The 121,896-nt window shown below is 38.7% G+C and overlaps 1 protein-coding gene across 2 annotated transcripts; it reads left to right on the top strand.

Annotated features, from left to right (window-relative positions):
- The first annotated feature begins 1,404 nt into the window (after window positions 1–1,404).
- TMEM245 (transmembrane protein 245) lies at window positions 1,405–79,136 on the top strand. 2 transcript variants are annotated; one of them, XM_036402754.1, is made up of 18 exons: window positions 1,405–2,123; window positions 11,767–11,884; window positions 13,024–13,125; window positions 14,031–14,138; window positions 19,100–19,324; window positions 23,285–23,454; window positions 28,344–28,367; window positions 33,775–33,879; window positions 35,203–35,285; window positions 37,458–37,548; window positions 38,354–38,452; window positions 40,341–40,472; window positions 47,195–47,317; window positions 51,203–51,348; window positions 67,391–67,491; window positions 68,754–68,928; window positions 71,059–71,253; window positions 72,290–79,136. In XM_036402754.1, the coding sequence occupies exons 1-18, from the start codon at window positions 1,488–1,490 to the stop codon at window positions 72,333–72,335; spliced, it is 2,679 nt and encodes an 892-aa protein (XP_036258647.1). In that variant the 5' UTR covers window positions 1,405–1,487; the 3' UTR covers window positions 72,336–79,136. The 2 variants fall into 2 exon arrangements, with proteins under 2 accessions (XP_036258647.1, XP_036258656.1); XM_036402763.1 differs by lacking the exon at window positions 28,344–28,367.
- The last annotated feature ends 42,760 nt before the right edge of the window (window positions 79,137–121,896 follow it).

Below are 121,896 nucleotides of genomic sequence, written 5' to 3'. Positions count from 1 at the left end.
GCTGCAGGAGCTTAGAGGAACCTTTGCAAGTGTAAACTTCTGCATAATTGGCAGGAAGGCTTTGCGGGGACAAGTCAGGACTGCAGTGCTGAACGTCAAAAACTGGCTTGGGCCCAGCCTCACCTACCAGCTTCAGGATGCAACATAGTCACAGGAAGGGTGTGGAAACACCTCTCTTTCACCCTTAGTATTATGATAGTGATAGATCACATCTAGCCATTGTCTTGGTACTGCTCTGCATTTAAAAGCTAGGTATGAATAGGTGTAGAATTCCCACTTTACAGGTTAAAGACAATTGTGCTCAGGATAATTTCAGCTTTTTAACATCTCTGTCATGCAAGAAATGCTCCACTAAAGTTCTCGTGGACTCCAATCTAACATGAAGTTACATGAAGTTAAACTTGCATGTAAATTCTAAAAAATACAGAAATTTGATTAGTTTTCTCTTTTTTTTACATTTATGTACTTTTTATATGTTCAGTGGTATGTGATCTCTTTATTATGATTAGGACTATAAGCTCTACCTCCTTGAAAAGAAAGGGGAAGATCCCTCTGAGGGTTTTATGGCAGCATTACCAATAGCCTTAGTACCTTCTGAAGGGTTTTCTTAAACCATGGAAGGAAAACTGTTTGAGTAGCACAGTGCCAGCACTGGGCTCGTTCAAATGTTATGGATTTCAGCAAAACCTGCTCAGACCATGTGTATTTATTACAGATGCATTTAGACCACCTGCATAATGTTAGCAGTTGCCTTCATGGCTGCACTCAGGTGTTTGGTGTATGCCAGCTGCAGGAAGTTAGCGCCTCTCTAGATTATTTGCAAATAGCATTTGACGGTACAGTGTCATAAATGTCAGGTCTAAAAAACCACACAGCACAACTACTCCTTCAGTGGGCCTGGCTGCCAGTAAAAGAGCAGACGCTTCTTTGTTAAACGATTTGTTGCCAGAACGTGTTCAGACGAGACAAAATTCTCCAGCTGGTCCAACCAGTCTTGCTCTCCAGCATGCAATGACACTCCAGATCTCCGAAGTTGCTCCGCTCCCCGAGACTGCAGCAGCAGTAGGCAGAGCAGAGAGTTCAGCGAAGCAGGACAGGGCTGCACTTTGGGATGGGGATGAGGTTGCGCCGCGAGCTGCTGGGCTCTTCCACGCTCCAGCCTTTGGCCGCCTTCCTCGGTGGACGCCACGAAGGCGCTGGGCCCGTGCTCGGCGCGGACGGGGCAGGCTCAGGGCCCGGGCACAGCCCCGCAGCTCCGGCCGGGTGCGGTGAGCACGGCCGCCTCTCTCCCGGAGCAGAACTACATTTCCCAGCTCGCTTCCCGGCCGGCACCGCCCCTTTCCCGCCGGGCTGGGCGCACGCCCGGAGCCGCACGGCGGCGGCGGCGGCACTACAGCCCAGGGCCCCTGCGCGCCCTCGGGCACGACCGCCCGGGCAGTCCCGGCCCCGCTCCGCGCCCGCCCGCGGCGACCGTGCCCGTGCCCGCCATGGCTGACAGCGCAGAGCCCGCGGCTCCGGACGCCGGTCCCGCCGCGGCTCCGGACGCGGGTCTCGCCGCGGCCCCTCCGGACTCGCCGGTGCGGGAGCGGCGGGCGGGCGGCTCCCCTGGCGCGGGTGCGGCCATGCCGCGGCTGCCGCTGGGCGGCCAGGGCGGGGCGGCGGGAATGTCGCTGCCGCGGCTGGAGAAGCCGATCAAGCAGGCCTTCTACAACACCGGGGCGCTGCTGTTTGCGGGGCTGTGTTGCGGCGCCGCCGTCCTCGTGTACTTCATCCTGGAGGCGTTCCTGCGGCCGCTGCTCTGGGCCGTGCTCTGCGGAACCTTCCTGCACCCCTTCAAGACCTCGCTGACGGCGCTGGGGCGGCGCTGGCTGGGCCGCCTGCACCGCTCCCGCACCCCGGTGCTGCTGGCCGCCCTCCTGCTGCCCATCTGCTTCGCCAACTACGGCGTGGAGGCGCTGGGCGAGCAGGTGCTGCGGCGGCGGCGGCTCCTGCTGCTGCTGGGCGCCGGGGGCCCGCTGCTCTACGGGCTCTACTGCCTGGGCAGCTCGCTGGGCGTGCAGGTGCTGCTGGCACAGGCCGCCCGCATCATCTGCCAGGGGCTCGACTACTTCAGCAGCCAGTGGGTGAGTGAGTGCCTGAGGGAGTGTGGTGTTCCGCGGCCGCGCTTTAGGCATGCCCCGCTTCTGGAGATGCTGTTAAATCAGAGGTGATTCAGGCGAGCTCTTGGGTAAACATCGAGGCTTGTTGAGTTCTAAGGTGTGTGTTAAAGTGTTGCGAAATAGCAGCGCAGCTCCACAAGTGACCCGGGATGGGAGAAGGCGCCTTAAGGCTTACTTCTCGGTGTACTGTGTAGGGTTTTCTTTTTCTTCTTAGCGTATCAAACAGTGCAAAGGCAATTTGAACTTTAAAAAGTAAAGCTGTTTAACTTAGAAAATGTTACTGATGCTAACGAATGCTGGGAGACTACTTTTCCTTGTGTTCTGTTCAGTAGGTAGCATAGTTAGAACTTCTGGCAGAACTCTTTTACATTTTGTTACTTATAACTGAAAATACAAAAAGTGCTACGTATCAGAAGCAAATGGATATGTGAAAGGTCAGATCAGTAAGTTGTACTTTTGTTAAATACTGATGTATAACTGGCATGCTCAGGTTTCTTAGTGTCAAAGACTTTTCAAAAGTGGCTCTGTCTTTTAAACAAAAAAAGTATGCCCTTTCCCTAGGTAGCAGTGCTCCTGAATGGACTGCCAGAGAATATTTTGACAGACTGCCTCTAGTCTGAATAGAATGGACAGAAGAATGTGTTTAGCCTCTTGAAAGTAAACACTGGGGGAAAAGATTTTCTTGACTTTATTTGGTCCTGGAAGATGTCAGAGGACATGTGTTTCTGGTCTGTTCTGTCCTCAGAAGTATAATTAGGACTGAGTAGACAGAGATATATTCTCTCTTTATAAAGAGGCAAGATACTACCATGTTTACTTTCAGCTGAGTAGTAACAGAGCTAAAGCATGGCCTGGTACTAGTGGGAAGCTTTGACTTGTTGCCACACAATTTGCTTGGTAAGCTTAAGATTTTTTTAAGAACTTTGCACTGACCTCTTTGTTTTATTTTTAACAAATCTATAATATTGCTCTACTAACTGATCTGGTTAAGTCCAGGCTTTTAATAAAAGTTTCTTAATTAAGCCATACTTAATGCTGTGTAAATATAAGGGTACTGAAGGAAGCTGCACTTATTGAGGCTTGTAACTATGGCTGTAATGCACTGCTGGATGTCTGTGCCTGCTCAGTAAAACTTTGTTTAGCAGTCTCTGATCCTTCTGATTTAACACTGATGTTCATTGAACTGTGGTAGGATATTAACTGCACAAAACATAGTAAGCTCCCAGAACTCTTCAGACGTGAGTTACTTGGGAAGATTTTGGGTTTGTGTCAAGGTAACTGATCACAGAGTTCCTTAAGCAAACCAGTTGCTTTCTAGGCAAGCTGTCTGTGTCTCTTTCTGGGGCCTTATAGGAGAAAAAAAATGTGGGCTTTCCTTTGTAGATAGCTGCTGCTCGGTCTGGCATCATCTGTACACTTTGCAGTGTTTTCTTAGTCCAGTTTTTTTAATTTTGCGACGCTTGATGTGTATTATCTCAGAGCTGTAGCAGGATAATTTAATTTTATCCATGCTGCTGAGGAGCCCTGAGCTGGATCAGTTAATAGTGCCAGTTTTAACTTCAGTTAAGCACTTTAAAAGCCATTTAATTGCCGTGTTATATTGCAGTGCTCTATTTGCATGCATATGTTCTGCTTGTTAGCTGCACAGGAATTTGGGATATTACGAGTTGGTTTCTCCATTGTACCATTATTCTCTGGCTCTGAATCCTCCATGGTTCCTTCTGTATGCATGATTGTCTTGTCCCTTTCTGATTCCCTCTCCTGTGCTAGCAAAGTGAGTGGATGCCTATCATTAGAATTATGGGCATTTGGAATACTGATTTGTTATTCTCTAACTAAAGGTATTTTTATGGTATCTACTAGGCCATGATACTGAGACAGAAACTCTCCTCTTAAGTTCTAGAAAAAAAGGAAGTTCTTTAAAGGCAGAAATTGCATGTGACAACGACATGGTAAGGCGTATCTTGGCACCAGTACGTTAGAGAGCTTTCCTGTCCTGCTGTCCTCACATCTGGCAAAGCCATTGATGGCGTTGATGAGTCAAGATTCAGAAGTGCCTGTGTTCCATCGGTGGCTCTTAAGTTAAACCTGCAGTTCAGGAATTTGGGTACCTCCATGACTGGATTGTTTGATAGCTGATTGCAAAACACTGCATTTGGAGAATGAGTTCAAATTCTTAGGCTAGTCTACAAGCATGGTGCTCCCATGTTCTCCTTTTCTTTCCCTTCAGGCTTTATCATCTTTGAAGAAGCTTGCTCAAAAAATGTAGTTGGCTGCTGGGCCTTAAATTAGAGGCTGGTTAAAAATTCCAGATGAGTTCCTTGTTCTGACTCCAGCCTTCTTTTGGTTATTTGCAGAATTCTTATGCAGAGGACCCTGCACAAATAGTATTTTCATATATTAGGGAAGGGGAATGTTTTTCTCTATAGTTTTTTTCTTGGAAAGAGTGGGAGTTTGTCCTATAGTGGACTGAATATAGTCCTACATACTTTTGGGCTGCAGCAATTTCACTAGTTTTGCAGGAGCTGGGCCTATGTCCAGCACTGTATCTAAAAACCAAATTCTTTTCCTTTGTGGCAAGAGTTCAAACTACTTTAGGCTGATGTTTTACACTTAAGTTAATATATATCAAATTCCAGCAATTCATTATATTTTCTTCTTTTTTTAGAAGAAGAATTTATGTGCTCATATTTATTTGGGAAACAAGATAGTTTGTAGATCCCAGCAGATGTTAAGAATTATAACATTTATAAATAATAACAATTATAAATACAGCTGCTCTGTGTTGGCCCTGAGGTTCATCTTCGTAAATTAAATTTGATGTAATCATAATGAGCAGAATCCTCTGTAGTGAACTTGATTATAGGGCTGTTGAAATCTTCCTCTCTGGCCAGTCTTTCTTCCTTGGTTTGTCAGAGGTTATTGCAGGCTCACAACAGTGTAGTCACATGTGTGCATCAGTGTATTTTTATGTCTCTGACTGTATGAGGTACAACTCGTGTTGTTCTGGGGATTTCCATGCAGTTAGAGCACTTAATCAGTCTTATCCTCACCACAGTGCTGGGCAGATCTGGAAGCGCCATTGCCCACCATTGCCATGACTGCTGTATTGGAATATTGTCAGAGTACATGCTGCCTATTTTGGCTGGTGTACTGTCTGCCCCCATCAGGGATTCTGTGCAAGACATCCACCAGGAAACCTCCATTTATGTTGCACTAAGTGTCACTCCCCCAGCAGCCCTTGCAGACTGAAATTCTCCAAGCATTCTTCATGCTCTGAGGTGTTTGGCTTCCACAGTCTTATTGAATATCTCCTGTGGAGGCAAAAAAGCATCTATGTTTTGTTGAGTTCACCTGATGGGGCAATTTCTCTTCTGTTAAAGAAAAGGGCACACTTCTGATTTTTAATGTGTGTACAATTTCTATTTCTTTGAGAGTTTAGCATAAGTGGGCTTTTTTTTCCCTTCCTTTTCTTCTTAGAGCAGTCTTGTCCACCTTAAAAAAACTCCCAAACCAAAACAAATGCCTGAACAAGCTCTTAAGTATTCTTTCTGCTGTTTATTATCCTTATTTTATGGTATCCTGGCTTATAAATGATACAGCCAAGTACTGACTGCAAACACATCTTACCAAAACCACAGATTTTGGTGTGCTTTCACAACTTTTTGTGGTAAAGATAAACTATGTAGAGACCACATGTGGCCTGTTTAAAAACAAGATGGGGAGAGGCAGGGAGAGTCTGAGATGTTGATAGTGTTTTCTACTGTTGTTTTTGCCTTCCACACACCCACCCTCAGTTTTGGAAGAGCCTGCAGTGAGATACCTTTCTTGGAGAAGCCAAGGAGCTTGTTCCAAATTACATGCAGGAACTACAGCCTCAAAGCTGGCAGCAGCGTAAGGCCTAATGATATATGCCACATAATATAAGCTATTTACTGGTATTTATATGTATGGTTGAACACAATGATGTTTATTTTTCCAGCATCTCTGAAAGGAATGATCGTTATGGAACTGTCCAGCAAAATTTTAACTGTGGTCTATATAATAAAAGAAGAAGGTGAAGAAATTGTGTGTATTGAGGAGCCATCTCTTGCAAAAGTGTTACCATGAAATATGTCAGAGGAGTGGTGCTCTGTCTGCAAGGAAAGAATTTGATGTTCTCTGGGAAGCCTCTTTTTGCAAGAGAATCTTAATACATTTGATTTCTGATAGCATTTTTATTACTAGTTTCTCTTAAGTAGCTTTTGTATTAAGACAGGAAAAGTGAACTAAATGAGAAGTATTCTCAATGTACATTGCTTCAGTCTTCTGGGTATCTTAGGTTTTATGTTTTCTTCTTAAATTCAGTGTAGGAAATGTTGCAGGACACATTGAAAATAATTTTCAGCCCATGTGTGGCAGTACTATTTTAATGGTTGTTTCCCCCTGCCCCAGGGTTCTAGTTATAAGTTCATACTTTCATCCTTTCAAAAAGGGGTGATCTCACTGAACACCATGTTTCTGTTTCATGGGGTTTACTAGTCTGTGTTTTTTTAATGCCAGAAATACCAGCATGGATATATGTCACGTTTGGGGGCTCTAGAAGAAAAAGTCTGGGCACACAGTTCAAGTCCTTTGGACTTGGGGCAAGGAATAACTTACTTGTGTCCACTTAGAACCTGCTCTAGGTAAATAAAGGCCTCCTAAGTGAAGGGAGGAGGTGCTTGTCTGTGCTCTGAGGTGAAAAATAGTCTTGTGTGATTAGCTGCAGTTTGGGTATTTTCTTATGTTTGATAAAGGCTGCCTCCTTACTTAAGGACAGGCAGTTCTGCACGTTATTGGATGTTTCCTCTTGTGTACCAATGAAACTGCGCTAAAGCTACAGTAAATTAATTTTGCTTCTGGAAACTGGAATCAAAATGACATCTTCATAATTTGTTACCTACCTCCTTATTATCCTTTATATTGGTTAGAAAATAATTTTTAAATGAACAGGCAGATAAAGAAAACACTGATTTTTTTGAAGGCAAACACAGTTTGGCTTTTAGCAGTGCATTTAATGCCTTGTGACACTTCATTTTTCAAGTCCAGTGCTCTTCTGCTCAGCTTTTGTGGTGGGTTCATTTTCCTTTGTCAGCCTGCATCACCACTGAGGAGGGAGATGTAGAAATAGCAAACTGGTGTCATAAGATCACCTCTTTAAACCATCTTTGCTCTGCAGAGCTGTTTTAAAAGTTTGCAAAAGTGCTGTGTTAATGCTTGGTCAATGTTTTAAATTATTTTTTATTTTGAGAAAAGCTAATTAAAATCTCTATTTCCAAATGAAAATTTTGTTTTAAAATATTAAAGAGAACTGTTGAGGTAGTTTGGCCTTTTTTTTTCCTTTTTTTTTTTTCCTTTTCAAAAAACTGAGACTGGAAAATAGAAAGCAATTTGAATTAGATCTGTAGATCCATCAAACAGTTTAATTTAAAGTTCAGTTAAAATCCCCCAAACAAACCAAAACCTAAATCAGACTCTTAAAAACCTTGCTGTATGATTTCCAAGTGGGAAAGAGCAGCCAGGGAAAAAGCATCATTTCAAAATGGCCAGGGGAGAGAGTAGAGCTACACTAAGAGAAGGAAAGAGTTCAGACACTGTTTTCTAGGTGCTGACTTGTTAAAAACTGAAACATTTTGGCAGGTTGGCAGGGCATGTATCAAAAGAATTAGCTATTGGTTCATCTTCTCAGTCTTCACTGTGTTTACTTGTGGGGTGGTTCATAGAATCATGGAATATCCTGAGTTGAAGGGACCCAGAAAGATCACTGAAGTCCCACTCCTGGCCTTGTACAGGACCACCCCAAGAATCATACCGTGTGCCTGTCACTGTTGGGTCAGGAACGGGTGAATGAGTGGCACATAGACTCCAGGTCTCCAGGAGGCTAATAATAATTTTATTAGGAAGCCCATTCTTTTTATACACGGTTCTGATGCAGGTGAACCTGATTGGTCCTGTAATTAAAACACTGTCACTGTTGGCAATTACCCTTTGGTAAACATCTAATGAGAAACAACTGTTCAAAAGAGCAGCTGCAGAGCCTTAAGATAAGAATTGTTTGAATTCTTTTCTCTGAGCTTCTCACAGCTTTTCCCAGAACAATTCCTGGGAAAGTTTATCTGGCTTTCTCTCTCTGACCAGGCTGTCACAACCACATGTGCCTGAGAAGGCACATGAAGCAGGTGGGAAATGTGTTTTCTGCTGGATGTTGATGAGGTGTTGGGGCAGCATTCCATGGAAGACTAAATCATTCCAACAGCTTTGCAGTGGGAAGCTCTTCTTGCCTATTCCCCTTCTGCAAATGCTTCTTTTGCCGTGTTGTTGGTGCCTGCCATACCTCTGTGAGTTTATTTTGCTATAACTGAATTACAGGTAGTTTTTTATGAGCTTAGGGATCTTGAGCTGGCTGGATGAATGTTGAAGCTGTTGTGCAGAAGAGGTGGGACTGCCCAGCTGGCAATAGGAGATAATGAGTTGCCACTTCCAGTAGCAGTGAGCTATTGAATGCACTCATCTGCAAAACCTTCCCCACAGAGGTTAACTTGTTGATAGGAAAAAGGAGAGTGAATTGTGTAAATAAGGAATTTTACTCTCCAACATAAATCAGTATAAATGTTGTCAAAAGTTGAGTAGAGTTTGTTCTTGAAAAATGAGGTCAAAGCCAAAAGAATGTCTCCAATTTTCAAATCCTTCAATTTCTTCAACAGCAAGGAGAAACAAACTTTTAGTAATGTTTGTGATAGTTCATGCTGATAAATCCTTGACTTTCCAGCACTGAAATCTCAAAGAAAAATCACTGAAGCAGATGCTGGAGTTTAACATAAAAGTTGCATCTTTCTATGGTCTAATTTTGTCTCTAGTTGACAATTTAAAGAGAACTAAAGCCCTTCATAGTTGCCTTAGATGTCTCTAAATCTGCCTCTTAAATTTGCCACTTTAACACAGAAATGGATGCTAAAATCCAAGAAGTTACTCTGCACTCTTAGCACTATTTATTGAGAAAAGTGGGCAGTTTTACATGTCTGAAGGCAAAGCAACACTTAGTTCAGTTTGTGAGAGATGCTGCAAAATGCAGCAGGGGAGATGTGAAAAATGATGTCTTGGCTTTCTGTTAAGATAGGCAAGGGAAGGAAGAAGGGCAGCTTGCAGGATTAAACTATCCCGGAGTTGTAATATATGGAAGTTGTGCATGCCTGTAAATAATAATTGTGATTAAGGAGTGATTTAAAATCTCAGAGTACGTGGTGAAAGTTAGGGTCTGCAACTGATTTCAGCTTGATAAATAGTTGATGATAGCTAACACATTCTGCAAAATCTGAAATGTATGTATTAGTTACCTGGTTAGCTGTACACCCTTATAAATTAAATTTATAGGCATTTTGTCTTAGCATGGAACCTTATCAATTACAGTTTCAGTGCAATAATTGCAGTAGCTTAATTTTAGTGAAAGTAGGCAGTCTTTCATTCTTTGTTTCAATTATGTCAGTTCTTGAGAATGACATATAATAGAGAGAGGCTATTAATATTCTCCATGCTTTTCAAGCCAAAACTTTTGGAGACCATCCAGAAAAACAATGGGAAGAATTATGTAACATGCTTTTAAAGGGTTAAGAAAAAAAAACGTATGCTGTTGCCAAGTCAGTATGGGATGAAATCCTAGTCCATGTCAATTTAAGTTAATTTATCTTGTCGGTTGCTTTCAGCTATGAACTGTTGGAAGTAGGCTACCCTAGTTCCTGTGCACTGGTTCTTGCAGTCTAGGGATGTGCTTGGCCATAACACTAACCAATAAAGAGCTGATTATTCTGTGGTCTCACTGAAATTAAACTTCTTGCCCCAGTCAGTTGACTACACAGTTCTTTTTAGAGAGTTTCAGGAAGGTTATTGTTTGATCTCTGAAAAAGGGTGACTGATTTATTTAAAAGTAAGCAATTTCTGTCTATTCAATGGAAATAAAGATTTCAGCTTGGATCATTTGCTAAGCTTTTAGAAATGATAACTGATTAATTATTTTAATTTCAAACACAAAAAAACTATTAAATACCTAAGCCCTATTATGTTCAGCTACATGCATGGATAAAACCAGTGTGGTGTGTTTTGCTTTGTTGGCTGTTAAACATAGGCTTTTATACCCTGTTAGCCTCCTACTTGTTTTTAAACAGAAAGTTTAAATTACTGAACGCACTGAGTCTCCTGTTTGTAATTTATCATTAAATTTAAAAGCTAATGAGAAAATCTGCTTGGAACTGGAACCTTCATCATACAGAGATGCTGTATGGCTGATGTTAGGGAGTGGGATAGTATCTTTTTGATGACTTATCTCTTGCAATTAGAGCTGGGCTGTGAAGTGCCCTTTAAGTGAATTTATGTTTCAACCTATTAAAGGAGTGCTACTGTGCATTTCTGGTAAAAATTTCTGTTTGTTTGTGACTTGTCCACGGGTTGTATTAGTTTTAGACAATTATTGTGAGTCTGCATTAGTGTGCAAAGGGCAGGTATACCTTTGTTCACATGTGATTTTACATAATCTTGCATATTTGATCATTCCCTCTGAAGTTATCAGGACATCACTCACTGCTTGTCTTCTCAATTCAGTACAGTTAAGATTTCCTCTCCACCAGTTAGGTATGCGGCAGTAGCCACTCAAACCTGCTTTTCAGAGACTTGTGTTTTCAGCATGAGTTGTATAGTGCAGAGTAGAGGTGAAAACTCCTGTGCTGTGTTTTTCCTAATTGCTTGTTCTGTGTCTCTGCCTGTGCATTCTTCCTTCTTACAGTGATGTCTGATTCAGCAAATTCTCTTCAAATAGAAATTCTATTCAAACTTCATTGGTATTTATGGATTTATAAGTGTAAATTTGAAAGTGTACTTAACTAGTAATGGATAGGGAATGTTCATTGAATTTGAGCCAGAAACGCCTTCAGTTATTTATTTTAAGAATGAAACACTAGGTTTTAATTTTTACAGGTATTTGTACTTCTTTTATTTCACATCTTCTCCTGAGTAGCAGCTTTTCACCTCCTGTTACCTCTTCTTCCTTCCTTCCTTCTTCTTTCTTTTCAGCTCAAATTCATCATCTCAAGATTCTTAACTCCAAATCTGTATTGTGATTTATCTGATGAGTAGAGTAGTAGAAGGCAGTTAGAAGCAGCAAATCCAAGTTGTCACTGATGTCTTCCTGTCTTTGGTTTGTTTAGTTAAAAAAACGAAAAAATTACATGTCCTATAAAGGCATCTGAACCGGCACCACTGAGGGGCAGCAGTTTTTGTTGTGCTTCCTAATGGCTTCTTTGGCTTAAGCTCCCTTTTGTCTCTTTGGACTGAAACACAGGAGCTGGCAAATTGCTCCATGCTGGAATGAGTGCAGCATGCTATGCTGGCCAGCTTTGTCTCCTTGTGGCCACATAGGTGCTGCTGATGAACTCATATAATTAATTGAAATGTGGGCTTCTTAAAGGCTTACAAGCTGACTTCAGTTCTCTGTCTATGACAGTTATGGGTGTGTGCATGAATGTACACACATACATGAGTACAGTAGAGCTCTCTTTTGATATATGTATACATACCTGTGTGTATCTTTTTCTTAAAGATATGGACACTGGTAGTTGGTTACCTGCTGATGGTTTCATTCAAGTGGAATATAAGCACTGAACGTTACTTAAAAGCAGTCTCTGTTCCTGTCTGGATTATGCTGCTCTTTCACTTAGGTGAGTAACAAGAAGTTATTATTCTGATAACTGAGGGTTCTGCAAACAAAGCTCCTCACTTGCTCTTCTGCTAAATCTGTGAAATAGTCTTAGCTGAAATGCAAGCTATTTTGTCTGCTCAGTAATTGTGGTCCAGAAGGGAGCATTAGAGTAGGGAGTGGGAAGGCATCAAGATGCTGAGCAATGTCTTCCACTCCTCATGCCTTTGTACTTCCTGTGGTTTCCCCTTACTTGGTTCACAGACAATGTGAACTTCTTGACAGTGAGGAAAGGCTGGGGTCACATGAGGCTGGCTTTAGACATTCATTTGTGATATTTTATTGAAAGCCTGCCATTAACCAAGGCTGAAGCTGCAAAATGTGTTTAATAGTTGTAACAGAAGCAAAAAAAAAATTCTATTGGTAGTCAACAAGCATATCAGGATGATATCAGCAGTATAAAATACATTTGCCAGTAATCTCTATAATCTGTTAATACAACTATAAGATTATAGTAATCTTTTAGATTTGTGTTACACATTTAATATAATAGATGTTCTCATATCAGAGTTTATGGTGGAAGAATCATGCTGTTAATAGAAGACTGCCATGAAAGAAGGTTTCACAGTGTACCTCATGATTTACTTTACTTTAGCAGCAGGTTTCAAGGGTTCTCACCACATGGGTATGCTTCCTGAGGTTTAAGCTATATGTAGTGACTTTGCATTTGCCTAAATTTTGACAGTCTTGTATTTACTGGTAGTATAGGCTGAATAGGCAAAATCCAAGAAAAATCTCATTCTGTGGAGATCTAACATACATACACATTTTTGTGGGGAACATGACTTTTCGGTGTTATCAAAAATGTTTTAATTCTGTGTGTATTTTCATGTGATTTTGAATGTTGTTTTCAAAATTCTTCTCTATCAACATAATATCACTGAAGTTAGGAACAGCAACAACTTGATTTGTTCATTGAGAAACTTGTTCATGTTTGTTTTCTATTCTTCCTTTTCTTTAATGTAGAAAGCCTGTTTGTTTTATGACTTCTTTGTTTTTTGGTTGATGTGCTGCCTTTGTTGGTTTTGCTAAATGTAGGGTTTATTAATGGTGTAATTTTTCTTGTTAAAAAAAAAAAAATCCCAACACTGTATCTTTCAGCTTCTGTGGCAGGTTCCTGGAGAATTCCTGTATTTCTGGTTATAGTTGTTCTGATGACAGTAGGCATGTTGCATGAACAGCAGAATGGAAAGGAGTCTTCTGGTAAGGAAAAGTCACTGTTTCTTTTACTGTTGGAGGCAAAAATTCACTTAAGTCACATGAAATAATCTGGACTGTATCCCCATAAATTCAATAGCATATGGATTGCAAGAATTTGCTATAGGATGTTTATTGTGTTTCAAAGTGGTTTACTTGTGCTGAGGTCAATCTTGGATTCTTTACAGAAAGTGATTGCCATGGACTGATGTTTCTTTTTCATGGTAAAGTAGCGACTCATTATTGAGCCTAAATTCCTTGAGTTTATGGATTTCAATATATAATTTCAGGAATGAAGGTAGCCCAGGATGTTTGAAATCAGAGGCTAATTTTGGAAGAAATGAGCAATATGAGTTTATTAGCTCCTATTATGCTGACTATGAGAGAAACCAAGATAACTCCTTCCAGCAAGTTTACAATATCCAGTTATTTATTTTTAAATAAGTTTCTTAAAAATATGTTTTGTGTTTAGATTTTGAGAAGAATAGTTTTTTTCCTGTTGCAAGTCAGTTTTGAAAAACGCAAAGGCATCATAAATTCCCGATGAAGGAAACCTTTTTCCTGTCTGGCTGTTTTAGTTGGTTAGTAAAGATGATTAACTGGTATAAAAAATTTTTAATAATCAGACTGTCAGCATCTGTGAATGTCTTGGTTGGTAGCAGTTCATTATCAAGAAAAGCACTAAGCAAATAACTGGTTTTGAGTTCTGGCTGCAGGTGTATTATAATACTAAAATTAATAGCACTCATTCCTGTTTGATCATATTAACTACTTATAATACATACTAAACACTCACAGCATCCATGCATATAAATTCTGCTGCCTGACAGCTCCAGTGGATATCTAACACCAAATAAAACATTTTAAGGCTTAAGCTTTTTGTTACTCACATGCATGTATATATTTTACAGGGGCAGAGCTTCCTGGTCAGATGATTTCCATTGCTGCTTCAACAATTGCCATGGCAATTTCAATGACAGAAGATGAGTCCAATAATGAACATTCCTCCCAACCCTCAGGTGACTGAATACTCTGTAAGAAACATTTGAATTTGCTCTAAAGGCATGAAAATGAATGAAATTCACATAAAATTTCAAAGTAGTCCATAACCTCTTCATTCTGTCCCAAATAGTGTCGAAATTGAGAATCAGGTCTATCTGTTTTTAAAAAATGTCAAGAAGGTGCTAGTATAAAAGCTGTCTAGCAAAGGATAATTTATGTGGCTGTTGAAGACCTGACTAGAAGGATTCATTACTGTTTTGTGGGGGTTTTTTAGAATGAAGGTGTGATTTTTTTCCCTGTTCTTCATTGTTAATTACTTTAATTTTTCTAGCCTTTGGATTTGTTGGCAGTTACATGTTACATAGCTGGATTTCTAGACCAAGTACAGACAGACTGGAGGAATTTTTGTGTACATTGCAGTGAGGAAAAAACCCCACTACTTTAAATATGGCACGCTCAAAGTCCTTCCTGTAGTGAGTTTACTTGACATTGTATCTTGAGTAACATGATACTTTCACTTTTTATAAGGCAATTGGCTTGAAAGAGTTCAGACAAAGTGTTTAGATATACATCAGTGATTTTGGACTTTACCAACTTTTTTTTGGGTAGGTCTTTGATGAAATGTGGTACTAGAAAATTAAGCTGTTACTGAGATCTCTGGAAATTGAAAAGTTTCATCCATTTCCTGCAAACCAAACCAAACAGATCATTAAACTTGACAGAATGTGAACTCCAAAACTTAACTTTTAAGTCTAAAAATGGCAGCTTTAGACAACTTACTCTTATCTTTTTATCTACATTTTACATTACTATCATCAATATAAACATAGAAGGCTATGGAATTCTGTCCTGAAATTTGACCTCAGAGCATTATGGTGACAGTTCTCCTGTATTTCTGTGACCAATCTTTAATTTTGGAGATGCAAAATTTTTTTTAAGCTGAATTTTGAAATCTGGAAAAGTAACAGATGCCCACAAATAGGCTATGTAAGTGGTTGTGTTCTTTCATTGCTATTTTTTACATTTACCAGTTCTAATTTTTTCACTTCTTTAAGACTGTTTACTTTCTATTTTCAAGAACAGATAACTAGATCAGTTTTTCAAATGTGTCTTTTATATCTTTTCTATTTTTTGACTTCTCTTGGAACAGCTAACCAAATGAGGGTTTTTTTGTCTTGTGAATTCTGTTGTTTTCCTTCACAGCACAAAAAAAAATCGCATGGAGTTTTCTTTTAATTCCTAACAACAGCTAAAATAATTTTCCAACAGTCTCATAAAAATTAGTATTCTGTTCTATGATATATTAATCATAATTTTGGCCATCTTTGGTTTGGATCTTTTGTGAGTGATGATGAAGTATTATTCTTGTACAGCAAAATGTTTTATGTACAAGCTTAAGAACTTACTGCTTTTTTGGTTTTCCTGACACTGTATTAAATCCATTACAGAACAACCAGGCTTAAAATTGTTTATTAAAAGACTGAGGGAGTATAAGCTTTGTTGATTTTATATTTTTGTTCTGAACACTCATGTTTTTCCATATTTTATTGTTGAACACTGGTATTTAGTACTGGTGGTGAGGAGTTTAATGGTACCAGTTCATGTGGTCTAAGTGTTCCTTCCTGGTCTTCCAAGAGTTTCCAGTGTATACAGCAAAGAAGAATTCTGCAACTTCTGAAGCAGATGCCACTGCAGTACTTTGTAGAGAAGATTCTATTGTCTTGTTAGCTTCAAATATGGTAGATACTAAAATCCTTAAATGAGGTAATGACTCTCAGGTTCCCTTTTGCCCTCCCTTCCTTGTTTTCTTAGAGAAAAAGCATAAGAAATATTTTTCACTTAAAATTACAGAAAAATGTGGTCCTTCATGAAGGAGTACCTTCATCCTGATGTTCTGAGGACTTCTTCATTAATAGTAATAAAATTACTGTTTTCCTAACTATGCCCTGCATAGCGATACAGACACCTGCCCTTCTGTTTATGTTACAGTTTCTTTGTCTTCTCCCTGGGGAGGAGAATGATTCAAAATTCTATGACAGCAAGAAATTGATGTGACAGAGAACATACTGTGTAATGAAAAGAACAGGTCTTAATAAGGCAGCCTGGAAAATTTGCTCTTTTTTTGTTGTTGTTCAAGAAGTACCATTCATTCTGATTTTGCTAGAATTTTTTCCTGAGCATTGTGCTAGCTGTTTAGACCGTCGTGGTCTCATTAGTTGGAAGATAGAAAGGTGTTTTTCAGGTTTCGTATCTCAAAATATCATGAAGCACACTAAATGGGATTTTACAGAAACTGAGGTTACACAAAATCACTGTACTGACAGTTCTGTTTTTCTGTTTGTGTTGACAAGGCACTCACACCTTGGCTTGCAGAGCATATCTTGCCAGCAGAAGGTGACTTTTTTCATTTGCAATTTTGGTTCTTTTCTGGGTGGATCAGCTTTGTGAACTGGTTTTTGAGAGTCATCTAAATGGCAGTTCTGATGCAGGCCTGTGTTTGTCATGAGGAGAGTACTGGCTCATTGGGAGTGACAATTTAGTTTTGCTAAAAGTGCTGGAGAACTGCATTCTGAAAAAGCTTTCTTGCCTTGGGATGCCCTAGAACTTTTTCCTCTTTCTTTCTTTTCCTATTTCTTTTTTTTTCCTTTTTTACTCTCTCATCTCTTGCCCCTCTGTTTTGTGTTCTGTGTATAGTCTACTTACAGGGAAACTGTAAGAAATAAGACTGATAAATTGTTACTGCTTTTAACATTGCTGTTGCTGTTATTTAATTAAGTAATTCTTCATTGGAAAAACATGTCAATCAAATTTTTCATTACAAAAAGAAGGAATGTTCTCTTTTATTTCCCAAAGGTTGACTCTACTAAGGAGTTTTTGGGCAAAAAATATTGAATAACTTTCATCTTAGGCATAGACTTCAGCTAATTATTCTGGTTTTGCTTTTGGTGCTTTTGTTTGATAAATATTTGAGTTTCTGCTTGTTGTATTATTGCTTCTTATGTTGATTATATTAACTTTGGAGCAGAACTGTACGAAGTGTTGAATAAATTGAAGGGGAAAATTCTTTATTATGGGTATACAGCTTCCAAATTTGTGTTTCCTAGTGCATCCATTTGTTTCTGTTAGTTCTCTTCTGCTTTATTACATATAGACTGAGAAGTACAGGGGTATCACAGACTTTCTTCTGTATGACAAAAATACTTTGTCTTTTAAAGAAAATTTCTTTTTACAGGTAACTTTTACTCTCCCCTTAAGAAAAGTTGTTTTTAGAGTAGGGCTGGCCATCATCCCCTGGAGATACACACTGATTTGCCAATAACCTCCCCACCTGAAGCTTCTGCTGTGCTTAGCTGCTTGCAGAATTCCTTCTTTCACGTTGTGTGCCATAGTTTCTTCATGAATATTCTGGAGTTCCACCAAATACATAACCAGCAACCATCTGATGTTTCTGTCATCCAGTGTCAATTCCAGCTGGGTGAATCAATGGATTTGCACTGTTGTTTTGGTGTGGTGGGGATGTGTTCATAGGCTGTAAAAGTAGTTCCACTTACCTAGAATAAGTGGACAGCACAGGTTTCTGCAAGAAAAGAGAAGTGTTCATCTGCTGTGTGAGGATGCAGTTTGTTACTTACTCTTACTGTATGACAAATGAGTGTTGCCTTTTTGAACATTTTAGCTGTCATACTTTAGGCTAGGAATGGTTTTGGTGACACACTGCAGCTAAAAACATGTGTGTGGAACACAAGTAGTTTGACTGCTGTGCATGTAGTGTGCTGTAGTACAGTTTTTATGCAGTTTTTCTTTATGGGAGATGATGCATCTGTGGCACAAGCCCAGTGAAAGAGTTGTGCTCATCGTTTACCAGCTGTGTGGTAGGTACCAGCATATTAAATTGCCTTTTATGCTTCAGCACAGAGAAACTTTCAGGTTTTTCTGTGTGTGCCTTCCTGCACTATGCCCAAGTGTAGTGTGCCTTCCTGCAGACTTTGCTCAAGTAGTGATGTGTGGGCAATGTGTGCATTTGGACAGCAGCACAGAGCCTCAGTAAAAGCTACTACTGCTGTTTTCAGGGAGGGATTTTACATAGAGTGGCTGAAGATGGATTTGGTGTCATCCAGTAATTGAAAGATCAAATAAACAAATAAATAAATTGACATGTTCTGCATCCAAAAATTTTAATTTGAACATGATATTTTTGCATGAAAAGACTTGTTTATGTATAGGGTCTTTAACACATCAGTTTACATTTTTGAATTTAATTTCTTGTTAGCTAACTTGTGAGAGACTGACAAAATTTGTTATCCACTAACTTGTGCTTGATGTTACTAATATTTGTTATACAGAGCAAGGAATTTAGGATGACAGTGTGAGTGCTCCTATGTTTGTGTTGTGAGTGATCTGGAAAAGTAGTGAGACAGTTGTAAGATACAAGCTTTCTCTTCAATGCATAATCTATATTTTTTGTTCTGTTTAAATGAGTTTTGAGCAAATCAAGATTCCTTTTTGACTACTTGAAGTAAAGGGAAGTGAAAGATTTATTTTAAGACTTCAGATTTTTTTCTAGAAGGTAATTATATTTTGTGTTTTTCATGGTCTTATGGTTCTTTGATAAAACATATTTGGGTTGTAATTTACCTGCAGGGACAGGAGCCCTCTCAGAGGCTGTAGCAACTTCTCATCTCTCCTCCTCTCAGCACTGCTTGGCATGGTGATGCAGGATGTGGGAGAGTTTACACAGCCTTGTTCCAGCTTTTCAAAATGCAGATCAGTGCCAAGGCTGTCTCATTCTTTTAGAGAAATTAAAAGAAAAAAAACAACTCCAAACCAACAAAAACACAGCCTTCTGCTGCTGTCACTTCCTTCACCCCCACCTTCCAAAAAAAAAAGGAGATAATTTGGGAATAGGGAACATATTCTATTTTGTGGTGAATATTAATGTGATAATTTCCATTTCTTTGTTTGCATGCGTTTGTTTTAGGATCAACAGCAGAAAGTGATCAGCCTCCACCTCCACGAGCTTCATCATCTTTCAGCACCTCCTCTTCATCATCTTCTGGGAACAGACAAAGAACTGAGATTGGATCTTTTCTTAGAAAAAAGAAAACTAGTGATATTTACTTTGTTACTCTTGTGTGGGCCATTGTCATTGTTCAGATCTGGCTAAATTTTTGGATTGTGCAGCTGTTGCCAGTGCCATTTGCAGGTAATAATCCAATTACTAGAAATGTTTGGCATCATGTTAACAGGAGGAAAGGCTTGTAGGCTTGTATGAGTTTTAAATAAAAGCTTTTTCATGACTTGTTAAGACAAGATGAACTGTAGCTTCAAAAAGGAGGATTGATGTGCCCTGGCTATTACCTTGTAGTGCACAACTCTGTTAAATTGCTTTGTCTATTGACTGTTGTAGTTGCCTTAAATAATTTAGGACCACACCTTACATAGTAAGAATACTTCTGGTTTAGACCAGTTAGTTCTTCCTCCTGATGTCAGTTCTTTCATATTTTTGCACCGATAAATGAAGAATAGTTTAGCTGCTATTCAGTAGTGAAGTAGAGCTCATGTTAACTTTTAATTTCTGTAAAAAATGGGTTGCTAGGCACTGTGGACAAGTGACAAGATAAATGTAGTTCCAATTTTAGGTCTGAGGTTAATTAGCTTTGTTGCTTCACATCTATATGCGTGTGTTCTCTGTATATCAGGTAAGAATTGGAGTTGTTACAATAGCTATCAAAAGATATTATTTTAAAACTGGATGCCACTTTTTCCTCTACTCTTTTGGGGCAGTGAAAGGGGAAAATGGGAACTCAGGGAGTGTGTGTGAGCTACTATGAATTGGAACGCATTTCTTCCCATCCCCTTACTGTAAACAAAGTGAGTTTCCTAGTTTTCTTGGATTTTCTCTAAACTTCAGTTAAAATGCTAGGTTTTAGCATTTTAAAATGCATTTATCACTTGAATGTACCTAATTTATTTTTTACAAAGTGTGGTGGGTTGGCCCCAGCTAGTGGCCAAATACCCTCCAAACCAGTCATTCTTCCAGTGTTTTAATGTGGGCTTATTCCCTTTAGGGAGGAATGGGCTTGGATTTTCCTTATCCCTAGGCCACAGTCCCTTCAAGATGTGTACCTGCTCCAGCATGGATCCTCTGTAGGCCATGGTCCCTCTGAGGGATGTGTGTGCTCCTCTGCAGAGCACTTCTGCTTCCCTGGCCTTTTCATTACCTCTCTTCATCCTTCTGTTGCTTTTTCCTCTCTAGTCACTTTTTCTGTGTTCCTTCCTGCTGTCCCTGCCCAGGGTTTCTGCCCTTCCTTAGCTTTGCCCAGGGATGGAGCTGTTGTGGAGCCACCTGGAGCTGTGTCTGAGACAAGGCAACCCCTGGTCTCTTCCCCTGGTGGCCACCCCAGAGGCCACCCTGCTGCCAAAGCCTGACACCTGTGCACAGAGCACAAAGCTCTGTAAACCATCTGGAACTTGTGACTTGGGGGTCACACTTAGAGATTGGAAGGGCTGTGAACTCTAAGGCATGGAGAAAGGAACAGCTGCACCTTTGGCTGTGGCACTGCAGCAGCAGCTAAGGGGTAATGTGATGGCAAGACATATAAATAGCTGGATGCATGGTAAAGCAGAGAGGGGTTTGACCTTTGTTTCATTCCAGTATAGCTACTACAGAAGGAGCTTCCCAGTGTTGGTGTCTGGGTGTCATGGGAGATGGCAATCAGGAGTGAAAAAGCAATTAGAAAATAAATTTTAGACTTATTAGAAGCAGAGTTTACGTGACTAGTTTACTGAAAAGTCAAGGAGTAACTTAACCACTGTTCAGAAACCCCTACATGTGAGGAAAAAGGGGAGCAGCAGTTCTGCAGCTAGACAGAAGTGAATGGTTTAAGCTTGAGCCACACAAGTCTGGATTGAAGTACACATCTAAATGAGACAGATGAATACTGCTCCTGACAGTCATTAGGTCTAAAATAACTACCCAAACAATAAACTAATCCAAAAGAGAAATTGCTTTTGGGAATATTTGTGACTTGTTGCCTTAGCAGTGACACTGGGCCATGACGTGCTTTTTTGTGGCATAGAACTGAATCATCAGAAAGATATTGCACATGGGCAGTATAATGATGAACAGAGCCAAACTTAGAACAGTGGATTACATTAAAGGTCAGAAGGTGAGTGATGATAGTCTGCATGGCTAAAAGAGAGGGAATTGTAAAAATACTAGGAAAATAGGAAGGCTAATAAAGCAAGTTTCCTTGCAATGGTTCAAGTTTAAAGAAACTAACAATAACTTAAAGCACTTCTGAAACCTTAAAGAGGATGCTTCTAGTATGTAAAAGTCCCCAAAACCCTAAATAGGTGTTAATTTCACCAGAGTTCCTTATACTGGTAAAGAGGACTCACACAAAGTAGCATTTAGATTATTAGAAACGCCTTGGTGCCATTAACATTTTTCCCTGAATGCATTTATTCTTCACTTGGAATGAAATGGTCTTTTAAAATTGCTTAGTGAAGAGGGTGGGAAAATTATACCATAATTATACCATAAAATGAAAAGGGGAAAGAATTGCTATGAATTGAAAAGCTAAGCAATGAAACACGTTGTGGAGCACTTGCAGCATTTTACTGAGTGATTTGAGCCTGGAAATCCTGATATTGTCTCTTTCTAAGATGTTTCATTTACTTCCTTGCTTGTTCTGTTGAATCTTTTTTTTTTTAATTTTTTCAGGTAATTTTCTGCTTCCTGCAGATGTTTGGAACTTGTTACTATGCAGTCTTTTTCTTGTTTTGCTCAGTGCTTTCTAATAACAATTAGAAATAACAGTTTCTTTAGCTTTTCCTCTCTTGTCTCTTTTTAACTTAATAAGTTTACAGCTGTTTGACTGTAGCACCTCCTTTGCAATGAGTAACAGTACACTTTTTCAGAAGATACTGTGTAAACACTTACACTTAAGTAACAGTGGAAGATTAGAATGCCATTTGAGGATCTTGTTCACCTTGTAAAATGCAAGCCTGCCTGGCTTTGCTGAGCAGCAATTTGTGTTGTGACCATGAGCTGCATTTCATCATACAAAACTTCAGCCTTTAAGTTCAATGCTGGCACTTGCACTGTGTTTTCTCCTTTTTTGTATCTTTGCCACTCATTTTATTAGAGAAATTATTGGATTATTCTGTTTCTTCAAGAGAATAAATCCCATATTTGCCACATGGTGGTGCCAGAGGGTAAGTGAACTAAATGTCAGCAAATAATTGCGCTGGCTCTCCAAAACAAGAACATAAACTATTACATGTGTGGCTTCCAGAGAATAAGCTCTTGTGGAATTTGGATAAATGCCCTGTAGGCAGTGAAAGTTGACCTTTTTGGCTATGTATGCCATTTTACACTTCTCCAAGTAGAAACATGATGTGAATTTTTTATGATGAAGTGATGTACTGCCAACTGTTGTGGAGCTCATGTATGGTAGTAAGTAATGAATCTAGTTTGGAGAATAGTCACCAAAAAAAAAAATTATTAAAAAAGTGAAGTTACAAGTAGTGATAGAAACTGCAGTATGCTGTGTTACCAAGATGAAATGCATGAAATGCTAACCACAAATAGCTTTCTTGAATGTTTAAAAGCAAAATCTTATCAGTAATATTTCAAAAGATTTAAATGGATGCTTCTTTACTATGAAATTCTGCATGATGTGTAGTCAGTTCTTGAAGCAAAGATACTCTTTAACAACTTAGAAGGCCTAAAGCTTAAGAATTTAGGCTGAAGATTTTCTTTTATGTGTAAGGTGCTGTTAAGTTCTGATTGTGGTACTTAATGTGGAACCATTTGGCTTGATGTGTATGTGTGGATATGAAGAAATCCACTGTACTGGAATAATGGAGTGGCACCTTCTTATCCCAGGCCTTGATCAAGTCTGAGCTGCGTTTTTGGGTAGTGTGCTGTCACTTTTCTTGTGCTGTCATCTAAGTTCCATGTGGATAAGCACAGCTGCAAAGATAGTGAGGAGATTAGTACTAAAAACACTGGAAAATTCCAGAAGTTTTTAATGGGAAATAAAACTCAAGAGTCTTTTCCTTTTTTTAATCAGTCTTCCAGAATAGAATAAAAATAAGTAGTCTTGTGGTGCTCCTCTGAAATCTCTGATAGGAAATTTCCTTCTTGTGGTTACAGTTTGGGCACTTAAAAAATTCGTGGTTCATTTTGGAGTTTTGAACTTCATGGCAAAGCACTGCAAAAGTTGGTGGCAACTAGTTGAAAGTTTTGTGAAGGAACGTCAGGAAGCTCTTGCTCCACGGCCCATCAGAGGACTTGGAAGTGTTATGCTAAAGCTTGACAGTAAGGTATTTCTACTTACTTCCTTAAGCAACTTGAAAGTTTGTTTTATTCTGTTTCACCATATTCTGAGGTGCTTTAATTCTAAAATAAATGTCTGTCACTAATGGATATGTCTTTCATGTAAAATTGTATTTGTTTTATGGTGTATTTTAAATTATGTCTCTTCTATCACTATTCACACTTAAGTGCACAGTTAAATTTGTTAAATGATTGCATGCAGACCTTTACAGAAGTCACTTTTAAAATGTTGACTCACCTTTATAAGGTTCCTTATCTGAGTAAGGCAAAGTTCTCTTAATCTTACCTGGTTACAAAAATTTTGAATTTAAACCTAATGAGCTTTAGTCTGAAGGATAAGATGTTCCTACTTCTAATTTGAAAAATTAATTAAAAAGCAGACCATTGTGTTTGGGTAGTAGGGTCCAAGTTAGTTCAGACATATTTGTCGGTACTGTGTGGAAGCAAAGTTGTTGCACACAGTACTATGGTGGTACAGAAATGAGTCTTCCCTCTGTAAGTGAAGAAATATGTGGGATAAAGTATTTGGGAATTGCCACAGAATAAGGCTTCTGTGTTCCCCTTCCTTCTTCCCCATGCAAAATATGCCAACATTTGCATTGCAAATTGCATAGTTGGAAAGCTCCAGGAAATTTATAAAGTTTCTTTCATTAAGAATTTTAATTTTCATGTAAATGGATAGATGGATTATTTTGTTCGTAATAGCTGTGGCACTGTGTAAGAATATGCTTTCTGTAAATGTGTTATTGAAGTATTCTCTGCTCTGGAAAAGGCCTTTATCTTAGGACTTCTATAACTGAAGAGCTAAACCCTGTAAGTACATTTGTCAGAGCATCTGTACCTTGGCAGATTGGTCTTGCAGTTTATAGCTCTAAATTTCTATAGGAGAGGGAGGGGCTTAAGTCTGGATCTGATGGGTGAATGGAAAACAAAAGGTCAACAAAAGTATTAAAATGGCTGTAGGAAAAAAGTAATGATTTCACAGGGTTCATTGAGGAAGAATTTGAAAAAGAAAAAGCCTTTCAAAATACAGCTATAAACACAATAATGTGGTTTTCCAAAGGCAGTGAAAATTCCTAATGTGGGGATAAAAGCTTACATTATACAAAGCTTTTCTTAAGAAGATTTTGTTCTGTAAGTAAGAAGCCACTCTAGACACAATGTTGAATGTATTGTTTCATGAGTTGTCAAGTTTGGTATCCTTGTATTGTATAACTGTGTGATACAGTATCCTTCCTAATTCCAGCAAGTCTTTTCTCCTTAAAGAAGGTAGGGCTTTAATGTGCAGCAGAACCTCTCGCTCTTCAGCTTAAATGTACTTAAGGTCAGTTTATTTACATGTTGTTTTTGTCTAAGCAGGAGAACAGTGTTGACCAACTCATTTCCCCATCTCCCTTCACCCCTCCATTTTTTAGATGACAGCTGTATTCCTCCTGAGTGTGTGCTCTGTGTATTAAAGCAGTTTAAGCTTTCCCAGACATTACTAGAAGGGCACTTGATAATCTGCATGATTCTGTTGTTCTCATTTGTGCCTATTCTAATTCTGTTTCAGCCAGCATTTATCATGGGTGGCTGGGATTATATGTAGTCTTCCAATGCTTATCACACTAATGCATCCATATCTTTTAATTTCTACTGGCTGTGCTCATTGTGTATATTGTAGGATGATGGATGCATGGTGTCTCAGAATTTGGGAAGCAATGCCACAGGTTATTGGCAGTTACATTTTTTGTAGGGACAAGGAAATAAGAGAAGTGAAAATTACATCCTTGCAAGATTTTTAAAATTGTATTGCTGAATATTTTGGCTTCAGTAGGCACTGTTGAAGAGAAAGTAAAAAATACGTGAACACAAAATAGAAATTTAAAGAGTAAATTGTTACAGCTTACTTTTTACTGGGGGCGTGTGAGAAACCAAGAGTGAGGGATCATTTCCTTTGCAATTAGAACTTTAATTTTTAATATTTTGTTTCTAGCTTATTTACATGGGAGCTGGATCTCCTAAGGGTTTTTGTTTTGTTTGTTTTTTGTGGGTATGCAAAGTAAGTTTGAAACTGAATCTTGGCACCAGGATGTATTGAGAATCTTAGCTAAGTAAAGCCAGCCATTGACAAGGTCTTTTTCACACAAACACTTAGTGGTAGTACTTGGGCTGGCAAACATGGTATGTCCAATTAGGATATAATTCCAGATTTGAGTGAAATGTAGTGAGACTAAGGAACATATCTTAGAGAGGCATGTCTTTTTTCCCAAACAAATTTTAGGAGACTAGTGTAGATAGTCTGGAAAATAACTTGTTGTGAGAAATGAGTGAGTACTGCTCATGCATGCAGATCTGAGCTTTACTGATTATATCTGTTTTTTAAACAAAACCATCAAGAAAAGAACTGCTCCTCTTCTTTGACAATTCTCATTTAACCCTGGTTCTTCTGGAAGTGCAGAAAAATTTGAAATGAAGAGAAACTCTGGTAATGAGAAAGAAAAGGGCATTGCATTTTATTGTTTTTGTAAGCAGTAGGTCAGTCTGTATGAATGTGTCTCCTTTCAGAATGGGCTATGAAAATAGGATGTGGATACTGTATCCTGTTCTTACTGAGTGCTGTTCCTGGCTGTGCATTTGCCTTATGGAGAGTCAGCAGACAGCAGTTCAGATGTGAGAGACTTCCTGGAGGAGAGAGTAGGGAGGTTTCTCTTGTCAGCCACTGAGCCATCCTAAACTTAACAGATGGGGTGTCATGGGTGTTCTTATCAACAGTAGAGAATTAATAATTTCTGTACTGTGTTGTTGTTTTTTTATTTATTTATTTTAAAATTTTTACTTATTTTATTTTATATTGTTGTCTTACAATATAATGACTGCAGTTTGGTTATAAGAATTTGTGAGGGAGTTTAGCAGCACTGACAATGGCTCAGCTGCATGCACTGGACTTTTACTCCTTGGAATGTAGCAATATTTTACATACTTGCTCTCTGATGTACTTGAGTGAATCATGTAGTTGCTATATACTTTTTCTAGGTATAGTGCAGTAGAATTTTATATGTGGATTATTTAGATTGTTTGCATTTTGGATAAAGTCAGTTTCTATTTCTTCTGGTACCAAGTTCATTACATAGCTTAACCAAGCACAGAAAACAAGCATAATCTCTGCCAATAGTTATATTATTGTAGAAAATACTTTCATACACATGTGGGAACTTAGATGAATAGTTTTCCAATAAAATACTGGAAAAGTGGCTATAGACTTATTAGTTTTGGATGACTTGAAGATTAGAATTAAGCTGTAGCCTATTTTCAAATGTAGGTTGATTACATTTGTAGAACTTCTTAAACATCAGTATTAGTAAGCTAATAAGCAGGTAGAGCCTTCCAAGTATCGTCTTAAATGTTGATAAAAAATATTTTTATTTTGGACATCTAATGTTATTTCCTAGTTACTGTATTTATCATCCAATTCCCAGAGGCTGAAATTACAGAAAAATACCAAAGATTTCCTTTCACATTCAGCTAAAATCTTAGGGCTCTTTTGTTGTATTTAGTATGGGATTGCCAAGTGGAGCAATACAGCCATGAGATCTGTGTTTTTTCCAAAACGAGCCTCAGGTACAGACAGTAGGTTTTAAAGTGGAGAAATAAAGTTAAAAGTATGTCGTTTAATCAGAAAACAACTTTCCCTTTTTTCAGGGATAAATTACTCCATAGGTGAAGAGGTAAAGTAGAAACAAATTCTACAGTGTCAGTTTGAGGCTTTTGAAGCCTTGTAATTGATTTCTCTGACTGTGACTCTTTCCATAAGTAGCAAAGCTAGTAAACATGGGTGCTTTATGGCATATTTTATTTTCATATTTCCTAATGTTCATGATTCTTTGCAAATCTGCTTCTAACTTAATTAACGTTATGAGATTTTTATAAATATGAAATATTCATGCCTTTTGTTTCCATTGGGAGCTAATGTAATTTCTGGCAACTGGTGAACATGTTAGATTTACTGAGATTTCAATGTCTTGTTTTCAGGGAGAAACAAACTTCACTTACATGATCTTAATCTCTAACAGAGATGAATAACAACATTAAAGCTCTTCTCTGTTCTGATTATGCTACTAATGATTAGTAATGGTTAGAATTAGGAGTATAATCCTACATAAACTAGGTCCTGAAATGGATATACTTTAGCATGTGGATGAGCATCAGTAATGAAAAATAACTTCAGTGCAAAAGGAGAAAATGACTGTTAAGAAGTGCAAGAAGAATTACATGAAATCTCTACATTTATATGATCTACAATTTGCTGTTGTATGTATATCAGACTTAATTATGTGTTTGATGTTGTGCCATTGAATGTGAGTGCTTTAATATGAATGTTGTACCAAAAAAACATATGAAATCTGTCCAAGAGTAATTGACATAATAGGAGTGTTTTGAAATGCGTAGAATGGGAATATTTGAATGTCTGAACGGGAGTATTAATGCCATAAACAATTACCTTATGTCAAGATTTGGTGTTTTGCTGAAATGTCCTTCTCAGAGTACAAGTCCTGCTCTGAAATGTGATGGTAGCTGTCAGTATAATTAAACTGGAATTGTCCAGATTATGCTGATAGCTCTGTTAATGCCATTAAAATTGTTCATATTTGTTATATCCCTCTTTGTTTCAGAACTGCATGTTAGTAGTAAAACCCAGGTTCTTGCATTAGAATTTGTTATTATCTTTTCTTCCTATTGCAATTTACCTTTGTGTCTAGAACAATTTCATTTTCATTCTGTGGATGACTTTGCCTGCCTCTCATTGCTTTTTTTCCCTATTACTGCATTTTTCAATAATTTTCCACTGTGTTGTGTTTTTTTCCCTTTTCTTCCATCTCCGCCTGCCACTGACAAGCTGTGGCACTGGCTTAATAAGAAGGTAAATAAACAGAAAAATTATGATTCCAGCTAATGGATTCTGTGGTTTTGGGGAGTTTGATTTTTTTATAATTTTTTTTTTTTATTTTGCAGCATGAACACTCCTTAACATGCCTTGCTTCATATAGATTTCTCTCTCAAATGCCTCTTTTCCAGCTCTTGGTATAAGCTACTGAAGGTCATATAATTCTGTCTGATCTCTTCTACTCCAGTAGAAATACACACAGTTAAATGTTTAGCACAGCAGAGTATTGCATTAGTATTTCAAGGGGTAGAGTGATTTAGGGGCACTTTTATTTAAGAATAGTTGATCCCTGCCTGGTCCCCACTTGTACACCTAACGAAACCGGTTCTCTCCCAGTCTGGAGAGCTGTTCTCTGCTCAGGGAAAGCATCAGTTAACCAAATTACCAGGGGAGTGGTGAGGCTGTGAAGCACAGTTGTAGTTCTGTAGGTGCTTGCAAATGATGCATGGGCTGGTTTCACTGAGTGCTGTCAGTCTTTTACTGTTGCAGTACCTCATGTACCAGGAGTGAATGTATACAAAATGCGACTTTGCATGGCCTCAGAACTGCTGAATCTTAACCAGTCTGAAGCAAAGAAAAAAGCTAGTTTAAAACAAAAAATTAGGTAGTTGGTATAGCTAAATTTTTTTTTCCTATTGTGTGGCTTTTAAAACAGTGTGATATGTTTTCATGATTTAGTTATAATTGTCCATGAAGAGGGGCATTTTTAATGTTCTTTTGCCCTTGACTGTATTTCTCCTGTTTTAAAATCACATTTTTATTTCCCAGCTATGAAATCTTTATCTTACGTGAGTGACTTGTGGTTAGTAAATATGTGCAACCATAACCTGTCATAATTTTTTTTTTTAATTAAATAACAGTTTGCTAGCAGAGTTCAGGTAAAGAGCTGAGTTTGGTGACCCACAAGAGAAAGTGTAGTCTCAACTGCTTATTTTCTGTCATTTGTCATTTTTATTGAAAATTCATGAGTAGGTAGATGTGGGATTTTTTTCCTTAATACTGGTAGGTTGCAAAACCAATTTAACTGTAATAGCTTTAAATGCTAAAAATGTATGGATTTCATTTTTAGTTTAGAAATTCACATTATTTGGCAAAACCCTGTGGATATAATTTCTTAACAGAGCATGTTTTTTTAGTTCCTTGGAGTTATCTTTGAAAACTGTTGGTTTACTTTACAGTTTCATAAGTAGATATCCTGAAATCCTGATAGTATTACATACAGCGTTGACTTCTGTGAATGAACATACAATAATAGTATTATAAGCAAGATTTTTAAAAAAGTGAAAAAATGTGCAACCGGTGGGTTAATTTTGTTGTGTGTAGTGTTTTGGTGATTTTTAAAAAAAGTTTTGGAAAAATGTCACACTCTACTAGAGGCAGAAAAAAGAGGGGATTTTTGAAGAACAGAACACTGGCTGCAGTTAAAGGTGATTCCTTTTTTCGCCTGTCTTTGAAGGGACATATGTCAGAGACCACAGACATAAATTTCTGATAATCCAACAGGAAATTTAAAGTCATATGGATATGGTAGAGTTTGAAATGATGGTTGATTATGACTACTAGTGATATGACTACTTTGATTCCTGTTTGTGGTATATATAGCCCAAAATATAGAATAGATTCCGTCAGTCTGGCATAATTTGTTCTTAATAACATTGTCTATGTCAGGAGTCTTTAGAAGGAATTGCTAAATTCTTCTGCTGCTTCTGCAGGAATACTGGTGTAGGTAGACTTGAGACCTCACACAGACTGTTCTCTACATTTCCTAGCTTAACTACTCAGCTGAGTCATTTCACCATAACCTTGGGATGTGTTCTGGTTACAGACTTCCCCTTATTCGCTGCAGATGATATTAATGAGATGGTATCTTCAAATATTAACTAAGAAAAGGGAAATGAGAAGTCTAAGGAATGTCTTGGGAAAAAATCCTCATAAATAGTGGAGCTGTTTACAGAAAAAATAAAAGTCCATGTTGGTAATTTTTTTAATATAGATTTAATCAAATATGAAGTAGATGCCTAGGTGTGCTTTACTGTTTGGGTAATGTAGTAAATTAAACATACTAGAAAAACTACTGCCCCAAAGGCTATGCAGTATGAAACCTGCAAATATTAATTCATAGATGATGTATCATACTGCAAAACATGGAGAACCTGTCTAGATAGTAAGATTTCTGATTTTTATGTATGGACTGTAGTTCTGTTACAGCTTAGCGTAATATGGTTCTGTGTCTTCATCCAAAAATTGAAAGAGGGAGTACTTGCAAATTATTGAGGAGCTTTCTAATAAAACGTAACTCAGTCATTAAATACCTTTTTTCTGTGAGCTAAATGAAAATAAAAACCTTGATAACCTTTCCGTTCAAAACTCTGACAGTTAAAGACAGTTTTTTTGTGAACACTCTATCACAAATCAGTAATATTTCAGTTTGGTTTGACAAGTTGACCTTCTGTAGCTTAGGAGCCTAGCTTTCCTTTACCTTTGCATAATCTCAGATGCTGTGGCAGCCTCAGCTTTCTGCTGTTGACTAACCTTTGGATTAGAGGCTTGGAACCGAATATAAAACTTCATGACCTCTGGCTAATGAGTGTGTTTAGTCAGTACATGTTTGTCTCTGTGTGCATGCCCATGGTTTACAGGAAGGGTGTAAAGGGAGGTCTGGAGGGTTGGGGTAAGAGTGAAGTCTGGACCTGATTCAGTGATAAATACGACCACACAGGCATTTAACAGTGCAGCTTCCCTGCAGTGAGTAGCTCTTCTGCACCTATGCATTATTTAACAGGAGTGTGAAAAGGTGAGGGATTGCTAAGGAAGTGTTGTGGGTTGATGTAGGGGAAGAAAGTATGTTTTAATAGAAGAAAAAAAAAGAATAAATATAACCTTAAGACAATGTCCATCTGCTTTTACTTGTACAATACTCAGTCCAATTCAGTCTTCTGCTGTGATGTATCTGTACCACTTAGATAACTTGGATCCCCTTAAGTCTGTGTTGAGAGATGTAATTGCAGTACCTGTAGGCTTGCCAAAGCTGGCTTTCATCAGGCTTCCTTGGGCTACCTGCCCAAGTAAATAGAGACAAGGTGGGCTGGCATGGCTGAGGCTGCTGCTGGTACCAGTACATCATCAGTGCTGCCATGTCTTTGCTAACTAGATTAAAGGTAATCCAGGATTCACATGTGCTGCAGCTGCACCTTAATGGCAGTCTAGGCATATTTGAACTGTCAGTATGAGTGTCTGGGAAAGATACCTTGTGCCATCTCGGAGAGAATCCTCATCCTGGTCCTTTGGAGCTTGCCCTTCCATTAGTTGCTACGTGGCAAAACATCTAAAGCACTCAGCCTCACCTCCACTGAGATTTCACCTATTGAATACCCCTCACACAATAATTGAGCCTAGCATTTTTTGAAATCTCTGACAGTACTTCCAATTACATAGCTGCAGTAAATCTGATTAAAGTACTATTTGTAGGACTACTGGATTTCTTTAAACTCTGACTTAGAAAGTAAATAGTAATTTGAACTTCGAAATGATGAGGGCAGTTTTAATTTTTAATAGCTTCATTTTGAAGTCCATGCTATAAAATTTTCTTCCTCTGCCTATCCAGTGGTGTTTTCTTGGTGATATTTTTTTATTTGTGTTCTTTGAAACAAGGACCTTCATTTCTTGCTTCTCTTGCATAATCACTAGATGTACATGAGGCTTGGAAGGATACAGCAAATCTCATTTCAGTCTTATTTCCAAAGAGGTAACCCCTATATATATGCCCTGTGCAGGGGCTGCTCAAAGTTTTTTAGAGCTGTAGTACTGCTGCAGGCAGGTCACTTCCCTCCAGCACTGGCAATGCATTTCTGATGGCTGAAATCTGTTAGCAATGCTGAAAACCAGACTTTGGTTAAAAATACCTAAGACAAAAGACTTTTCACACTTCCTTGTGTTTTCTGAGTTCGTTTCTGCAGTTCTTAATGTAGTACAGACTTTGTTACAAGAACTTGTTAATTTAGATCAAACAAGGAGCTGGTTGTAAAAATTTGAAATTTAAAAATAATTACTTGATGTATATGAACTGCTCAGATACTACTGGATGAACACACACACAAAAAATCCTTGCTTTTGTCAAATAGGAGATCTGACTTCAGTGTTGACCAGTTCAGTCATCGCAGAGCAGTCTGAGAAGTTTGTTGTTCCAGGGTCAATTTCATTTGTAGGGATAGGGTAAATAATGCAGAAAGAACTAATGTAAACCATTAGCATGCATGTTAGTAGTGTTATAAGATCTCTAACTAAAAAGTTACCAACTTAATCATTGAATATATGACTTGGACTTGAAGTACTTTTGCTTACTACACAACTGACGCTTTGACCTCAGTTCTCGTGAATCACAAATTTTACAATTGTGCTGTTGCTTTTTGCTGTAGTAATGCTAAATGGAATAGAAATAGATCTGGTATTTGAACCATAGGAGCTAGAAAAATGTATTTGATCATGCTTGCATGTGCTTTCACAGCTTTTTATGTAAACAATCAGTTTGTGTACGAGATGAAGCTCAGCTTGCTGTGTTCCAGAGCACTCTGCAAAGTCATGTGACTGAGCAGTTTGATTGTTTTGAGTGACATTATCAGAATTTCTCTACTCAAATGTGGTATTACTATTTGCTTATGGACATGTATAGAATGGGCCTTTTGTGAACTGACAGAGCAACAAATGTGCCTGTTTCCTGTATCAGTCAGTTTAGCTGATGCATGCTTAATGCTGAGCATCCTCCTGAGACTGGAAGTGGATAGAAATAGTTGGTGCTGAATAATTGGCCTGATATTCAATAATGCAGAACCCCACCTGTCCCATTTCAGTTCAGAAGGTGATGAGGCAGCTTTAAAAATTTTATTACTTGCAAAAATACCTCATTTGTCATTTAGATGGCTCTTAGCTATTCAAATCTGAAAGTTATGGTTGTGCTTTAAAGTATACCTTGATAGCTTTGAAGTCCTGTGCAGACAATATCTGTAAGTTTCCAGGTTGCTGAAGGACAAGAAACAAAGACAAATTTCTGGGTTCTAGTTGACATGAATGTCTTCTTTAGGTACTTCTCTAGGTCTAGTAAGTAATTGTTGAATTATTGCTTGCTTTGCAGAGAGCTTGCTGTGTTGTGTGGTAATGTGTACATGTTTTTTGCAAAATCACATGTCATACCATGACCTTAATCATGCTAACATTGCTTGTTAATTGTTCATTTCCAAGCTTGGGCATAAATGCTGTTTGATTAGAGCCTGATTTTGTACTGTGATTGTAAATAAAAATAACAATACTGTTGCATAGCATACAGCATTGCTTTCATTAAAGATTGATTTATGTGCTATAATTTGTTGGTGTTTTTTTTTCTGCACAGATTATCGTGTGGCTGGAGAAAATGCTAGATAAAATAATCAGCATTTTCATAATATTCGTGCTGGTGATAGGAACCCTTCTGCTAGCTCTTCTCCTTACTGCAAAGGTACAGTGTGCTAAAAAATACAATCATAAAGCTCATTTTCATTGCTGATGAAGGTTACTGATACTTATACGAGATTGTATAACTTAAAGAATTTTTCTAAATGTTTAGGAACTAATTCTCTGTACTTGAACTTGTCACCATTCCAAGACTATAAAATATACAAAAATATATAAAAACCTCAATGTTTCTATTTCTTTGTATGTCTATGTTTTATACCTATATGATAAGGCTAATATATAGACATTTGTAATTACAAAATTTATTCTAGTAAAAGAATTACTAGCTTATGTATTACAGGTACAGATTTGTTTTGCACCCTGTTGACACTTCCCTTGTCAACAGAAGAACCACTTAGATTTTTTTTCTCTTTAATTTACCTCACATCAGAAACATTTGCAAAATAATTAAGGTGTTTTTGTCAATTTTTTGTGTAATTGCCTGTAATAACCTCATGGTATCCTTTTCTGAGTTAAATGTACTGAGATTCATGATCAGGGTATTTTCTGAAATTGATGTTTGGTTTATGGTTGAGTTTGGGTGGGTTTTTTTTTTTTGCTCACCAGAAGAGGTCACTCATGTACTTTTTTTCCCTTTTTCCTTAATGGAGCTGTGTTCATACTTGAAATGGTCAATGGAGATTGAATGTTTGACTTGAATACAGTTATGGAACAAAGATCAATGGGTTCTGATGTCAATCTCCTTTTTCCAAAATGTAGGCGTAGGTAATGTTGAGTACTTAAAATTAAAGACTTTTGAAGTTGTGCAAACATTCCTGCCTAAAGCTCCCTTGCATTCACAGAAGGAGTATTAAGATATTTATAAAAGGTGTATTTTATCATTCTTGCTGAAGAATTTATTTAGTTAGGCACTTCATAGCAGCATTGGTCATGTTAGAGCTAAGTATTCATTAATTTTTACACTTCTTTGGTCCATGGCTTAAAAAGTTGTATCTGAAACTTTGCTTTGTATTTTAGTACTTCTCTTGACAGTACTGCTGTTATTTTTGAATTTTTTTTTCCCTGGTGGGATAAGGTTTCAATTTCCATTTGCTATTATTAGTTACCAGAATTTATTATTGTATTGACTAGGTGTTTCTTGTGTTAATGGAACTTCTTTCTTCCTAGTGGGTTGTTTGCACTGGAAAAATTATTTTTTTAAATGTACAAACTGGTCACTGCATCCCCTCTCACCTTCCCCTCCTCCCCGTCCTCCTTCCTCTTCCACCACTCACTCCCCCTCCCCCCCAAAAAAGAATTCTTTGTGAATGTAGGAAGAGTTGTAGTTTGTATTGCATAACATTTCTCCTCTCTGTCTTTAATTTAGGTACATCAAGAGAGTGTTCACATGATTCAAGTCACAAGCAGCTTGATCAATGAGACAGTAGCCAGTCACCCAGAGTGGGCAAAGTAAGAATGCTGAAGTTAAGCGAATAGTATAGGGTGGATGAACAAGCTTCCAGGTGCTCTTATGCATAGTTTTTAATTTAAAAAATCCCCTAGGTGAACAGAAATGTGGGTATCTCTCACAGGCAGATGTAGAAGCTAAACTCTCAGACAGCAGAGATGTTTGTGCGTCACTCCGGAGGACTGTCAGTGTGCTATCTCATTTGAGGACTGGTTGGGTTTTAGGGGTGAAGGATGACTCTATGAACTTTCCTAACTGCAGTGGTGGAGAAGAAACTTGTATAGTGCAGAGGGTGAATTTTGTCCCTTTTTACTATGAAAGAGAAGTGCTGGCAAAGAACAGTCTAGAAAGTTTCAAGATAGAGGTAAATTATTTTTAAATGTAGAGAGATGGATGTGGAGTGCATTTGAAGGGATAGGAGTTGAAGACATTGTTCCTGGAATGAACTGAAGAAGAGTTCAGGGGTGGATGGAGGGAGTTTGCTGTGACTCAGTTGGGCAGGGCCATTCCTGTTAAGAGTAATGTCTGCAGTGGGGAGTTTGTAAGGTTTGGTCTGTGTAATGACTAAAGTAAGCACCAAGACAAGTAGTAAGGGAGAGAGATGTTTTTGAGAGAAATGCATCTAGAGGAAAACATGGGCACACTGGTGAGCAAAGGAGTCATTGCATGAATATCAGAGGGGAAATAGGTGAGACTGAAAAGTGTGATTTTAGGGGGAGGGATGTTCCAGGTGGCTCTCATTCCAATTCAGCTAAACAGACATTGGGCAAATGTGAGATACCAATTTAATGACAGCAAAAAAAAAGATCTCTCCAGAATAAGCATGGTTGACTCAAGGGCACATTCTAAATAAAAGCAATGCTGGTTTAAGAAGATTGAAAGAAAGCAGATGCTGTATTATAAGAGCAAAGCAGTTTTTCAAAAACAGAACTAAAGGGATATTGTTAATACCCACTGTAGTAATACATGCTTAGCACTAGTAAAGTAATCACAATCATGAGAACAGAAAGCACTTAAAGCACTTGGTTTTATTCCTTCATGGCATGTCTTGTGCTGTTTGGCCTTTCTGTTTTGCTGTAAGATGGAAGTAAGTGGGACTAATGGAGATGGAAATTTGACTGTCAGAAACTTGATTACATAATGAAACTAGTGGAGTACTAGTTAAATAATTTGCAGAATTCTACTAGTTGAATAATTTGCAGAATTCTAGTATAACTTTTTAAACTAGAGAAGTTTGCATTTAGTTTGCATTAAAATTTGAAGTATCCATAACACTATATTTTAGTTCATTAAGAATACCTCTTGCCAAATCCACGAAGCTTTACCAGCTTTCAGAGCTCGATGCTCGTTTTTATGTTTAGAGGTGAGTGACTGAAATATCTTGGAATTCCAATCTGGAACATTTCTGAAGCATTATACAGACAGAGGAGCTTCCATGTTGATCTTTAGTCAGGTGAACAAATAGAGTATTGCTGTTTCCTGAATGCTTTCATTTTGTTTTGGAAGGGCTCCCAACAAGTGCCATTGAATCAAGATGTAAAAAGAAAGTGAAAGCAGAGATTTTGTGGCCTGTATTCACAAGTGGTAAAATGCTGTCAACTCAGTAGGGTACATTGCTTGAAAGTGATGTGAATCCCTGAAGAAATTCACAAGCAGGTGGTTTGGTGAGGACTTAGAAATAACTGATGTCCAGACCTTTTGTCAGCTGGTTGCTTTTTCATGGAAACTATCTTAACAATTTACAATTATAAATTACAATTTACATTCAGCTTGTAACTTCAAAAGGTTGTATTTGCAGCTAGATGAGACTGCTTCATACGATATTTTCAGGAAACTCTGGGAAAAAAAATAATATTGTATGAGTAGACACATAGAGATTGAAGAATAGATCTCTTCTGAAAAGGTTGAGATATCAAATTAATTAAGGTCTCAGGAACCTTGGAGGATTTTAAATGCAATGGCATGCCCTAGATTTAATTCTGCTTTGCTTATGGGAAAATTTATTCCTTAATATGTAGAAGGAAACATTTGAGTTGTGGTAATTTTATATGTATTTAACCATAATGATTTGTTGTTTCAGAATGTTAATTTGTAATGTGTTTTGAGTGTAATGAAGTGGATATAATGTATAACAGTTAACTTTGTTTTCCCTCTTCAAAATCCACTCCCCTCAGCTGGCTCCCAGAAGCCCAGGTCATTCAGAAGGCGCTCAATTCTGCAGCCAACAACGTATACCAGTATGGCCGAGAGTGGATCACACACAAGGTAAGAGTGAGCTGTCAGAAAGCTCAGATTCTTTGGTTTTTGCTTTCATTTCTTGTATTTCATAAAAGTAACAAGAAATTAAAATACATTTGTCAGTAGTTCTTTTCCATATGTTTAACCATTTTGTTGACAAATCTATTCTTTCCACCCTGGTTTGGGACTTTTGAAGGAAGAGTGGGAGTGATTTCAGTAGTCTTTTTCTGTTTAGGGATTAGTTTATTTTTAAGAACTGAAGAATCTGTCATCATTGTAGTGATTCCCACTGAAAATGGATCAAATAAAATTAAGTAATTTTTTTTAAACTGACTTTGGCTGTTGTATTAGAGACCTTGTAACCTTCTGTTCCGACCACTGCCCCTCCCTCTCCCCTAATTTCTGTGTGGGCTGGGTGTGGTACACTGGATATTTTTTAAATCATAATTTGTGTAGCTAAGCTATATTCTTCTTCAGAAGAATTTGCCAAGATTCTTACTCATATATTTGATGTCTAGCACACATCTCAAATTATTTGAAATATTTCCTCCAAAGATATGATCAAGGGCTTTGGATTAAGGATTTTAGAGACAGCATTTGTTTTGCAGTGCAGAAAGAAGTCCTCAGTGCAGCAGAATGTTTTTAACAAAGTCTTTGAATTGTGAACTATTTTATCTGAAGTGTCTATTTCATGCTGATACTAATTTTTTAATAACTTGGGTTTGAAATTTGCCTTTACAGACAATCTTACGTTATTCATCAAGCATGAAGTTCATCAGTGGATGGCTGCTTTGTTCTGTCCTGTATAATAATAGATTTTTATGTGTTTTAGCTCCATAAGATTTTAGGAGAAAAAGTAAATAACACTGCTGTGATTGAAAAACAAGTGCTGGAGCTCTGGGACAGGCTTTATCACTCTTGGTTTGTGAAGGTGGGTAACTCATTTAAATGGTATTCATGTAAACTATCACTTAGTACTCTGATGTAATTATGCCAAGTATGCATTTCTGAGAAGAGATTAGCAGAAAGTTGGAAGGTTGAGTAAAGGTCAGTAAAAAGAAGGTAAAAGCTTCAAGTGTGTAAGACACATCGTTCTTGAGTCACAGCTTTAGTATAGCCAGAGCTGTGTCCTACATTCAAGTAGTAAAGTGTGTTTTTGTGTGTGCCATTTTATAGTTTTTTCACTTTTTATAATTAGTATTTCATAGTTTAGCACTTTCTGCTGATTATTCGGGTTGTTGAGGTCTTGGGAAAAGGCAACTGGTCTTCTGCATGATTTGAGTAACTTTAATTAATTTGAAATTGTGAGAAAGTAATTGCCCTCTCATTAAGTTTCTTACAATGCATTTTTGCAGCCATCTTATAATGTGTTCTGGACACTGAATCCTGAAAAGTCCCTAAGAGTTAAATCATTGTTATGCTGCCAATGCTGTCTGCAGTTTAAAGGAAAGAGCAATTCATTAGCCGTTGTGCAATGGAAATATCAAATCCAGAAGTCATATTCCTGAAATACTTCTGTACATTTAAATGATTGCAATTACATTAACACTTTTCTTTATGCAGTTATTCTTCAAGTACCTCTAAAGTTCCAAGAAGATCTCTGCACTAAAGAAATAACAGTTTTGGTATAACTAGAATGAATCATCTAGTTTGGTAGAACTAGATGAACAAGTGATAAGTCTCTACACAGAAATACAAATATTTACAAATACAGAAGGCCTATTCGAGGGAGATTTTTGACTGCTCATATGTTTCTACTCTGAATAAATTGCTAGCTCAGAAGAAAGATCTCTGTGTTGGCAGTGGATTGTTATAGAGGGTTGCTAATAGTACATCACAAAGTGTAACAGTGCATCTAGAGAGAATTGGTAATGAGCAGAAAATGTAATACTCTTAGATAAATCAGTGCAGGGACTGCACTTGGAATGTTATTTGCCATGTGTGGCAAAAAAAGATACTGCCATTTTGCATGCAGGTTGCTAAGGCTAAAAGTGTGCAAAAAAATTTAACAACTAGTGGGATGCTTATTGTAAAAATCAGAGTTAAGAACTTGAGAAGTCTTCTTTATTAAAGACTAGGATGTTTTAGTCAGCAAGTTTGCTTAAGCTTGCTTGCAGGGAATTTTGACATCCTTCTCTGAAACACTTGTCACAGTCCCAGCCTGTGGCATTCAAGATGAAAATCAGGTATTATTCACTGGGCAATAGCGGCATCATAATTAGGGAGGAGCCACTTAAGGATTTAGCTATTGTTTTTATGGCCACGTCCTGTTGTGTTGCAGTTACAAAGGTCGGTAGTCAGAAGAAATCCTCCTGCATCCAGTTTAGATTTTAGCTTTTGTGTGATTGAACATTTCCTCTGGAGAGGTAGAAACTAATAGTGAGAAAACTAGCTGCTTGGACTTCTGCTTGCGTTTTTCTTGGTGGGCTGTGCTGGGAAAACTTGTATGTTGCAAACAATAAATTATGTAGGCAATAATTGAAATCATTACCTCTTTCTTACGTGCTTTCATTAAGAGCAAAACAGATACCATTGTATCAGTCAAGCAGTAAAGTTAACTTTTAACTGAGGTGAATCAATACAACATACACATATGTAATTAAATGGGATAATTAACTACAGTTTTCTGTCAGATTTTAATTTTTCCAGTGTACAGAGGACTTCCAGGTATTTTAGGGGATGCCAGTTAAAGCAGCTCTAAGCATTTAGATGCATGTTGGATCTATTCCTCATTAAGAAAACACCAGTCTAAAGCATTAGCTTTTGTCTTTCTCATATCTCTAAATTTTATTCAAATGTCTATTTTCTTTGTTTTTAAGAATGTAACACATTCTGGAAGACACAAAGGACACAAGTGGCACATAAACCGTCAGAACAGCTGGCTTGGAGATATTCTGGACTGGCAAGATGTTGCATCGTTTGTTCACGATAACATCGAAACGTTTCTCTCGGTACGTATGCTTTGCACTTACTATGAAATTGGTCTAATTTTTAACTGATAGAAATTTCTCCTTGGAGTACCACTAAGGTTATGGATTCAAGTAAATGGAAAATTATGGAAACACTGTTAGTGTTATTTAGAATTACCTAAGCAATTGTTGCAAACCTATTTAAGATATAGCTGTAAAACAAACAGAAATGTTTATGATAAGCTCTTGTGCTTTCAGCATCTTCATGGATACCAGCTTCCTCCATCTCTTCCTAAGTCATATTGTTACCTGTGTCACCTGCAAGCTGATTTTCAGTGCATTATTTTATGTAGTCTTTTCTCTTTAAAGAAGAAAACAATTCAGTTATAACCGGAGAAGCTATTGACTTAGAGGTTGTGAAAACAAAACCAAGCAAAAAAAGTGGAGGGATGATCTTTTCGGTTTTTTACCTCAAATTACTATTATTTGTGGAGTTTAAAGCAGCTTATTTTTTTCTTTTATGAAAGTTCTGTGGAGAATGAAATTGATATTTTATACAGTGTGAATTCCTGAATAAAAACATTTCACCTTATGAGGAGAAAAAGAGGAAGCATTGAAAGCAATCCAAATTAAGGTGTTTCACTAAAAAAATCATGTTAAATCCTAAATGCTTAATACATAGAGTCAATCCCAATATAGCTCATCCTTGCCTTGAGCTGTTGTCATTACATTATCTTAAATTTTGTAAGACTATTATTTATACCTATCTGGCACTATAGCAGATCTGTGGATGTAGTTAAAGCTAGTATTTGCCTCCAAGCAGTCCTTGGTTTAGACTGATAGGCATGTGTGCTTTTTCTGTCCTCCCCCAATTGCTTCTTAAATTGTTACAGCTTCTACCATAGAAGAAGATGTGAGACAAGGAAGAGTTGAGAGAAACATTATTGCAGTAAACCTTTTTTCAGTTAATTATGAAATTGCTTGGTACTTTCTCAAAGTTGGTCATGCATGCTTGAGGCAAAGGTTTTAAAAATGCACAGCACATCGTGATTTAAAATCAATGTGGAGTTTCCTTCTAGGCAAGAGGCACAGAAGGAGGAGAAACTACTTGATAAGAGTGTGTCATTTGCAGCATTACTGCACAGTGCTCAGAAACCATGATGTAAAATGTGCTTCAGTAATCTTAGCAGGCTAGAGAGAGGCAAAGAAAAGTGTAAAGAGAATAAATATTTAAGAATGAAAAACATTAACATTAAAATTTTCATCTAGCTAACATGCTTGCTTTACTTCTAAACCTGGTTTAAAAGTTCAAGAAAAAAGTGCCAGCATATGACTTGCTTTCCTGTTTATTTCCAGGAACTCATTACTCATCAGCAGTGGGGAAACACCTGTCTTTTTTCTCCATGTACTCATGTCCTTAATGGCAGACTGTATACCAGTCAGCTTAGTATAAAGCTCTAAATCCTGATTTCACATCCTTACTGGGCAGCATTTTCTTTCCTGGCTTGCTCATCTACAGTGCATTGCATAAATATTACTCATGCTAATGTTTTTAATTAAAATTGATGAAAATACAGTCTCTGTTCTTGTTTAGGTCATTAAATTTGGGGATTATTAAAATAAGAATAGCTTTTGCTTAAGTCTGGTATGTTTAAGCAAGTTTCTTACCTAGCCTAAGATACATAGCAGCCTTATTGTATTCAGGATTTATGTTCTTAGCAGAGCATGAAAACCTTTCTCCTGGTATTCTGAAGTGGAACAATGGGTTATTAGAATGACATACTGAATTGGGAAGAGTTAATACTTTAAATTACAGGAGTGCTTCTGGGAGTGTATGTTCTGGGGATTTAATTTTTCTGTTGCTTAGATTCTTTAGTTTGTGTTTTTTGTTTGTTTGCTTTTTCCATATTTTATGGAACTTTAAGTGGGATTTAGACGAGATTAGATGGGGCTTTGAGCAACCTGGTCTAAGGAAAGGTGACCCTGCCTATGGCAGGGGGATTGGGACCAGATGATCTTTAAGGTCCCTTCCAACCCAAACTGTTCTATCTTTTTATTTTTCAGTTGAGTTTGTTGTTTGTGGGAAGAGTAAAGCTGAACACTTGAAATCAATGTTGACTTGCAGCTCTTAAGAATACAGTAAGACACAGTACAGTCCCAAAGCTGTGTTGACAGGTTTTTTTAACATACAGATAATTTAAAGACAATGAGATAGCTGTAAAGAACTGTGTAAAGAAGCAGATACAAAGCTCTAATGAGATTTCCTCCACTTTTGGAAAAGAATAAATGTGTGTGATTACACTACTTGCATGTAACAAATATTTATGCATAGATGGAGTTTACCAAAAATAACTGTCTTGCTATCCCCCCTTGTCTTTCTGAAGTATTTCAGAGTAGAACAGATGATAGTTTTTCTGAAAATACAGCTATTTGACAATGTCATATTACAGCCACGAGCAGATAAGCTCTTTTCCATTGATGGAAGTCAAAGGAAGTGTATTTCCTCCTTAATAGGAGGAGTGTTTGCTGTAAGAAAAATGTTAAGAGAAGACAGATGCTAGTGCTTCACTTCAGGCTTTGCCTGTAATGGAAGAAATTTTCATTTTAGAGTTGAAGGCATGTAATTAAATTACTGATGTAGGTGTGCTGGGGAATTGCTGGTGTTCATTTAATTTGTAACAACATGCATCGATTCAACTTTGCAACTTTGAGTATCAGGTAAAGCTTGGAAGATTTCTGTACCCCCCTCAAAATGTGCTGTTCATTATAGCAGTTATGCTTAGCTGTCGTTTGATGTAGACAGACCTTAATTATTTTGAAGTAATTTACTATATAAACATGTAAATTGCCTGAAGATTTAATATGAAGATAAGCTTTTCCAAGTCATCAGTTTATTTTTTTTTTCCTCTAAAAGCCTTGGTGTTAGCAGCACTGCTGCCTTTTTCCAGTATTAGGAGCAGTAGTGTTAAAAACCAGCATAATATAATCAGTGCTGTGTTTCTGAAGTGAGGTTTATTTCATCTCATTCTTGGCAGAGAGAGCAAGAGTGGAGCCTCACTTTGTCTTGTATTTTGCACCCCATACTCCACTCCAAGGTAGTTAATCAGATGGATGAAATAGGCAGCATGGAGCTGGACTATTAAGATTTAATTTCTGAAAAATAAAAAAGACTCATTCTTTCCTCACTCATCTGTTTTTCCATTCATAACCCTTTTTCTCCATTTCTTGTATGCTTGTAGCATTGAGAAAGTGAATTGCTGCTGGCTAAATCTGTGAATGATGACTCAGAGCTCCCTTGATGTTACATGAGACATTGCTAATGTCTTCTTAATTTGATCTTTTGGCTCCTTGCACAAGAATACTCATCCTTTCACCAGCAGGTGGTATCTCATTCAGAGATCTCCCAGACAGGAAGACTGAAGACCTTGCACAGAGATATTCACAGCAAGCTTCAGCTTAGTTAGGTTTCCCTTCCCGTGCTTTTAGCATGACTGATCTGTGCATTTTAAATCAAGTCAGCTCCTCAAATATTTCACTGAGTTACTACACATCCTAATATTTTTCTCTGGCTCCAGTAGTTTCTTCAAGTAATCTCATAAGTTTATAGTTAATTCAGTCCATTTTTCAGTAATGTATCAACTAGCATGTTGGGTTTTTTTCAATCTTTGTATCCAGTTTTATTCCCTTTATACAGAATTGAGTTAGGTACATTTTTATCTGGCTTCCAGAAGTTTGCTGACTTGAAGTTCTCAGTAAATTACTGTTTTGATCAAATGCCTTTTAACCCTCATTTTCGGGTGTTGACCAGTTTAAAAGTGGCCAAGAGGACACTCTGGATGCCTGAGAATATTGTGTGCAATTTTTCTTTCTTGCCTGTTATAGATTGGAAAGGCAGAGTAACTGATGCTGATGGTGGCACAGTGTGATGTGTAAGAGAGTCCTGAATTCTGTACAGCTTTGTAGCTCTTTTAAACACTGATCCCTTACAGCTGCTTACTGAGCTGTGGTTTGGGGAAAGAGCTGTGGTTTTCTGTTATTTAATAGGAAAAAAGTAACTAAAAGTAATGTAACATTGTTGCATACATAGTCACACTTTGTTGTGTTTTGGAGAACTCAGCTCGCAAGGTGGTAGCAATTCTTTGTGTATAGTCGGTGACCTCATCAACTCAGCTGCAGTAGGCTCTGGGAATCAGTGTTCTGAACTCTTAGATGCAGCTGCGTGTAATTTGATTTTGTGAGTTGTAGGGAAGTATTTGAGCACTTTCTGACACTGTATTTAGTAATGATTAGTGTCTGCTATGTCTGTCTTCTCACCTTAGCAATGAAAAGCTTGTATCTTGAAATTTTAATGATACATATGAGTAACAAGGAATACTCAGTAGTTGGAGACTAAAAGTTGGAGTCCTAAAAGATGCAGTTGCTTTCCTAAGACATACCAAAGCTGTAGAAAAGCACTATCTACCCTTACTCTAAAGCAGATGCTGGTGATAACTGGTTCAACAGTTCCAATCAATGACTCCACAATACAAAGATGTTCATGTAGGAGAGCCATTCCAGCCATTCCTGATGTTAATGGAACAAACTGATACCTACATTCAAACTACCTGCAGTTGTATACTCCTGGTTATCAGCCCTCAGGCTTAAGCTTCTAGGGAAAGTGTTCAATAAATCCTGCCTATACTGGAGAAACATCCTATTTTGAAAACTTTCACAGTCCCACCAATTCTGTGCTCTCCTCTGGCAGATGGAACAAGCTCCTCTCCTTGTAGTCTCTCACTGGTAACAGCTCAGCTTATGTGTTGCAAGTGAGGGTTTTAACAGTTGCTGTGATTACTAGTTAGAAGGCTGTTAAATCAAGTAGTTTTACTCTTTAGAGCAAAACTTTACTAGACCACTTTTCATTAACCACATACTTCATGCCTATGGTCTTCTAATCATTATCATTGTGTATTGAAAGTGGTCAGTCCTTAACAATCAAGTCCTACATTAGCTGTGAGGCTAAAAAACCATCAATATGGTGGTGTAGTTGTCACCAATAGAGACTGTGCTTAATGGGCTGAGTCACAGGAGTGTAAATGAGCTGGCTGAAGAGCTTTTAGGTATGCAGAGCTGGAACTTAATGGATGTCGTCTTCCCTCAGATTAAGGAGCTTGTCCTTTCATAAGGTGTTCTTATTCCAGACAGCTCCTGCCCCTTGGCCTCTGCCCTGGACTGTGTGCTCTGATACATGGGAAAAGTATTACTTTTCCAGGTCATGACAGCTGCCTTGTCCTGTTGTTAGCCTATTGTAGTTTTTCCCCTCTTTCTTAGTTCCTACCTCATTTTCTTGAAGGAAGAGCAATCTTCCTAGCTCAAAGTTGTGCATCTTCAATACCTTCTTACTCAAAGCACTGCTTTGACTCCTGTTTCAGGGACCTTTGTTTTCAACCTATGTCCCTATTTTCAAGGCCTTTGCTGCTGTTCTGTGATTAAGCTCCACATTGTAACAGAAGACCTGTGGCACAGAAGCTCCTGTTCACACACCAAGTTCTAGTATCTAAGCTTAAATATCTGGGAGGGGAACCTTGCATACAACTTGAGGCCTGCTATTAACACTGATTGCACTATCCTTCCTGAATGCCAACTGGAAGGCCTCTGCTTTAGCTACAAACCATTCCCTCCCTCAGAATTCACTGTCCTGTGTGTCTACAGTCCTCCTAACATAATGTGCACATGATAATGTTACCATGGGGCTGCATGAATTTGTAGCACTGCTACACCCTCAGAATGAATTTGTAGTCAATAGAAGAAGCAAAGGGATAGGTGCCAGTGGGAGAACATTTTTCAGCAGTGTCCTCACTTCTAACCTCACTTGAATTCTCAAGAGACACTAATAAAATCTGTACAAAAGATGAGCTTTAACATTCATAATTCCCATTAAAGAGTAGGAAGCATGAACTAAGTAGGTCTTTCTGTGTTGTAATTCCCTGTCATTTCCTCCAGCACTTATTCCCTCTCAAGTTCATGCTTAATAAATTATGTTTAATATGATTCACTCACTTCTAAAGGAGAGGTGATCACATGGCTTATGCTCCTTTGTCTGCTCTACAATTGCTGACTGCTGAGGAAAGGTTTCTTGGTTTTAGGGGGTGTTGGTTGAATGGTTTTGTTTTAATTTGGTCTAATTGCTATCTGTTAAACCAAGACTAGTAGTTGTTAGTTTTTAATAATTACTTGATTAACTCACGTAGCCTTACTGAAAGTCACAACTGTTGCATTTCTCTGCAGGTATTACTAAAAACATGCATTTCATTACCATGAAAGCTTTTAAGAACAAATATATTGAAGTAGTAATTTTATTATTTGATTGGGAGCATCATATTTATTTCTGCCTTGTGATGTTACTCCTTGTTCTTCATGTCTTAACATTTCTGCTTTTGAAAAGGTGAATATTTTCTCCCAAGACAAGAGCTGCTTGGCAGGAATGTTAATCAGAGTAAAGAAGTGTCACCACATCTAGTTTTTTTTCAATTTCACATAATGAAATAATTTTGAATACTGACAGAAAAATTCCAAAATATTATAATCAGCTATGTAGAAACTTACCTTTGGTAAAGTGGACATTTTTGCTTGATAGAACCTGCTGTAGTACAGGAGTGAGGGAAGATGATTTTTTTTTAAGATATCTTTGTTTAGCTTGATGGAGATTAATCACTTAGCAAGTAATTCTCTGTCCTTGCTAATAGCATCCAGTGTCTAAATCTGTCTTCTCTCTCCTTTTTCAGATCCTGGAGTCTCTGTGGATAGTGATGAGTCGCAATGTGAGCCTCTTGTTTACTACGGTTACAGCATTAGTGACAATCCTCTTCCACAGTGGGACAGCTCTTCTCAATTTTGTGCTTTCAGTGGTAAGTAGTGTGTCATTGATTTACATGGTCCATTTTACTGGAGTAACCTAATTGCACATACTGTAACAATGAAAATTCAGACCTAAAGCATTGAAAACCTCTTCTAAACTTATCTAATACCAAAATTCTGTAAGCTTTTGCCAATTTTCTATCTGTTTGGGGGCATTCTCGACAGAGGGCAAGATTAGGAGGTAGTAAGTCTTCCTGTCTCTTCACTGTTTTGTTAGTGGGAAATTCTTGGTTTAGGCTTTGAAGGTACTAAGCTGTAGCTTGTGATGTCCTACATAGCTGCTGAAATCTTATGGCATATCCCTGTACAAGCCATTGCATTCAGGAGATGGAAAAATTTTTTCCAGGGAAATCACTAATTTTGTCTCTAGTTGTCTTCCATAAAAGTAGATTGCATGAGACCATTTTATTTCTTCCTTAGTCCACAACTTCACCCAAGATGGCATCTTTAAAACTGTGTCCAAAATGTTAGTATACAAAAATTGCAAGCTTGGGAAATAATTGCCAGTGATTTCAAGGCATTCAGGCTCGGATACAAAATTTATCTTTAGATGCCTAATCACTTACATCAAGTTCATTGTGTGCTGTTGCTGTGATGCATGATCCTGACTTTTTGTCTGCCAGCAGCATTCTGCCTCTTGCTGGGACACTTCTGCAGTCAGCTGGTTTAGCAGAGGTAGTTGGGATCTTGCTGTGTTGGAATTCTTTTAATGGTTAGATGCTTGAACTGTACTTTTATTTTTTCATTTTTCAGGTTTTCTAGTTGCCACAGAGAAGTTTTTACTAGTTTGGGGTGGCACACACTAACTTAGGTTTTCCAACAAGATAATGCTCAAAGTGGTTAGCTTTTCTACTGATTACATTTCAATCCAGTTTTAGCTATCTTGAATAGAAATTAAAATAATGAATTTTATTTTAGGTTTAAAAATTTGTTCCTTAAAACATGGAAATAATGGACACTTCGTTCAAAAGCTCAATTTTGGAAAATAATCTTCCATCAAAAAATTAAGTAGGAATGTCAATCTGTGTAGCACATCCATCCACAATCCAGTAAGATTGTGTTCAGATTTTCAGCAGACTTTTGAAAACTGATCATTAGTTACAGAAGTGTTACTTGTATTTCACTTCTGAATACAAGTTCCTGTCTGCACACATGTGCACGTGGATGTATGTATATGCCTCTCTGTGGATGTAGAATTATGCACATGTGTGTACTCACATGTGCACACACTCACTCACTCTGCTCATATTCTGTTACTAAGATTGGAAGAGAAAAAGCTCCATTTGGCTGATGGGCATCTACAGTCTTGCAGGGAATGCACAGATTTTGGATGCTGTTAAACATACAACTAAACAAACAACCAGAAAACCCAAAACAAGCACAAGCTTCCCAACAAACAAAAACCCTGAACCTTTTCAGCAGAAAATTGAGTATAAAAAGTAGATACAAAAATATTTACTGAATCAATGGACCTGATGCACAAGCAATTAGGTTGTGTGTTTCTTGATACTTGTGGAAATGCTGAATTATCATTTTGGTAGAGGGTGTTTACCCAGAGTTTTCTCCTTGAATTCAGTCTATCCCTCGTCAACTTATAGTATTTAATGTTTTCCGCTACAGGACAAATTCTACAGTGTGAAGTAGTAATCCATCAATTGTTTAACTATGGAAAGGTCATACTGTTTTGTCTTTGGTAAATTCTTTCTCATAGTCATCAGCAGGATCTTGAATTGTTGCTTAGGAAACAATTTAGGATACCTCAGATATCCTGTACAATAGGTCTGAAAGCTTTTAGCCTCCAGTTGCTCTAAAACAGTATATATCTTTTGCTGCTGAATGTAGTGTTGAGGTTATTCTACTTGTTGGAAGAGTCAGCAAGCCATTTGATTATACATTATTACATTCTGTGACTATGGGTTCTTTTTTGCATTTCTACTGTCTACTGTGCTAAAGGAAATGCATTAATTTCCTAAAAGGCAGATACTCCAAAATTCCAGAATTAATTTTGTGTGGTGCTGTAGTTAGATCCATCTTCTTTTAGCAGAAATTGACTAGGATTTGTAAGTTTTTCTGTCTTGTAGTTTAGCTCATTGCTATTTTATTCCACTGCTGTTCATTCCCAGCCCTCGCTTTGGCTTTCACTCTTCAGGTGGCTATGTCTATCTTGTGTCTCCTTAAGAAAGCAAGTTTCTTCTGTAAACACTGGGGAAGAACAGTCAGGATAAGCAGACATTATACTTACTGTGCTTAGGGCAATATGCTGCTCTCTGTGTTGAAAACTGCATGTGCAGAAGGATCTGCCCAGTGGAAGGAAGACACAACATCATCTGGCATGCCTGCTGCTTCAGTATAGAATTTTCTACTGAAATCAGGAAATATAGTAGCTTAGAAATGGCAGAGCCCATCAAGGAAGAAAAATAGCCATAATTTCAGAATTACAAGAGATGTTAAAGTGTGATTTAAGATTCTCTTACTTGAAGCTGTAGCAAAACATAGATGATACTGCTACTGGCGCTAGATTATCTCTCGTTAAAGCAAGGCTTAATTATTGTTATTATTTTTTTAAGCTCAAAATTAGTGTTAACAGCATGCTATTAAAATCTGCTAATATAAGAACTTGTTTTATTAGCTAGATTGGTTTATCTCCCAAGGCAGAAATTAAACACCTGGGGAGATGGAATATAGCCTAAACCAATACATGGCAATTTGGACGGGGGGGTCATTAGAGGTTAATAGTTGAATGTGACTTTCAAGTTTAAGTTTGGGAGGGCAGAGTAGGAGGAAAATGGTAGTAGCATTTTACTGAGTATAAAGAAATTAGGAGCAGAGACAGATGTCATTTTGAGATCGGTAATGAAATATTGCAATGCTGTTTGCATTTTGTTTTCTGAGCATCTTCAGAGGCAGTGAAGGAAAAAGAGCATGAGGTGTCTGCAAACTGGATAAAATGCTTGAAAGTAAGAGACTTATGGAGATCAGGCTGTTTGGCTCATAAAGAAAAGATTAAGATGTGGTTTATTCTAGAATACAAGTAGGTTGGAAACAAGGAAAGTAAAAGAATTCTTTCTAATCTTGGGAGGAAAGAAAAAATATCTGAGTCGTGTACATAAAGCAAATATAAGCTATAGTTTACGTTTGGAGAATACAGAATGGGTTTTTCTTGTTTGAGGTATTCTGTTTCAAGATAGACACAGTTCTGTGATTCATTCTTACCCAAGAAATTGCTGAGCCCACTAACAGGAAGATAAGAGAAACATAGTTGACTGCAACATAGAGGAAGCTAATCCAATCTGATAATAATTTCTTTGTCTTTTAACTGAAGCAGTGGAACTGCCATCACTTCTGCTGAGACTCATCATCAAACTCACAGGAGGAATATTCACTTAGGATTGCCAGCTTAACATAAAATTTATGGTTCTGAATTTTTGTGTAATTCATATCTGATACCCAGCTGCATAATGACTCTTGAGACAGCCCAAATTTATTTGGCAGTTTTGTTTGCTTGTTTGGAGAATAGATGTAACTATTCAGCAATTTTTTGATCTGCAACATGCTGAAATTTTTTGATTAAACATGCTGAAAAAGAACCAAAGAGCCCCACAACTGTAATGTTTATCAGCACTCTAGTTGTTTGGTCTAGATGTGACTTTGGAAAGAAGCTGAACAGAGACGGAAGTTTTATAATGTCTAGCTGTAAATGTTAAGTCCTTTTCTGAGCAAGGGAGTAAATAATTCTTTCAACTCTGTTTTTCTAAATCCAAGCTTGTGGAAGAGTATCTTCTTCCTTTTCAGTAAAATTCAATATCTGAAGCATAGCTGCATACTCTAATGCTGTATTTTTTCCTTGTAATTTAAAACTTCAATTTGTTTTGCAGGTGATTTTTCTGACCACGCTGTTCTACCTGTTAAGCTCCAGTGATGAGTATTACAAGCCAGTAAAATGGGTGATAAGCCTGACACCTTTGTCTCAGCCAGGTCCCTCCTCAAATATAGTTGGCCAATCTGTGGAGGAAGCAATAAGGTAAATTGCTGATTTCTTGCCCTTTGTTTAAATTTCTGCTTTAAATTTGATGTTCAGCTGCAAATAATTAACAGTTGCAACAGCTTGTGTTTCAAAGATGAGTCGCAAAAATGCTTTTAAAAACCTAGAATTGATGATTTTTTTCCCCTTTGATTGTTAATTTGATTGGACTTGGCTAACAATTTTCAAAGGTCTGCCTTGTTATGAATAGTAGTGTTTTGTAAAACTGCTACATCCATGACATCCCTAACTCATCAGGAAGCAGTGTTTGGAGTTGTGTTGGCAGTAACAGCTGGTACAGCTCAGTAGGAGCAGATGCATGCAGTAAAACAGTAGAAATGGAGGACCTGACGTCAGTGCTGTACACATTTCAGAATTATTTAGTTTGAGGTATTTTGTCTAATATTGGAGAATAAGTACCCATTTGTTCCTGGAATGCATTAGATATGCTTCTGGAGAATATTTTCCAGTTCAGTTTCACCTGAAAGAAATCTAGTTCATGATCTCCATAAAGCAAATTACATCAAAGGGAACACCAGGGGAGCGCTGTCCTTATCACAGTTGGAGCACTACTGTGCTGCACCTACAGAGTGCATCCACAGTGTTTCCTGCTGAGTCACCATTTTTGTGTGTTGGCTATAAACTACTTTAGAAATTAAAGGAGAATTTTTTAATGTTTTTAAATGTGGTTCACAAAGATATCACAGTAAAGCTATTTTTGGGGTGGTGCAGTAGAGTTCATTCATCACAGATTAATAAAATAATCAGCTTTCACCTGTTAGCAGCTTGAAACACTAATATACTGGTAATGTAATAAACTGGATTTTAAATAAGGTGTTTAAGTCATAGTTTACTTTTTCAAAAAAGTTGATGGTCTAGGCAAAGTGAACAGACTTTCTGTTGAATTCTGTATCAAAGCAACACCACTGCTTTCTGCATAATCTTGTGCATACATACAGTACATGAGTAGGCTTTAAACTGGAGAGGTATTAGAGCTGCTTTCCAAACTCATTGCTAAATGTTTGCCATTTTAACAATGGCAAGTTTGTATTATATTGTGTAGGATCTTGAACAAGAATGCTAACTGCTGTAGTCATTTGAAATGAAGGGGCAATTCAGGTAAAAAGCAACAGATTTGGAATTCTGCCAAAAAGTTAATAGCCTTTCTCTTGAGTGACTGCTATTGAGTTTTCATTGATCACATGGTTAGTATCTCAGTTCTATCTTTTCTGAATAGTGTGAGTGGATTTAGAAACTGATATTAGTCTCACAAATTGTTCTCTTTAGCCCAGGGTAGAGGCGAACAGTGTGGAAAAGTAGAATATGGTTTGTCTGGGCATGGATGCAGTGTGAGGATTATTGTATTAAATGCAGTTACAAGTTTACAGGTATGTGACACAGGTGACCCAAGGTATTTCTCAGAATTGGAGTGGAGGAAAGAAAGAAAATAATTTTAGAGAAGCCACAGGAAAATGAGTAGGAAAGAGCCAGCATGCATCAGTAACTGCAAATATGAGGAGAGAAAGCTGGTGTCTGGAGAATCTGGGCAATGTGGAATGGGAAGCAGCTTGTCATACACAAGGGACCTCGGTCTGTGTATTCACTAAGGTAGCCTGAATCAGTCACTCATATTTGATTGGAGTAGCCTGTACTTGGTGCCTTATTTGAATTCTTTATCTTCTGAGATTTTCGGAAGTTCCTCACTTCTCAGTTGTACCCAAGAATGTATCCTAATGATTCTCAGTTAGCTTGCGTTCCACTCAAAACTTATTGTGATCTTCAGTATATAAATATGGTAAGTGTAGTAACAATTTCTCATTAATTTATGCCAGCCCAATCTGTTGTCATATGAAAAACAATTGCTACTTCAAGCCCTTTCTTTTGTCTCTAAGTAGCAACTACTCTTTCTTTTCGGAGATGAGTTGTTGCTGCAGAGTTAGGAACATAAAAATGGCTTCTTCATGTCATCTGCAAATGGCATGCAAAGTGGATATTAGTGCTTGATGGTAGGATGGAAGAGGCTCCATTTGTGTTACGAATTATCAAATAGTGAAACATCTGTAGTTTGCTTTCATTATTAGATTATGATAGCATTACACAATATACATTCACCCTCAAAATGTCCATGCTTTCAGGTTGACCAAAAAGATTTAGTTAATGAATCTCAAAGATCACGAACTGTGTTCCAGCTCCCACCACTCTTCACCAGGACATGGCATGTGCACAAAGCTAAGACAGCATCTAACTAGTCCTGTCTAGAGGGCAGGGGTCCTCCTGGCAAGAGACAGATCTAATTTCTCTATTGCTCATAAACCAAATGACATAGGAATAATCATCCTCCATGTTGCCAGTCACTTCTGTGCTCTTTTACTTAAAATCTGTTTGTGAAATGCGCTAGGAAACTTAGATGTAATAAAGGAAGTCTGTTCCCTTGTGTGCTTTGCCATTTATTTCAGAGGAAAAGAGCAAGGGGGAAAGAAGAGGAGGGCAATTGGCAACTTGTTTCTGTTGAAATCCCTTAATTTAAAGATGTTACCCAGCAAGCTCTATAACAAAGACCTTTTCCCATATCAGTTTCTCTCATTGGAACTGTGCTGTGTTTTTTATTTTCTAGACTATAAATAGCTATAAATTTTATAAATACTTTTCTAACTCCTTTGATGGTGAGTTTGCAAATACAGTGGCAGTTCTCTGTGCACACAAATAGATTTATGTGCTGTGTAGGGGTAAGAGCAGCTTTCCAGGCTGCTTTGAGCCAAGTGTTGAATCTCACTGCTTCTGTCAAAATACCACAGATTATAAATTTGAACTTGAGTAGTGGGAAAAAATAGATGCAGCTGTGGTGACACTATAGGAGTTTTGAAGAAGCTGAGTGTAATCCAAGAACTGCCTGCTGCAAACCATGGGATGAATTGCCCTGCTGGCCTTTGATAGGAAATTTATTCATCCAGGATGCCAGGGAAGCAAAATGCCAGTAGCATGTATCAGGTGGTGGGATCGAGCAGGGATTTGACAAGAACATCATGCTATGCCTGAGCCAAGAGCTTGTTTGGCAAACCTAGTGGTACAAAGGCAGAGCTGGGAAAGACAGAAGATCACTTGGAGGCACCAGCCAGCACAGCTCCACAAGGATAAGTTGTGCTGGGAAAAGCATGAGCCTGGCTTTGAGGTGGTGACTGTCCTCAAAGGAGGACCAGGGGACAGCAGTGACTGCCACTTGCTCTGACTTCAGCAAGGCTTGTGACAGCCTCCCTCAGTAACCATCTGGGTGAGCATGGGCAGGAGAAGGGGATGGCTGTAGGAGCTCTGCTGTGTGCTCAGCAGGACAGATTCCAGCTCTGGGATGCTGCTGGTGGTAGCATCTCTAGTGTGACTCAGGGCACTGATGGGGCTGATGCTGGTGATGGTCTGGAGTGAGGGCTTGAGTGATGGTGGAAGATCACCTTCTGCATGGCTGTGGGTGTCCCTTCCCATCTGTGGAAGGCAGGACAGCTGATGGGAGTGTCTCTTGCCAGGTGGGGAAGGCAGCAGCTTGATGGAAGGAAGGTCCTTCTCTCCCCAGTCCTTCAGGCCTCAGTGCTCAAGAGATGGCACCTCTTTATGAGGGGCAGTGGGAAAGAAGGGGCCATGCAACCCTTGGCAGTCAACAAAATAGCTCTTTTCTAGGTCTCCCTTGGGACTGGAAGGCAAATGGCAATCTAAGGAATGATGTGCTGCTAGTTTGGTCCTTTCCTGTGTTGTGAATGTGAGTGTAAGCTGGGCATTTGCCTTTACCCCAGATACATGCCTTTGTACCAGGCAGTGCTGCCTGCCTCCAACTAGCCCTCCAGATGGGAACTGGCAGTGTTTGGACTATGGAACAAACAGATTAGCAAATTGGTCATAAACCAGTTTTCCCAATTTTGAGTAACTTTCATCATGAAAATGCTCCTATGACGTTAGACTAAACACTTGTGTGTGCTTTGTTGTCATAGATTGCATTTGTGTCTCTTCATTGTTTGCATCTGTGAAAGGCAGCATTTAATCTACAGGGAAGAGGAAAGGTCAGTACTTGTGTGATGACTCCCTAAAACACAGTAAAAAATTTGGGAGTAAGATTACTACTGGTGGCATATGTGACCATAGGGATTTCTGACTGATGTATGAAGTACTAGTTCTCTTTCAAATCAACCAACTAATTCAAAATCCCATGCTGGAACTTCATGTGTCATTGCCTATAAATGGGAAATAAAACTTTAGGAAAGTTATAATCATCTCAAATATTGCTAGTGCCTTAGCAGTAAAAGAGCTTCTGTTCTCTAGTAGTTTTGGTCCTTCAAGCCAGTTGGTGTATCTGTTATCTTTTTTCTTTGGTTTGCAATCTCAGGTTGTTCTCAGTCTGATTCTAACTTTCTTGGTGTGGCCACACTTTATTACTCTTTTTTAATTCTTGATATATTCTTCATTTGTCCTTTGCATTTAATCCCTCCACAGTCCTGTCTTTTTTTTTTTTTCCTTTTTTCTTCCTTTTTCTTATTTTTTCTTTTTTTTTTTTTCCCCCTCTTTTCCATATTGCATAAGTGGATATCAGGACAAAAATGTGATGGATTACAAAGGTAATATTTCATCATGTGTGAGAGTCTCCCTTTACTGACAGAGGTGATTAGTTGCCTGTGAAAACAGTAAATACATGATTTACTTACACTGAAACCACTTAAAGTCAGCCATAGGAACAACGAAAGGGAAACAGGGAGGGGCCTGACAGCTGTGGCAGAAGGTTTATGCCAGAGTAGGTTGAGCTGCAGGAATTCTTTTGGCACCACTCTGTCAGGTTTAGGAAGATGACTTGCTTTAGAAACGTGAGGTCCACTTGGATGAGTTTACTGTGTTTAGATAATTTTAATTCTCAAGAGGAGTTAGTGAATTTTTTCATTGTAACTGTAGTTAATAATGTAGTATTTCGAAGGTTCAGGGGAATCATTATCTGCCCATAACAGTGTGAGATTTGCTTGGTTCAGAAGAATTCTGTAAGATAAAGTTGATTCATGAGTCACCTACTTTACTGCTTAAATAAGAAAATTAAATTTTTTACCCCTGAACTAGGGAGGGGTGCTCTTGCCCGGATTTTTATTTTTGTTTTGTTTTTGTCCTGAATGGATGAAGCAGTTATTCTCCAAATCACAGATTTCTGAGTAGTAGCATGCACACCTTTGCCTGAACCATTTTCCTTTCCCTGAGCAGCATGTTGTTCTCTTCCTGAATGCACCATACCCTTGTTCCCTGAAGCTCCCATTCTGCTTGCTCTGGTGGAGATATTGCACATTACTAAGTTGCATGTTCTCACGGCCTCAGTGCAATTTAGTGTGTGCGATACTTTCACATGAGTGCATGCACACGGGTATGGCTGTGGCTTAAAGTTACTGCAGCTTTCAGTTTTGGTGGGGCCTGATTACGTTGTGACATGGTCTTAAGCCCGGATCGGTGTTTTGAGTGATGCCTTGAAACATGTGTCAGTGGAAGTTTGTTCAGTAACGCCGGGAAGATGAGGACTGTTTGTTTTCAATTTGAGAAGGGTTATCATTATTTGCTTCATTTTCTTCATTTGCCATGGACACCTCAAATTTGATCAGATGTTTCGCTGTTTATAAAAAAGTTACTTAAAATATTACGTATTTCTAAAGAGGAAATTGTTATCCTTAGCCGAAATTGGCTGGAAAGTCAAAAGGAAGATTTGATGTGAAAAAAACCTATAGTGTCTTGATGAATGAAATAGGTTCTTAATGAAATTTCAACTTTTATTTATCAACATCTAAAGAGATCTGTAAAGAGCTAGCATGTAAACAAACAAACAAACAAAAAATCTCAGCTGTTTAAACATCTAATTGGTTTGCTGTGGATTCCTGGCAATGATTATGGAGAAAATGAGACAATGATACAATTCCCACAGAAAACAATAATCTTCCAGCATGTTAAGCTAATGCTTAGAAAAAGCAAAATGTGTGATCTTGTTTGTTTTACTGCAACATTAATAATTTCTTTCAGAATAATTTTTCAAAGAAAACTGTTAACTGATTGTGTTTTGACAGAATTTTTGCATGCAGTGAATGTTCTTTAGTAGCAGGAGTTACTTTTTGCTGAAATGTTATGTCACAGGAATGCATTTAATAGGACCTTAGTGAAAGTTTTCAAGCTTTACTTAAGGTGTATGTTATGAGATGGGAATAGAATTGAACAATTGTCTTAGTGACTCTGTCTTTCTTAATCCTGAAGCCAATGGCATCCTGGCTTGTATCAGCAGCAGTGTGGCCAGTGTGAGCAGGGCACCTGTACTCAGCACTGGTGAGGTCACACCTTGGGTGCTGTGTCCAGTTCTGGGCCCCTCAATATAAGAAGGACATTGAGGTGCTGGAGCAAGTCCAGAGAAGGGCAATGAAGCTGGTGAGGGATCTGAGCACGAGTCCTGTGAGGGGCAGCTGAGGGTGTTTAGCCTGGAGAAAAGGGGTCTTGGGGGAACCTTGTCACTCTCTACAGCTCCTGAAAGGAGGCTGCAGCCAGGTGGGGGTTGGCCTCTTCTCCCAGGCATGAGAGGAAACAGCCTCAAGTGGCACCAGGGCAGACTCAAGTTGGACATCAGGAAGAATTGCGTCACGGAAAGTGTTGTCAAGCATTGGAGTGGACTGTCCAGGGAGGTGGTGAAATCTCCATTCCTAGAAGTATTGAAGAAACAACCAGACGTGCCATTTAGTGCTGTGGTTTAGTTTACAGGGTCGTGTTGGGTCAAAAGTTGGACTTGATGATGTTGAAGATCTTTTCCAACCTAAATGATTGTATGATTGTCTAATGAAGTAATTGCCTAGTCTAAAATTGGGAATAACAGACACTTATTTTTTGTTTTTCCTTACACTGAAGAAAGGAAAGCTTCAGTTGAGTTATTGGATAAAGAGTAGAATGGGGTCTGTAAATCTATAAGAGTTGCTATGTTGTTTCAGTACCTATGCTGAACCAAACTGAAAATAACCATAACCTGATTATTTTAGTGGGGTAGATAGTACTATTTTTAAGCTGTCTATTTTAGTAGCAATAAACATGTGACTTGCTCACACCATTTTTTAGTCTTAAATATTCTCATATTTGCAAAAAGAACCACCCTAGGATTTGCCTTTATCCATATTTCATTTTATATAGATAATACTTCTTAAACACAAAAGCTGTCTGTGTATCGCTTTATGTACACATTTGAATCAGTTATTCAAAGAATATTTCAAAGAAAAATGGATCTTGAAAGAAAATTTCAGAAAATAATTTATTTGCTCATACTTAATCTTTAATCCAAAATTTATATGAAACTATGAAACTATGAAAAAATGTTTATTATTACACATACGTAATTTTGGTGAAGCATGTCACAGTCTGTAAATTTAATCTGAATTTTACTGGTTTACTGCCCTTAACTCACAAGATTATCTTAGTGCATAACCTGATGCTGAAGCACACAGTTCTGTTTTCTCTGCCCTGCAGGCTGGGATCAAACACATTGAGAGGCTACTGAGGACTCCTGGCTTTATGAGGGACAGTGCTGATATTTTGCCATTGGCTTCTTTCATATTGCAGATGGCATGTTTTGTATGTTCTAACAGTAGTTTGTCCTAGTGCATATTTCTAGTGTGTAATTCTCTGGCTGTCCAGTGTTTTTTTTAAGACTGAAAATATCTGTAAACATGCAGAGGATGTGGGTTAGTGCATGTATGAGTGGGAGCACATTTAAACACATAAGCAGATTTCCCTGCAATTTTTAATGTAACTACACTGCATCTTAGGTACAAGTCCCTTAATTATGTGTTGCACTTAGGCTTGTATTTACACACTACTTTTCTTTACTATAGCAACTTTTAAAAAGTTACCTATAGCTCAAAACCCAGTATTTGAATGAATGATTAATTGGTAATGACATAAACTGTACCAGTAAAAAGAGTGATGCTTAAGTTACATCTGGAATTTGGATCAGCCATAAGTTTTTCTCTTTGCTTCTAAGGCAGGCTAACTGGAACGGATGGAAAGAAAAAGGTTGCTGAAAGACTTAATTAAATATATAGGAAAAAGATATTCCATCAGGTATTTCTAAGAATAGAAGTATAGTGTTAGAATTGTTTTTAGTATAATGTTGCAGGGTTCTGTGTTTGCACATCTGGTAATTCTTTATGTGTGTTTTGATGTTGTAGTATGTGTTATTATAATCTTGGTTAGATTTCTGCTGTCTAAAATACAGATCTGTTGTAGTGTAAGAAGACAGGATGAAGTCTGATATAAAACTTCAGGATTTCCTGATATTTCAAAGATTTAACATTGCAGCTTTTCACTCTTTCAAGTTATAAGGTCAATCCATTGTTTATTGTCTCCACCAACATAAGAAATGAGAATACTCCCTTCTTTATGCTTGTGTTTCATAATTTTATAATAGGAATAATCTGAACAGCCTAGGAGCTCCTAAATATAAGACTGCAATGGATCTTAAGCAGTAATGACTCAAGACAGCTGTTGCTCTCATTCATGAACTTTTCAAGCTAAAATGGCAATCCTAAAGAATTTACATCCTTACAAGTGGTGTGGGGAGCAATAAATATTAATGCCAGTGCATGCTAATAACTAAGACTGAAGGGAAGAGAGTGCATATCTGAACAGCAAAATATTAAAGGCCATGGAAATGAGAAACTATCCTCTTAAAAGCTGAAGTTTTTGCTATGAAATGAAAGGATCATAAACTTCAGTAGATAGAAATAGGCATAAAGCACCTAGAAATAGGTGCTGACTTGGATTCATTTACTCAAAGCTCCATAAAATGCTATTAAACTAAAGTATAATTTTTCACATGCGACAGGAGCAACAACCACAAGGCTCAGGTTGTTGCAGGGGGGAGGTAAATTGATGCTGTTTTCCTTATTGCTGTGAAGGTAAGTAGAGGGAATCACTTTGTGAAACCTTTCTTATGGGTGAGCTTTCTTATGGAAAGTAGAAGCTCTCAGAAATTACAGTGACTGTAGAATAGCTTCTAGAACAAAACAGATTAAATGAGCAATAGCAAATTGTTGGGAATGACTGATAAGTCACTACAGAAATCTCAGGGGAAAAATTAAAAAAAATTCTTCCAGGAAACCCAGGAAGTACAAACTTGTAAGCTGGATGGGTATTGGTACTGTATTCCTGGGCTTAGTAGGAACCAGCACCTGGTGAATATGATTTAATTGAAAAGAATCAGTGGAGTTTTCACAGAAGAAAAGTTCTGCCTTATTCCTCATGTTTTTTGAAGTGTGGGCAAGCAAGACCCTTAATAAGTTCATCTGTGTGCTATATTCTATCAAAATTTAATAAAGGCTTTTACAGTATTGCTTTCCTGAGACTTTCAAGGATAAGGAGTATTGTCTTTATACAGGAAGAGGGTAGGTTTAAATTAGATATAAGGAAGAAATTCTTTACTATGACATTGGTGGGACACTGGGACAGGTTTCCCAGAGAAGTTGTGGGTACAGCAGGATTGTAGACAAACTCAGAAGACAGCGGTGTCTGGGAAGTAAAATGACTGATGAAATGTAGTGTAAATGAAAGTGATGCGTGTGGGGGAGAACCAGTCCTAACTTTACACATAAACTGATTACTGCTGTGCTGACTCTCATCACTTGGGAGCTATATTTTCTGGTACACAGGCTAGCTCAGTGCTTGGTAATACTTAAAAAACATGTGCCAGGCATATCAAATGTTAAGATTTGTTACCACAGACCTAGAAAACAGAAACACAGAATAGTACTCCCATTGTATGAAACTATGATTTTGCTGTACCCTGGGTTACTGTGTGCCATTCTGGTTCCTGCATCTCCAAAAGCCTGGAGTGCAACAAGACTGGTTAGAGAAATGAAGGCATGCATCAGTTTCTCTGTGAGGAATGGCTGAAGGACTCTTAAGCCTAGATAAATGGATGTTACACAATTGAAGTTTGTACAATCAGAACCAGTGTAAAAAGGATGACTGAGCTGGACTGTCTATGGTCCCTTCTAGGATAAAATATTTGCATCACCAAAAAGTGACCAGGGACTTCCAAAAAATGCATTGGTTTATGAAGCAGGCAGAAGAGCATGGGAAAGATCTTGCAAAAGAACACTGGGGTTGCAGCAACTTGTAGGGTTGAATAGGAGGACTAAGAAGATACATTAATTGAAGATTAATTATTAATAATTGATTAATTATTAACCTGTGTGAGGTTCATAATATACCCTGAGGTGGAAGTAGAGGTTGGAAGAATGCTCAGGGGGGGATTGTTCAAGAGGTTTGTCTATTTCTTTTGTTCCCTTAACATCTGCTTCTAAACTCTGCTGGAGATGAGAAGCTGGCTAGACAGATCTTTGGTCTGAACAAGTTTGCCTTTTTATATGTTATGTTCTGAGATGAATTTTAAGACCAGTGCAGTGTTGCACTTAGTAAAAATTGTCTGCTCATGATAAAAATCTGGGACTGTTAGAAATAGGTGATTCAGACATAACTGGTCCTTTCAAATGTGCTTCTCAGAAGAGTAATTGTAAGCTTACAATTACAAGTCAAAGTAGTAATTAAAAAATTAATACAAATACAAAGGCATTTTAAAGAAATAGTCAGATACTGAATTTCTGACAGGTTAATTGTTATTTTTCACAGCATGTAGACATTTCTCTGTTAGGGAAGAAAGTCTGTGTACCACTGTGTACTTCAGACTGGTTGCCACATTTTAATGGTGTTTTGATAGTCATTGGAGCCTTGTCCTGCCTTGGGAGGTGTATGCAATATTTGCATCAGTATACCATCTGGAGGAACCATGCTTTGATAGAAGACTGTATCACTTTATCTGATTAGTGTCATTACTAGCCTGCATATGTTGGAGCTGTTTTGTTTAGTTGTATCATTCATGAGGAGGAATTAATTTCAGCAGCAAAACTGTTGAAATCTTGTCATGGAGTCATCTCTGAAAGTAATTTGCGTATTTTTATTGCTCCTGAGATGATCTTACTCTGTCAAGAAATGCTTCCTGCCGCTTCAGCTTTATTCGTAGCTAGAATCTGTCTTAGAGCACTTAGTTTACTTTCATGTTAAATTTGAAACTGAAATATGAAGAGGGTCACTTTTTATCCCTTAAAGAAGAGAACCCTTAAACAGAGTCAAAGAGCAGCTTAAGAGGTTTTTTTCAAAAGGACTTCTTGAAGTCATTTCATTCTTCAGTGTTCACCTGGTGATCACTTGAAATTTGGGGGATCATTGGAGAAGAATACTTTGGTCTTTTCAAAGACAATAGCTGTCACTGGCAATTTGTCTTTTGCAACAGCTCTTGGTGGTGTGTGAAGAAAGAAAGTTCTTCACACACCACAGAGAGTTCTTTGGTTTTGAAGTTGTGGTGAGTGAGTGTTAACTTCAGCTGGGGTAAGGCAGCACTGATATGTTCTTGCTCTCCAGCCATAAGTGCACTGTTCTTTCCTGGTGGGAATGCAGCTATTTAGGTCACTGCTTATGAGTTGGCTGGGGAGTGGAGACCTGAGCTATTTTGTTAAAACTAACCCATCATGTAACCATTGTCATGAATTCACTGTAAAAATGAAAAAGCTGATTTCATTGTAGAAAGTGTCATGGCTCGTAATGAAGACTGCTGGCAGGTAGAGGAAGGTTCATCTAGGACAGAAGTGAATCTTTGGAACAGGGGAATGGAAGGGCTCCTTTCCTGGGACACCTCTGAGCTAACCTGTTCTGAAGATAAATTGTGAAACCATGCTGTGAAGTTTTGAATACATTTCTCTTATACTTTGAACTCTCTTTTAAAATGTGATGGCCATATTCCCAAGAGAAACTGAATAGCTGAGGTCTCTTAAAGCATCATTTTGAATTAGACAGTTCTCTGTACAGAGAGGTTTGCAACAAAGATGTAATACAATCCTTTTAGTGTCTACTGAGAGAATATAGAAAAACACCAAACATCAGTGGTATGAGGAAGAGTTGATGACAAAAGAGTGAAATTTTCTTATTCTAACAGTGTCTTTGGCTGAGGGTGTTCCCGTTACCAAGCTTGCATTTTTATTGGATTATAAACTGTTGTATGGATTGTAAAGGGTTTTGTAAGGAATTTAGAGCAACACTATGTCTTGCAAACTTTTCCAAAGATGAATACCACTTTTTTGTAGTTTTTACTCTCATGCCCATTCACAAGCCAGGGTTCATATGCCTGCTCATAGAAATTTAGTATAATAACCAGAAAATCCCTCTTCTGAGTTTATGATATGCTTTCTCTAATCTTTCTGGTAACTCAAATTCTCATTATTTCAGCCCATATGCTCTTCTTTCCTCCAGTGTTCTGGTAGCAGAGAGATCTAGAAAATCAAATTAACTCCAAGGTCAAAAAATCCATGATCTGAGCTGAAGGGCTCTTTTCAGCTGTGGTTGCTGCAGCATTAGGTTGAAATTTTTGAAATCTCATTGTGTCAGTAACAGTGAGCAGACTTTACCTGCAGGCTCTGTGAAGTGCACCTGAATTCAGGTGGACATACATTTGATATAAACTACAGTAGTTATAAAAAGGATGCTCTAGACTTTTTATGGCCAGTCTGTAAAAGAGAAGAAAAAAATCCACGAAACCCTGAAAAGGTGGCCCTTTCCCTTGTGGAGTCTACAAGCAAATTCACTACCTTAGGGACAGAACTTAGTAGAAGGAACTTTTACCCAAAAATTAAAAAAGTAGGCCAGCTGTGCAGAAGCATTTCATAGAAGTTTCTTCATTTTTAATCTGAATAATACCTAGCACGACCCATGTCCTCTGATTTTTATTTATTTTAATTTTGCATGCTTTTCAAAGCTCACTAAAATCGAATATGTATGTCTGAGTATGCCTTGTGCCAAATTGGCATGAAGTGCTCATAAATTACACATTTGCAGATGACAGCTCTTGCAGGTAAAGTGGTTCATCCAGATACATTGCCAAAGTGAGACGTGAGCAGCAATTGGATTTTTTGATTTCTGAATCATTCAATTACTCTTGTATATAAAAAGAAGCCGTATGTGTGCCAGTAATGTATTAAGAGATGAAGCTTACTTACTGTCATAATTATATCAGGAAGGGTCTGCATTTTACAGATGTTAATAAATTCATGTGGCACTGGCACACCCACATTATCTTTAAGGTCTGGTATCTCAGGTGCAGAGTAGCTGAAGCAAACTGCTGATAAGATTCTAGTTAGTGTTTTCAGAATTGTTTTTTTGCTGCCTTAACCATGAAGCAAAATCGACATGAATTTCCAGACTTTAAGATACAATTTTTAGGTTTTGTGACAGTTACCAGAAAGTAACAAATGTGAGTTATCAGAGAGATGAAGGTTCTCATGGTCCACACCTGCCGCAAAGTAGTATCCCCTGTGCCTTTGTTACGTTTTATGACTTCAGTTGAGGCAGACACAAACCAGGGGAAGGGAGAGGAAGAGAATGAGACTAGGTGCAGCCTCCTCTCTCCTCGTGCTTGATCACTGACACTTCTCAACTTCCAGCACTGTGAGGTGGCTTCTCCTCTCAGTGTGTTAGGTGTGTGTTAAAAGCACAGAGCCAGCGAGATGCTGCACTGTTCTGCATTCTATCAGAGGTATGCACTGTTTGGCCTTAGAAACATGTTATGTGTTAGCTTGGAGAATGACATCAGACCAGGACTACCTGTTAGTCCCAGATTAGTTTTTCTGTTTTTCTACCAGTGCCAAGTCCTTGAGCTGAGACTAAGAAAGCAACTCGTTTCTAGACATGTTTTTTTCCTCGTGGGTGGCTGTCTCTCTTTTGGTTACCATAATAGCACTGTCTTACCTTCTTCTGTAGTCTCTCTGGGAAAATCTAAAATGACTGCCTGTAGGTGGTTATTTTAATTTCAGCTGAAGTTGATACTTCACATACTTTTCTCAAGCTAGACACTTGTCTCATCTCTTGTATACTGAAATGTAGTTTTGGTGCATACATATAGAAAATGTTAAGTCCTTGTTAATTTTACTACAGTACAGAAAATTTCTTTTTGGAAAGAATAAGGAAATACTCAAGGACTGTTATAAAAAATTTTGACAACTGTGGTGTGTTTGTGCCACAGTTCTGTTGGATAAGAAAAAGATTTGCTTGAAGATTACTGCACAGGTTCTTCTTAGAAAGATATTTATGCTCCTTTGATATCCTCAGAAAGAGTAGACATGAGTTAGATGTCACAAAAATGCAGAAAATTAAGACTTTTGCGTAGCTAAAGTATGAAAGTATCTTGAATTTTTAATGCAAATTCACATTTAACATTGTTACTGTGGCCTTGGATCTTGGGATTTTCTTGCCTCCTTTCCAAATTTTTTTTTTTATGTCTGAACCTTCATTTCTTATAACTCAAGTACAAGTGAGTTTGTAACACTTCAAAATGTGTAGATTTTATATATTTTGGTCTGACCTTCCATTTTAAAATTCTAAAAGTTCATCTAAATGTTCATCTTTTTTTTACTGATGCCACCACATATTTGTAAATGTTCTCTACCTTTCTTTTTGTACCATGTAATTATTGCCTATCAAAGATCAGACTTGTTATTTCAGGTCATTCTTTAAAGGTTGCTTTATTTCTTTATTTTTTCTTTCCCTCTTTTGGAGGGGAAGATGGCTGACAACAGTTGTTTCTGGTTAGTCTGTTAAGAGAATCTCACATTTTGAACAGTAGTGTTGATGTGTGAGGTTTATTATGCACTCATAGCTTCCAGTGAATGAATTTTAAATAAGATTATTTTGATTCTGAAGTCATGTAGAAATCTAAAAGTGAGCCCTTAGGTAGGAAACAATGGCAAAAATATGCACACTGCCTACAGAAATAAAAATGAGGATAGTGGCCAAAGAAGCAAAAACTCCAAGTCGAAACTCCTGTTTTGGACTTCTTCTTGGTAGCTCAGAAAAGATTCTACCTAGTAATTTAATATCAGAAAATCACAGGTTTCTTTGCTACAAGGCTTTATGGACTCAATGGAAGAAGGAAACTGTGCTGTTACAGACTTTAGATCCAGAAAGGGCAGTTTTTCTATGCTCTTCAAAGATTGCTGTTGTATGGCTTCCTGTCCTCTTTGCCCTGCTGCCAGAGCTCCAAAACTGCCAAGACACAATCACTGTGAGTTATGGGAATTAACATGAATGGGAAATTAACATCAGGAGACTTCACATTTATCTTTCCTAAGAGGGTGCATGGGCCACCACTTGTGCAATGATGGAACTGTTAGGACTCTTCTGAGCTGTGGGACTTGGTTTCTTGGATTCAAGCTGAAATAGTGATTTCAGGAAACTTGGCTTCTCAAATATGGGTGAAAAACTGACATAATACAATAATGAGATTTAGCAGTTTGAGATTATGGTTTTTTGTGACTGTAGATCTAAGGCATGGATTTCCAGTTCAGTTATGGGATATTCCACATGTGTACCTGCCCTAGTGCTGTAAAAATGCCACAGCACTTAGCTCCTGTTCACTGTCTCATAAAGCTATGGTCATGCTTGAGAGAGGGGAACTTTGGATTCAGTCCTGTTTCAGCAGGATTGAATTAGGTTCCCAGATTTACCATTTGGTTTTTAATAATGTAGCCTAATAAGCAACCTAAAAGCTGGGGGGATCCAGTGAAAAAGGGCAGGTACAGAAATGTAAGCAGATAAAGAAAATGAATGAACACCTAGAAGTGGAAAAGAGGAAAGCGAAAGTACTTTGTATGTAGAAGGGTACTGCTTCTCATAGAAAACAGGTTATTTTTGATAGAGAGTGTGGTCTGATAATTGAGCAGTTTCTTTCAAGGCATCTATCCCTGGAACCCATTTTTTTGTGTCTAAATGCTTTTAATTACATACATGGCGAATATTTATTCGTCTCAGAGGGAGCAGATGTACAAAGGGTTCAGTGTTACATTTTGAGATGTGTTATTTGTGACACTGATGGCTTTTCAGTTATTCAAAGAAACCTGTGTGTGTGTCTTCGTAGTTCTTGGAATCCTCTTGCTAATAAAAATTAACAGAGTTTCTTTGGTCGTTTTAGAGGTGTGTTTGATGCTTCCCTCAAAATGGCTGGGTTCTATGGACTCTACACTTGGCTGACTCACACTATATTTGGGATTAACATAGTCTTCATACCATCTGGTAAGGATTTGAGCAATTATATTCATAACTAATATTATGTAAGTATTTATTGCACAAAATCAGAAATATTAAGTATTGCTGACAACCTTAGGTCTGATCTTGGAGAATTTGGCTGTGCAAAGGGTGGAGAGAAGGCCCTGATTGCTGTCTTACCCTGAGCCTTGCCTTCTTCTGTTTTCACAACACATTCCCTGCCAGCGATATTACCTCTTCTTTCTGTTTCATTTGCTAGAGCCAATTCCTTCTCCCTTGTATTCAGTCCAAGTATTTTCAGGTTTAAACTTTATTCTACCTGTCTTGGCTTCTGTTTCTTTCACAGTTGACAGGTGCTGATTTTTCAAGATGCCTAAATGCAGGAAGATGTGGTATCATGGAAATGCATGATAAAGGAATGCTTCTTATTCTCAGTAGCGTTGTCTGACTGTATTACCAGCCTCTGGTTTTCTTTTATTATTTAATCCTAGTTTTGGAAATGGCTGGACAGTTTCTCAAAGAAAATCCTTCTCCCCTGTTCCTCTTTGCCCTTCTTTCTCTAAAAAGAATGATAATAATAGTAATTGCAAAATGTTTGTGTACAAGGAGGCATAAGGGAAAGCTATGAAGCAACAAACCCCAGTATAATGGGAAATGGCTGTATTGTAAAGTGCAACTGTCTTAAAGACATTGATTGTCACTATAACTACTTAGAAAGTAATCAGTCTTACTTTTTTCAACTACATGTGAAATCTTAAAGGTTTTTGCTTTCTGGTTAATGAGACTCCACTTAGTTGTGCTTTGTATTATAATACAGGAGGTGCATTAAATTGTAGTGGCAGCAGATCTGTATTGCTTTAGAAGGGTGTGCAGCTGTGTGCACACATTTGCATACAGAAATATATGTCATAAATCTCATGTTTTCCAGCTTTCTCTCTATTATGGATGCCTGCAGGAGATGCAGTAAGTTAGAGTGAGACTTAGGTTCATTTGCTTTTTTACACAGTAAGAAATGTACATGATTGGTACAACTTCAAGTTTTTCTAAACTGATGCCTCTTAACTCCTTATGACTGTCAGTTGCTGAAGCTCTTCTGTATGGGGAATGTTCCTAAACCACAGCCGTAAAACACCAAGAGCCTCATGTGGCACTTCTTCAATGCTTTATTTATAGCACTTGATGGAAGGGGGACTTACTGGTGTGGCAAAAGTGTCAGAATGTAACTGTAAATATATTTGTGAAATATGTTTCTCTGATCTTTTTTTCACTTCTCCTTCTGTGTGCTCTAGCATTAGCAGCAATCCTTGGAGCAGTGCCATTTCTGGGGACATACTGGGCAGCAGTCCCTGCAGTCCTAGATTTGTGGCTTGTGCAAGGACAGGGATGCAAAGCCCTTCTGCTCTTGGTTTTTCACCTCTTGCCAACCTATTTTGTAGATACAGCAATTTATTCAGATATATCAGGGTAAGTACATTGAACAGTTTTTAAAATTAGCATTGTAAAAATGATTGACAGTCACTGATGCCTTTAATTAAACTCATTTTTCTGAAGCATGCAAAACAGTATCTTCAAGCTCAGGAATAACCTCATAGTAAGCAGTTTTACTGGCCTAAGTGCTTTCATTTTCCCAGGCCACTTTTCTATGAGCTTTGACACTTCAGAGGTCTTGAACTCAACATCAGCAAAATGAACTGTTTCAGTTGGGTTGTTAGAATTAGTTATGTTTTCTGTTTATCTAATTACTGAGTAAAGGTGTGTAGCATTTTCTTTTTATCTCCTAATGCCAGATAATGCTGCAGAGCAGATAAAACCATGAGCTATTTTGGGACCAAAAAAAAAATAGAGTTAATGTAGAATAAAGTGGTTCACTTCTGTGTTGTTAGAAATTAGTATTTTTGTTTGCTAAATATAATTACACTGAACAGAGGATACCTAATGATAATATGCCAAATATTAATACTAATTTTCATAGACTGTGGCTGTAGTTATTTTGCATTAATTAAACCTAACAGGTGAAGTATAATCAAATTACATTTTTTTCCCAACAATAAATCATGGATAAGTTTAAGGTTAGTAGCTATTTAAATAGCCAATAATTCTTCTGCTTCCTAGAATACATTTTTTTTGGACTGTAGAGGATACAAACTCTGTTTACTGTCCAGAAAATATATGGGAGAGGAATAGATTTTCTGACAGTGGAGGAAAATTGTTCTTCCCAATAAATTGAACAGTGAGCATCATGATGTCTTGCAGATTAGATTAAACCTATTTGAAATAGCTATAATTAGGTTATGCAGGGTTTTCCAAATGGATTACCTTTGTACTGTAGTCCTATTTGATTATGTCATATATTGTTTAATTTAGAAAACTAGACAAAAGAATGTCTAAACTGATGCAAATGCTGGGAAAAAAATTGAAGTTTTTAAAGGATTAGAAATTAATAATGTCTATTGTTGGAGAAACATAAAACTTCAGGCCACGTTTGTCTCCTCAGGAGAGCAGGCTGGTCCTGCCAGTAGGTTAAGTTTGATCTGGATGAGACATGATTGAGGTGTGTCAGATTTAATAGGTCATGTTTCATGGCCTTGTTTTGCACACGGTTGTGTTGAAGGTAAAGACTTAAAATTTGGGACTTGAGTAGAAATCAGGACCATGGTAGAAACCTCAGGAGCTGCTGGAGCTCTGAATTGATTAGCTGGCATTTTCTATGTATTACACTCAGAATTTAGAGGAACTTCCTGGGAACTGTGTGCCAAGTTTCAGCTGTAGTTTTTCTTCTACAATTTCATATTGCCATCATTATTTAGGTATAAAGAATGAAGAATGATGAGCAGGTTTTGTGTAAATGCTGTTGGTAGGATTCACATTTTGCAGCTGAACACAGGTGCAAAATGTGAATCTGAGATACAGAGGATAAAAATGGCATGGTTTACTGGCTGCCATAAGAGCTCTTATCAAAAAGCTCTTCTGGTCCCAACTTTCCAGTAAATATTAATGTGCTCATTAAAATCCAGTTTTGTTTTTCATCTGAAAATGTTAAAAGCTAATGATAGCAAACACTAATTCTGAGAGGTTTTTTTATAACAAAATGAGAAGACATGGCTATTTCTTTAAAGACTGTATGCTAACTGTTCTTTAAAAGATGCACTGCAAGTTGCTATCATCAGCTAACTTCAATGGCTTTGCTCAGGGGTCCTCATATTAACCTGTTGCTAATTGTGTTAAAATAAACTTCAACAGTTCTTGACCATAAAGCATGAACAATCTGTGTAACCAACCATCTTTCCACTCTCAAAATGGAAGTGTGTTTGCCATTAAGTCCTTCAGACATTGTTCAGCAGATGTCTGTAAAGTAACTATTCCACTGTGGATCTTGCCAGCATTCCAGGCTACAGCAGTGTTTGATCTGTCATGCGAATACAGCCCAGAACCTTTGTGCAGTCATTCAGACAGCAGTTTATAGTGTAAATCTGCGTAGCTATAGCTAGATGGGTCGTTTCCTAAGCTTAATAAAACTTCAGTATTAATTCACATTTCTTAATTAATAATGCTGTGTTTGTTGTTCTTAATTGAATTTTATTGTTCTTGTGGCAGAGGGGGTCACCCTTACCTGACAGGCCTTGCAGTAGCTGGTGGAGCATATTACCTGGGACTGGAAGGGGCCATCATAGGACCAATTCTCCTTTGTATACTTGTGGTTGCTTCCAATATATATAGTGCCATGTTGGTGAGTCCAACGAATTCTGTGCCCACTCCATCACAGGCAGCGTGGCCATTACAGATTTACCGGTGAGCTGGAAATGCCTTACTTGTATGAATTGTTTTCACACACATCAGTGTACCTGTTCACAGGTGTAGGGAATGTGTGTCTTGGATTTATATAGTAGTGTGCACTCACATCTGTGTGAGTATTGTAGTATTTGAAGATTCAGCTGTCCCATATTCTAGAAATAAAAAGTATGGCTAAGTAAAGAACTCACTGGAACATGTATATGGGAAGTGTTTGTTTAATGTCTCTCAGCCTCTTACAGAAGGCTCATTTAGAAAATTTGCTGATAATACCTTTATGTCCTCTAATTTATATGTTGCTGTTGTGCTAGGAAATGATTGAACATAATTTTTAAACTCTTATTATGAATATCTAAGAGTTCATTGCCCTTAAAAAGGGGCCTGCCCCAAATTACTTCCTTTTTATGTCCTAATGTACAATACCGCAAAATATAAACCTTCCTAGATTTTAAAAAATGTGATACCATTATATGCCATTTTTCCATTAAAAGTATTGTCCTTAGTAATGTCATTATTGAAGTTACATTTCTATATTCCATAATTCTGTATCTTTAAACTGTACAGTTAGGAATGGGATAATAATAATAATAATAATAATACAGTTAGGAATAAACTCATAATTGGATAACTACTTAGAATTGTAAATCACATTGTGGCAATATTAACAACAGTAGCTATTTTAATGTTTCTACTGTCTTGTTAAACTATGTAGGTTAGCTCATTATACATGTATCTTGAAGAGGATTCTCTGCTTGTCAGACATAATTCTTTGCCTTATTCACATGAATAGGGCTGTCTCCTTTCATCTGTGTAATTAAGGAGAAAAACTGCTAATTGGACCTGTCTGTAGTCTCTGGCTTGTAAAAGTTACATTCCAGTTGCCCTGTATGAAACAGATAGAGCTTCCAAGTACACAAAAAAAAAAATCCTCATGTGTGTTTGGTTCTCCTTTATTTTATCAGAAACAATTGTTTGGAATCACTGGGCAGATTTGTGTCTTACTTTTCACTTTTGTTTTCCTCCCTCCATCTCCCAGGTCACCTAGAGAGAGCCCCGAGGAGGTGAAAATGTCTGCAGAGTGAGGGAGGTGCTGGGCTCTACCTCTGCAACATGAGGGAATCGCTGTCTTCTGTCTTGGGTTCACAACCGCCACGGATGGCCTTCTGTCCCTTCCAGCTGTGCCTGGGGGCAGCTCACAGGGAAGCATAGACTGGGTTTTAGGAGAAAGCACTAGAACATCTGCTGGCCTTACATTATTGTGCACTTTGCCTCTTCCAGAGAGAATGTCTACTTCCCATGGCTTTGCATACCAACACTCAGTCAGCTGCCTTGTTGAAGACGTTGAAGACCTCTGTCTTATCAAAAGAATAGTTAAGAGGACAGATACAACCACTGGAGTCGTTATCTTATCTGCTGAAATTACTAACTTGGCTTTTATTTATTGGATTATTTGTCTTATTAAACTGTAGTAGCTTTAAAGAAAGCTGTAATTCCAAAATATTTATTTTTAGGCAATCTGGTGGCAAAAGAAGGGCAAACCACTCATTGTGAAATGAAAGTATAATATAATAGTTTGCTTCTCCTCAAGGTGTTTCTTTATAAGCTTCAACCATCATCTGTAACTCATAATAACACTTAAATATTATTCACTTACACGCACTGAAATTTAATGTTGTTGGAGACTGGTATTTTAAAAATCTTCCTGATATTTATAGAAATGCAGACTGTTAAATGTGAGTTTTCCTCTTACTGACATAGGAAGACTTGTTTAAATAGTTTAAATCTTGCCCCCATTTTCAGCAAAATCTGATAATATTTTGCTGTTTATCCACCCTCCCAGTGGAGTCATCTTGTCAACTAAATTTAATCAAAGGCCTTAGGTGTTTTCAGACAGTAGTAATGTAGAATGGTCACATCTCCTTCCAGTAACTGGAAGAAGTTTCATGGGGATTGTTTAATGTTGGTTTTCAAATGCTGTGGCTGAGTTCCATTCACTTTTTAAACAAATTTTACTACCAGAAAAAACGGGGAGAGAGCATGGATTTTGGTTTAGCTCATTTGGGGCTTTTTAACCCTGTAAGCTTCTGGCCACATATCTTGCTGAGATACAGGATATATCTTAATATATTAAGGTGCATCTTATTAATAAGCAAAGATCCTGAATATGTAATTTTGCTTAAAATGCAGCTTTGGTGACATTTAAGGCCTTTTGTATTGATTGTCAAAGCATTTTGACACAATGGATCTTTATAAGTGGATCCTTTTTGTAAATGAGAAGTAGGGTTTTGGTAAATATTTCATACTTGCACAGCTTTTCACAAATCCAGTGAGGCCCTAGTACAAAGTAGCAGATGCACTTGCTTAACCAAAGAACCACCATTCAGTTTCCAGTAACTCAAATTGATTTCAGAATTTGATTGATAATGAGTTGCACAAAATATAGGCATGCCTTGTATTTATTTATTGTTGACAGTAATTCAATGCTTGAAACAAAGGGATCTTATCCAGGGATAAGGATATCTAAGATATGTGCACAAACAGCTTGCAGATGTTTTACTTGAGTTCTGGGAGTGCTGACAGATTTGGAAGGTTCTTTCTATGATATTGTATGTATTTTTACATTGTTTTGAAAAATACATTGCCATGGAAGGTGATTGGAAAGTACTCTGGTACTGAGAAAAGAAGAAAGTCCTGCTGTAGGTTTGTAATAAATAGGCTGCCTAATAAGACACAAATACTCTGCTCCTCAGATTTTCAAAATAAGCTGCTGCAATTTTACTGATAAAATTGTATGTTTTAAATGAGAGGGGTTAAGTATGCTGTTTGTGCACACTTGCAGGTATGTGCTTGAGGGACAGACTTGGGCTTAATTTAGTAGGGTGACTCAGGTTTATCAAAACATGGAAACATACCATTTAATATTTTAAATTCTGAAAGATCTACACATCATTAACTGAATAAGAAGAATGTGTTGCTTGAATCAAGTATCTGTTTCATCTCCTTGGTTTTGTGGCTCATGAAAAAGCTTAAGTGAAAGACATTTTTATAATCGTTGGTGGCTAGGGTGGAGGATGTGGGGAAACCTTAGGCTTTACTAAAATACTCCTGCAACTTTCTAACCAGGTGGAATGAGACCACCATGATATTTAGGCAACCTCTTTATTGTATTACTTTTTTTTAGTTCACAGTTTTGCACTGAATTGTTGTGTTTTTGTTGTAGCTTCTTGTAGACAGTATTTAAAGCACCTCTTTGCTCACTGGTCAAAACATGTTTATTGTCCACATTTGCTATCCCATTTTCTGAGACAATCTTTCATACTCCTGTGGTACTCGACTTGGTCATTTTAAAGAGTCATTAAAATGCATTATTTTCTTTGGTTTTAAGTTTTCTTCTTCCCCTTCAACCAATTGCCTTAGATCAAAGAAGGGTCTCTGCTGTGAAGATTAAACCATGACTGAGACGCCATTAACTTCAGTAATGCAAACGAGTAAAATCACCTGGGAAGACACAGTGCTGTTTTGAAATGTTCCTTTTCCATCATGGAATCCTTTTATATAGAGAACTCACATCTGATGGAATGTTTTTTAGTTTGTCCTCCTTTGAAATGAGGCTTCATTTTTATGCTTTCTGTCCCAAATTCAGCTCAGACTTGCCATGAAGAACCATCCATAGTACATGTAGTAAATGTAGCTTCAGGAGCTCATGCTGTCTGCTATACTTGATTGAGGAACCAACTGTATGGTTCAGTAATGGTGCAGTAACATATACTACCAAAAAGAAAAGAAAAATAAGGAACAAAACTTCCAATAACACCTTCTTGGAATAGGAAATAATCACTGATTTTCACCATGTTTAGAAAAAAAAAGAAAAAAACAAAAACACAAAAACCCCCAAAACCACAAAATACCACCTTATGAAAGAGCATACTTTGATTATTTGGGTTTCATGTTTAGCAAGTGTCTAATTACCAGCAGAAATAGAAGACCTTGTCACTGGGTATTTAGCAATCTGTATTATTTTCTGAGCAGACTCAGCCTTTGTAAGAATGGTTTAGTATAGATCAGTCTTGAAAATAATCAAACTGGTCATTTTGACATCTGGTCTTTGAAAAGTGCCAGTGCATGATTATATTGCCTCATCTGCAAAAACAACCAGCAGTTCAGTGGGATAAGATTTTAGTACATGGATTGTAGCTTTCAAAAAAACCAGCTCAACTCCCTGCTCCAAGATCCCACAACAACAACAACCACCCAACCAACAAAAAAAGCCCCGCACTCTCTGCAGTGTGGTTTTCTTAGGAGAGGCCATCTTTTCTTCTTGCTTGTAGGCAAGACATTGATGGTCTTTAGCTTTACTGTAAACAGTCATTCCAGGAGCAGGTACTTACTGAAGTGTATTTAGTACATTTAGTGTTCAATAGTTTAGAGTTCAGAAGGGAATGCTCATAGTAATGCAAGACAATGTGGTCTTAAGGTATTGTGAAATTCAACTGTGGTGGTTTTTATCATTCTCCTTGGGGAATTGCAATGAAGTGTAGTGCCAAAGGGCTGGTGCTGTTTCTGGCACTCAAGTCTGAGTTAGCCTTTCCTTCCTGTACCTTGGCTGAGCACTGCTGTAGCAGAGCTGGACCAGGTGACTGTGTCATGTTAGCTTCAGGTCACTGTACATACTGGCTTAATTGGATCCATCAAGGAACAGACTGCAATGGGCAAGAACCTGGCACACATTCATTTTGCCAGCCTTGCTACAATATGGTGGCTTTCAGCACAGGTGCACCATGACCAATTGGGAGCAGAGATGACTTATTTTGAAAGGCTGCTTAAAAAGAAACTGTTTAACATTATAATAATACATATGATGCACATTTTTCAGAAGTTAAGTTGATACCCACATGATATTTCCATGCAGAGTGCTCTGTGTGTGTGCAGGTACATTTGGGCTTGTCTGATTTCAAGCTCTGTGAGGCTTCTCTTAAAGACACAGGGGAGGAGGATATACTGGATGTGTATTTTGTCAGAGATTATTGGAATAGGAAATCCATAATCTGTTTAGTTAAAATAAGATTGTTCAGGGAAAGTTGGATGCTGTCTCCAGTATTTTCATTTGTGGGTATAGGCATAACTTTTGAAATAGGTGTATGGCTGCAGTGTTCAGCATTGTTTTTCAGAAAGCCTGAATAAACAAAACTGGATGAAATTGTTCTCCAGTAAAAGCAGCGGCTGAGTTGCTATGCTGCTAATCCTTAGTACTAGGAATACTGCAGTGTAGCCTTTCCTATGGACCTGATACTGAGGATGGAAAAATACCATTTTTCTACTGAGATTCCATAGCTTTGCATCATTGGTAGTGGGTGTTTCCACAGCTGCCTTTATTCAAACATTGTGTTTATATTATATTGACTTAAATTTGTCACTGTGGATGGTGCCACCTTAATGGATGCTACCTCTGGAAATGGCTGTGATTTCCTTTAAGGGTACTGAAGGGTGCTGGGGTTGGAGGTAGCATTCATTAGGTTTAATAGCAGAAGTAGCATTCTTCTAGAGATGCAGTTGCTTACCTTGAAGTTTGCAATTTTGCAAGAGAAAATTGATTTGCCAGATAATCTTTACTGAGTGTCAGCTGACATGTCTTAAATCCATGGATGCATCATCTTTATAAACTCTGTATTGATTTGTATTTCAAAGGGTTTCTTCTTAGTTCCTACACTTATTTCCTACACTTTTTGCTGAAGCCACCTTCAACAATTTCATTATTATTTCTATTTGTACAAAACTAGAATCTCTCAAAACTCTTAACAAACATTAGGGAGACTTGATCTTTGACCTGGTACTGTCTATCTGTCAGTTTTACTAAGGTACTTTAATGCTGTATGGTAAAATTTTCCAAAATTTCTTTTAAGTGATAAAATTGGAAATAAGAAAAAAACCAATGTGCGAAATTGATGTTTTGAAAGAAACAATGCCAAAAGTCATAAACATATTCAGGCATTCTGCATTGGGTTTGAAAATGTATATATTGATACGCAGTGTTATATAAATATTGAGAGACTCTGTCCTATTCAGACTTTAACTGAAATTTTGTCCTAATTTTTTTAAGATACCTGAGAACAAAATAGTGCCTGTACATAATGAAAACAAGCAACATTTTCTACAATTCATGTTTACTTGATACAGATTGAGGAAGAGCCAAGCAAATCCTGGCAGCGTGACTACCACTGTTTTATTGTAGTTCATGTAAAGTGGGGAAAAGCTGCTAGTAATGCATTGCTGAGAGATTGCTGTTTCTGGAAGTATTTGCACACATACTCTAAAAAACTGCCAAAATAATTAGGTAATGAAATAAATCTTCAGTTCCCCAAACTCTTAAACTCATCCACACCCCCTCTGGTATCTTGTTTGGAGACTGGTTTAGTACATGAGACTATTGCTTCCATCCCCCTTTGGGAATTGATTCCAGAACCTGAAGGCGTGCTTTCAATGTCCATACTGAAATAGTATGTCCAATTCAGGAAAGAAGTGCTAATTGGAAATAAATGCATCCTTGATCTGCTCTGCATATGGATGGACTTGGACAAATATAATTCATGTTGCATTAAATTAAAGGTTAAATTTTTAATATAAATACTATTTGGTGACACCAAAGCCAGGTTTGGGTGAGATGCAGGGCAGATTTGCTTGCAGCAGAGTGAAATCTGCAAGCTGATAAAGCAGATTGAGTGCTCTAGCATCTATCTATCTATCTATCTATATATATATATATGAAGAATTTTTAGAATGATGTTTTTAAAGCAAAAAATTGATTTCTTCTCCTAGCCTCACTTCTTGCCCACTAGAGTGTCATAGACAGCGATCCAATGAGAACCTAAAGAAATGTTTCATGGTATTCGTGTAGATTAAATGTAAGAGACATCACAAAGCCAAAAAGTAGCCACTCTACAAAAGTTCATTAGGCTTAAGAACTGACATCTGGGCCATAAGGTTGGAAAAACAAAATCCCAGTGTTTACTACTCTAACTGCCAGTCTCAGCCTAAACCAGAATCTTTCTCAAGTATCAATAAAAACTACTTTTGTGTTCTTCATAACCTACTGTCTGTGTAGATCAGTGTTTTCAGCTTGTCATCTGTCATCATGAGTATACTCAGTAAGCATTCAATTTGTTCAGATTGTTTCCTTTAAAAACCAATTTTCTGTGCTTTAGTGATGGTTGGATGGTTGGAAACCAACTTTTAATATCAGCAGTTAGGTTCTTACCTATATATATATATTTATATATTTATGTATGCTAGCTAACATTTGATGTTTTGGTTAAAAGATGTGGGAGGGTTGGAGTTTTTTTCCCCTTGGGAAATGTCACCAAACCAAATCCAAAGAAACTTTTGACATCCTATCCTAAGACTGGCTACACCCTACTGAAACCTAGCAGCAGATGTTTTGCATTACAGAGCACAGGTTGTTCTAAAGTGTGTGTTCCTACCAGGCCCCATGGGGATTTGGAGCAATAACTTCTATTGTCTGTTGATGCAAATTTTGTGTGTATGTGTGATACATCTTCAGAATGGAGCTGTGTTCAAAAGAGATGTTATCAGTAATTTGGTTTGATAGAGTACCTGGTTGTGCATGTATAATACTGACAATATAACCCCTTTGTCCATCTGTGGCCCAATGCAATGTGTAAGTTAAGGTTGAGAACTACTTGTGTAGACTGCAGAGGTATTTAAACTAAATAATTTTGATTGTATGCACCAGTTCTCATCCTAATAAAAATGGGTTTTGTAGCAGGTCTAAGAAGCTTTTAACTTGATATTGTATTCACACTGCAGTCCTTTGTAAGCACAGAATGGTTAATATATTTTGAAATAAAATGCCATTAACATAAAGAGAATTGAGTTTGATTTGAATGATGGGCTCCTTGGAATCAGCCCCAAAGGCAGCAGTTAATCTGGTGAAATAACAGGTGTGCTGGAGGCAAAGCAGGATCTGCAGCCCCTGTGTGTAACTGATGTCACTGAGAGAAGCCATACTTCACTTTTCCTTACATTTTCTGTGGGAAAGGGAAGGACACAGCCTCCAGGGTAGCTGTGGCTCAGCTGGCACCTGGCAGCTTGCTGCACTGCCTGCAGTACCACAGCCACATGTCCAGACCCCACAAAAGCTCCCATTCAGCACCTGTCAGTAATTCAAGTGGCTTCCATTATGGCCTGCTCTCTGAACTGGAAATGGTTGTTTAGTGCCTAAGTGGAGTTTTAGATCATTCTAAAATCCTGCATGATCCTCCCTGCATGACTGCTCACCTTTAAAAATGAGATATGGCTGATGGTTGCAGTTTCCACCCCTCTCGCAGTTCTGTGAGCAGTTGCCTTAAAGTATTTCCTACAGGAGAGTCAGTATTAGCTGGTACCTCCTTAGTTCTCTGAAGGGGTAAAACTTGTTTAATGCATGTACAAAAAGAGGGGTTTAACAATTGACTCTAGTAACATAATTATGATTTAATTTTTTATATTTAATTGAGGCAAGTTGTCCAAGATTCTCAGAATTCCTTTTAAGTTAGAACCAAACCAAATGCACCTGTAATCAGGAACGCCAAAGAACATTACTTCTGTGAGAACTCCCTAGCTCTTGTATGGTTTTTCTTAGTCATTTTATTGTGCACATAATGGTGTTTTTATTAAAGAAAATAAGGAGTTCTGTTCAACACCCATCTCAGATAAATATATAGTGATGTAGCACCAACCTATCTGCTCAGTCTCAACCATTTCTTCACAATAGTTCAGGAGTTAAATGTTCAATACAGTTCATGAACATTTTGGGAGTGGGAGGGTAAAGAATATGGAGGAGTTATCAGGCAAGTAGCAAGCAAAAAATGTGCTTTTGGGTTTGACCAGAGATAGAGTTTAAAAGATTGCAGTCTTTTGGCTTTACCACATAGAAAAAAGCAATTGGCATTTTGAGAAAAAATATACCCTAGACATTCAAATAGATCTAGTTGACATCCACACACATGGTGAATGATAACAAAGAAAACTGAAAGCCATTCAAAAAGGCACCAAGATGGTATCTCATGCTGTGTATAAAATTTTGTGCTGCCACTGAATTATAGAGTATAATCATATCAAATGCAAGAAGAATTCAGCTTCCATACTTTTGACTGAAGGATATTTATATCAGTTGGCATAGCTTTATATCAAACAATAATAGCTTTCTTCTACTTTCCCAAACCAGAAATTACTCTGAGCAAACTATTTTTCTCAAGGAAGTTCATATTTCACATCATAGCAAGTAGTTCTTTCTTTTTGTTTTGTTACATGAGGTAATGTTTAAAATTAGAGTATTAGTGCTACCTGAGCATTCACCCTTGCAAGTGTTTTGGTGAAGCTGGCAGATGCAGGATAGTTTAAGGAAGAGGCAGGTAAGGCACATTAGTCTCCTCCACTGCTGTTATATCGTTCTTGCTGTTGTAATAATAACTATAAAAATCTCCACCTGTTCCTTCAGCATAACTTCATTTTAAACACTGAGGGTTTTGCAATACATGCAGGTGAAAGCAGGGCTCAAAAGTCTGCACCAACAGCGGTGTGGGGTGGTTTATTGGGTTTTCTTTTTTTTTTTTCCTTTGTAGACTTACAGCTGTGCACACACTTGCATTCTTGATTCACAGATGGAATCAAATTCTTATGCCTTAGATAACTAGGCTGTTTGCTTTAATTTTGCCTTTCTTACTAGAATCTCATCTTTTTTATTAATAAAAAGTAAAACCAAGATTAGCTTTGGCAAACACCTGCTTTTCTTTGCTTTAGAAGACAAACAGCAGAGAGACCGTTGTGATAAAACTTTGAGAACTTTTGGTGCTTTCAGAATTTGTTGATAAGTATGTTTCAGCTGAAGTTGTCTGACAAGTTTTAGGGAAAATCACACCTAATCTTGGCTGGCCTGACTTAAGCCCTCCCTTTGTTTTATGGGAGAGAGAAATTTTTAATTTAGAAGCTTTGCGTGACTTTACACAGCACATCCTTTTTAAAGCACTGTTGACTGCACACTTGGATTGCTCAGAGATTGCTTCTTGGAGAGAAGTCAGGTTGAAAGCTTTGCACCTCATGTTTCTCAGTTTTCCAAAGAGAGAAATTTCATTCTCACACAGTCCTGAATGTAATTGGGCTTGTTTAGAAAAGGTATATTTTGGTAAATTTTGGCTTGTTTGAATTTACCATAGAATTATATAATATGCTGAGTTTGAAGGATCATTGAGTCCCAACTCCTGGCCCTGCACAGGACACCCCAAGAGTCACACCATGTGCCTGAGAGCAGTGTCCAAACATTTCTTCACTCTGTCAGCCTTGGTGCTGTAACCACTCCCTGGGGAGCCTGTTCCAGTGTCCAGCCACCCTCTGGGTGAAGAACCTTTTCCTAATATCCAACCTAAACCTCCCCTGACAGAGCTTCAGGCCATTCCCTTGGGTCCTGTCACTGGTCACCACAGAGAAGCCACGAGTGTCTGCCCCTCCTCTTCCCCTCATGAGGAATTTGTAACTGCTGTGAGGTCTCCCTTCAGTCTCCTCCAGGCTGGACAGACCAAGTCACCTCAGCTGCTCCTCATTCAGCTTCCTCTCCAGAGCCTTCACCAGTCCTGCAGTTTCTTGGGACATTCACCCTTATGTTGGGGAGTTAAATTTGCTGTCCCCCATCTGGGGCCATGGATTGAAAGGCTGGGAGCATTTGATTTGGAGAATTAGAAATCAATCAGTGACCAATGGTAAAAACAGGTTAATGATCACCAAATTAACAATAAGCACAATGGCAAAGAAGCATTTCTGTATAATTCTCTTCTACCTCAATTTTACCAACAGAAGTAACAGCTCTGTCACAGTTAAAATAATTAATCTTTTGTAAGATGGTGCAGTCAGTGACTTGTAATGATGAATATGTTTATAATTACTATTCAAGGGAGGATATCCAGGTAGGTTTATCAAACTAGAGGTATTTTCAAGACCTACTCTCATTAGCTTCAGAACTTAAATTAAAGATTGCAAACTTGGGAAATAGCAGTACCACCTCCCACCAGCCAGAATTATTCCAGGGGTTTTGGCACTGGACTGGTGATTTGGAGGGTTTACATAGTAAATGTCAAGATAACATATGTTCAGTAAGTGTCCACGTACAGGTTAAAAGCCCCCAAAATTAGAACAAAACAATTTAGTAATATTGATTGACAGTTAAAGAACAACTTCATTATTTTTGGTTGAAAGGAGCTGCAGGTTTTTTTGTGACAATGGGAATATCAGTCTTGGAGTGAGAACAATGTGAGGTCCAAGAGGACTTTGTGGTGCGGACTTTTGTCGTAAGATTTTGCTTAAATGTGATGCATTTCCAAAAAAAACTCCAAAGAACCAGTCTGTGCATTTCAGAAAAGAAATCTAGATCTTATTTTTATCAAAGCAAATGGTTGCTTAGATGCGTGTCAAAGAAAGGTCCTAAAAGGTCATCCTTCCCTGAGACGTGCTGGAACTTTTTCTTGGTGAAGACAGTTCAATTCTACTCATTTCAATTCAACCTAGTAAGTCACAGCATCCTGTTCAGATGTCTGATGGAAAGCCTAAAACCAAATTATATCCCCTTCAGGAGGCAACAATGTCAGATTTTCTTTAGTTTTGTTTTCTTTTTTTTTTTTCTAAAGTTAATCTTCTACAGAGTTTTTCAAAGAAATTCTGTTCTGTGTAAAGGCTACTGGCTTTTGTCAAATGCTGATTTAGCTGGAGGCTTTCAAGAAGTGAGTCAGTGACAGGGCAATTCAGCAGCTTACACACTGGGAATGCCAAACCTTTTATTGTGCTTCCTGGTGGTCTGTAACTGACATATAATAAGTTATTTCTTTGCTTTATGAAACACAGTTAGTAGGTAGGTGTAGCCAGACTGTCATTGCTGCACTATTGCAATGGTGCTTTTTCTGCTCCCATTTTTTGGTATGTCCTGACAAACATAAGCTGCCTGTACACTGTAAAGCCAATTTCTTCATGAAGATTTAAAATGATTTTTTTTTTGCCTTTAAGAGGAAATAAATTTGATTTTCCCTTTGAAGTGCTGCCAGTTACCGTGAATTGATAGAATCCAATATGTTTTCCTAGCCGTATTTATCTGGGAAAGTGTCAGCTAGTTTGAACTCTCTGCTTACCATCACCACTGGTTTCAAAGCATTTAAAAGCTTGCCTTCAACGTACTTCTGCTCTTTTGTGAGAGTAAATGAATGCCCTGTGGTGACAAAAGCTTCCAATATATTTAATTTACTAGCCAGAATGAACTACCTCGCAGTGGTAGTTACTAAGTAGCTAAACAGAATTTTCTCAGTATCTGTACGAGAACATCTGATTTGCCTGTGCATTTTCAAATGTTTCTGTTCTCTTTATCTCTCAGGAATAAATTTTTGAAGAAAATGAGTTTTAGTTCTCCCAGCTGTAAGAAATTCACCATGGCCACAGAGCAAAGATACCAGCCTCTTCCCTAGATACAACAGCTGGTTTTCTACACCTAAGTCCTATCTTTCAAAGTAGATGCACTCTGAATGTTCATACAAATTAAATAAAATTTGAAAAGCAATTATTTGGCTAAATTTCAGTGATGAAGAGGTTTCCTGTCTTCTGGGCAGTCATTCGTGTGGCAGGTCTTGCCCAAGGGAATGCTTCCATTTGGATGAATTGTGAAGAATTTTGTTGACCTCATGGACTCCTGTGAGACCTGACAAACACCATGTCAAAATAGGATCAAGATTAAGAAATTGGTAACACACATGAAAACTAAATTAAAACATAGTAAGTGACTGTAGAAATAATAAATAGAAATAATGAAATATTAAACAGAAATGATAAAAAGAATACTTTTTTGAGGAAACATTGTAACTGCTTGAAGGTTTCGTGTGATAACTCAGTGTGGGGGGATAGAATGTAAGAAAATAAAGATAGTGCAGAAGGCAATCTCACCCCTGAGCGTGAGCAGCTGTACTAATCACCAAAGATTAGGAACAGTCCTGCCCTTAACATGCCACAACTGTGTCCAATGAGGATGAGTGCTATAAAAGAGTGGGTTAGCTGGGTGAGGGGAGAGCTGGAGTTTGTAGGCTGTGCTGTGAGGAAGAAGGAGTTAGTGCTGTGAGGAGCTGCTCATGAGAAATCGCCAAGAAGGTATGGGAGCTTTGCAATAAGGTGACAACAACTCAGAATTTGCAACGACAGGTAAAAATTCTTTCTGAGAAGTCTTGATTGCTTGCCAAATTGATCTCATTATTAGAGCCAGATGCAAGGTGATGCTTTCAGAATTACACCTCTTTTATGAGGATTATATTTTGGTAGCTAATGCCCCTTAAAGCATTTGGGGTTCAGTTTAGATGTCTTACAGGGTGAAAATTAGTGGTGTTGGATGATGATTAAAACAAATCATTCTATAGGTGGCTGGCTGGTGTTTCACTATCTCCAGCCCTTGTTCTTGTGGGAGACTTTACCCTGCTGGATGTCTCCTGTAAGCTCAAGGAGGCAGTCTAGGAGGTTCCTGGAGTGTGTGGAAGAGAACTTTCTCACATAGCTGGTAAAAAATGAGCCTGCAGGTGCAATGCCCCACTAGACTATAGTTTGCAGACAGAGGAATGTTGGGGGGAGATTGTTGCAGTGTGTTTTGTTAAGTTATTAGGTTGGTTTGTTCCAATCCCCTTCTGTCTGAAAATGGTTCTGCCCCAGTTCTCCCTTCCCGCCTTTGGAGCTGTCTGTCTTCCTGGATCCACCCCAGCCAACAATGTATCCCCTAAACTCCGCCCTGGTTTCCCTGGAAACCCCTGTATTTTTTCTTCTGATCCCTCCCCGGTACCCCGCCAATCACTCTCACTCCCCACCCTTACTGCTGGAATGTTCCAGCAGGGGAGTTCGATGGTTGGCTGAGGAACCGGGGCCCCTCTCCAGAATGTTTCCCGTTGGAGTTACCCACGTGTCAATCCCTTGGACCCCACTCCCCACTGCACCCCCATTGGCCCAATGCCTGGCACCTCCCTACCCTTAAAACCTGTTGTCGGCCCCCGCCCCCGTCTTCTCCTGTCGGTCCGTCTGAATTCCTTAAAGCCTGGATTAAGCCACAGTTGGAGTCCGCCGTCTTCTTTCCGCTGGTTGCAGCCTTTACCAGACTCCGTCCTGCACAAGGTGTGCCTACAGCCGCAAGCTGGGCACTGCCTTAGGCGCTATCCCGAAGCAGCTCTCGGGAGAAGCCCCCTCGTGCTGCTGGCAGTGCTGGAGCTAGCCGGATGCTGACAATTGAGAGACACTGCTGCAGGAGATGTGATGGTCAGAGGCTGCCTTGGGCACAGTGACCATGAAATGAGAGAATTTTCAATAATTAGAGAAGTAAGGGCCGGGGGGGGGGTTAAACAAAGACCTCTGGATTTCCAGAGGGATGACTTTGGCCTATTGGGACACTGGTTAGGAAAGTCCCTTGGGAAGCAGTCCTTAAGAGGAAAGGGGCTCAGGAAGGCTGAATGTACTTCAAGAGAGAAATCTTGAAGGCGCAGGAGCAGGTTGTCCCTAAGTGCTGGAAGATGACCTGATAGGGAAGAAAACCAGCCTGGCTGAGAAGAGAGCTTTTGCAGGAGCTCAGGGAAAAAAAGAGGGTGTATCACCTTAGGAAAAGGGCAGGCAACTCAGGAAGTGTTTAAGGATGTCATGCAGAAAGAAAACGAGGGAGGCGAAAGGTCATTTAGAATTTAACCTGACTGCTTCTGTAAAGGATAGTAAGAAGTGTTTTTGTAAATGCATTAGAAACAAAAGGAGATCCAAAGGAAGCCTCCATTCTTTATTGGGTGTTGGGAGGGAATATAGTCACCAAAGGAGGGAAAGAGGCTGAGGTACTTAACACCACCTTTGCCTCAACAGTAAGGCCTGTTATCCTCAGGACCACTGGTCTTCTGAGCTGGTGGACAGGGACAGGAGGAGGAAAGGACCCCCTGTAATCCAAGAGGGAGCAGTGAGTGACCTGCTGAGCCCCTTAGATGCTCATGAGTCCCTGGGAACAGATGGGCTCTATCCCAGGGTGATGAGGGAGTGGGTGGAAGGATTCTCCAAGTGGCCTTCTGTCATTTGCCATCAGTGCTGGCTCACTGGAGAGTCCCAGATGAGTAGAGGTTGGCCAATAGGACCCCCATCCATAAGAAGGGCCCAAAGAGGATCCAGGGAATTACAGGCTTGTCAACCTGGCCTTGGTGCCCAGCAAAGTCATGGAACAGATCCTCTTGAGTGTGATCCCACAGCATGTGCAGGACAACCAAGGGATGAGATCCAGCCAGCACAGGTTCAGGAAAGGCAGGTCCTGCCTGACCAACCTGATCTCCTTTCATGACCAGACAACCTACCTGGTGGATGAGGGACAGGCTGTGCATGGGTTTACCTGGACTCCAGCAATGCCTTGGCCACCATGTCCCACAGCAGCCTCCTGGAGAAGCAGGCAGCCCTCAGGTTGGACAGGAGGGGCCTTTGCTGGGTTAGCATGGCTGGGCCCAGAGCAGCTGAGGGAGCTGGGGTTGTTCAGCCTGGAGGAGAACTTACCACTCTCTACAACCACCTGAAAGGAGGGTGTAGCCAGGTGGGCATCAACCTCTTCTCCCTGGTAAGGAAGAGCAGGACAAGAGTCTTAAGCTGCACCAGGAGAGATTTAAGTCGAATATTAGGAAAAATTGCTTCACAGAAGAGTTTATTAGATATTGAAATGGACTTCCCAGGGAGGTGGTGGTGTCACCATCCCTGCAGGTGTTTGAAGAAAGACTGGACATGGCACTTGGTGCCATGGTCTAGTGGATATGGTGACATTGGACCACAGGTTGGACTCAATGATCTCAGAGGTCCAGTCCAACCTAACTGTTTCTGTGAAGTACAATCTTTGGATGTGTAAAATGATAGCACCATGTATGTCTATGGCAATAATGGAACTGAGGAAAATATTCAGGCTAGTCCTGGGGCTCGCACACTGGGAAGGGTGTTGGACTGTAAAAAAAGGTTCTGAAATCAGAAAAAGGCAATTCAGTCCTGACAATTTTTTCTTCTAATGTGAGATTAAAATAATGTCATTTTAGCGTTTAGCCAAGAAAGAGGTCATTGATGTTGGATTGATCAAAGTCTAGGGAAAAGCAAATTGAAAAATCAAAGAGGCCTCTTTTCAAGTAGAAAAAATGTCAATATCAGGTAGCTAGAAGTTGATTACAAACAAATTTGGACTCAAGGCCCATGTTTTAACACTAATTAACCAACAGAAAAATTTCACTGATGAAGGTATTAATCATCCTTGAGGATTTAAAATCATTCATTGTGCTGTCTAGGACAGCTGAGTTTCTGAATTAAAAAGTCCTATGGCCTCTGTTTTTTTAGGCTGGAAAATAAGGCCTAGAAGAATTGCTTTATCTCAAAATTCTGTGAATACTTAGAATAGGGAATGTTTCATTCAGTTAAATTCCCTCTTGTATTTAAAGCATTCATAGCTGTCTGAAGAGATAAGCAAGGCCTGCTGTCTTGATAGCTGTGAGATCAGCCTCTGAAATTTCAAGACAGTTCCTTGCATGCTATTGAACCCTGTCCTTTAATGTATCTTTTTATTATAACACAAAAACTGGTGGCTGCACAAGGGCATTTTTGCTGGGGATTTAGGAATGGAAATGGTTTCATGAGTCATGCTGAAGCCAGATAAATTTTTCAGCTCTGTATGGTTTCACTTTGATGTTAGCTTGTTGACTTTCATGTTTTCCAAATAAATACCTGTGATGTCGAATGAAAAAACATTCTGTATTTTCTGTCGTTTTCCAAAAAATGATGCCTTGCCTTGATCTCTCTTAACAGCAACATTTGCTGCTAGAGGAGCTGGAAAATGCTGTCAAGTTTTCTGGTTTGCTTAGGTGCTGCTTCATTTTCCTCAGAGCCAGTATGTTTTCTGGAATGGCCTGTAGTTACTACTTATCCTGCAAGTATTAGTTGCTCCTTAGTGAAGGAGCAATCTAATCCATTGCGCTCTAGAGTACACAGGAAAGACCTTGCAGATTTGCTGAGTTGGAAAAGTATAAGAAAGTCCCACTGCTCTGACTTTTTATGCCATTGGCTTTTTTTTTAATCCTTAGGAAATCCAGTTCAAAAGATGAACTGGGTAAACTGTTGCTGGTGGCAGCCTCTTTATCAGAATTAAGTGATACTGAGGCAGTGGTACAATTTTTGTAAAGAGACAGACCCTTTTCATGCACTGTTTGCTCATGACTAAATTTTATCTTTAAAACCATTTCCCCCCTCACAATCAAAAAAAAAACCCCAAAGCAAAAACCTAGTGGAACATTTTTTGCTGATACATGGAGTCCCTTGTGGAAAAAGATGGATATTCCTAGTGCCAGATAGTTCTTTTTTCTTTAGCTCTTTCCAGATTAGGGTATTTGGGTAACTTGTTAACAGCAGATCTCAGCCTACTGAGAAGCAGGGGACTGTGTTTTATTATTCACAGATAAAATGAGGTAGTGGGAAATTCTTGGTGGGATAAATAACATTGATGTCACTGCTTTCATTACAAACAGCAGGAGTTAAATCAGATACTTCAGAGGCACCAGAGTTAAGCCCATGTACTAAATGATTTTGAAAAATCCCACTCTGCAGAGCTCACTTTGAAGATGGAGAAAGTCAGTGGCACATCAGTAGAAGAGATCAGGATTTTATTTTCCTGTGTGTCCTACCTGTATACAGACTACATCACGTGTCTGCTACCACCAAAGCTGCTTTACCTGAAACAGGTTTTGGGATGTTACCTCACCAGGAGCCAATGTGGCTTTTTGTAAAGATGAAGCTGAGTGATGTAGGTAGATGAGTTGCCGGGGGAAAGAGCCCTTTAGGTGTAACTAGAAGAGCCAGGGCCTCAGGTGGGGCCCAAAGGAAGGGAAATCCTGGAGGGGTGAGGCTGCCTGTTTCCTGGTGGCATTCTGCTCTTGGAAGCAGGAGCAACCTGTGGGAAGTGGGCACCCCCCTCCTGGATCTGGTCTGTCTTTTGACTCAGTGGACACCCTTATAACTTCTGAGGGATTGTTTAAAGTTCACACCAGCTGTAAACTATTGAATCTTCTTGTTGCCCACTGCAGATTGGGTTTACAGCTGCCTTTTCCCTGCTGAGGATTTACAGCTGCCTTTTCCCCACTGAAGGCTGAAAAGCAATCATGGCTCTGCTGATGGTTCTGGCAGTGTTGCTGTATCAAGGTTTCCTCAGGCTCTGTCACAGCTGAAGTCTTGGACTCTCATTCTGACCACTGAGAGTGTTAATTATCTTTTGGGTTTCATTCCTCTTTTTCTCTCCAGGCAACCCATTTCTTTTCTGTGCCAACTAGTATAAAATATAGACGAGCAAGGGAAGATGTTATTTGAGTGTTGCTCTACATCCACTGAGAGACACAAAGTGGGGGAAAGGGAATTGGGATTTTTATGCCAAATATCACAATTTCTATCATGAACTCCTGAGTCCATTTTAATCCTTGAGGAAACTGAAGTTTGTGGGATTACTGTTTTTATTATTGTGTTCCCCAAAATCTCTTTTTTTAGATGAATCTTGGCAGAGCTAAGCAGTTCAGAAGCAGACACACACCTGAGCTCTCCCAAACCTGAAACAAAGTGTGGTTCCTCTGCTTCTGGCAGTTTCATGTACTCTCATCTGACCTATTTTGCATGTTTGAATTTGGGTTCCTGGCACAACAGAGAAGTGACTGATACTGTCTTGTACAGCAGGGCCGACATAAGCGTTATAGATGGGATTTTTTAAATTAGCTTGGTGGTTTAAACACTAATTGGGGATGCAAGATCAGCTTACTCTTCTTCCTGAAAGCAGCCTTTGTGGAATGGGATGCTAATTCCTTGCTGCTGCTACAGTAACAACTTCATGTGAAGTAGATGAATTTATTTTTATATGTAGAGGCTAGAGGCTGCTGCTCACTCCCTTTTAATGGGTTTTTAAATATTCAGTGGGCAACAGAACAGCTTTAACTGAGCAAAGAAACCACCTTCCCAGCTCTAGCTGGGGGAAAGCAGTTAGGAGGGAAGAGTGATGTCTTAGTGTTTTAGGCAGCAAGGAGTATTGAACCCTCTCAAGCAGGTCTTTAAACACATGGCAGCTGGGTAAAAAACAGGCCAGATGCAATCCCCTTTGGTTTTGATGCTTGGTAAGGAAAGAATTATACCCTGTTCTTGTCCACCAGAAACATGCTCGTAGGAGGAGGTTCTAAGCTTTTAATCCTAAGCCAAAAAGTGTTGCCCCAGCAGTGCCGACAGAGGCACCAGTGAAGATGATTATAAAACATCTTTGCCTGAATGTCCAGTAAGCAGAGCTCAGAGTAGGTTGTCTGTGTTGGAGGAGAAGGGAAGGAAAAAACCCAAGGATATGATTCTAAATTCTGTAGGACTTGTCCATTCAACTTGCCTTTTCCAGAATATCTGCTTAGTAGGTTCCTGGTCGGCTTAGAACTCCATGAAATGCAGACACTGCTCTTCAGAGGAAAAGCATTTTGTCAAAAAGTGAAGGCATCATGGCTGTGTACTGTACCCCATTTTCATGGAGGAGTAAACTCTCCTAGATTGGGGTGAGACTGCACAGTTAAAAATGAAGAACTACTTGGCAGCCTACATTACAGAAAATTCTCAAGATCTTTATGTTTAGCAGGTTTTGATAATGCTTTTTGCAGCTGTGCTGATGACCATGTTCTTTCTAGGAGCTGCAGTTCTTCAGAGCAATTATTATCTTGCAAAGAATTTTGATGTTGCAGAATGAAATTGTGATTAAAACAGGAAGTGAAACCATAGGAAAATAGCACAAAATGCAAATACAAGCATTCCCCACCTGAAACGGCAAATTTAAAATGTGGTTTTCCTGAAAATTGAATTTAGAGTTTTTCATGTGTCATTGACCAAGTTTCAAATTACTTTTCCCAAGGTGAATGCAGGCCAATATTTGCGTTGAGTCCATAAATTGCACTGGACTATTCCTTACCAGTTATCTGAAATTTTCTAGGAATTGTCATATCCATGTAAGGGAAAAAAAATCCACAGACTTCTAAGAGGCAAATTACTTATGGAAAATTTTTGGTTGTCCCAGGTTCAGGGGATATGGAAGAATAGCCAAAGAAGTCCAGCAGGGAAAAATTTACTGCTGGCATGCTGTGGGACACATCAGATTAAAATACAAATTTCATCTTCTCTTCAACAACAGCCAAAAGATGTGGAAGAATGTTTCTCAGTACATTTCTTGTTTCACATTTCATGAAGCAACAAGTCAAAACTCTCGTTGATTCTGCTCTGAAAAGTCCTTTCTGGTGAGGAGCACTCTGGGGATTGTGCTGGGTCTGTTGACCTTCAGGTTCTTTGTGTGTTCTTAAAGTGAATCCATTGTGGAATGCCCCTGCAAACCTAATGCCAGCCCAGACCTTTACTGCACCTTGCTGCAGTGGCTGGTGGCCATGGGAGAGACAGATGCTCTGCAGGCAGCTTCATACTTAATGACAGTCTAAAGCAGACTCTGGAGAAAGAAGGAAGTTTCAAATCTCTCTGCTTCCTTTACTCCACCTTGAAATATTTGATTTGGACTGTAAGGCCAAGTTAAGAAAGAGTTAAAAAATGCTGGTCTGGAACATGGTGAGCAGCAGGAAGTAACACCTACCTATTCTGAGCCCACAAATTCATTCATGACTACCTTCTTTTCCAGACCAGCCTGGAACAGTAGCTTAAGTAGACATTTAGGCAAACAGTTAAAAACAATAATTAGAAGTTAGATATGAATAGTTACGTGTGTTACTTTTAAGTGAATCTGTAGGTACAGCAGGTGATGGGTGCGGTGGTTGATAGGAAAGAGTGTAATGTGTTGGTCATAGAAATATGTATTTGAGAAATAGGCACAGACTTCAGTAAATAAAACCAAATACAAGTGATGTCATAAGAATTCTCTTAAGGCGTCTGTTTAATGTGCACAGTCATTATTTCCATTCAGTATTATCACTTACTTGGCAAATTGTTCCTGAGTTTACAGCTGTGGTATATTTTTCTTCTTAAAAAAACAATGCTGCTGGGGAGACCAGCATTCTTGGAAGGGAAAAGACACTAGATCAGCAAAGCAACAAATAGGCTTTAAACTTTGTAAATAGGAGTGGTTTTTGCATAAAGACATTGCTACTGGTTCTATCCTTAGCTTACAAATAGATTTTTTGGAAGATAAAATGGATTAGAATGTAGTAGTAGTTTAGAAGTTTTCCAAGTCTGCTATATACTCAATATACTTCCATCATCCAAATGCTTTTGTAAAACAGGCACTCAGCAGTGACCTTAGAAAATAAAGGTAGTTCCTTTGGTTCAGGAGAAGTGTGGTATGCAAACCTGGTCTAACTACATTGTTAAAACAGTGACTCCCAGGGAAGAGATCCTGATTTGCAGGGAACTTATCTAATCACTTGCTGTGGTGTGATAAACTGTATTATCTTTCTAATATGTACTGTAATTACCTTGGGAGAGATGTGTGGTATTTGCATATATTACAATTTTATCTCATTGACACTTGATAAATAATAATAGTCCCATGATCATTAGAGTCTGCAAGTAGTTTCATCCTAGGAACAGCTTAGTATCAGGTGCAATAATTGGCTAACTCTTAAGCCAACAGTTCTGGAGAAACTGCTACTTCCAGTGGATTATTTCAGAATTTTGTATGCAGTGTTGTCAAGAGATTTACACTGTTGTACAGTAAGGCTGTTTTATCTTGGGGAAAATATTTGTTGATTGGCTTAGTCTTAGCAGGAACTTGGAAGGCTGTGTTGTCTGATGCATAATTAACACCTGAAAGCAAAGGTCACTGAAAAGCTTTAGCATTTAACAGATAATGCTGGCATGCATTTGAATAGTTTTTTTATTCCTTGTCTTGAAATATTTTTAAAATCTCAACTATGGCTTTTACGTACATAATAGAGCTGGCAGCTCTTTAGGCAACTCTTACACAACTTTTCATAAATATTCCCTTGACAGCTGAACATTTCTACCTCAAGTATATATTTTTCATAGGAAATGACACTGCTGCCAGTTTCATTCTGAAGTCTGTCAAGGAAAGAGTACTTTTGCTGTTGACATTCTCATTGGATTTTCAGGTGTTTCTGTAACGTTTTTCTCCTTTGTTTTATACCATCTGTCTTGTCTTTGGCCAAAGGAAAGGAGATCAGCCACACACTGCTTGTGGATATTTTTGAAATGGTACAGGAAAGTCTCATTTTGAGTACCTGGTTATCTTTGGAGAGCTTAGCTGCATTCTGAGCAAGACAAGTGAGGAACCCAGAGACTGGAAATAAGTCAGAGCATGATTGTACACATCTAAATGAGATTCAGTTGGATTTATGAAATGGAAATATAAAAGACAGCACTGACTGCATGCTTATAGGTATCCTTTAAGAAAGATCCCCTTGAGACGACAGTGCTCTTCAGCCAGTGCTTGGCCAGTGCCAACCCTGAGCAGAGCTCTGGCCTGGGCTTCAGCTTTGCAGTAGGGGCGAAGTTCTGCAGGTGGGTAGTGAGGCTCTTTGCTGCAGACACAGGCTACAGGTTTCTGCTTTTGTCTCTAACAATCACTTTAAGCTGCAGATAAATGCTCCAGCTGCAGTTGATGATGGGGTTTTAGGTGGAGGGTGCAGGGACGGAGATATTTGCCATTCTCCTCAGTCTCTCACTCCAGTTAATGTGGAGATCTCTTATAGTTGTACTGTCAAGGCCCAAATTCAGGCTCAGAACTGAGTTACAACAGCTCTGCCTGTCTCTGTTTGTGCTCTTAACCCAGGGAAAATGCAAGACAAGTTGATTAAATAAAGTGTGTTTCAGCAGAACACACTTTGTCTTTTCCCTGGTATTGGAGCGTGTCCATCAGCTATTTTAGTGCTCATAGGACCCAGGTTGCATGTTCAAGCCCTAAGGTGTCACCTCTAGAAAAGATGGGGGAAAAAATAATTTTTTTCATGCATAGTAAGGCACAGAAATACAAATGTTTTATGCTGAAAACTTGACATTTTAATTTCTGTTTTAACAGGAAAAGTTAAGAAAACACTGGATTTACTTTGTAATAGTTATATTTTAAAAGTGTAAGAGTTTCAAAAGTCTGACTTCTTTAAATACTGTTTTCAGTGTAGCCCATGAGGGCTAGATGCTGTTATCTAGAAACTGTGTGGTACACCCTGTGAGATCTGCCTTGGAGCTGATTGCAGACATCCTTTGTGTATGAGCATCTTGAGGCCTCAACAGTGCTTCAGAAAAGATGGAATTCAGCCTGTCCTTCTGCAAGGGGGTGTTCTGAGGTGCAGGAGAGAGGGGGGCACAATTGAATTGCATGTTAATTTGTCTTGGCTTCCTCTTGCCTTTCCTACTGCAAGACATCTAAGTACAACAGTTATCAGATGATTGTTTTTGCATCCTTTGCAGTGGAATAAATACAAAAACATTTTATAAATATGAATGATGTTTATTCAAAATAATGATGAAAGCAATTTTTTGTATTGGATGAGCAAGCAGCTGGAGGGCTGCGCCCAAAAAAAATCATAGTTGTTGTGTGTTTGTGTCTGCATTGCAGAGACAGCAAAGAATTTATTTAGCTTTAGCTGAAATATCTGAAGTGATAATTACATCTGTGTGTTTATCAAACATCTGCAAATGTTTCCATTTCAGTGAACACAGCTAGTGCCTCACACTGGTTATTTGTAACCATCCCTCTGAATCAGTGTCATGAAGAGCTGAGATTTTTAGAGCATAAGAATGCAGTTTGCTATTGTGGAAATAACAGAGTCACATGCTGCCTGATGAAACGTCAACCATGAGGTTTTTCAGTCTGAAAAATTGTGCAAAAGCAGTACTAAAGTAAAAAAAAAAAAAAAGAAAAACCCCAAACCAAGCAAAAAACAAAAAAAAAGTATCTAAAAACATTCCATGTCACACTTTTGTGAATAGATTGGCTGCATTTTTTACAAGTTGGTGTGGAAGAAAAATTGCTGTTAAATATGATATTCATGAAGATTTAAGCTTAGAGGTTGTTTTTTATGCAGGTGCAAAGTACAGTTAAGGCTATGTAAATACACTGGATTTTCTTCTTTTAAAATTTATTTTCTTAGTGTAAAAGAAGTTGATACATTTTCCCTATTTAGATACAGTGTAATTACTATTTCATATTTGATTTTTAAACATTCAGTAAACCTTAAATAAGGAAACATTAAATACAAGTTTGAGAGATTTAGGTAATGTAAGTAATAATGTAAAAAATATTTAAACATCTCTCCCCTCCCACAAAAAAAAGCCATCAATCACTCTTCTATAAAACCATGAGGATGGTTAAATTCTGTAACTTTTAACCAAGTTAGAGACTGTTGCATCAGCACCCGTGGCACAGAGTGAACGCATTCCACATCTGGAATGTTTCATGTAGGATGGATTATCAGATTCCTCGGTTTTGAAACTTCAATTTCTTCTCTACGTGTACTAGTCAGACAGGAATTTGTATAAATATTGGAGTAAATAATTCATCTACAATTTAAGAATAACTTGGCAAGTTTTAGAAGATTAAAACCAGATAGAGGGTCCATCAATTTAAATACGTTCAGCTTGGCAGACCACTTAGTTTTCCAGAATAAATAGGTGAAGTCTGTCTTCCAGCCTTGGTTTCCTATACATTGTGAAGGAGGAGGTATATATGAAGGTAGGAATGAGATTTGATTTTGATAATACTTTCCTTGGAATCAATTCAAGCTGACAGCTTTAAGATCTCAGTTCTGGGAAATGCTGGGCACCTGTAACTGTGAGCAAGCAGTAGCAGCCAGGAATGTCTTCCTTTCAGGAGGTCAAGCCCTCTGTGAGGAGGCCTTCTCAGCAGTGAAGAATGAATGGGTTGAAGGAGTATATGCACATGATGTAAAACCATTTAAGGGGGAGGTATGAATCATGTTGGGTATCATGAAATAAGTATGGTTGTTTACTTTTTGAGAAAATGCAGGTGCAAATACAGTTTATTAGGAGAACAGGAGCTTCCCAAGAAAATAAATGCACATTTTCATAAAACTACCATGTGTTTCTTCATTTGAAATGTGAAGAAATGTGATATTTACCTTATGTAAAGCATTTGTGACTTCCTTTTCTATTCTGAATGCTTCATGATCATCCAATAGGCAGTGGGCATGATTTACTCACGGCAGCATCTCCCAAGTAGATAGGAGTGATGATATAGGGTAGGAGGAAGAAACCTAGTGTTTTCAGGAAAATATTTTAGTTTTAAAAACACAATCACTACCTCGAGCAGTGACAATCCAGTGATGCCTTCTAGAAGCTGGTACAGAGTATTCTGGTGGAAAAACAATTCACTGCCTGTGGCACATAGACTCTAGCAAATGAATCACCACTGAAAGCCTGTGTTTAACAGAATAGCTATCTAAGTTGATGTTAATAGCAGGCATCCAGGCCTTAAAGGTTCTTAAATCCACTTCAGTGGATATTGATTTGGATAATAAGCAATATTTCCTTAGGGAAACACTTGATAAAAGAGCTTAAAGCAAGGGGAAGTGATTTTGCACGGCAGTGAATGTGAGGAAAGGGAACATTTAGCCAAACAGCAACCTCTATGATCAGCTGTGGTTCTGACTTTTTGTGCTGACACATCTGAAGAGTTTGGGCACCTCCCCTGGAGCCTGGAAGCCCTGCTGCTCTCAGGGTGACTCTGCCCTTGACAGGAGGAAGGCTGCTGCTGCTCCTGTGTGAGCTCACCTGGGAGAACAAGCAGGGGGTGTTAGCCCTTGAATAACCTCAGGGCTACAAAGGCTGCTCTCCAGAAGAGCTCTGCCTCTGTGGGTGGGGCTGTGGGGGTGCTGCTCTGCAGGGCAGTAACGTGCCCAGAGGCAGCAGCTCTGTGCCAGCTTCTTCCAGCACCCCCAGACCTTCAAGTCTGAAGGTCCATTCTGCCACTGCTCTGATGATGTGGGCAAAAATTAGGAATCATTATGGACAGACCCTGCCTCAAGTTTAGACTTGTTCAACAGCCCAGATTCTGCCACATCAAGCATTGGGATCAGGGTTATTGCATGCTGCATTTTTGCCAGGATTCTGGGATAGCAAGTGTGTTTGAAATGTGTGCTGAGAAATACCAGCTAAGGGAGAGGAACACAAGTGATTGGGGACAGACTTTTCTTATGAAAAAGAATGACTTCTCAAGTTATCAAACACTTAGTTTGAACTTATGATACTTAAATTAGAGGTAAATAAAAATGCATCTTTTTTTCTGTCCCTTGTCACCTTCCAGTGCAGTCCAGACCTGCCTGACATTTTTCAGATGCAAGAGGAATGCTGCCCCTGAGCCTGTGCAATCTTCCCTGTGCTGCTGGAACAAGGTGATGATCCATTTGGGGAGGGTGAGGACAGTATCACTGAAAGCAGAGGTGGAGCTGCACTGGAAGCAATCCTTTAGTTCACCCCCTTTCGGTACTCATTTGCTCATACCCAGTTCCCTGAACATGGGCTCTTTTGTTTAATTCCACACCTCTCCCCTTTGCTTTACATTCCAAACCTATGGAAAACCTGATGTACCAGGGGCTGTGAGAGACCCTATTTAGATCAAGATGACTTAAAAGAGCCTGAGTGAGTAGGATCTGAGGAGACTGGAGCTTGGTGGCAGCAATGCCCAGCAGTGCAGCTGGGAAGACCCCAGGGAATTGTGACTGAAAGGGGTAAGTAAAATGTGCATGCAGTGGAGTGTAAAAAGATTTCTGAAAGATGGGTTTTGGTACACTGCTGGTGTAACTGGAGAGCTTTGAATGACTAGCTGAGGCCCAGCATATTCTAAAGACACTCTGCTAATGGAGTTAAGGGATTAAGTGACGTGGCAGCAATGACAGGAGACACTTGGTGATTATTTTCAGTGTGCCGGCCAGATGAGAAGAAATGAAACAGGTGTGGAGACTGGAAAGGAGGAAACAGATACAGGGCAAGACACAAATAAAGAATTTAGAGGTGGAAAAATAGAAAAGAGGTGGATTTTGTAATTCCAGACAATTTTTGAGTTACCTTAAGAATTGAAAAACAGAGGCAAGGTTTGTGGGATAGTTTATATCCTTCAGAATAGAATGTATAATTTCTTAAAGATATATAAGTGACATGCAGATATTTTTTGAGTAAAGTGAAAACCAGATTTTGTATACAGCAAGTTTCAGTATGGTGAATCTCTCAACTTTCAGGTTCCTGAATATTTCAGGAGGAAGGTAGAGAAAAGTGGAAGACTGATCATGTGTTTCAAATCAGTTACCTTTGATATGCTTTGAAGAAGGAGGGAAAGAATAAATGTCAACCTTCAAACAGGAGTTAAGCATAAATAGTCTGGGTAGAGGTATATGCCAATCTTATTAGGGAGGCAGCTGCCTCATATCTTTGCTCACAACATAGCTGACCATTACTAGAAAGTAATTTGAGAAAAAGAATTGCCTTTTGCAATTCTTCTACTTAAGTGCACTTCAGGAGGCACAGAGAACTGGATGCAGGTATGTTGATGCTTGGAAAAAGAGGGGCAAGAAGGAATTGTGAATTCGTTTGCAAGCACTCAATCCAGCTTGGAATATACGAATATGCTGACAGGAGAGAGAGAAGAAAAGGTCCTGTGAGTTTGGGTTAGTCCTTGCCTGCAGGATTGTATCCACAATCGCGAGTGGTCAATGCCTCAATTTTTCATTTTTACACAGGACTTGGATGCCTTGAGGAATGCTTTGAGATGACATTTTATACTCCTTTTCAAAGGCAGCAGTCGGCTGGGATGAGTGAAACCTTTGAGGGTTTGTGAATCTGCTCTTTGAGGTCACACAAGCAGATTGATTTTGTGACCTTATAATAAAAAATATCTGGTATGTACAAAAGCCCTGTAATGGAGTTGACAGAAATAGAGATAGTTATGGAAGTAGAATGTAACAGATAGAAGGTAAAAGTAAAAAGTCAATAAGGGAAAATACAGCTCAAGCAATTACACTTCCATTCCTATGGCAGGCATTGTTACCCATTCTTGTGATTGTTATGTCACAGTGGTTGTTTTTCTTTTTAACATCAACAGAAAAAAAAGAAAATAAAGTCTTGAAAGTATGCTTGGAAGTGATAAAAATGAGAATTTATGAACAACATTGAAATTAATAAAGTCAGGTATTATAGGGAGCAGTTCTTAAATTAATTGTCATATTACAGCCAGTCTGTACATGGGTTGTATGCTTTTTCATGACACGTTTAGGCTTTCCTTTCTTCTCTTTGATAACAAAATCAAAAGATCAATCTACTGCTGGTTTTTTTGAGACCTATTGGAGTCTTAGGGTGCTCTATTTTCCATCTTGGGTTATCACCTGATTCTCTAAACCTGTCCCTTTTGATGGCAACTTTAGAGGGTACTCTAGTTGTCCGTGTGTTTTTTGGTTTGGTTGGGTTTTTTGTTCTTTTTTTTTGTTTTTTTTTTTTAATAACTGCTGTTTCCTCTGCAAGTTGTACTTAGTATAATTCATAATTTACCTGAATTTGTGGCAGCTCTTGGGACTGCAGGTTATAGTGAGCGACTTGCTTTTCTCTTGCTTGTTTTGTCTTGAATGTCCGTAGAGCTGTAATGTGTTTCTTACAACACATCGTTATTTCCTGTTGAGCACAACACCAGCAGCTCCCATCATTCCTAAAGCTCAAACCTTACAGTGCTCAGAGGCTTCATTTTTCCCTGACATACTTGCTCAGACTGTTCATTGCCCCTGCCCTGTGTGTACCATGTAGGTGTGGACCTGTTCTAATTCAGTGAGTCTGTAAATGTTGGAAACAGCACTTGTTCACCTTTGCCATTTACCCCCGTGCTTTACCTCATTCTCCTAGAGAGGGTTAGCTCACTATGACAAACCCTCCAAGCACATTTTGTGACAACCCTTTCCTCGCTCCAAGCACATTTTATGACAACCCAAGCATCCCAGTGGCTTTCAGGCTGAGCTTGTGCTCAGCTGCTGCAAATTTTTCCATAGTTCTTACTGAAATATCCTTCTTGACCTACCACTGCTACCTCCCTCGACTCCTGACTATTGCCATATATTCCAACTGTATGTACTAACATGTGTGGGAAGAATGGATGCTCTTTGTTAGTTTTCTATTTCCTATAAATGTACAAAAAAGCAAGTTTTTCTGCTGTTTTGGGACTCAGTTCTTTAATTTAACATGGGGAATTTTTTCCCAAATCTTCTTATAGCATTTAGCAACTAGAAAACATTAATGTCACCAAAAAATGTATTTTGGTCTTCTTTGTGAGTCACTAATAAATAGATGAACTACTTGTGCCTGTGACTACCCTGTTGTGCTTTGCTATGACTTGGCTCAAGTTCAGTTTTATTTGTTTGGTTTCTGTTAGTCTCCTGCTTTTTTTGCCATGCTGTGAGCTAATGAGAGGGAGTTTGATGGACTGAGTTTTCCAAATAAACCTTCTGTGAGACCATTATCAAAAGATAACAGGAACACTAAATAAATTTGTCTCAATTTCACCTTCACAAACATCACTCTTTATATCTTCTTATATGGTGGATAACTTAAAAGCTGTTTATTTATTTCTTCACACTTGATTTATATTAGGGTACTATTTTATTTAGACAAGAAATTTGGTGTGACTAGGGAAGGTTTTGTTACAACTATGTCTGAGAAGTTTGGCTTAAGTTTTCTGGGTTTTTTTCCTTAGAAAAAAGGAAAAGACAAAAATACTTGCTCCACCAAGTAGGTTGCTTACACACATTTATGTAAGGCATAATTGCCCTAAAAGTAACGCTTTGTGAAGCTACTGGCTTCCTCCCAAGGTCAGAATGAGGGACACAGATTACTGACTTATTATACATATTTTAAGGTGTGTGAAAGAGTAAATATTTCTGAGGCTTGGCAAATTTGACAGGTGAGGCATCAATTTTTGGAAACGTTCTCTGCCGATATTTTTCTACTGTTTCTAAAATTATTTGTGACACTTCTGGGGAGGATTGGGGGATTGATGAGATAATGTGGCTGTTAAAAATTGCATGCATGAGTGCTGTAACTAGAGGTGATGGAAATATCTATATTGCATGACTACCTTTTTCTATCATATGCCTTGGGTTGACAGTCTTATTTTCCCCCTATCATGACAGAATCATGATGGTAAAGTCATGTTTCAAGGGTAATTACATGAAATTGATTTGGGTGGAACATTTCAAGTCTTGCTTCTCTCTGGCCTTCGATGGGAAGAAGATACTGAGCTGCAATCAATATTGTTTACTTCCTCAATTATCATGAGTAAATTCAAGTCTAAGCTTTTGCAATTCAACTGCAACAGCCCTTAGATAACCACCCACCAATCACCCATGGAGACACGCTACTTTTCCCCATATTCTTGCTTTAGGTTGAAGGGAATTTAGAGAATAACTGCATCTCTAAATGATGCCTACCTGAGAGCACTTATGAATGTACAGGCAGTGTTGTGACATGTTTACGCAATTTGTACCTGTAAGTTGAAATGTAACTTAGTTTTCACAGCCACCTTACAGCTTAATTGATAGATTAAAAACTAAAAGCAATGCCACCATCATATATTCCAGTCTTCCAGGAATATTTCAGGCTATTCATCTAAACAAAGATCATTGCCAGGATGGCTGATAGTCTAACTTACATTTAAGGACCACAGAAATAAATTCAGTTAAAATGTGGCAGCTCTTAGAAATTTTCTTTGCCATCTACAGTTTGGGGTTTTTCTTTTTTTTTTTTCCCTATTAAATCTAACTTTCTGGAAAGAAAAGTGAATGTATGTGCAATGCTGTGACCTTTTATTGATCTTATGGAAGAAATGGCACTTGACGTGGGTTGGGTGGCTGTGTGATTTTTTTAAAAAGCTGCCTGCAGTGATTTTGCAGGTGAGGTGAACCTGCAACACCAGCATATTTCTTTACTGGGTGATGTATTTTCTTAATGCTGTATCCTCTTATGGCCTTTCTTTTTTGGATCTGGCTGCTCATGTCTCATCTGTACTTCTCTGACGCTGCTGGGGGAGACCTTCAAAATGCTTGAGGGCCTTTTTATTTAAGTGAAAGCCCTCAAGTAGCACTCCTGGACTGATTTGGCGGCCAGCTATTATACAGCTCAGTGTGAGACATGGTCTAAAAATCAGAAGATGATACCCTTCTTGCACTAATGATAATTCTCTCGCACACCACTTGTCCCTTTTTATTTAACACTGTGGATGTAGTGCTGGTTTTAATAGTGCTGTGAAAGAATATTAACTAGAAAAAGTGACTGTCATACATAAATGTTGCAAGCATGCCTAAGAATGTGAAAGGTGGAAGTTTAAGGAATTTTCTTAGAAATGAGTTTAATCTCCATGGTCAATGTATGTTGGGTCTCCACCCAGTGTGCTAGCTACTGCAAAGTGCAATGGTGAGCTAGTTTTGAGACAGAGAAACATATTGCATCCGCGTGCCACCACTTGGCCTAAATGGAAACAGAATTAAACCCTCACTGGCAGGTAAAACACACACTGTTGGCTCTGAGGTGATTAGCTTTGCTCTTGGGACAATGCCAGTAACTTTCCAAAGAATGTTGAAGTTGTGTAGTTGAATGTGGAATGCAAGAGGAAAGGTTACTTCCGTAGTCCTTATTCAAGCATGGATTAACTTTCATTGTTACAGGCTCCAGTTTTAGGAGAAAGCAGGATGTATTCCATGTCTACCTGTCCCAGGTTGTAGTATTCACATTCCCTGAAAAAAATCCCTTCACCCAGGATTTTTCTCCTGGAAAGCTGAGAAACCTCAGAGAAAAAGAAAACAATTCTTATCTCATTTGCTTCTCCTCTGTTTTGCTCATGTGGAAAGTGTTTGGAGATTGTTTAGCTCCAGGTGATTGTTTGCTTGGATTCTGGTGTGAGTTGTTTTCACTCATTGGCCAATCAGTGCCAAGCTGTGTCGAGACTTGGGAAAGAGTCACGAGTTTTCATTATTAGCTTTTTAGCATTGAGTAAGTATCCTTTCTGTATTCTTTAGTATAGTATTATTTAATATAATGTAGTATCATAAAGTAATAAATTAGCCTTCTGAGAACATGGAGTCAGATTCATCATTGCTCCCTGCCATGGGGGTCCCTGCAAATACAATACCAGGTTTCCATCACTTGAGCTGACATAGCTGGTAATAGGTTGGGGTTTCACACTCCCATATGTGAGGTGCCTGTAGGGGATGTACCACTAAACTTTGTTTCCAAGGTTAGGCATTCTGGTAGCCAGTATGTTTTTCCAACACTGTGCCTTGAACAGTAGCATCACTTTCTGGCAAGGTGTAGAGTGGTGGCTAGAGCAGTGCTTACACACAGACTTGCAGCACATACAGGCCTGTAGGTGTTTTTGTTCTGACAGTAACGTAGCAAAAGTCTTTAGATTGGAATCTCATTTCAGTCTCCAGTATGCCTGAAGTGTCTTTGGGCAACATATTTCTCAGAGTGGGAAAATGTGAGGTACCATTGCAGAGGGAGATGCAAGCCCCCCTACCCCATTTGTGCAGGTGCCATGAGCAGAGGTGCCAGAGGCCTTTATACAGGTCTGTAGTGGACACTGGGCAGTGTCCACTACATGGCATCCTCCCCAGAGTGGAGTCAGTTATTTCGGGAAATAATTTCAAATATTTCTGAAAAATGTTGTGTTCTTCCATTAAGCCATCAATTATGGCTATTGAACCCTGTAAATAAGTACTGATGAGGGCCCAACACCCAGGGTGAGCTGTTAAATGGGTATTCTTTCAACTGAAAGTGAGGCACTCCAGCACATCATTATTGTAGAGACATTATCTTTTTAACGGGCTGCCTTTTGCTTCCCAGAGCTGAACAGCATGTTGCATTGACACTTTCTTTGTGCTTTACTTCCTTCTCTGAAAACCTGTAAAAATATATTTATTTCATATCCTTTGGCAGAAAGTTGATTTCCTGGGGCTTGTCCTGTCTTACAAAGATGTGTATCATTGTCCTGGAGCACTGGTCCTGTCACTGGGTTTTAAGTAGTGAGATCTCAAGATTATTTGTTATGGCCCTGTGACTTCTAAAAGGAAGTGGAAGCTGACGATTTTCTAAATGTCTTTTACTCCACCCTTTAGATCCACTTCCACAAAACAAACCCTGGAGCCCATTTCGTAAAATTTTTTGAATTGCAGAGTTCAACCAGGTTGTCTGTGTGCCAAAGAGATGTGGGGACTGGGGAGAAAAGGGTAGAGTAGATATCTTGGGAAGATAAGATTCATTCTCAATTTGGAACAGCAATTACTCTAGATATGAGTACAGAACCCAACAGGGTGGGCTAAAACAAAATTGAATATCAGTTCTCCATGGAGCTGGATGGTTGTTAAACTGTAGGAGCAATTTCGGGACTACAACCACAACTACCAATGCGGGCTGTGAGTGCCTGTAAGGTAGTGAGAATATTACATATATTCTTGTTTTGGTTTTTATGGGATGAAAACTTGGCCAAGCCTTGGTTTTCTTTTAAAAACTACCAAACACTGAACAAGCCCTCAGTATTAGGACTGTTCATCTTGAGGAATTAATAGATTTATAACTGGCACACACATACATAGCTGCCTGCTAATTTCTGTTCAGTGCGAGCATTTCTCTTTGACACCTGGAGAGAGGCAGTGCTGTGGGTGGATACTGACTATTCCTGCACCAGGGCACTCTTGCCATTCTCCATAACTCTGTGCAGCTGCTGGATGCTGTCCCTCAGCCATGGGAGAGGGAAGAAGCTCTTCAGTCTCCTAGGGAATCCATCCAGTCTGAATAGAAAAAGAATGTGCATGTCCCCAGGCCTTGGATGGTCACATGCAGGCAGTAAACATGGTTACAAGGAGTTGTCTATATGTGTGCAGTTTCCATGAAACCTTAGCCTTAATTAGACACAACCAAGTTGAATCTAATGACAGCCTGTGAGGTGTTTTATGACTCCTTCACTTTTATCAACAATGGATAATTAGTTAGCCTGGAGTTTTCCCATTCACAATTTAACCCTTCCAATTGGTATTTTTCTCATCTTTGAGTTTTAAAAAGTTCTGGGTTTTTTGTTTGTTTGTTTGTTTGTTTGTTTTAATTAAGAAAACTTCCTCTGTACTCTGTGTAAGTCTAGACAAGGGTGAAATTTGAATAACTGCCATTTAAATCTCCTTGAAAGTGACCTGTTCTTATTGTATTTTGAGGTTGTATCTTGATGAGATAAAGATAACTGAAACTGGTGGGGTCTAGGCATGAAGATGAATGGGACAAGTTGGTGTGTCTTGGGCTGCTTTGAGGAACATGAGGGTAGAGGTGCTGAGGATCTCAGCAGTGCACACAAAGCAGAAGGCTGGAGGTTGGCACTCTCTGGAGGCTGGAATGAGATCCTGTTATTAATCACCTGTCTTACCTGTTCCTGATCTCCAGCCTATTGTGCCTCCGTCTCTCAGTTTTCTGTTGGGCACCTTAGCAAGGAGGAGAGACAGTAGCTCACTTTTCAGTTTTGTGATTTCTCTGCTAGGGTCCATAATTCAGCCCATGAAATCATAGAATATCCTGAGTTGGAAGGACCCACAAAGATTAGGTGCTACTCTTAGACCTGCATGTGGCCATCCCCCAGGAATCACCCTCTGGGTGAAAAATCTTTCCTGATACCCAATCCAAACCTCCTTTCCCTCAGCTTCATGCCATTTCCTGGAGTCCTCTCCCTGGTCACAAGAGTGAAGAGACTGGTTCCTGCCCGTCCACTCCCCCTCGTGAGGATGTTGAAGACCACAATGAGGTCACCCCTCAATCTCCTCCAGGCTAAACAGGCCAAATTACCTCAGTCACTCCTCATAAGTCTTCCTATCCAGACCCTTTGTCATACTTGTGCACTCTTTTGGATGCTCTCTAATAATTTAATATCTTTTTTATATTTTGGCACCCAAAACTGCTCCCAGCACTGGAGGTGAGGCTGCCCCAGTGCAGAGCAGAGCAGGACAATCCCCTCCCTTGCCTGGCTGGCCATGCTGTGCCTGATGCCCCCCAGGACAGGGTTGGCCCTCCTAGCTGCCAGGGCACTGCTGACTCTTGTTCAACTTGTCATTGATCAGGACCCCCAGGTCCCTTTCTGTGGGACTTCTTTCAAACATTTTGTCCCCCAGAATCTGACACAGGCCCTTTTTAAACATACTACAAAGAGTCAATGAGCACATTGCCTGGGAGCTACTGTAGTAGAGGCAAGAAGTTTAGTCATGTATAAGGCATGAGAATCAGGTCTGTGACCAAATTATTCTTGTATTTTTATCCTGATTCTAATACTTGCTCTTCAAAGAGCTGAGCCAATCCTTTTCACTGCCTTGGTTTTGTTAATTTTAAAATAGGTGGGAGTTTATTGACTTGTGGAGGATTGTAATGGCTTCATACTTGGAAGATTGTTATGTCATGCTTGGATCTCCTGCATACACTTTGAGAATGACATTGAAAAAGTGGAGATAGGATTGCAAAGCATGACTGGGAAACTGTAAGATACATCTTCTAGTGAAGGACTTAGAGAACTCCATTTGTTTAGCCTCATTGCACAGAAAGGTGACTTGAGTGAATTTTGCAAGTACTTTTATGAGAAGAAAATGCTGAGTTCTTAAAAAGCCCTTTTATCTTGTGGGAAGAAGCATAACAAGAAGCAACAGCTGAGAGTCAAAACCAGAAAAAATCTATTTGAAAGAGAAACAGTTGAGTTTGGGAGACGATGTGATTTTAACAGGGAGAGTGGCTAACTGTTGGGATAAACCAACAAGCCCTTGAAATTTTCAACAAAGAATGTGATGCCTTATTCCAAGATATGCTGTAGCAGAATATAAATGTCTGGGTTGCAGCAGGCTTTACAGGCTTTTATTGTATGGCAGATTGAAGTAAATTATCTAGTAGTCATTTCTGATTTTAAAACACAGAATTCTGTGCACATAACATCTCTTCATCCATATGTATGCATGCAGTAATTTTAAAATAATAAATATTGAACTATATGCATAGATTATACCTCTACAATATTTAACATCTTTTCCAAAATACATAGTACCGAGCAGACACATGCAATTTTTATTTATTTAATTTACATATATAATAATTTAAAAAATCACTTTTCGATATAAAGGTAGTTGTCAAAATGGGGTAAAAAGGTAATTGTCAAAATAGAACTGTGATATTGCTCAAAAATACCTGGGCTTCCAGTACCTGAAGTTACTTTAATTGATGTTTTTGCTGTAATTTTTCTTTATCATAAGTTAGGCTTCTCATGATAAAGTGAAAAACAAAGCCAAACAAAAAATTAGTCACAAGTCAAAACATGTATTTGAGTTTGAAGAAAGGGCATTTTTCTAGTGTCTCAACACGAACTCTGAAGGGCAGAGAGTGTATTCATTTTAGATTATGTGTGCTTTTTCCTTTCAATATCAAAACACGATCTGAAAGTGTAGTATACAAAAGAATTAGTCAAATAAGCCCTGTAGTTTTATGACTTTGAGGATAATCTTCCTCTGGTTCACTTGTGCTTTTAATTAGTGTGACAGTTACTTTATTTTGTTGTCTTAAAAAAACCAACAAAGTAAAGGATCAAATTGGAGCACCCAGAGTTCATTTGCAGATGTTTGGTTTAAGCTAAGAAACTAGGAATATTAGGATTGCAATAACCTGGTTCTGCTTTTGTTGTTAACAATTTATACTGACCAGAGTGCTGTTACCTCTTGCCCAAGGAGTTTAGGGCACACCCCAAGGAGTGGTGTTTTTGGATGTCCCCAACAATGCAGATTGCTCATATGGAGCAGGTTTTTTCAATCTTTTTCACTAAAGCAAGCAAGGTGTTTGTGTGGAGGTTGCTTTGGATATTTAGAATTTAGGTGGAGGACTTTGTGATCTAATACAAAATGTGCTAAGTTATGTCCACAATGAAAAATATGGGAGGAGGCTGGTACTTTGCATGGCAGCTTTATGCCTTCTTTTAACAGAAAAGTAGTGAAGAGATGTCTCCATTAACAGCAGCTGACATGGACATTTCAAGTTAAGGCATAAATAAATAAAGGAGGGGGAGGGAGAATTTGCTATGAATAAACAGGAATCCAAGAGCAGATGATTGTGGGTGCATGTGTGGATACACGTACGTGCACATGCACAAGCACAGAGGTCAGTACAATTGATGTCTCCTGCAAAATAAGGTTTTGCAATTGAAAAAGCAAAGAATGCTGCCACATGGGGGGAAAACCAGAGGTGAAAACGGAACATTATTTTCATTGTTAATGCAGACTGTTTTGAAGAAGAAATAGCAGCAGGGAAGGTTTTGGCTTTGCAAGCAGACATAGAAACTTCTGTCAGCTCATAATGAACCTGCTTTCGCCTTGGTTTTTGCCTGAGTTGTCAGTGTTTGTGTTTCCCTTTTTCCTTCCTTTCTGAACTTCTTTCTGGATCAAAGCTCCTATTTTATTTTTAAACTTTTCATTCCTGTAAATGACTGGAAGCTGTCCAGCTGAGCTTGGCTAAAGCCAGAGGGGACTGGAAGCAAAGAGCAAGGACAGACATGAGGACAAATTACAGACACTTGATGGACACTCCTTTAAAGTGGCAACAAGCAACTCTCCTTCCTCTCCTTGCATTTTAGCTCTTTCCAGTTTTTTCTAAGGAGCAGAGAATTTCATTTTACATCCCAATGCAGGAAGAGATGTCAAGGAGACAGGGAAAGACCTTGGCAGTGCAAATAGCTTAGATGTTTTTAAAGGATGTGAATACTTATTTTTGGAAAGTTAAAATAATTCATTCATTATGATGTAGGCAGCTGCACATAAGATTTAGACTGAAATGACAGGTTTGAATGCAAAAACATTAGGACACAGCCAAAGGGCACTGTCACCTAAACAATTTATGCCCAAATAACCAAGGATAGCATCTCAATATCCACCTGGCAAGAAGTAACAGGCAGTAGTAGTTTTTTGGTGTGCGTGACTGGATGCTAAGAAAGGCAATCTACCCAATTCAGGCCCTCTTTGCTCTTACCTGAGGCATGGAGTGTACCAGGCAGATGGAGAACAGAGTGGGGAGACAAAGTACTTGAGCTGTTTATGCTGCTGATGCTGGCCTTGCATGACCTATCTGTCCAAGATTCTCCCTCTATGGGGGATCCATGGATGAAGGATGAATGCAATAATTCCTAGTGATGATGGACCAGGAAAAAAACCTAAGAGAGTCTGTTAACATTAAAGCAACAAAAAGGTATTCTTCAGGCACATTTAAACAATAGCTGTATCTTAGTAATTTGGTGTGCCCAATCAGTTGTATTTTCTCTTGCCCTTAAACCACTTTTTAATTTACTCTTAGTATTATTTTCCTGTGTACCAGCTGAACTATCTCCATTTAAAGAATGATATTTTACTAGTATTATTGTAAGTGTATTGGCAAGAGAGAAGGAGGCAATCGTACTGATGCTAAGTGGAAAGCAGCTCTTTTTCATCATACTAGTGAGATGCCCTTCAAAGCGTGGTCCAGCTTTTGGGTTGCTTTCCATTCTTGTAGAAGCTTTATAAAGGGACCTGATAACCTTCTCTCAGACTGTCAAAGTCAGGCTAGGCCTGGCGTGAAGGAGAAGTTCATATATTTATAGGAACGTTGAAATTTATTAGACTGTAGAATTAACTAGCCTTAACTTAAGGAGACATTGTCAGCTTAAATCTCACCCATTGTTAACATCTTGTATAAATAAGCTGTAAAAAATACTATGCCTGATAGGGGAAAAAAATCTCTTTTTAAAATAAACAAATGCAGGCATTTCCCTGAACTGTGTGAAAACCCAACACACAAAGGACTGACCCTATGTTGACAGTAAGTGTCAAATAGAAGTGAAATGAATTTTATGTCTGTGCTGAAAGAAATGCAGTTAGTTAAAAAAAAAAAAAGAGTACTTCCTTTTGGTGAATTCCAGGCCTTGAGCATCACTGTTACTCTGCAGTAGTTTCATAGTCCTGCCTCTCTGTTTGGGTGTCAGAGAATATCAGATACAGCAGTTTTTTAATAAAAATCTGTTTCCTGAACTGTCCTATCAGTGGTGTAGGCCTCTCCCACACCCTGTGGTTTGGATAAGCCAGGTGCAGTGCAGAAGCATCAGCATCCCACAGTCAGCCCTGGTCTTGTTTTATCCTTGATGCAAGGCCAACAGCAGTGCTGTAGCAGCCCTGTTCTTGTTGCTCTTAGGTCTGTGTTCTGCTGAGCAGCTGTGCCTGCTCATGGGATGAGAACCACAGGGCCGTTCCTGGACTAGGTATCTGCACTCCAAGATCCAGGGTCAAGGAGATCCTTTGAGGATACAGTTCATCCTTAGTTACCACTTAGTAAGGTGTCCCCACTACCATCTTTTGTCCTTACATTTACCTGAGGGTCTGTTTTCCTAGTAAATTATCCCACGTCTTTTAGGGGAGTAAGCTTTGAAAGCCATCAAGGCTGTAGTTTTTTCATCCAAAGAGCTGAGAGATTTGGTAATGGTACTAGATCTATATTGTTACTGAGGGATGGCTACTCTTGACGTCCTGGTGTTGTGACCCTTTTTTCAATTTTTCCTGTTAGCAGTGTCTGCCTTCACTTCCAAATGACATTCAAAACTCTCTTATATGACTGCAGGTACTAGCCTTGTAACTTTTCTGTCAACTTCCTTATTCTTCCTTGGCATTTCATACATAGGAAAGGACCAGAGGCTTTCCTAGCAAGAAAGGCCCTCCCATGTGTTTCTGCCCAAACATACATATAACTCTTAGCTTCAGCCAAGATGTTTGCAGGATCTTTGAGCTGTGCTTTGGTCTGTGAATTGTTTTCCAGCAGTGCTGCTGTTATTTGAACGTGCTTACTCTCTTCAGAGCTGGATCAGTGAGTGTATCACAGTGTGAAAGGAAGAGTTTGGAGTTACCAGAGGTAACTCTGCTCCTAAAGTGCTTAAGACTCCTGTCACCCTGGCAGTTGTGGAGAGGACATGATTTGTCCTGCCTGGAACTGAATCTTAATGTGATTCATGGCATAGATCGATCTACCAAAATTACAACAGTGAAACACTGGTTCTTTGCTAAGAGTTAGAAAAATGAATGTTCTGGGTTTTTCCTCAACAGGAAAAATATATTTTTATTTGCAGAGTTCAGTTCCCAGCCCTGTCACAGACTGGGCAGATGCTTAGCTTGCCTGTAAAATACAGAGAATGATCCTGTCAGTTGTCCAGAAGAACTGTGAGGCTAAAGCAGCTACAGCTATTCAACACAAAGCAACATATATACATATGATATAAAAATATATGTAGTGTATATGTGTGTGTATATATATATGTATGTATATATAGCATACATATATATATGTATGTGTGTGAAGATGAAGAGAGAGCACAACAGAGCTATTCAAATTTTGCAGTAGAGGTTTCAATTCACTGCATTCATGACATTTCTGAAAGAAGTAGCCATCCTTCCAATTGGAAATGATCCATTCTCATACCTGAAAAGTGTATGAAAATATCCCTGGTGAAGTAGCTCATCCCTTTGGTTAGCCTTAGATCACTGGTGTTGAAAACTAGTGACAGATGAGACTATGCTGATAATACCTTAGAAAGCTCTGCCTCTTTCTTTCACAAGTTACAGATCTGCCCTCTCAGTGAACATATGCAACAGGAGTCCATACAAGGGCTGCCCTTTTAGATCCCATTTTCACATCAGATAACCTGTTTTCTCAAAAGCCTTGTGGCAGATCACATTTTAAAATTCAATTTTATTCTTCTCTTCCCAAAATGAGAAGTGCCCATGGCACATATGCTGGACAGAGAGCTGATGGCCTTTTGTTCAGCACCTAGCAATGGCCTTCTAGGAAGCTTCCAACTGTGAGACTTGGCTGTATGGCCTTCAAAGGTATTTGCCAACAGTCATCTGAGTTCCCTACAGAGAACAAGGAGAAGGTTATGAAGAGCCTGAGTGGGTTGCCTTCTTAATAGATTCCCAAGTATTTCTTCAGGATATGTTCTTTGTTGGTCTTCACCATTTTATGCCAAGAGCTGTATGCAAACTCATTTTTCTCCATTTGAAAGCAACCTTGTGTATTCCCAGAAAACAACTTATCATACACTGAAATGGATCAGAGATGCCCAACATTCACAATAAAATGTAATATAGAAATGTGGCGTTTTCCTTATGGATAAGGTCTCATTAGATAGATGTGTGGTTCTGCACCTTAGATATCCAGTGCTGGATATGCATGTGCTAGGTCTTGGTTTCTTAAGTAGGTGAGTTAGACAGAAGGAAGTCTGCTGTTATTTTTCCAGGTTTTCCTTAAGTGTAGACAGAGTAAAGGTTGAAAGCTAATGCTGGAGTACTTTTTCTGTCATGTGATACTTGTTCAGAGTGACTACTCCAAGAGGCATTTTGTTTCCTGTGACTGCAAAATCTCTGAACATCTAATTTTTATACTGTTTTCCTTAAGGGAAATGCATGAAAGCAAAATGACTGTATGCTGGTATTTCCCATATAGTCACATTTGGTAATGATTGCTTGTTGCATTCCCTCCTCTTCAGATTTGCAGTTTAAATCATACTATTGCATTGCATTGCCCTCTCAGCCTCCTTCTGCTAATGAAGGAGAAGAGAAGCTGTCAGGTTGTTGCAGAGAGGATGAGCATGAATTCTAATTTAATTCTAGCATAGCTGGCTTCCCACATTTTTATCATTACAGTGTGACCTCTTCCCTCTGATTACAAGAAGTAGAGAATTCAAAAGAATTCTGCCACCCAGGCTCAGACTTTTCTTACCTTGGTCTGTAGCAAAATGGAAAAAGAAGCCAAAAGCAGAATTTTCAACCAGAAAAGTCAAATAAATATTTTAAATTATGTATTTTAGTAGAAGTACCCTAGATCTTAATATGATAAAGGCTTATCTCTGCAGGCATGACTGATTTCAGAGTGTCACTAATGTGGAAAGAACAAAACCTTGCTGGGAGGCAAAACTAGAATCATTCTGAACAAGTTTTTGTCTGTGGTGTGATTTCTTAAAGTCACTATGGAAACTGAGCTCAGACTGTACTTCTTCCCCTCTCCCAGCCAAACCTATATCCCACATTCAGAAGGAGTGCTTTAAAACCATTTCGCTCTCCTCTTCTAAACAACACTTTTGGGTTAAAAAGCCCAAATGGGCAAAATCTGTGTAGCAAAAGATTACAAATGCATAGTAAACACAGTTGCATGCTGCAGCCTGAAGCTGCTGGGGAATAGTCCCACTCAGTGAGTGGCTGTTGTACTTTAAGGTAGAAATTACTAATTATCTGCAACATGGGTAATATTCTGGTAGAAACATTCTAATCCCAAATGACTTCTTTGATGAGTGCCAGAGCCTTCAAATTCTTTCTTATTTTTTCTCTTATAATTTAGTGATGCAGCTGTCTTACATCCATGCACACAAACACTCGGAAAAGTCATACAGCATTTAAATAGGTTTGGTTTGGTTAATTTTGGGTTTTATCTTCTTGTTATTGTCTGTTTGGGTGTTTGGGTTTTTTTTTTGGTTTTGTGGCTTTGGATTATTTCTTTTGTGCAGTTTTTTGGGAAGGTTTTTTGTTGGTTTTTTTTTTGTTTGGTTTGGTTGGTTTTTTTTGGGGGGGGGGTTGTGGGTTTTTTTGGGGTTTTTTTGTTTTTTTTGGGTTTTTTTTGTGGGTTTTTTTGGTTGTTTTTTTTAATGAAGTCCACCACACCATTATCACCTCAGCAAAATGGAGGCTTGGAGTTTAGTTTGTCACAGGTTCTTTTTGCTTTCATCATATTCATGAGTTCCTAAGCTTATGAACTGCTTCTCCCATAACACATATATTATGATCTGCCAGTGTAGTGCTAAAATCACAGATTTCCAGGAAATCCGTGCTTGCTGTAGCCTAATGGTCTAATTCCTCCTTCAGTGCTGAGTTCACCTCCTCAATGTAAACTCTTTGTGAGCTCATGTGAGCCTGCATTATCCAGAGCTTCAGTGAGGACTGGTAATGCTTATGGCATACACTTGTACTTTCTCACTATCTGTTACCCTTCAGTGCTCCCCCCTGTGCCCCCACAACCCTTCTGGCAATGCGTTGGATATTTTGGACTTGTCATAGGTACCTATGTTGTACCCTGTAATCCTTATCCTTTCAATGCCTTAAATAACATTTTAACAACCAGTGTGACTAAAATGCAGAAGCAAGGAAAGCTAGGTAATTTCCTTGTACTGTGGGAAAGCTCCTGTCAGGCAATTTCTTGTGGCCTTAATGATACTTGTTCTCCTTCAGTTTCTGTCAAGGCTGATATTTTAACATCTTCTAGCAAGGTAGATTGTCTTACTTCCTGTGGTTTTCCTGATCGCCTGCAGCCTTCTTGGTATCATGCCCTGGACATTTTGCATGTATCCTGTTGTTGAGGAGTGATTTTCCCACTGTTTGTTATATTTGGCAAGAGGCCCTGGTGGTACTTTATTTTAGCTAAGATTTTTTCCACCTTGCTCATGAAACCTCAGAAGCATAGCACAGCCTTGATGTTTTTTTCTGTCTCAGGCATTTAATAAATTTTCCCTTACCCCCATATTAAATTTTTGTGACTCGGTCAGTCCTCTAATTACCAACATATTGAAAAGATTTTTTTCTTATTTGTATTGAACCTTTCTGCTTTTTTTTGGGATAGTAATATTTATAGCTACTAATGATAGCTGGGCATCTATGAAATATGTAGTTAGTCATGGGAGAAAGTTCTCTTTTTCCACTTTGGTGTGCTTTTATTCTCCTTAATGATCCCATTGAGAACTGTTGCCAGAAGCCCTGTAGGTGTACAGTTCTGCATTCCAATTTCTTGCCAGGGTATAATCTAGTAGATAATCATAACCACCTTGCAAGGTGAAAGTCAGCTGTCTGGATGATAAGCCAGTTAGGTTGTCTGTGTGCTACATCTTCTGAGAGTGCTGGTTGCAAAATAGAAACAATTTGTGAGATGGGGTCCATCTGTTTGAAGTTTGGTTATCTGCTTCTGTCCCCTGTATCCTTAAGCATAGCTGGATCCATGCTGTGACTCATCTGCTAGGACAGGGACTATTGAGCAATTAATTTGTGCTGATTTAGAAGAACCACTATGGTGAAAAGTGAGAAATTACCTCTCATTTGTCCCATAAGCACTAATCAATGTGAAGCCCACTTCTCCATGTCATTGTCATTTCTTATGTGTGGATCTGCTGCTTCTACAGGAGATATTAATCTAGATCTATGATCAGACATCTTGCTTTTTATTTCCCATTCTCTTGTTTCATTTTTGTGTGGATTTTTGCGTCTGTTTTTTTTGGCTTTGTTTTGGTTGGTTGGGTTTTGTTTTTCTGTGGGATTTTTTGTGGGGAGAGGCGGGGGTATTTGCTAATGAATAGATGACAGCCAGAACAGCTTTGATTGAATACAGTTGAGGCTCATGAGAGCTGAACTGAAGATAGCCTAGCTGAAGTAGCCATGGACTTTAACTAAATCATTAAACTTTCATTTTTGTTTTTCAGTCATGTCTTCCTAATTGAATATTCTGCTTGGAATCCTTTTTGAAGTGATTTGAACAGAGGATTGAGACATGCCAGATAGTAGATTAGAGGCATTATATTCCAAATGACTGAAAAATGAATGTGATAGAAAGGAAAACTCACCTCTAGTAGGAAAAAGCCCTTGTTAAATGAATGCAATGAGAAAGTTCCTCCTTAAAAGATGTAAGATAGAAATAGAGATATAATATAGGCAAACAGTATCTTGTCCCACCTTAGTACAAAACAAAGTCAGCTTACCAATTAAGGGCTTTAATTAGGATCCAAACCAGTGATATTTGACAAGAGCTGAAAAGGAAAAAAATTATTCAAATGTTCCAAGAAGTGAAGCAGGAGGAAAAGACACCCCATGCTGAGAATCATTAAGACCCAAAACTAATTAATCACAGGCACAACTAACCTTATTACAGGAGAGTTGCATTGTCTTCATGGTGCAGGCATTGATTCCATGCTAGGAAATTAACATAAAGGCGCCTTTAGTAGTAAAAGCAAAAATATTAAATTGCTCCTGAAGATTGTACATGTGCTGCTTACTCCATTAAGGAAGGATAATGAGACTGTTGAGGGAAGTCCAGCCAGCCAGCTTAAGGAATGTATTTTGTTAAATACTAATTAAAGATTAATTTCTGCTGAACACTATCCAAACAGTGAATTATTTACTGAAAAGAGGAAGCCCTGGGAAAAAAAAAAAGGCAAATTTTTCGGCTGTCAGAAGCCACCCAAAACTTTTGTGAGTTACTGTCCAGGTTAACTGTTTATTTACCACGATTACTTGCCTAGTAGCATAAAAAAGAGCTCATCTTTCTTCCTGCCGGGCTGTCTTGCTTGCCTGTTAGCTAAGGGCCTCATCCACTGCCATTGCTAGAATGTAGAGAAGCTAAGTAGCCTGGGGCAGAGACAGCCCTGTGGCTTGTGGAGTTAGTCTGGGTCTAGGAGGGTCAATGCCTAGCTCAAAGTGGCTTGAGCACAAGGTGGCTTTGTGTACAGTGCTGTAAATGTCTGTGCCACATTTTTCTTGGTGTTTCACATTACCCAGGCTCTCCAGGTATTTTTGCTCTCTTGAAGTGAGGTAAAATTGGAAACATCATCATTCCCCCCAGCTCTGATCATTAATTAGCAGCTTAGTTTGCAAGCAACTTGGCCTTAGTTTGATAGACCATGGACATGTGTGAGATCTAGGTAATTTAAACTAAATTCTTATGTGGAGAACAACAGCTGTTCCAAGTGATATCATGACAAATACATTGACAAAAACAGCCAAGCATACATTGACTTGGCTGTGATGTTTCTTCAAAATATAAGTGGAAAAAATTATGGGGAACTCAGCATTGAGATTTGATGGTGAGTATGGACAAGAATAAATGTGATTTCCAGATGAAATTAGGTGAAGGAGCAGCTTCTGGAGCAGTGGGAGCAGGGCAGGTGTCCCTTAGGATTCTGGTAGATTAAAATATTTGGAGCACTCTTGTTAAAACTTTATTTGATTTAGGACATAAAATTTGTACAAGTCTGGGATTTGATTACTAACCGAAGTAGAGAGCTCTCTGTTCTTCCACAGGCCAAAGTGGCTTTGGGATGAAGTTGCTTTGAAAGTCAGTAGGCATGTTAGATGTACTGTCCTGGACTGTCTGCCACTGTATGAGTATTGTTGAACACAGATCCCCAGACATCCTTCATGGGATCAGGGGAGAGATCTTGGAGTATACATGGAACATCGTTTGCTTATGCCACCGAGGTCTTTCAAGGGATAGCAGGGAGTGGGAGGAAAGGATGTGCATCCTGATGTGCTATGTGGATATGGGCAGAGAATGCTACTTTGAAAGTCAAAACCTGCTGGCAATGCCTAAGGAACGCTCCTTTCCTACAATTTTGAGACAATCATTTAAAGTCCCTAGTAATTTTGCATGCCTAAAAGACTGGGTCCCTAAGAACATATATTTTAGTGGTTGATAAGCTGAAGTGAGAGGGTTTTAATTGAAGTGGAGGCTGACATGAGGAGACTGGTGTTACTGTGAAGTCCTTGATCCTGCTGCATCATTAAAAAAATCCTGCAGACAAAGGTCTTCTTGTTCAGAGTCAGAGCTGTGATTGCTTCTGTGGCATAGGTAGTAGAATACTTAAGTTTGGGCTTCTTCAGTGTCAAGGGACAGGCCCATCTGCAATTTGACTCTTTCAAGCCTGGTCAATGGGATAGAATTAGGAGAGAAGTCTTTTAAATAACTGCTCGTCTGGCTTTAGCAGCAACTTCCAGATGTTGAGGGAAAGGCTGGGGCCTGGCCTGCCAGTGAAGTATCTGATTGATTATTTCACCCTTCTGAGTTTCTACTGCTCGCTCTTTCCTTTGCATAAAAGAGCTGCTCATTTAACCCTGGCATTTTTTGCATGCAGGTGTGCATACTGCTTATCATCAATGCTCCTGTGGTGTAATTTAATTTCAGAATGAGAACTATGCATTTTTTAAAAGAACTTTGGAAGTCAAACTGCCTGGCAGAAAGGTTAGTCCATAACAGAAAAGAAAACTGATAAGCAATCACTATGCTTGGATAAAATGGCAAGTGAATTGGTTGATAAACTAGGCAAGGAGGTGAAGCTGTGTTTTTTTCAGCTTGAAAACTGAGCAGGATCATCCATTTCAGTGCTGGAGAAGCACAGATAACAAGGGCAAATTCCTTTCAAAAATACAGAGCTAGAAGTTTAAGCATCTTTCCCTGCATGTAGCTCCCTCTTGATGTGGCAGTTCTGGGGGCCAAGATTTGGTTTTGAGCTTTGCTCTCTCCAAGCTATTTCTCTTAGCACCAAAGCCCCCTGACTCTGATAAAGGCACAGAAAGGAGGCAGTCATTCTTTCATCTTTCAGGAGTTTAATCAGATCAAATAGATTTCAGTTAATGCTTGCTTACAGAGAATCTTTCATGAGAAACTGATCCTTTCCAAAGCTGTGAAAGGGATGTGATGGTCCAGCTACACATCTTTTGTATTACAGCCTAATTGGCTAGAACACATGCTGAGAGAATGTGTGACCAGGATAAATTCCTTTCTCAGCCTGAAGGAGTTTCATCTTTTGTTACTCACCTCCAAGAGCAGAGGAAGTGCTAAGTGGCAACTGTTTTCCTAGCCTGAATCAGGCTGCCTTCCAGTAAACAGGGCTAGTATAAAATTGAACATTTCTTTGATCAGAAGAGAGAGAGCACAAGGAAGGGCATTACTGCAGTCAGTAAGGCCTTCTCTGTGGTTTGGGTTATGTTTTTGTTTGCTTCAGTGACTTCACAGAAGGAGGAAGCAGAACTCATGACCACCAGCAAGACTTAATGGGCTGATTATCACCCTCTTCTCTGCACTCTGGCCCAGAGTACCCAGAAAGGTTCCCCCCATTTAGCCAAGCGTCTAAGGGGGGTCTTGAGGAGGCAGAAAATATAAATTTGAATCCCTTCAGGTTCAGTTAAGCATTGACCTCAGGTCTCCTATTTGCTGGCTTACTGTTTTAAGAAGGAAATCATTAAAGGTAGCCCACTGTGACATCTTTCTCTCCTTTCTCCAAGGAAGATCCTTGCTCTATGCTCTTTTATTTTTTTCTCAACATGTAGCTATATCTCATTAGCAGGAGAGGACTTGGGACTTTAGATTGAGGAGAGTTGCTCACAACTCTTAATCCTGTAGCCTAATTTCATTCTAATTAATACTTTAGATGTTGTTATGTATTCATTTCAATTAACTGAAATTTATTTTACTTAGTTTTCCATTTCCCAAGGGAGTCATCATTTTACTCATCACTTTGTGTAAGCTAGCTCCTTTCAGCTCTTTGCACAAACTGAAGTATGTGGGGAAGAGGTCTGGTAAATTTGGAAAGCATTAGGAGATAGGGAGGCAGTTGAATTTTTTGTGTTATGGCTGTATACGTTTGGCTGGCAGCCAAATGTCCTTCCACCTGCTCTCTCACTCACCTCAGCAAGGTGGGGGAAAAAATAGGATGAGAAAGTAAATGGGTTAAGATAAAGACAGGGAGTCTGCTTACCAATTACAGGCAAAACAGACTCAAGCTGGGGAGAATTACTTCAATTAATTCCCATTAAAATAGATTTGAGTGTTGAAAAACAACAAAAAATATTAAAACAACACCTTCTCCCTTTTTTTTTTTCCGTAGGATCAATTTCAACCATGCATTTCTAAGTTATCTCCCCTCAACCATGAATGGTGGAGGGGGCATGAGAGGTAGGGGCTTGTGTCAAGTTTTATGCTTCCTGACTGATGTCTGATGCTCCCTCCTCATACTGGTCCCTGGCTCCAACACTGGTCTTTCCATGGGCTGCAATTCTTCAGGAAAAATGGCCAATGCTTGTGTGTGATGCTGCTGACCAGGCCTAGGTGCTGCCCTCCAGGTTTAAACCCCCATGTTCATTATTTATGTCATTTGTCTGCTTGAAAAGCAGTCTTGATTAATTTATTTTATTGGAGTACATCAGTAAATAATACTGTGCAGTCCATCCTTCAGCCAAGTTTTTGAACATTAAACAGAGAAAATATGAATGTACATGTATTTTGCTGACATACTTATTTTTCAGGAGGGACTTCTTTATAGTTTCTGACCTCACTAAAAGAATAAATATGTTGGAAGTTATATCAGCGGATTTAAATTTGATTTGTGAACTCTCTAACTCTAGTTTTTTTTTATTATCTGTGCAAAAAATGTCTTCTTGTGGGGTTCAGAGAAAGAGTGATTCTGTGGATATTCTTCATATATATGAAATAGTTGTGAAAGCAAATAACCTCACCACTGCTGGTATGGGAAAGGTCTGGGGAACAGCAATGTATGAGAACAGAACCAATAGAGAAAAGCACTAAAATGCACTGAAGGAAAGGAGGGAAGGAGACCTGGAGAAACTTGATATAAAATGTCATACTGCTGAAAAGTTGTAAGGATAAAATATAAAACCTCTCTGGAGTGTGACAGTTCCAATCTTAATCTACAAACCAGAAAGTGATTTCTAAATCAACCTTCCTTCACTAAAGCCCATTAAGAAAACTTTTTTCCATTTTTTACTCGGTAGAATTTTCTTAGGAGTTAAAGGATGTGTTTTTGAGAGATGGTGTTTTGTTGACCACAATTTGTGTGTTCCTGTTTGGGAGCATGTTTATACAGATCAGCCACCAGATTCCTCTATGTCTTCAGTTTTCTTTTGGAATGCTATTTTTCTTTCCAAAAATTGGATGCATATATACATAAAAATAAAAATAGATCCTTTAATAAATACAATAATTTTTTAAAAAGAAAAAAACAAAAAACCAAAAGAAAAAAAATACAAAATGAAAAAGAAAAGGGAAAAAATAGAAAAAATATAAATATTTATAAAGATTATAAAACCAATCCAAGCTTTAGTCTTTTCTGGAAAAGAAATAATTTTATAAAACCTGGACATCTCCTTGAAACAGAAATTAAACTAGAGGAGTGGAACTGTTATCGTAAATCACAGAACCATAGAAGAGATTGGGTTGGAAGGGACTGCAAAAATCATCTAATTCTGAGACCCCTTGCATGGGCAGGGACACCTTTCACTAGACCAGGTTGTTCAGAGCTCCATCTAAACCATCATTTCTTTCCGTGTGGGGGGATAGAATGTAAGAAAATAAAGATAGTGCAAAAGGTAATCTCACCTCTGAGGAGTTGCAGCTGCACTAATCAGCAAAGATTAGGAACAGTCCTGCCCTTAACAGGCCACAGCTGTGTATAATAAAGATGAGTGCTATAAAAGAGTGGGTTAGCTGGTTGTGAGGAGAGAGCTGGAGTTTGTTGGCTGCGCTGTGAAGAAGGAGGAGTCAGTGCTGTGAGGAGTTGCCTGTGAGAAATCACCAAGAAGGTATGGGAGCTTTGTGATAAGATGACAACATTCCCACATCTCCAAGGACACTGGAGATTTTAGGTTGTTTTTCCACATCCCTTGGGACGGCTCTTTGGGACAGGCCTCTGTCAATATTGTGTTTCCAGTCCTCCTCCTCAGCCAAGGTGCCAGGCTCACGGGGACGTGGGCCCAAAGCCGCTCCAGTGGGTTC

Source organism: Molothrus ater, chromosome 1 (assembly GCF_012460135.2).
Source record: "Molothrus ater isolate BHLD 08-10-18 breed brown headed cowbird chromosome 1, BPBGC_Mater_1.1, whole genome shotgun sequence".
NCBI classification, from domain to species: domain Eukaryota; kingdom Metazoa; phylum Chordata; class Aves; order Passeriformes; family Icteridae; genus Molothrus; species Molothrus ater.
This window is presented reverse-complemented; position numbering and strand designations above follow the sequence as displayed.

Excerpts from the sequence above, each read along its gene's own strand:
- TMEM245 (XM_036402754.1), top strand. The coding sequence starts at position 1,488 with ATGGCTGACAGCGCAGAGCCCGCGGCTCCGGACGCCGGTCCCGCCGCG. Across the intron at positions 19,325-23,284 it reads GTTGCCAGTGCCATTTGCAG|TTTGGGCACTTAAAAAATTC; the intron begins GTAATAATCCAA and ends TTGTGGTTACAG. Across the intron at positions 38,453-40,340 it reads ATCACTCTTGGTTTGTGAAG|AATGTAACACATTCTGGAAG; the intron begins GTGGGTAACTCA and ends TTTGTTTTTAAG.